The sequence below is a fragment of the Solea solea genome, chromosome 11 (genome assembly GCF_958295425.1).
Source record: "Solea solea chromosome 11, fSolSol10.1, whole genome shotgun sequence".
Taxonomy (NCBI): Eukaryota; Metazoa; Chordata; class Actinopteri; order Pleuronectiformes; family Soleidae; genus Solea; species Solea solea.
This window is the reverse complement of record NC_081144.1, coordinates 17,224,882-17,346,777: the sequence shown is the minus strand read 5'-3', so window position 1 is coordinate 17,346,777 and position 121,896 is coordinate 17,224,882. Positions and strand designations below refer to the sequence as shown.

The following is a 121,896-nucleotide window of genomic DNA, read 5'->3' as shown; positions in this document are numbered from 1 at the left end:
CCACCCATTCTGTTATTTCCCACAGTTTTATTTTTAGCCTAACGTCACCAAAACACACTGAAATCCTCAGTGGTCAATGGATGTCTTGTTCTCTGGTGGGACAGTATGACTCAATGAGGCTACGTTTCACTGGAAAACAAAAATACAATATTGTTAATGATGAAAACTTTTAAATTGTATCCACAGAACGTCACATACTTGTAAATCTTCCTTAAACATTTAGCTTTGGCCGGGATCGCTCTCATTTTACTGGAAGTTCAGCGCGCGCTCCCGCCAGGCGCGCCCCCACACAGAGGTTCCAACACGTCATGACGGGAGCGCGCGGGACGGTCAAACCCACTCCCACCAAACTGTCCACCCTCCTCCTGTCATAACCCCCAACACATCTGTTAAATCTTTTAAATTCAAACGGTCACTTTTACAAAATATAGAGATCATTTGTAAGAGAAAAGACACAGAACACCTTTGAATGGTGTATGGAACTACAGTCTAAAGCTATATATAAAATAATTATAATAGTTACGATATATACATATTCTCACAAGTAATATAATATGTATATGTGTTTTAAACATGTGTAATCATTTGCAAGCCCGCATTATTTGTGTCCACTCTATTTACTTACTTTACCCAATCAAACACTGACCCCTAGCGGTGGAAACATGACATCACATCAGGCAGTGCATTGAATTCAGTTTAAACCCATGGTAAAAAAAAACAACAACCCAAAAACTTAACCAGGGTTCTCGTATTTTGAACATTTTCTCAGTTTCTTTTGGTTCTTTTTTTGTGAATATATGTAAGCCACTTTGCTCGTTCATGTCAGTGCTGGAGAAAGACTTTAAAAAACGAATCAAGTCTTTAAATTCATTTCCAACCCACAGTCTCGCGGTACTTCAGGTAAACAAAGTCGCCAGATCCACGGTTTTCCCTTGATATTATACCACCTTTACATTAAAAATAAAATTAAAATAAAATAATAATAATAACAATCAAATAATACAATGGCATTGTAGTTCCTTGGTTAAATAACTGTTCGGGGTAAACTGCTTTTAATATTAGTACAATAAACATTTAACATTTAATAAACACAGTTTTTTGTGATGCCTTTGTAGAACACATTGGCACTGATTATAAAGCAGCTGGACTTTAAAATGATAAATTTAAAATTATTCTGTTCTGGTATAGTTGTTGTGACCTGTTCAGACCTGGCAACCCTGCAGGTGAGTTGCGGAAGGAAACATAAGATGGCAGCACTGTCTTGAAAGAAGCTCCGTCGTTCCCACAGAGTTTCTGACGCTAACGGACCAAAGCGACTCAGTGGTGAGAGTTTACTCCTCCTTCCTTACATGGTCTTAATATGTTAGCTCTATACATTTGTATGTATGTCTTTAATTTGTGAGTAAATGTCTCTCAGAAGTGCACTTACCAGCTATAGCTAACAGTCTCACAGGACAGTAGTAATAGTGACTGTTTCATCTATCTGTCTATGTAAGGAATGTATCACACAGGATTAAACAATAATTGTGTAGCTATTTATTATCAGATGACAAGTCGCCATTACTCTCTGAATTAAAAAAAACATGATTTTAAGGACATGTTGAAGCCCTTATTTTAAAGCTAACTGTGAATCACACGGAACTTCATAAAACTAAAGAAAAACTCCTCTGAAATGAATGTGATAGGTCTGCATTTCTCTACCCCCCACCTGTCCAGACAGAAGCACTTTTATATCCTTCACCTATCGGTGTTCTTTGTGTCACTTTCAACCATTTGAAACACACACACACACACACACACGCACTGTGAATAAGGGACATTAGGCTTCATATCAGCCTAAAAAGAGCAAAAACAAAAGAACAACATGATGCACAAGACAGAAGGCTCCTTTAGTGAAACACAAGAGTGTGTGTATATATGTATGTATGTATGTATGTATATATATATATATATATATATATATATATATATATATATATATATATATATATATATATATGTGTGTGTGTGTGTGTGTGTGTGTGTATACACATTATATTTCATATATAGAATCAGGATTTTAGGATGACAGTTAGGTTAGGCATATAGTTGAGAAGGTTAATGTTAGAGGGAGAGGCGGGGAAATGCATGGTGTGACGGTAGCTCAGTGGTAGAGTGAGTTGTCTGTCAATTTGAAGGTTGTGGGTTTGATTCTTTAGGCAAAGGTATCAAACTCCCTGTTGCTCCTGACGGCTGTGCAAATGGCTATAAGTGATAGAAAATGCTCATAGATGTGTGAATGAGTGAATGGGATATTGGCAAAACTGTAGTGTGCAGCAGCTTTGAGTGGTCATCAAGACTAGAGAAGTGCTAGTCAAACTGTATACTAATGTCCTCACAGCAACAGAGCGACAAGTGTGTATGTGTGTGTGTGTGTGTGTGTGTGCGTGTGCTTTTTGGAGAGACAATAGCAGCGGGAGGATCTGAGAGCAGTAATGATCTCAGCAGCCAGAGTGCTCACACTGTTTTACTAATTGACAGTTTTTTGTTCAGGAAAACTGGGAGGTCATTAGTTACAATTACCCTGCTGACTCAGCACATACACCGGGCAACAAGCTTGTAATTCTTCTCTCGCAATGACCCAAGAGGATATAAGTTCCTAGGAAATCATGTTTGAGGTGACATTTTGACTTTTTAAACTTCCAGCAATGTGTTTGATCCATTTTTGTCTGTCTTTTTCTCTCTTTACAAATATGATCCACAGTCCAATACCCCAAAGAAGTTAATGTCTTCTACTACTTCTATGAAGCTTATTCCTCCTTTTTGAAAGTCGCTTTGGATGAAAGCGTCTGCTAAATGCTAACTGTTAATGTTAAATGTTAAAATGCAAACTTTCTGGTTATATGCAATAATTACTCACTGGCAAGCACATGATCATAAATCATCATGAGGCCGCACTCATGACTCATCAGCTCACATGTTGAAATGAAGGCAGTTATGTTTTTACAGAACTATTATTGCAGGAAACCAAAATATCAGAGCTAAGTTTAGCAATTTTAACCTTTTAACCTTTTACATAATTTGTGTTTTGAATGAACCTCAAGTTCTTGAGTTCAACTTATTTTTTCTTCCTGCTTGATATTTGCTGAATCTCTGGTGGGCCAGCAGGAGACGCTAAGCATGTTGTCACAGCGTAATCTGCAATTAATTAGCTTGATTGAATTGCCTCTACATTTTTGGATGTCTTAATATTTAAAATGTACCATGACTAGTTGGTCTTTTGTGATTAATTCCTCTGTTACACAAGACAGGCAACAACTTCTTCTTCTTCTTTTGAACAATTAAAACAATTTCATTATAAAGTGGGTGTGGTCTGATTTGCCTTCATCAAATTAAAAGCCGTATGATGTTTCGTCATCTTATCATATAATAAAACTGCTGGCTTGAGAATAAATCATTCACCAATGAGAAATCCTTTGGGAGGATCACACATGTTCATCAGCGTGTAACCTAAATTCATTATTTATCCCAGAAAACGAATACATTGTCCACACTAGCCTGTGATTGAACTTGAGCTGGTGAAAAATGTAGCCCGCACTGCCGTGCCCCAGTGAGTTGCTATCTCCCGAAAATAACAAGAAAGAAGACTCTGGATTTAATGATTGCATTTGGGTTAGAAGTAGAACTGGAGAAGATAATGAGGAGGGGGAAGGAGGAGGACTGAAGATGTTTGTTTCAGAATGACTTGTGAAATCGTACTTTTATTTCTCCTGTTCATGCATTTCATGGATTGGCCCCTGATTTATAATTCTTTAACAGCTCTTCCTTTATCGCCCCGCACACAATCTGAGGTCCTGTTGTCGTTGCCTATTGGCTTTTGTCAAATTGAGCCTTGTATAGTCAATATATTGTTTCATACAACATTTAAAAACATTGTTGCCTGATCTAAATGTTTTCCACTCACTGAGTGTGAGGTGTTGTGTTCTAAGGATTGAAAGAAAGTAGGGGAAGAAAAGAATGAGTGTGTTAAAGACAAGAGTGGAATAAAAGAGTGTGACTGAGAGTAATTGGGTTCAAAATAAAAGCTCTTTCATTCCCACTTAAAATATTTTGATATTTTAATAGATGTGCATGCCTGCATTTGTGTGTGTGTGCACAGTGGCTACAATGATCTGGAATCTTGGTCTCTCCGCCTCCCAGAGAGAGAGGGAAAGCGTGAGTGAGTGAGAGAGAGAGAGGGAGAGAGGGAGAGTGTGAGTAAGAGAGCGGTTGCATGCAGAGAGGAGCCTGGATGAGAGACAGAACAGAAGAGAGCTGTCAAGCTACGAGGAGGCAGCGGAGAGAAGACTTGTTTTTTTTCTAGGAATACATTTACTCTGTATGTCAGAAGCTCAGAAACCTATAAACTTGATAATGTGTGTGCGAGTGCTGCTGATACCTCTTTATAAGTAGAGATTATGAGAAAATGATCTCTGGAGTTACTCCAGTCTGACTTACTTGGATCTTTATAACTTGGATTTACGCTATAATCAGATTGAAATACGTATTTTTTCTTTTTTTTTTTAAATTAACAACAGCAACACTTTGGTTTCAGGACTTGCCCTGACTGCAACACTGAGATTTGGACTGCTTTTGCACTTGTTATAGCCTGAAGGCTGGACTCACACTTAGCTCCTGTATTTGTTTGTGTGTGTGTGTGAAGAGAAGGATGTGTTGGCCGGTGACAGCGGTCCTGCTGCTTGCCCACCTCGGGGCCACCTTAACGGGGGCATGGAGAGCATCTCAGCCAAGACTGCAGTTCACGCACTCAGGTAAGTGGCAACATTTGTTTTAATTCTGCCTTTTGATTTTAGTATTCAAGACCTTTTTTGCTCCAAATGTCAGATGCCTAAAAGTGTTGCTCTCTCTCTTGTCTCTCTCTGACACACACTCGCACAGGTAATCACTTCTCATTTTTCACTTTTCTTTGCTATTACTGCCCCCACACAGTTATTTAATATGTGGAGGAACATATAATACCTCTTTGTTCCTCCACATGTCTCCTTCACTTTTTGTTTTCATCTCACACTGTCTAACTTCGTCCATCTTTCTTAACAATGCAGTGACTAGTTTTAGTGTCTTTCAAGAACTGGCTTAATTGAAGTGCTTATTTGACTCTCAGTCATATATGTAATGTTAGTTATGTTATATATATTCATCATCATTTGGAATTGTTGCATTATATTGCACAAACAAACCAACAGTTGAGCCAGATTTTACATTATGTGAATGTGTTTGTCTTCAAGTGTCCGTAAAAACTAAAGTTGAACCATTTAATCACATGGCCTGTTAAAATTCATGTTCCTTTTAACAGCTGGGCAGTCATTTTCGCACAAAACCTGCATTTTACACGTTTGTTAAAACTTTCATCCACTCCCTCTGTGGCTGAGATGTGTGCTCCATAGCAACGTTTGTCCAAAGCATATAGTTTCACACCCAAAGGGTAATCTCCTGTAATTAACTGACTCCTTGACAACAGAAACGCGCCCATGCCCCCAGGGTTTGAAATCAAATGTCTGTGCGTATTATTTTCACTTATGGCCAAAGAAATAATGATATGTTGGCAGAAATCCCAGATCCAGATCACCACCAACTAAATTATATGTTGGCTCCTGGCCACTGTCCACCACAGGGGAATCCATGCAGAGGCTTGTGGAAGACCCTGCTGACAGACACAAAATGACAAAATTGGAAAGGAAAAACTCAAAGTGAGATATAATTCAATTAGCATTCATACTGTGGTGGAGAACCTTGGCATGCATTGGTGTGCTGGTGTATTTCACCCTCTGTTCTCATCTTTTACTTCATGTTTACTTCACTGCGCAGCAAGGTTACATTTAACACATGTTGTTGGATTATCACGCAGGTGATGAAGAGGCGCACTGGCTCCATCTTCATGTGGCTTGAATCATCGTTGAGTTGGAGTTGACGGGTCCTCTTAATGCATTTAGCTTATGCTGAGCTTCCAGTAGTTGTTGGCATTTGTTAACCTTGTGGGAGCCGCAGTGGGGTGGGTTGTGCTCTTGTTGTACAATGTAGAAAGATTGACACAGTGGAGTAGTCCTGAGGCAGAATCACACTTCAGGTGAGGTGTTCAGACCTTTGTTATGGCATGATAAAGTCATATCCCTTTAATCACATTTACCAGATAGAGAGTAAGAAATACAGACTAGTGCAGGGTCTGTGTAGTAGATGTGAGAAGGCTGATGTCGACTAATCATGACCTAGAATTTACAGCGAGAGGGAGAAGAGAATCCTTGTTGGACGGTCCCAGTTGGGAATTGAACTCTAATGAAATTTGAACGTGAACACATGTAGAGCTGATGAACCACCTATGTGTTCCTGCGTGTCCTTGAGCATTTTATTTATTTGTGGATGTAGGAGTGTGTGGATGTGTGTCAGTGCTGCCCTCTGTATTTCTGTGGAAGTCACTTTAAAGCGATGGACATGATGTGCGCATGCTTGCATAGATGTCGTGTGTGTGTATTTTACATTTATGCTCATCTGTGTCAGCTTTCATTTTATAGTGTAGTTTTCCTTTATTGTATGTAACTGATTGTAATGGATCTAGCATTCTGGCATAGCAGTTTGTTAATCATCATGGCCCATCAGTTTTTGAGAAAACACTGATGGCAGTGGATGGTTTTGAAACTTTGACTGCTGCGTTATGGGCCCAGTCTGCTTCTGTTGTGTCACTCTGTTGCTGCGACACCCCAGGTATAGGATTTGGACCCTGGTTTAGGAGGCCACTGCCATATCCATTAGGCCACTGGGGCTGGTTTAAAGGACATTTATAGGTCTATTTTGTGGATATTTCATAGCATAGGCAGTCTGACTCAGGTTACAGTATGCCAGAGTAATGTGTGAGGTGTGGTTTCTTCTATTATTTTGCATATAAACCAAGTCAAGAACTGTGGCACATGCACATAGCACCCAGGCCATGGGTCATGCATTTAGAAATTCAATTTAGTAAGCGTTCCGTCAGACTAACATGTTCACATGTATTTTAAAAGTCAGGTTTTAGTCGGACAAACACTTTTTTTTTCTCATGTCATGTAACTGTAAAGATTGTGAGTTCCCACCACATGACAAACTGGAGATGCTTCAGACCCACACTGTACCATCTTGTACTAGGAAGAACCCCCCAACTAACATTTCTCCAGAATACATTTAGTGAAGAAAACCTACACAAGAAGTGGTACAGGGGGGAAAAGGGCAAAATCAGTTTTAATTTTGCTGAATTTATTGTCTCTGGGTTTCTGGCACAAGTTTTCTTGGAGCATTACTCATAATTACTTCTATGGTTTTGCTGAATTCTTGAATTCTTTAGGTTTTTGTGCCTCGTTCTCTCCGATTACAGTTTGCAGTAAAATACCTTCATCTCTATCTCATTTGATTTGTCATCCATCCTGGTTAAGGTTTCTGCAAGAGTACCAAGTTGTTAATAAAACACTGACAGTACAGGATGAATTGACCTCTGGGTAATGGGCCCAGGTCTGTTTCACTGTACAAGAGTCACCCACAGATGGGACTTGAACCCACAATCCCTGGCTTAGGAGGCCAGTGCAGTCCATTAGGCCACTGGGGCTTGTTGATGATGCATTTTGTTGACATTCTCACACAGAGGTATGTCCACATACATTGGTAGTTTTGCATTAATGACAGATTGCATAAAACATGAAGTGTGTACGCCTCTGCTAGGGGGCGAGCTTGTTAGTGTTAGGCTGTTACTGGTTTAGCATGTGCCATTGGAAGTCTTCTTACTATCCATTCACTTAAATTTCCAATTCTTAAGCTGAGAGAGTCTAAAATTTGGCTTGCATTTCACAGTGTTTTTGTCTCCGTCTCGGCAGCCAAGGTCACACTATTCCTTGCCATCTTGTGATCAGTATTCTTGCTTCATGTGCCTGGAAAAAACAACACACAAAACAGCTTTAAATACTTGAATATATGCATGATTATTGCCTAACCCCATCACTATTAATGACTAAATTATCTCTCACTGAAAGTTCATGTCACCCATATGGAGCAATTATAGACACAGGCACACTCGCATACATGTAATGACCTCTTTATCCCAGTGTACAAATGGTAGTGCGATTTTCTGGATGATAGATGGCAGTTACAGATATCCGCTCAGTACCCCACACACACACACACACACACACTGAGCTGTGTTCCTCTGACAATTGCACACAGATAACCATGAGGAAGAGCACACTAAAAAAGCACTGCATACCTTAACACACACACACACAACAAGAAAGTAGTGTTTGTCCCTGAAGTACTCGGAGAAGGTTTGGATAGTTTGTTAAATTGGTGAGAAACTTTGTTCCATCAAGGCTTTTTGTTTCCATTCAGCATTCACTTAGTAAATTGGTTTTGCACATAACAATCTAATGTTAATCAGTCACTAGAGATGGTTTTGCATTAAATTGCAAATGAGTTTGTTTGGTGTGAGTGGAGATCTGGGATTTGTCCTTTGACCTTCTGGCTGCCGGTCGGTAGCGATGAATTAAAAGCAGCCATTTAAACTCGTCCCGCTGTGTCCTTATGGACAAATGCCCAAATTGTTATGTAAATGTGAATGAGTACCATTAGCATACAAACTGCTTGGTTATACTGCACAGTGGATAAGTTCATCAGTGTCCACCTTCAAGTGTGTTTCTGTAAAATTATACAGTGCATCGGTTTCTACGCAGAAGAAAATGTGTCACCCATATAAAAGCTTCAGTTTGAAAGTCACCTTTTTTTTATCTGCAAGTTGTGATTCATTATACAGAGTAAAGCCACATTTTCCCCCCGAATTAAACCAGTGCAATAATAAAGATACTTTTTATGGAGCCATTCTCTGCCTCCAAACAAATCCAGATGAGTGGAGGGCGGAGCAGTAGAGCTGTGTGGTCAGTGAGAAAACCAAGTCAATAGACACACCAACCAGCAGCTGTCTGCTGATTTAGCCACTTGAATGTAGAATACATTGTAAATCTTACAGAATGTCTTACCTGTAAATGCTGAATAAATAGCAGTATGTCATACTGTAGTGTACTGTACATCACATCATTTTTGGGCTTCTCTTGAATTCAGGCAAATGTGCATTTACCAGGCTCCAGGATCTTTGCAAGACGTTGGTATCAGCAGGGGGTGCTGGGCAGCAAAGCAATCGATATTTGCAATGAATAGCGGTTGTCACTGTCCCAGCTTTTAAAACTGTATGTGTGAATGGCTTGTTTCTCCTCCGCTGCCCCTGTAGCTCACTGTGGTTTTCACTTGAATTGACATACAGTACGTTATTATTTAACTTAGTAGTGGTAGCAGCAGTAGTAGTAGAGTAGTTTTATGAGTGATCTAAAAGTTAAGTTTCAGCTAAAATATGCAACTGTAAAACACATCATACATATATGTCTGTTTCTATTTACTACTGGCCAGTGAAATGACATTTCCAGACTTAAGTACTCCAACAAAATGCTCCCACAGGTATTTATTGATCCAATAAATCAGGTCATGGGTCAGTGAACAGGAGTGACCTCCAGCTCATTTAGCAACGGCCACTTTCTCATTTTGCTACTGTAAAATGACCGTCAAAAACATAAAAGTACAAAAACAAACTAATCCTTTGCGTTTCTAAGCATAAATTAGAAATATTCATCATTTCACCCTCTCTGTGACACAGAAATATGTCACTACACTTTAACAGTGTAATCCCGCTGTGTTTTGGATGGTTAATTTCAAGAACTTGATATTCTTTGTTAGAAATTCAGCAAACTATAATCATCTATGTATGTTATGTTTATACAGTCCATTGCAGTGTTGAGGTTGACGTTAAAAAGTAAAACCTTGCTCTTTGTATAAGTAGTATCATTCCCCTCCTCTTTTTCTGACCTCACCTTTCTTTCCCTCCATGTACTTATAAAGTACAAAAGCCTCTGGAGTGATATTAAAAATCAAGAGATCTTTCACTATTCATTTATTCTTTCAGATCTGTTTCTATCTAGGCCAGTGCTTTCCAGGCTCTGGGCTGGGCTTCCTGAGAGTTATCTGGTATAAAAACCAGGATAATTTGTATTATTAATTTTAACAGCAGCAGTTGCCATTGCTTGTGACTACTGAATTTGAATGAGAACTGTTTTGCTCATACTAAACTTAAGTAAAAACTCTATGACAGGAATCTTCTCATAAGAAGAACCTGATTTAGTTGACTTATTTAGAGACATTGCAAAATATCATTATATTTTAGTTGTAACCCAAGTTGTGTCTCCTCTGCTGTATAAATCCCAGAATATTTGATGGATCAGGTTAAATATCAGTGCAACAAAACTGTTGGTTTGCACTAAAACATTAAAAAAAACCCTTAATAATGGAATCCGTGCTTGAGGGTTTTCTCCTCTCTGACAGACAGTGGAACGAGTCCAATTACTTCCTTGCTTTGGCAACAACAACTCCCAACAACAGTGGACATGCAGTAATTTACCCTCGTGAGGTTTCTGGTGTTAATATCAGGGGCTATCTTTAGCCCGAAGCCTGTAATTAAGAGAAAAAAATCTCTCAAGCTTCATATTTCCTCCATTTCCCTACAGCATTAATTTGCTCCAATCTGCCGTGCTGACAATAATCGGAGTTTCTGACCTCCTCTCTCCGCCTCTTAATGTGTGTCAGCGTTTTTATAGAACAATAACAAGATGCAAGAAAAGTGTAACTCCTAGTACTTAATTATTACTCAAGCAACCAGGGGATTTAACTTGAGTAAACTCATCACTTCAAATTGAACTCACTGAAAGCTTTTTTTAATGAGACGAGGTAAAATCAATTAGATTGGATTCAACTTTATTGTCTCTACAAGGAGTACAAACTCAGAGACAGTAATATATCATTAATCCCATATGCCATAGCGAACTAGACGTGGGTGTCCATGTTTTTTCCGGAAGTACATTTCTCACAGCATTCCTTTCACTTCAGATCCATGTGGGACTTAAATCCACAAAGGCACACTTGACTTTCAGCCACATGGAAGCCAGAAGCAGACAGAGCCCAAGTGCCAAGGCTGACTCTGTCCAATAGTTTACCTCATTAGCTGTAGATTAGGGCAAGCTCAAGCTCCAAAAATATGAGGGCGTGTAGAGATGTAGCAGATACCGAGAGATTTACTCTTTAAATAGACATCCATCTGCCACCTATTCTTCCAAAAAGGTTGTTGTGAAATCTCACATTTGTGTTTATCCTGAAATTATTTTATTTTACAGTGCAGTGACTGCAAAATATAGTCAGTTTGAGATATCACTTCAAATTCATTAGATCAAACAGAGTAGTGCCAAAACACATTAGATTGCCTTTTCAACCAACAAGCATATTTTGTATTATTTCCAAGGTGAAAAGACAGATAGATAATGTTTGAAGTTCCAAGTTTCCAAGCTGTGATCTCTGTGAGTGAAGCCTTCCCTTCACATTTTGTCAGTGAGCCAATATCGTACTCATGGGCCTTATTTTTTTTCTTTCATAAAAAGGCACCAAATGTCTATTCAATTTGCGACAAGAACCACCCCTGATTTGTGAAAAGTCTAAAAAAACAAACAAACAAACAAACAATAATAATAATAATAATAATAATAATAATAATAATAATAATAATAATAATAGATTTTATTTGTATTGCACTTCGCATTTGAAAAACAAACCTCAAAGTGCCTCAAACGCATGCTTAATGATCACTGACTCTAAACATGTCACCTTTAATCCTTGGTGCTACTGATCTTACATTCCCAGGCCAGCGTAAACAAGACCAAACCACAAGAATGTGATTGTCACTATTGTTGTGAGTGATGGGAAGATGAGACAAAGTCCCACAAAAGGTTGGAAGTCGAACTTCCTTTTCCTGTTTAAATGCGGCCAGGACTTATCAGAAAATAGAGAGGATGTGTGGTGACTGATAGAGGTTTTCATCATCTGGCCTGGCTTTAAAGCAGAGATCGGCGATAAATTAAACTCTAACAACTGATTGTAAATTCAAACCTGAACTGCAGACATCATGGCTATCCATAACCTTCAAAGCGCAGCCCCCCTTTTTAATGGCTGCTCAGTTTTAAGATGTAAAGATATACAGTAGTTGCTTTCTGTTTGCCAAAGCAAATGCCCACAGATCAAGCCGTATGTCTAACATACTTTGAGGCCGAGCCAAGAAGTAGAAGCCACAGACAGTTTAAAGACTGCAGTGATTTTTCACTCTGGAGTGGACGTAAAGTATCTTCTCAAAAGTGTTGACTGAGCTCTTTATGTTGTTAAATGTAGACTGATAGTGCGGCTGCATGTGGGTATCAACTAATCTTTGAAGGAATAACAGAAGTAAATTTCTCCATTATCTGTCACGATCCAGTCTTCACAGAGTTACTGCTTCGTCCACCTCACAGTTCTAAACCTCCAGCCTCAGCAGCATGAACGGACACATGTGGTACAGACTCCACGACATCTGAAGCTGTACTCCATGTACTCCATCTTCATGTGCTATATTCAGATATAGAATTTGGGGGGGGGGGGACAGTAAATCATTATGTAACTGTGTGAATGTGAAGCAGAAAAAAAATGAAACTTTACCTCAATAAATAAAGATGAGAAATGAATTTCAAGTAAAAAAAGTAAAGGTGAATGGGCAACAATGTGTATATGTAGCAGCACAGAGACACACCCAAAAGCCTGATGATGATGAATAATTATAAGCGCTGAGGTGGAAGGTCAAGCTGTTCACGTGGGCCTGGTCTGTCGGTGACACAGTCCAGGCATGGTATGTCTGTTTTACTGCAGTGTGTGTGTGTGTGGGCACATAGGCTTAAGCATGTAGGATTTGAAACCATGAGGAACAAAATGCACCAGAGTGAAGTGTTAATTTATATACATGTATACAGAACAGAGAAACTTTCAGGTAAGACAGTCCTATCTCCTACAGTTAGTCTGCACTGGGGGATGCCCTCGTTTGTTTATATTTCTTCAACAAACACTATCATCCAACTCGGGATGCTCAAAAATAGTGTTTCCCTGCAGCTATTGGTGCCCAATTATCATGATACAATAGAATTGTGGTAAAACAAGGGAACAAGATTTAACGTTGACATTTAAACGCAGGAAGTTGCTCTAAAAAGTGAAAAGACAATAATAGACATTTCAAAAGCTCCAAAAAATATAAAATCTTTCTCAAAATGTGTGACTAGTCTGCAAGACGATTTAATTTTTTTTTATAGCAGACAGGAAATGGAGGGGTCGGAGGATACTGCCTGAAGTAGCTGCCCAAAGGCAGGCTTATACCTGCAGTTTATATCCGGTGAGTCGGAGCAGACATGATGTGGCACTGACAAATTGAATTTGAAGACGTTTGACACTGTCTGTGAAACTGAGCGCCAGGTACAACAAATCTGTTGTTTTGGTCGGTGTAATATGAAAGTAGACCATTGCTCAGCATGTGACATGTAGCAGGCAGCAATTTAAGGCACCTAGAACCCCTAAAAGTATCACACACACACGGAAAGTGTGTAATCATTGGTGCAGTGTCGTCTGATTTTGGCATAACAGCAAAGGAAAGTGATTCTATAGTCCTGCATGCTTTTGGACGTGTGTGTTGAAAATATTTTTTTGTGTGTGCACACACTTGTCTTCACATGAGTGCCCATTTGTGTGCCTACGGGCTTTGTTCCCAGGCTTCTGCCGGCCTCCCGCTGTAATTGCACCAGTAATTGGTGAAGTGATAACCCCATTTCCACAGGAAATGTGCCCCGGTTTCCTCGCCTCCACCATTGCCAGCCCTGTCTGATGGCGCAGCCAACAAAGTCCTCCCCCTGGGAACGTCGCACCAGACAGCTTAAGCTCCCCGGGGCTCAGCAAGTAGACGAACAGATGGATAAAGACACGAACACAGACTCAGGGGCGAAATTACACACATGTAGTTTACAAATACACTCACATGGACAGTGCTGTAGGCTGCAAGAATAATTGGATAGATTAATGGTAAGTGTAGCTGGATGTAGAGAGGAGAACTCGCTGTACAACATCCGGAAAATAACAATCATTCATTCCCATGAGTGGGACGATTAAGGCGTGATACTGACATCTTCCTGTTTGTCATTTGTATGTTGTATGTCAATCGTTTTTTTTTTGTTTTTTTTTTGCAACTCAGTGAGGAAAGTCTCGAGAACCTGACTGTTAAAAATAATACAGCAATGCCTGCTCACTATTAAAACTTGAAAACATCCTACTGGTGTACAGGTCAGCAGGTTTTTGTCACTCCCAATGTGTTATCATGGTGCCAGCAGGGAAAAGCGGACATTCATCGTATGTTTAGCTGAGTCACAGCTGAGCCCAAAAATGACCATGTTTGTTAGAAGGCAACTCAAACGTTTGAAATGGGACATTGACTTGTGTTTTCTGGTGGTTTCATATCTATTTGTAAGCAACAGTTTGTTGCAGAATTACACCAATCGACCATAAAACAAATGGCCTGGTTTAATGTTATGTTAGCGTCTGTGTGTGTGTGTGTGCGCTCTGTTCATAAGAGTTCAAGTCTGCAACTTATTTTGAACTCTCAGTTATTTTGTCAAGGCTCCATGATGTGAAGTCAAAACACACATGAGCCACAATAATGAAACCAGTTACCTTTTTTTAATGATATGGTCAGAAGACTACACTGGTCAAATTATTTATACATTACACTTGTACGGTGACTTAGTGGCTAACTCTGTTGCCTCACAGCATGAAGTCAACCATGTTAACGGCCCTCGGTCATGGTCCGGGTTCATGACCTGGTCGATGACCTTTCTGTGTGAAGTTGCCTGTGTGTGCATGGTTTCTTTCAGGGTTACTCCGCTTTCCTCCTCCTCTATTCTCATAAAAAAATGCAGAGGTCGACTAACTAACTGCACTCTCTAAATGGACAGTAGGTGTTAGAGTGAATGGTTGTTTGTCTCTGTATGTTGGCCCTGCGATGGGCTGGTGACCTGTCTCAGGTGTGCCCTGCCTTTTGCCCTGTGTCACCTGGGATTGGCTCCAGCTCCCCACGAGGATGAAGCAATAGACCATGTGTTGTTTTGGGTTTTCGAGTGTGTCCGTTTGTTGAATGTGAGGACACAGATGCAGTACATGAGCGTCCTGTATGTCTGAGTGTGTGTGTGTGTGTGTGTGTGTGTGTGTGTGAGGGAGAGAGAGTTTGAGAAAGTGTATGTGGGTGAAAAGCAGGAATGTGCTTAGCTGTATCACACGCCACACATTTGCTCTAATCACATCGAGGTCCATCAGAGCTCCCATGACCAGCAGCCTTTAATGTAATGTTCACCCCCCCCCCCACCCACACACACACACACACAGAAACACATATATGCACAAACTGTGTATAAACAAAATCTCCACTCATGGAGAGGTGTTGATAATAAGAAAGCATTCACGCTCAGACGTTTGCAGCGTGTGTGGTTCGTGTTTGTGCATGTGTCGTTTGGATTATGTCTTAGCATTTCTGCTCTTTTACGTCTTAACCTTTCTTGTCTTTGATTCCTAGTGACACAAGTCAAAGGCCAATTGGCTGGGATCACAGGTCATGACCCTGCTGTCAGCTTGACGCTTATAAGATTGGCTTCTTTCACCAGACACGTGTGTGTATAAGAGGTGTGTGTGTGTGTGTGAAAGTTTATGGTCACAACACGTTTATTATATTCAATTTGAAATCTTGTAGAATCATAATAAATTGGAATCATTATACAAATCGAATCGACACCTAAGTATTGTGATGCAATCAAATGGTGAAAAAAGCATCTCGTGGGAGCCCTAATCTACAGAATGACATTTATTGTGATACTTTGATGTTCTGACTACTTGAGGCTTGGTGTTTTGTTTTTTCTTCCACTTTGAATGCAAATTGACGGCGATGGGGACCTTAGAGTTATTTAAAAAAAATCAATTCTAATCCAGAGTTTCCAAAAAGGCTGCAGGGATGGAGGACAGATTGCTACTAGGTCGATAAAGTTATCTCAAACTACCTCCGGTGAATACTAAAAAAAAATTCAAGAAGACTTCTCAAAGCATTCATTCAGAAGGATTCTTTTGTGATGTGTTAACATCCTGTTGAAGGAAGGCTGTGACAGATATGCTGCTGGCCACAGATGATGCTTTTTGTATCCTGGAGCGTGTGTGCGTGTGTGTGTCATCATCTAAATGACTTTGATGTCTTGGAAAAACACTCCATTATTTCAAACTGCCCTCTGTGTGTAGATGAGTTGTGTGTGTGTGAGAGAGAGAGAGAGAGCGATGGGGAGTGGGGGCAAGGCCAAGACACCCCCTCGACACACCACACACACACACACACACGCCCTCACAAATTATGTCGGCATGGTCGCTGTTGCCAAGGCAACTGTCCCGAGAGTAAGGGTGGGGTGGGTGCAGCTGGTGTTTCGCGACAGAGTTAGGGGTGTGTTTGTGTGCACGCATGGTGGAGAAAAAGAATGTGTGTGTCATACTGTGAGGCATTCATCACTCATTGTGAGGTCAAGATAGATGTTTGGAAATGATTGGGGAAAAATATTCCAAAAAAAGAAAATCAGAGTTGTAACCAAAGGCAGACATGTGTCAGACATGTGATGTTGGTGGTGATAAGTGTAAAACTAAATTTGTCTCAGGTCTGAACATGTGTGACTGTGTGTGTGTGTGTGTGTGTGTGTGTGTGTGGGGGGGGGGGGCATTTGTGGCATCATCACTGATGTTTTCAGGACCAGTAGTCCTCATTGAGACCAAAAGCTGGTCCTAATGAGGCAGAACCTCATTTCTGAGGAAAGCTAAGATTTGAATTGTGGTTAGGTTAAGATTAGAGTTGGGTATGTGTGTTGACAACGCCAGTTTCAGTTCCCTGTGATAGACCTGGGTGTCACTGCCCTCCTGCTATAATGCTGATTTAATGCGCCCTGAAGTGAGGATGTGAGCTGGATTTATCTCAGCCTGACTGAAGCAATAGGATCTTGTGAAATGAACAGATGCTGAACCATCGCTGGTGTTTCCACTGCAGAGGTGGTTTCACATTCAATTAAGCTGAGCTTTTCACTTTATATTGAATTAAGCAAGGTCGTACCGCTCTTGTGGCTCGCACTCTGAATGTAATTCAAATGAAGTGCTGGATGTTTGAGTAGGCAAAGCGCGGTAGAATTCCACCAAGGCTAGAGTGAGGCTCTCAGGCACTCCGAGACAGTGGAAGTGGTCGGGCTGTAGTTATTTGAATGCGGAAAACATGATATGCTTGGAATTTAAGTGCTGTCAAAACAAGGTTAGCAGACAGACGGCAGAACTGGCCATTACATTATTGCTTAAAAAGAGTTGAATGATTTTGTGTTTACTTGCACTTAAGCTGTGTGTTTTGCAGAGAGCAAGGAGTAGACTCTCAACAATTAGGGAAAAATGTGTGGCGGTTGCCAGTGTAAATACCACCTCAGGTGAAATGAAAAACAGAAAACACAACCTCATTTCAAAGCAACGTGGATCCTCGTCATGACAGATTCCATAGCAGGAAGAGTGCAGGTGTTACTGATGTGTTTCTGTTTCAGTTCATTTCTAACGTGTGAGTATAGTAAGTCTGCTAGACTCACATCTACAACGTTTATTTGGACAAAGCACCACAATTTAATCATTACTTCTTTGTTAGAGGTTAAAGCAGAGATGTGGCTTTTACCACAATCTTTCTGTGCAGTGTTTTTCACTGCTGCTGTAGAATTGTTCAGGAAGACGCTCGACATGAATAGTGTGTGCCCGAGGGCGACCAAATCATAAGCCTTGCTCAAACCAAGAAGAAAAGTCATGATTTTATTGAATTTATTGTGCTGCCGATGCACCCACTGTGACTAATGAAGCCGAGATCAGTGTGAAGCGAAACAATTTACCTCTCTGACTGCTTTCTGAATACACCCAGTGGGTAATGAGCAGAGATTTCCCACTGAGCCAAAGTATAACTTTCTTCTGTCTGCCTTTAGTGTGCAGAACTTCACTTTCCTGCTGTGACTGTCACTCTGTTTCAGGTTATCTCTCTGTTTTCATTGAGTCTCATCTTCCTCTCTTTTTTTCCTCCACTCATTTCCTTTCTGCTCATCCATCTCTCGTGTTGTTTTTCGCCTGACTGTCTGCGTGTCGTCGTTCTTCTCATTCCTGTCTCCAGTATCGACCCCTCCCTCCTCTTCCACTTTGTCAACCTGATTTCTAAGCTTTTTGTGTGTGTGTGTGTGACTCTGCCCCCATTTCCCTCCCCAGCTCATTTCTTCATCCATCAACCAGCAAATCATCATTTTTCAGTCATCATATAATTGTTTTTTTCTCACTCTCATCTCACCCTTTACCCTCCTTTTTCATTTGCCTTTGTTACCCCTCTTCTGTCTGCCCCTCATTTTCTATCCATCATTTTCAGGACACAACAGTTTTCTATCACACTCCTCTTCCAGTTGGTTTCACTTCCTCCTTGATCCACCCATATGCCCATCACTCCCCCCCTCCCTCTCACTGCAACATGGTTTTCACAGACACTCCCTCATCGACCCAATCCCCACCTGTCATTTTCCCCACTCCCTTTCTTCTCGCTTATCCTCATCATCAGCCATCAATATTTATTTATTTCCTCCATCCGTTTTTCTTTCATTGCGATTGTCTACTTTCCCTCTTGTCCTCCGCCTCCTCCTCTGTCTGTCATCGTGTCAAGTTTTGACATTTTTCCTTTTCTCATCTAGTTATCTGTCATCTCCCATCAGACCATTTTCATCTAGCTGTCACTTTGCAGTGTCACTATTCTCATATTCTCATCCTCCCCCTCCTTCCTCTATTTTTGACTTTATCTCTCTGTCTTGTTGTACCCAGGCTCGCTCCCGTTTAGTTCATACCTTACGTTCACAGTGAAAAACAAAGATATTCACTTGTGAACAGCAGGTGATGTTTAAATTGTGTTGTGGATATTTGTTGCATTTTAATGTTGTGGTATATTGTGTTGTGTGGCTGTTGTCCTCTCTAGCAGAGATGTAGTTCTGTGCTTCCTGCCCAGAGACGACCTGGGCTTATAGCTGAGTCTGGTGCTGCAACAAAGCTGCAACTAAGCAAACAAAATAAACAAATAAATGTGCAATCCCTTTGTTTTGTCCTGTGCTCTCTGCACATGGTGAACATTGGCAAATATGCGGATCACATGATGTTATTGTGGTCATGTAAAAGATACTCCTTGTACCTGAAATCCTTCAGTTTTAATTTCTATATGTAACAACAGAGACTGTGACTGACCATGAGTCACACTCGGTGCATGCGTAGACATTGAAAATGCCTTACACTGTCACTGACACTGTGTAATGCCTTTTTTAAAATCTATACGGGGGTGATAGCTGCAGGATGAAGTAGCTCGCATGTCCTTCTACCCAACTACATCTTACAGTTTTTCCCTGTGAGATGCCAAGGTGTTCCCAGATCAGGCAGCATACCTAATTCCCTCAGTTTGCTCAGGGTCTTCTTGAGGATTTCCCTATAGTTGGACGTGCCCAGAATACTTCCATTGAGAGGGTTCTGGTAATTCATCATTTTCAAATGCGTCTGTGTAAAGGAAGGGTTTTCCCTGGCACTTCAATACAACACAGTTTCCTTGGCACTTGGAGTGTTCTTGGGGTCACATCCTCATTAACTCTTTCATTATGTGTTTTAGCATTATGCTTGGGTGTTACAGTATAGACTAGATTGGAACTGTCATCACAGGGCATTCACAAAGGCATTCTCAATCTCACCAAAGTTTCTTAATATTCATGTCATGTTCTTTCTGGTTATTTTGTATCGGAGTGAATTTACCTAGTTCTCACTTAATCTGACAAGTGTTCATTTTGAGCTAATTGACACAAATATTCTCTGGGTGAATATTGCCTCTTTCTCACCGTCTCTTATCATCTTTTCATGCTCTTCCTCAGTCTTTCAGATTGCTCTTAGGGATCTCAGCAGTGTCCCACTTCTCTTCACAACCATTAAGATATTTTTATTTTCCTTCTCTTCCCCTCGGTGTTCACTTCCCCTCACACTGAATTTGTCTTGAAGGCCTCACGTCTTTTTTTCTTTCCCTTCATAAACCACATCCTAATATTCTCCTTCCTATTAAGCCCATGTGTCTGCTAACGTGATGCATACTGTGGCATATAAAGAGCAGATACAGTGTAGTGTTGAAGGTATTCACAGTCGTCCATCACTTTTAGACTTAGATCCCACATGCGGCTGCCATTTGCGGGCAGTTTTAGACGATGCCACGTGTTTTTCCGCACAGGGCCGTCTGAACAAAATTGAAAGAGTAAAGTGCACTCACACATACACAGATATCAGCAAACAAGTTTAAGTAATTGATGGATAGAGTTGGGCTTTGTGGGTTTATAAATGTGGTTTGCTAATTAAAAAAATGTGTCTTTTCAATATGAATTGCACTTTAGAATCCCTCAAACTTCAGCAGAAATCTGATGTACGGAGTGTTGCAAATTAACTTCGGCGTGAACAAATGGGTTGAATGATTGGTTTGTACAGAAACCACCCAAGCTAGAAATTCATCCCCTCGTAATACGGTATGCAATATTAACCAGATTATATTCTGTGTGATGCAGTTAAAGTTCTTTGTCAGCTCACTGTCGGCTGCATAAAGAAACGCTCTGTGTGGTTGAGAGGTGTAATCCATCACTGCAGAGGAAGAATCACCACATGAGTGGCTGCTATTTGTCGTGCTTGGCAATACTGTAATATGAATGACTGCTTAGTTTTTTGTTCAAAATGATTATTATTTTTTTTTAATTCCTCATGTAAACCAATTTTTATAAATTAGAAGCTGTAATATCTTCTATATTCCAGTTGTTTAGTTCCTTTTTGCCTCTCATCCGTTTGGTATAATGGCCAGGTTTCTTTACAACATCATACTGTAAGTAGTTTGCTGTATTTATTTATTGCTCATTTGTTTTTATGTACATCTGTACCACTGACAATTGTTAGTCGATGCCCAGTCCAATCCACTGCCAATATGAAAGTTTCTATCGCATTAATTGCGCCATAGGCTGCGATGCTGTCACTGCACAAAGCCTCTGGACTCCGCTATCAGAAGCTGATCTCCCACTCCATAGTTTTCATAGTTTTCATAGTTTATATGTACACTGTGTGTATAGTTTACACTGTGCAAGATCGTTTTTAGTGAAAACATTTTGTAATGTGTGCACATGTGTGTTACCTGTGTTTCCAGATTTCCTTGTAATCGTAAAATCTCTGCAGTCTGGAGATGTAGTTCATCCACAGTGTGACTGTCTGTGTTTGTTTATCAACAAAAGATACATTGTGGATTATTTATTTTGACTCGAGCATCCTGTCTGTCTGTCTGTGTGTGTGTGCACGCATGTGTGATAGATACTGAAAGTGTGGCAGTGTTGGTCTTTGCCATTTTATCTGATTGTTTGTTGTCCTAAAAAAAACTCAGCTTTTTTTTTTGACATTTCAAAAACGGAAGGATTACAGACGGCAATGATTGCTACGTCTAAATTCATTTCTGCATTTATTGTCGTTCCTTTTACCCTTTGTGTTTTAAACAAACTGTCTAACCTGGCATTAAGATCAGAATCATGGTAACACTTAACAATAAGGGCACATTAATTGTCATTACTTAATGCTGTTATAAGCAGTTCATTAATGTTTTGACTAACCATTTTTATGTTATTCAGGTTAATGAAGTTATTGATGTATCTATTAAGAGTTTATAACTGTTAACTAACTGTAATCTTTAGTTAATATTAAATGTTGGAATGAGCATTACTTAGCCAAATCTAAGTATTTATTGACCTTTATTTCCCATTATTAATGTAAACAATGGCCCTTATTGTAAAGACTGTGTTGTTACTGAAGGGTCACAAGCAGCATTAATAAAGATCAACAATGTTTAATACGTGGTAAATCAGGCTCATGTAAGGCTTATTTATGGTGCTTAAGTATTGCTAAGTGATATATGACCCACTTTACCCACTTTTTCATTACTACAGGTAAACAATGGTTAATGAATGCTTTATTGTTGTTAATTAATGCTTATTCAGTACTCCCATAAGCAATAACAGTTATAACTGTGTTAACTAATGTCACCAGTTGCTTTATAAACCCTTGATACCCTATGAATTAATACCTTAATTAACATTATTAAATGTTTAGTTAGTAAAGAGTTATGTAAATTCTTATTGCAGCATTTAATAGTCTTCCCCCATCATTTGTTATTTTACAAATTGAACCAGATAATAGAGGGCTTTTGAGGTTTAGAATGTATATTTTTAAACTTTGGAGGGAGCCAAGCTGACTTTTGTTTCTCGTTAAAACATAATTTTGTCACAGGGCCCATACTGATTTCCCCTTGTTTTATTGCACACATGTTTTTATTAGGGTTCGAGCAACAAGGTTGCAAGAAACCTATTGAAACTGGAAGGATTATTAGGGTTCGAGCAACAAGGTTGCAAGAACCCTATTGAAATGCAAAAGATTATTATTAGGGTTCGAGCAACAAGGTTGCAAGAAACCTATTGAAACTGGAAGGATTATTATTATTATTAGGGACCGAGCACTCACACAGTGTGCGAGGACCTATTGTAATTCGAGCAACATGGACCGAGCACTAACAAAGCAGTGTGCAAGGACCTAGGACCGTGCACAAACACAGTAGTGTGCAAGGACCAAGGACCGGGCACGCACACAGCGCGCGCGGGGTCCGAGCCCACGCAGTGGGCGAGGACATATTGTTATTCTAGGAATTATTATTATTATTATTATTATTATTTTCTTTCATGCCACGGGATCTCAAATTTGACCCCCTGAACCTGCGTGAAAACGGACGAAAATTGGCACGCACATCAGAACTGCCGAAAAATTCGATAAAATAGTGGAATTGCGAAAAAACAATGCAAAATGGCTCAGTAGCGCCCCCACAGGTCACGTGCCTATGGAGCAGGCAAAATTTAGTTTCACCGAATTTCCCGAAACTTGGTGGGGTGATTGTTCGGCGCAAGCCGAACAAAAAATCCTTTTGACACCATGACCTCGACTCAACAGGAAGTCGGCCATCTTGGATTTGGCGTCCATCTTGGCGTTTTACAAGTTTCGTAACTGAACGAACTTGTCTGAGGGCGTTCATCGTAGCAACGCGCAAAACGCGTCAAATTGTTCCAAACCCATCCAAGATCAAAAGTTATAGAAAACTTTCGCAGATTCAAAGGGGCGTGGCCACGGCACCCATCGGAATTTTGGCGAATTTCGGCGTCTCGCCGCGAAACAACACGTGTGCTATAACTTCGCCATACCTTGTCCTATCCGCACCAAACTTCATACGTGACACGAGACCCCGCCCCTGAACACGTCTACGAATGCGAACTTGACCCCAACGCCATGTCGGCCATTTTGATTAACGCGTTTCGCCGCTAAACAGGAAGTGCCCTGTAACTCGCCCAAAAATTGACCGATTGGCTCCAAACTTGATATGTGAGACCATGGGCCCGCCCTGAACACATCTGCAAGACATCACCTGCACACAGGAAGTAGATCGTCTGAAACAGGAAGTGCCCTTTAACTTCACCAAACATTGACCAATCGGCCCGAAACTTGATACGTGGTATCAAGGGCCCGCCCTGAACATGTCTGTAAGACATCACCTGCACACAGGAAGTAGGGTGCCTGAAACAGGAAGTGCCCTGTCATTTGCCCATACATTGACCAATTGGCTCCAAAATTGATACGTGGTACCAAGGACCTGCCCTGAACACATCTGCAAGACACCACCTGCACACAGGAAGTAGGTCGCCCGAAACAGGAAGTGCCCTTTAACTCCGCCAAACATTGACCAATCGGCCCAAAACTTGATATGTGAGACCAAGGGCCCGCCCTGAACATGTTTGCAAACCATGACCTGCACACAGGAAGTAGGTCTTCCCAGACAGGAAGTGGCCCGTAACATTGCCATACGTCGACCAATCTGCACTAAACTTCACATGCGAGATAAGTAACCCGGCCAGAGCCCACGTTATACATGACATGCCGGTAGAGGGTGGCGGCCGCGAGGTCCCGTACAACGCTGCTTGCAGCTTTAATTAGGGACCGAGCACTCACACAGTGTGCGAGGACCTATTGTAATTCGAGCAACATAAACCGCGCACTCACACAGCAGTGTGCAAGGACCTAGGACTGTGCACAAACACAGTAGTGTGCAAGGACCGAGGACCAAGCACTCACACAGTGCGCGTAGGGTCCGAGCCCACGCAGTGGGCGAGGACATATTGTTATTCTAGGAATTATTATTATTATTATTATTATTTTCTTTCTCTCCACGGGATCTTGAATTTGACCCCCTGAACCTGCGTGAAAACGGACGAAAATTGGCACGCACATCAGAACTGCCGAAAAATTCGATAAAATTGTGGAATTGCGAAAAACCAATGCAAAATGGCTCAGTAGCGCCCCCACAGGTCACTGCCTATGGAGCAGGCAAAATTTAGTTTCACCGAATTTCCCGAAACTCGGAGGGGTGATTGTTCGGCATAAGCCGAACAAAAAATCCTTTTGACACCATGACCTCGACTCAACAGGAAGTCGGCCATCTTGGATTTGGCGTCCATCTTGGCGTTTTACAAGTTTCGTAACTGAACGAACTTGTCTGAGGGCGTTCATCGTAGCAACGCGCAAAATGCGTGAAATTGTTCCAAACCCATCCAAGATCAAAAGTTATAGAAAACTTTCGCAGATTCAAAGGGGCGTGGCCACGGCAGCCATCGGAATTTTGGCGAATTTCGGCGGCTCGCCACGAAACAACACGTGTGCTATAACTTCGCCATACTTTGGCCTATCCACACGAAACTTCATACGTGACTCGAGACCCCGCCCCTGAACACGTCTACGAATGCGAACTTGACCCCAACACGATGTCGGCCATTTTGATTATCGCGTTTCGCCGCTAAACAGGAAGTGCCCTGTAACTCGCCCAAAAATTTACCGATTGGCCCAAAACTTGATATGTGAGACCATGGGCCCGCCCTGAACACATATGCAAGACATCACCTGCACACAGGAAGTAGATCCTCTGAAACAGGAAGTGCCCTTTAACTTCACCAAACATTGACCAATCGGCCCGAAACTTCATATGTGACACCAAGGGCCCGCCCTGAACACATATGCAAGACATCACCTGCACACAGGAAGTAGATCCTCTGAAACAGGAAGTGCCCTTTAACTTCACCAAACATTGACCAATCGGCCCGAAACTTCATATGTGACACCAAGGGCCCGCCCTGAACACGTCTGCAAAGTATGACCTGCACACAGGAAGTAGGTCGCCCGAAACAGGAAGTGCCCTGCCATTTGCCCGTACAGTGACCAATCGACCTGAAACTTGATATGTGAGATCATGGGCCCTCCCTGAACACATCTGCAAGACATCACCTGCACACAGGAAGTAGGTCGCCAGAAACAGGAAGTGCCCTTTAACTCCAACAAACATTGACCAATTGGCCCAAAACTTGATATGTGAGACCAAGGGCCTGCCATGAACATGTTTGCAAACCATGACCTGCACACAGGAAGTAGGTCTTCCCAGACAGGAAGTGACCCGTAACATTGCCAAACGTCGACCAATCTGCACTAAACTTCACATGCGAGATAAGTAACCCGGCCAGAGCCCACGTTATACATGACATGCCGGTAGAGGGTGGCGGCCGCGAGGTCCCGTACAACGCTGCTTGCAGCTTTAATTATTTTTATTATTATTATTATTATTATTTTTCTCTCCACGGGATCTTGAATTTGACCCCCTGAACCAGCGTGAAAACGGACGAAAATTGGCACGCACACCAGAACTGCCGAAAAATTCGATAAAATAGTGGAATTGCGAAAAAAGAATGCAAAGTGGCTCAGTAGCGCCCCCACAGGTCACTGCCTATGGAGCAGGCAAAATTTAGTTTCACCGAATTTCCCGAAACTCGGAGGGGTGATTGTTCGGCATAAGCCGAACAAAAAATCCTTTTGACACCATGACCTCGACTCAACAGGAAGTCGGCCATCTTGGATTTGGCGTCCATCTTGGCGTTTTACAAGTTTCGTAACTGAACGAACTTGTCTGAGGGCGTTCATCGTAGCAACGCGGAAAACGCGTCATATTGTTCCAGACCCATCCAAGATCAAAAGTTATAGAAAACTTTCGCAGATTCAAAGGGGCGTGGCCACGGCAGCCATCGGAATTTTGGCGAATTTCGGCGGCTCGCCACGAAACCACACGTGTGCTATAACTTTGCCATACTTTGGCCTATCCACACGAAACTTCATACGTGACACGAGACCCCGCCCCTGAACACGTCTACGAATGCGAACTTGACCCCAACGCCATGTCGGCCATTTTGATTTACGCGTTTCGCCGCTAAACAGGAAGTGCCCTGTAACTCGCCCAAAAATTGACCGATTGGCTCCAAACTTGATATGTGAGACCATGGGCCCGCCCTGAACATATCTGCAAGACATCACCTGCACACAGGAAGTAGATCGTCTGAAACAGGAAGTGCCCTTTAACTTCACCAAACATTGACCAATCGGCCCGAAACTTGATACGTGGTATCAAGGGCCCGCCCTGAACACGTCTGCAAGACATCACCTGCACACAGGAAGTAGGGTGCCTGAAACAGGAAGTGCCCTGTCATTTGCCCATACATTGACCAATCGCCTCCAAAATTGATACGTGGTACCAAGGACCTGCCCTGAACACATCTGCAAGACACCACCTGCACACAGGAAGTAGGTCGCCCGAAACAGGAAGTGCCCTTTAACGTCGCCAAACATTGACCAATCAGCCCAAAACTTGATATGTGAGACCAAGGGCACGCCCTGAACACGTCTGCAAGACATCACCTGCACACAGGAAGTAGATCCTCTGAAACAGGAAGTGCCCTTTAACGTCGCCAAACATTGACCAATCCGCTCGAAACTTGATATGTGAGACGAAGAGCCTGCCCTGAACACGTCTGCAAGACATCAGCTGCACACAGGAAGTAGGTCAGCCGAAACAGGAAGTGCCCTTTAATTCCGCCAAACATTGACCAATCGGCCCAAAACTTGATATGTGAGACCAAGGGCCCGCCCTGAACATGTTTGCAAACCATGACCTGCACACAGGAAGTAGGTCTTTTCCAGACAGGAAGTGACCCGTAACATTGCCATACGTCGACCAATCTGCACTAAACTTCACATGCGAGATAAGTAACCCGGCCAGAGCCCACGTTATACATGACATGCCGGTAGAGGGTGGCGGCCGCGAGGTCCCGTACAACGCTGCTTGCAGCTTTAATTATTATTATTATTATTATTATTAGGGACCGAGCACTCACACAGTGTGCGAGGACCTATTGTAATTCTAGCAACATGGACCGAGCACTCACACAGCAGTGTGCAAGGACCTAGGACCGTGCACAAACACAGTAGTGTGCAAGGACCGAGGACCGAGCACTCACACAGTGCGCGGAGGGTCCGAGCCCACGCAGTGGGCGAGGACATATTGTTATTCTAGGAATTATTATTATTATTTTCTTTCTCTCCACGGGATCTTGAATTTGACCCCCTGAACCAGCGTGAAAACGGACGAAAATTGGCACGCACACCAGAACTGCCGAAAAATTCGATAAAATAGTGGAATTGCGAAAAAACAATGCAAAGTGGCTCAGTAGCGCCCCCACAGGTCACTGCCTATGGAGCAGGCAAAATTTTGTTTCACCGAATTTCCCGAAACTTGGAGGGGTGATTGTTCGGCGTAAGCCGAACAAAAAATCCTTTTGACACCATGACCTCGACTCAACAGGAAGTCGGCCATCTTGGATTTGGCGTCCATCTTGGCGTTTTACAAGTTTCGTAACTGAACGAACTTGTCTGAGGGCGTTTATCGTAGCAACGCGGAAAACGCGTCAAATTGTTCCAGACCCATCCAAGATCTAAAGTTATAGGAAACTTTCGCAGATTCAAAAGGGCGTGGCCACGGCAGCCATCAGAATTTTGGCGAATTTCAGCGGCTCGCCACGAAACAGGAAGTGCGCTATAACTTTGCCATACTTTGGCCTATCCACACGAAACTTCATACGTGACACCAGACCCCGCCCCTGAACACGTCTACGAATGCGAACTTGACCCCAACGCCATGTCGGCCATTTTGATTATCGCGTTTCGCCGCTAAACAGGAAGTGCCCTGTAAATCGCCCAAAAATTTCCCGATTGACCCAAAACTTGATATGTGAGACCATGTGCCCGCCCTGAAAACATATGCAAGACATCACCTGCACACAGGAAGTAGATCCTCTGAAACAGGAAGTGCCCTTTAACTTCACCAAACATTGACCAATCGGCCCGAAACTTGATACGTGGTACCAAGGGCCCGCCCTGAACGCGTCTGCAAGACATCAGCTGCACACAGGAAGTAGGTCACCCGAAACAGGAAGTGCCCTTTAACTCCGCCAAACATTGACCAATCGGCCCAAAACTTGATATGTGAGACCAAGGGCCCGCCCTGAACATGTTTGCAAACCATGACCTGCACACAGGAAGTAGGTCTTCGCAGACAGGAAGTGACCCGTAACATTGCCATACGTCGACCAATCTGCACTAAACTTCACATGCGAGATAAGGAACCCGGCCAGAGCCCACGTTATACATGACATGCCGGTAGAGGGTGGCGGCCGCGAGGTCCCGTACAACGCTGCTTGCAGCTTTAATTAGGGACCGAGCACTCACACAGTGTGCGAGGACCTATTGTAATTCGAGCAACATGGACCAAGCACTAACAAAGCAGTGTGCAAGGACCTAGGACCGAGCACTAACACAGTAGTGTGCAAGGACCGAGGACCAAGCACTCACACAGTGCGCGGAGGGTCCGAGCCCACGCAGTGGGCGAGGACATATTGTTATTCTAGGAATTATTATTATTATTATTATTATTATTATTATTATTATTATTTTCTTTCTCTCCACGGGATCTTGAATTTGACCCCCTGAACCTGCGTGAAAACGGACGAAAATTGGCACGCACACCAGAACTGCCGAAAAATTCGATAAAATAGTGTAATTGCGAAAAAACAATGCAAAGTGGCTCAGTAGCGCCCCCACAGGTCACTGCCTATGGAGCAGGCAAAATTTAGTTTCACCGAATTTCCCGAAACTCGGAGGGGTGATTGTTCGGCGCAAGCCGAACAAAAAATCCTTTTGACACCATGACCTCGACTCAACAGGAAGTCGGCCATCTTGGATTTGGCGTCCATCTTGGCGTTTTACAAGTTTCGTAACTGAACGAACTTGTCTGAGGGCGTTCATCGTAGCGACGCGGAAAACGCGTCAAATTGTTCCAGACCCATCCAAGATCTAAAGTTATAGAAAACTTTCGCAGATTCAAAGGGGCGTGGCCACGGCAGCCATCGGAATTTTGGCGAATTTCGGCGGCTCGCCACGAAACAACACGTGTGCTATAACTTCGCCATACTTTGGCCTATCCACACGAAACTTCATACGTGACTCGAGACCCCGCCCCTGAACACGTCTACGAATGCGAACTTGACCCCAACGCCATGTCGGCCATTTTGATTATCGCGTTTCGCCGCTAAACAGGAAGTGCCCTGTAAATCGCCCAAAAATTTCCCGATTGACCCAAAACTTGATATGTGAGACCATGTGCCCGCCCTGAACACATATGCAAGACATCACCTGCACACAGGAAGTAGATCCTCTGAAACAGGAAGTGCCCTTTAACTACACCAAACATTGACCAATCGGCCCGAAACTTAATATGTGAGACCAAGGGCCCGCCCTGAACACGTCTGCAAGACATGACCTGCACACAGGAAGTAGGTCGCCCGAAACAGGAAGTGCCCTGTCATTAGCCAAACATTGACCAATCGGCCCAAAACTTGATATGTGAGACCAAGGGCCTGCCCTGAACAAATCTGCAAGACATCACCTGCACACAGGAAGTAGTTCCTCTGAAACAGGAAGTGCCCTTTAACTTCACCAAACATTGTCCAATCGGCCCAAAACTTGATATGTCAGACCAAGGGCCCACCCTGAACACATCTGCAAGACATCACCTGCACACAGGAAGTAGGTCGCCCGAAACAGGAAGTGCCCTTTAACGCCGCCAAACATTGACCAATCGGCCCGAAACTTGATATGTGGTACCAAGGGCCCGCCCTGAACACGTCTGCAAGACATCACCTGCACACAGGAAGTAGGGTGCCTGAAACAGGAAGTGCCCTGTCATTTGCCCGTACATTGACCAATCGGCTCCAAAATTGATACGTGGTACCAAGGGCCTGCCCTGAACACATCTGCAAGACATCACCTGCACACAGGAAGTAGGGCGCCTGAAACAGGAAGTGCCCTTTAACTTCACCAAACATTGACCAACCGGCCCGAAACTTGATACGTGGTATCAAGGGCCCGCCCTGAACACGTCTGCAAGACATGACCTGCACAAAGGAAGTAGGTCTCCCTAAACAGGAAGTGCCCTGTCATTTGCACGTACATTGACCAATCGACCTGAAACTTGATATGTGAGACCAAGGGCCCGCCCTGAACACGTCTGCAAGACATGACCTGCACACAGGAAGTAGGTCGCCCGAAACAGGAAGTGCCCTTTAACTCCGCCAAACATTGACCAATCGGCCCAAAACTTGATATGTGAGACCAAGGGCCCACCCTGAACATGTTTGCAAACCATGACCTGCACACAGGAAGTAGGTCTCCCAGACAGGAAGTGACCCGTAACATTGCCATACGTCGACCAATCTGCACTAAACTTCACATGCGAGATAAGTAACCCGGCCAGAGCCCACGTAATACATGACATGCCGGTAGAGGGTGGCGGCCGCGAGGTCCCGTACAACGCTGCTTGCAGCTTTAATTATTAGGGACCGAGCACTCACACAGTGTGCGAGGACCTATTGTAATTCGAGCAACATAAACCGCGCACTCACACAGCAGTGTGCAAGGACCTAGGACTGTGCACAAACACAGTAGTGTGCAAGGACCGAGGGCCGAGCACTCACACAGTGCGCGTAGGGTCCGAGCCCACGCAGTGGGCGAGGACATATTGTTATTCTAGGAATTATTATTATTATTATTATTATTTTCTTTCATGCCACGGGATCTCGAATTTGACCCCCTGAACCTGCGTGAAAACGGACGAAAATTGGCACGCACATCAGACCTGCCGAAAAATTCGATAAAATAGTGGAATTGCGAAAAAACAATGCAAAATGGCTCAGTAGCGCCCCCACAGGTCAAAAAGAAAAAGTTTCACCTAAATTCCCGAAACTTGGTGGGGTCATTGTTCGGCGCAAGCCGAACAAAAAATCCTGTTGACACCATGACCTTGACTCAACAGGAAGTCGGCCATCTTGGATTTGGCGTCCATCTTGGCGTTTTACAAGTTTCGTAACTGAACGAACTTGTCTGAGGGCGTTAATCGTAGCAACGCGCAAAACACGTCAAATTGTTCCAGACCCATCCAAGATCAAAAGTTATTGGAAACTTTCGCAGATTCAAAGGGGCGTGGCCATGGCAGCCATCGGAATTTTGGCGAATTTCGGCGGCTCGCCACGAAACAACACGTGTGCTATAACTTCGCCATGCTTTGGCCTATCCACACGAAACTTCATACGTGACACCAGACCCCGCCCCTGAACACGTCTACGAATGCGAACTTGACCCCAACGCGATGTCGGCCATTTTGATTATCGCGTTTCGCCGCTAAACAGGAAGTGCCCTGTAACTCGCCCAAAAATTTCCCCATTGACCCAAAACTTGATATGTGAGACCATGGGCCCACCCTGAACACATCTGCAAGACATCACCTGCACACAGGAAGTAGATCCTCTGAAACAGGAAGTGCCCTTTAACTTCACCAAACATTGACCAATCGGCCCGAAACTTGATATGTTGTACCAAGGGCCCGCCCTGAACACGTGTGCAAGACATCACCTGCACACAGGAAGTAGATTGTCTGAAACAGGAAGTGCTCTTTAACGTCGCCAAACATTGACCAATCGGCTCAAAACTTTATATGTGAGACGAAGGGCCTGTCCCGAACACGTCTGTAAGACATCACCTGCACACAGGAAGTAGATCCTCTGAACCAGGAAGTGCCCTTTAACTTCACCAAACATTGACCAATCGGCCCGAAACTTATTATGTGAGACCAAGGGCCCGCCCTGAACACATCTGCAAGACATCACCTGCACACAGGAAGTAGATCGTCTGAAACAGGAAGTGCCCTTTAACTCCGCCAAACATTGACCAATCGGCCCAAAACTTGATATGTGAGACCAAGGGCCCGCCCTGAACATGTTTGCAAACCATGACCTGCACACAGGAAGTAGGTCTTCCCAGACAGGAAGTGACCCGTAACATTGCCATACGTCGACCAATCTGCAGTAAACTTCACATGCAAGATAAGTAACCCAGCCAGAGCCCACGTAATACATGACATGCCGGTAGAGGGTGACGGCCGCGAGGTCCCGTACAACGCTGCTTGCAGCTTTAATTATTATTATTATTATTATTATTTTCTTTCTCTCCACGGGATCTTGAATTTGACCCCCTGAACCAGCGTGAAAACGGACGAAAATTGGCACGCACACCAGAACTGCCGAAAAATTCGATAAAATAGTGGAATTGCGAAAAAACAATGCAAAGTGGCTCAGTAGCGCCCCCACAGGTCACTGCCTATGGAGCAGGCAAAATTTAGTTTCACCGAATTTCCCGAAACTCGGAGGGGTGATTGTTCGGCATAAGCCGAACAAAAAATCCTTTGGACGCCATGACCTCGACTCAACAGGAAGTCGGCCATCTTGGATTTGGCGTCCATCTTGGCGTTTTACAAGTTTCGTAACTGAACGAACTTGTCTGAGGGCGTTCATCGTAGCAACGCGCAAAACGCGTCAAATTGTTCCAAACCCATCCAAGATCAAAAGTTATAGAAAACTTTCGCAGATTCAAAGGGGCGTGGCCACGGCAGCCATCGGAATTTTGGCGAATTTCGGCGTCTCGCCACGAAACAACACGTGTGCTATAACTTCGCCATACTTTGTCCTATCCGCACGAAACTTCATACGTGACACGAGACCCCGCCCCTGAACACGTCTACGAATGCGAACTTGACCCCAATGCCATGTCGGCCATTTTGATTTACGCGTTTCGCCGCTAAACAGGAAGTGCCCTGTAACTCGCCCAAAAATTGACCGATTGGCTCCAAACTTGATATGTGAGACCATGGGCCCGCCCTGAACATGTTTGCAAGACATCACCTGCACACAGGAAGTAGGGTGCCTGAAACAGGAAGTGCCCTGTCATTTGCCCATACATTGACCAATCGGCTCCAAAATTGATAGGTGGTACCAAGGACCTGCCCTGAACACATCTGCAAGACACCACCTGCACACAGGAAGTAGGTCGCCCGAAACAGGAAGTGCCCTTTAACTCCGCCAAACATTGACCAATCGCCCCAAAACTTGATATGTGAGACCAAGGGCCCGCCCTGAACATGTTTGCAAACCATGACCTGCACACAGGAAGTAGGTCTACCCAGACAGGAAGTGACCCGTAACATTGCCATACGTCGACCAATCTGCAGTAAACTTCACATGTGAGATAAGTAACCCGGCCAGAGCCCACGTTATACATGACATGCCGGTAGAGGGTGGTGGCCGCGAGGTCCCGTACAACGCTGCTTGCAGCTTTAATTATTATTATTTTTCTCTCCACGGGATCTTGAATTTGACCCCCTGAACCAGCGTGAAAACGGACGAAAATTGGCACGCACACCAGAACTGCCGAAAAATTCGATAAAATAGTGGAATTGCGAAAAAACACTGCAAAGTGGCTCAGTAGCGCCCCCACAGGTCACTGCCTATGGAGCAGGCAAAATTTAGTTTCACCGAATTTCCCGAAACTCGGAGGGGTGATTGTTCGGCGTAAGCCGAACAAAAAATCCTTTTGACACCATGACCTCGACTCAACAGGAAGTCGGCCATCTTGGATTTGGCGTCCATCTTGGCGTTTTACAAGTTTCGTAACTGAACGAACTTGTCTGAGGGCGTTAATCGTAGCAACGCGCAAAACGCGTCAAATTGTTCCAAACCCATCCAAGATCAAAAGTTATAGAAAACTTTCGCAGATTCAAAGGGGCGTGGCCACGGCAGCCATCGAAATTTTGGCAAATTTCGGCGTCTCGCCACGAAACAACACGTGTGCTATAACTTCGCCATACTTTGTCCTATCCACACGAAACTTCATACGTGACACGAGACCCCGCCCCTGAACACGTCTACGAATGCGAACTTGACCCCAACGCCATGTCGGCCATTTTGATTAACGCGTTTCACCGCTAAACAGGAAGTGCCCTGTAACTCGCCCAAAAATTTCCCGATTGACCCAAAACTTGATATGTGAGACCATGTGCCCGCCCTGAACACATATGCAAGACATCACCTGCACACAGGAAGTAGATCCTCTGAAACAGGAAGTGCCCTTTAACTTCACCAAACATTGACCAATCGGCCCGAAACTTCATATGTGACACCAAGGGCCCGCCCTGAACACGTCTGCAAAGTATGACCTGCACACAGGAAGTAGGTCTCCCTAAACAGGAAGTGCCCTGTCATTTGCCCGTACATTGACCAATCAACCTTAAAATTTGATATGTGAGATCATGGGCCCTCCGTGAACACATCTGCAAGACATCACCTGCACACAGGAAGTAGATCCTCTGAAACAGGAAGTGCCCTTTAACTCCGCCAAACATTGACCAATCGGCCCAAAACTTCATATGTGACACCAAGGGCCCGCCCTGAACATGTTTGCAAACCATGACCTGCACACAGGAAGTAGGTCTTCGCAGACAGGAAGTGACCCGTAACATTGCCATACGTCGACCAATCTGCACTAAACTTCACATGCGAGATAAGGAACCCGGCCAGAGCCCACGTTATACATGACATGCCGGTAGAGGGTGGCGGCCGCGAGGTCCCGTACAACGCTGCTTGCAGCTTTAATTAGGGACCGAGCACTCACACAGTGTGCGAGGACCTATTGTAATTCGAGCAACATAAACCGCGCACTCACACAGCAGTGTGCAAGGACCTAGGACTGTGCACAAACACAGTAGTGTGCAGGGACCGAGGACCGAGCACGCACACAGTGCGCGTAGGGTCCGAGCCCACGCAGTGGGCGAGGACATATTGTTATTCTAGGAATTATTATTATTAGGGACCGAGCACTCACACAGTGTGCGAGGACCTATTGTAATTCGAGCAACATAAACCGCGCACTCACACAGCAGTGTGCAAGGACCTAGGACCGAGCACTAACACAGTAGTGTGCAAGGACCGAGGACCAAGCACTCACACAGTGCGCGGAGGGTCCGAGCCCACGCAGTGGGCGAGGACATATTGTTATTCTAGGAATTATTATTATTAGGGACCGAGCACTCACACAGTGTGCGAGGACCTATTGTAATTCGAGCAACATAAACCGTGCACTCACACAGCAGTGTGCAAGGACCTAGGACTGTGCACAAACACAGTAGTGTGCAAGGACCGAGGACCGAGCACTCACACAGTGCGCGGAGGGTCCGAGCCCACGCAGTGGGCGAGGACATATTGTTATTCTAGGAATTATTATTAGGGTTCGAGCAACTGGTTGCAAGAACCCTATTGTAATCGCTAAGATTATTCTTATTATTATTCCTCCAAATGAATCGCGTTTTTGAGGCCTTTCCCATGCCCCAAAACTCACCAAATTTTGCAACCCCATCAGACCTGGTGTAAAATTACGTATATCAGTGTTTCAAGGAATGTGCGTCAAAAAATGGAAGAGGGCGGGGCTAAAAACTGACGCAAAAAACTTCTATTAGGTCATCTGCTCTCGGGTTTAACGTACATGAACGAAACTTGGCACACATGTTCATGAGGTGGGGACGGTCAAAAAAGTCGATGACAACTTCCCTGTGAATCCTACAGGAGGGCCGCCATCTTGGATTGCACGCCAAAACAGAGGCGATTTTGGCCATTTCGCACCATCGGTATTTGAACGAACTTGTCCTAGAGCTTACATGGGATCACGTTCAAACTTGGTGAGGTCACTGTGGACAAGTTGGGGATCTAACGATGCTTATGGTTAGTTGAAATGTCGCATGGCGTACGAGAAAAGGGCCGGCAAAGTTGGCGAAAATTTGTAATTTCTCGCTACACGCAACGAAACTCTTATAACTTTGTGATGGAAGGTCCGATCGTAACCAAACTTGTGACGATCGATGATGGGCCCTTGCTGAAGATGCCTATGCAAAAACTGTTAAGTTTGTAAACATCGCCTCCTGGTGGTGGCAGAAAATCTAAAAAAAAAAGTTACTTTTACAATTTCGGGAATAACTTTTACAGAAATGATTGTATCAAACTCAAAATTGGTTAAAAGATTCTAAACACAAGGTAGACTATGCGTGCTCAATATGATGGCGTATCGTTACATGATGTTGCCATGGTAATGATGCAAAGTCGGATTTTTGCGACAAAAAAACAAACTGCTACGACTTTGCGAATCCTAGTCCAATCTGAACCAAACTTGCTAGGATTGATGATAGTCCGGCCCTGAAGACACCTATATGAAAATATTCACTTTCAAAAACAGCACCCCCTGGTGACGGAGACAATATGACCTCTGGTATTTGAATGAATTAATCCTAGAGTTCTTGTGCGATCACCTTTAAACTTGGTCAGGTCACTGTGAACCAGTTGAGGAACTTAAGTTATCAAAAGTTTTTTAAAATGTCTCATGGTGTACGAGATAGGGGGCGCCAAAGTTGGTGTAAATTCCTATTTTTCACAACAAAAAGCGAAACTCTTATAACTTTGCGATGGAAGATCCAATCCCAACCAAACTTCCTATGATTGATAATGGGTAGTTGCTGAAGGCGACTATATTGCCGAAAACAATAAATTTTGAAAACAGCGCCTCCTGGTGGTGGTAGAAAATACAAAAAAAAAAAAACTGTCACAACTTTGCCAATCCTGGTCCAATCTGAGCCAAACTTGCTAGGATTGTTGATAGTCTGGCCCTGAACAAACCTATGTGAAAATATTTCAAGTCAAAATCAGCGCCCCCTGGTGAAAGTGGACGGGCCAAAAACCTGCTCCACCCCCTAAAACTTGTGGTCCTGAGGAGCACGTTTAATGTACATGCACGAAACTTGGTACACGTGTTCCTTAGGTCGGGCCGGTCAAAAAAGTCAGCGTAGCCTATGCTCTAAAACTAACAGGAAAGCCGCCATCTTGGATTGAAAGTAAATGCTTTGCTGATTTTGGCCATTTCACACCAATGATATTTGAACAGATTTGTCCTAGATCTTTCATGGGATCACCTTCAAACTTGGTGAGGTCACTTTGGACAAGTTGAGGATCCAAAGGTATCAAAATCTTTTCAATAGGTATTATGGCGTAAGAGTAAGGGGCCGGCAAAGTTGGTGAACATTTTAATGTTTCGCCACAGGCAACAAAACTCTTATAACTTTGCGATAGAAGGTCACATCCCAACCAAATTACCTAGGGTTGATGATGGACCATTGCTGAAGAAGTCTGTGAAAAAAACGTAAATTTTGAGCACAGTGCCTCCTTGTGGTAACAAAATATACAAAAAAAAACAATTTCGGTTATAACTTTTACAGAGTTAATCGTATCAAACTCAAAATTTGGGAAAACATTTAAAACACATGTTCGATGATGCGTGCTTAATATGATAACAAATCGTTCAACGGTGTTGCCACAGCAACACTGCAAAGTCAGATATTTGTGACAAAAAACAAACTGCTACAACTTTACGAATCCGAGTCCGATCTGAACCAAACTTGCTTGGATTGATGATAGTCTGGCCCTGAAGACGCCTATATGAAAATATTCACTTTCAAAAACAGCGCCCCCTGGTGACAGCAGACACTATGACACCTGATATTTGAATGAACTAATCCTAGAGTTTTTATGCGATCATCTTGAAAGTTGGTGAGGTCACTGTGAACAAGTTGCCGAGCATAAGTTCCTGAAAGCTTTTTAAAATGTCGCTCGGTGTACGAGATAGGGGGCGCCAAAGTTGGTGTTCATTCATATTTTTCACAACAAAAGGTGAAACTCTTACAACCCGTAAAACTTGTCCTCCTGAGGAGCACGTTGAATGTACATGCACGAAACTTGGTACTCACGCGTTCCTTAGGTCCAGACGGTCAAAAAAGTCAGCGTAGCCGAAGCTCTAAAACGAACAGGAAAGCCGCCATCTTGGATTGAAAGTACATTTTTGGCAGATTTTGGCCATTTCGCACCAATGGTATGTGAACGCACTTGTCATAGAGCTTTAATGGGATCACCTTCAAACTTTGTGAGGTCACTGTGGACAAGTTGAGGATCTAAAGATATTAAAAGTTTTTCAAAATGTCGCATGGTTTTTGAGATAGGGGGCGCCAAAGTTGGCGTTCATTCATATTCTTCACAACAAAAGGCAAAACTCTTATAACCCCTAACACTTGTCCTCCTGAGGAGCACGTTTAATGTACATGCACTAAACTTGGTACTCACGCGTTCCTTAGGTCGGGACGGTCAAAGAATTCAAAGCAGCCTAAGCTCTAAAACGAACAGGAAAGCCGCCATCTTGGATTGAAAGTACATTTTTTGGAGATTTTGGCCATTTCGCACCAATGGTATGTGAATGCACTTGTCACAGAGCTTTAATGGTATCACCTTCAAACTTTGTGAGGTCACTGTGGACAAGTGGAGGATCCAAAGATATCAAAATCTTTTCATTAAGTATCATGGCGAACAAGAAGAAGGGTGGCAAAGTTGGCGAAAATCACGATTCCTCGCAACACACAACAATCTCTTATAACTTTGCCATGGAAGGTCAGATATTAACCAAATAAGTGACAATCGATGATGGACCCCTGCTAAAGATGTCTATGCAAAAACTGTAAATTTTGAAAACATCGCCTCTTGGTGGTGGCAAACACTAGGAAGTCTGGTATTTCGCAACACACAACAAACTCTTATAACTTTGCGATTGAAGGTCAGATCTTAACCAAATTTGTGATGATCGATGATGGGCTTTTGCTGAAGATGCCTATGCAAAAACTGTAAATTTTGGAAACAGTGCCACCTGGTGGTAACAGAAAGTACAAGTTCACAATTTCCCTGATAACTTTAACAAATTTCCTTGTATCAAACTCAAAATTTGGGAAAACATTCAAAACACATGGTAGATCATGCGTGCCTAATATGATAACAAATTGTTCAACAGTGTTGCAATGACAACACTGCAAAGTCAGATATTTGCGACAAAAAACAAACTGCTACCACTTTGCGAATGCTATTCCAATCTGAACCAAACTTGCTAGGATTGATGATAGTCAATCCCTGAAGATGCCTATATGAAAATATTCACTTTCAAAAACAGTGCCCCCTGTTGACGGCAGACAATATGACGTCTGGTATTTCGCTACAACAACAAACTCTTATAACTTTGCGATGAAAGGTTAGATCTTAACCAAACTAGTGACGATCGATGATGGGATCTTGCTGAAGATGCTTATGCAAAAACTGTACATTTTAAAAACAGCGCCTTCTGGTGGTAACAGAAAATACAATTTCACAATTTCCCTTATAACTTTAACAAATTTCATTGTATCATACTCAAAATGAATGAAAACATGTAAAACACATGGTAGATGATGCTTGCTGAATATGATAACAAATCGTTCAATGGTGTTGACATAAGAACACTACACAGGATCCACTCTACTGAGTTGTTCGTCAGTGCAGTAACCTTTGTTCGCCACATGATGGAGGCATTTGCCTACAAATCTATCAAATCTAACATATACAGTTTCTCATGCTGCTCTGAAAGGGAAAGATGGGGCAAAAGGTACTGCAAGAGGGGCCAAGGAAAAAAAAAACAGGGAAAATGGGAAGAGAGAAAAAGTAATAGAGGGAAAAAAGAGAAAATGCACCCTAAATTCTTATACCATCAGATGTTCTATCACAAAAATAACTAGTTATTGCTAAAATTCAGCTTCAATTCTGATACCATCAGTTGTTTTTCACAAAAATAACAACTTATAGACGAAATCACACTGTTAGACCTCAGACCTCAGACCCGCCCTGTACATGTCTGTAAAGGATGACCTCCTTACAGGAAGTACAACTCCCGAAACAGGAAGTAAAGTCTGACATTCTCCGATCCACACGAAACTTGTTATGTAAGTCAAGGTACCTTCCCTAAACACGTTTACGGACACGCCTTTCACCCAACAGGAAGACGGCCATTTTAAAAGGACACGCCTGACATTGCGCGGGGATGCAGCTGAAAATAACCAGTACCACAAGCGGTGAATGAACGGAAGATGAGGAAGAGGACTCGCGCTGCGACGTGGACGCACGGGGACTCGCGAGCCGTCAAGCTCGAACCCGTCAATTACCGCTTGCGATACTAGTTATTATTATTATTATTATTTTTCTCCGCATGGAATCTCGAATTTGACCCCCTGAACCAGCGTGAAAACGGACGAAAATTGGCACGCACATCAGAACTGCCGAAAAATTCGATAAATTTGTGGAATTGCGAAAAACCAATGCAAAATGGCTCACTAGCGCCCCCACAGGTCACTGCCTATGGAGCAGGCAAAATTTAGTTTTGCCGAATTTCCCGAAACTTGGTGGGGTGATTGTTCGGCACAAGCCGAACAAAAAATCCTTTTGACACCATGACCTCGACTCAACAGGAAGTCGGCCATCTTGGATTTGGCGTCCATCTTGGCGTTTTACAAGTTTCGTAACTGAACGAACTTGTCTGAGGGCGTTCATCGTAGCAACGCGCAAAACGCGTCAAATTGTTCCAAACCCATCCAAGATCAAAAGTTATAGAAAACTTTCGCAGATTCAAAGGGGCGTGGCCACGGCAGCCATCGGAATTTTGGCGAATTTCGGCGTCTCGCCACGAAACAACACGTGTGCTATAACTTCGCCATACTTTGGCCTATCATTACATGTCATTTAGCAGACGCTATCCACACGAAACTTCATACGTGACTCGAGACCCCGCCCCTGAACACGTCTACGAATGCGAACTTGACCCCAACACGATGTCGGCCATTTTGATTATCGCGTTTCGCCGCTAAACAGGAAGTGCCCTGTAACTCGCCCAAAAATTTACCGATTGGCCCAAAACTTGATATGTGAGACCATGGGCCCGCCCTGAACACATATGCAAGACATCACCTGCACACAGGAAGTTGATCCTCTGAAACAGGAAGTGCCCTTTAACTTCACCAAACATTGACCAATCGGCCCGAAACTTAATATGTGAGACCAAGGGCCCGCCCTGAACACGTCTGCAAGACATGACCTGCACACAGGAAGTAGGTCGCCCAAACAGGAAGTGCCCTGTCATTAGCCAAACATTGACCAATCGGCCCAAAACTTGATATGTGAGACCAAGGGCCTGCCCTGAACAAATCTGCAAGACATCACCTGCACACAGGAAGTAGTTCCTCTGAAACAGGAAGTGCCCTTTAACTTCACCAAACATTGTCCAATCGGCCCAAAACTTGATATGTCAGACCAAGGGCCCGCCCTGAACACGTCTGCAAGACATCAGCTGCACACAGGAAGTAGATCGTCTGAAACAGGAAGTGCCCTTTAACTTCACCAAACATTGACCAATCGGCCCGAAACTTGATATGTGAGACCAAGGGCCCGCCCTGAACATGTTTGCAAACCATGACCTGCACACAGGAAGTAGGTCTTCCCAGACAGGAAGTGACCCGTAACATTGCCATACGTCAACCAATCTGCATTAAATTTCACATGCGAGATAAGTAACCCGGCCAGAGCCCACGTTATACATGACATGCCGGTAGAGGGTGGCGGCCGCGAGGTCCCGTACAACGCTGCTTGCAGCTTTAATTATTATTATTATTATTTTCTTTCTCTCCACGGGATCTTGAATTTGACCCCCTGAACCTGCGTGAAAACGGACGAAAATTGGCACGCACACCAGAACTGCCGAAAAATTCGATAAAATAGTGGAATTGCGAAAAAACAATGCAAAGTGGCTCAGTAGCGCCCCCACAGGTCACTGCCTATGGAGCAGGCAAAATTTAGTTTCACCGAATTTCCCGAAACTCCGAGGGGTGATTGTTCGGCATAAGCCGAACAAAAAATCCTTTTGACACCATGACCTCGACTCAACAGGAAGTCGGCCATCTTGGATTTGGCGTCCATCTTGGCGTTTTACAAGTTTCGTAACTGAACGAACTTGTCTGAGGCCGTTCATCGTAGCAACGCGCAAAACGCGTCAAATTGTTCCAAACCCATCCAAGATCAAAAGTTATAGAAAACTTTCGCAGATTCAAAGGGGCGTGGCCACGGCAGCCATCGGAATTTTGGCGAATTTCGGCGGCTCGCCACGAAACAACACGTGTGCTATAACTTCGCCATACTTTGGCCTATCCACACGAAACTTCATACGTGACTCGAGACCCCGCCCCTGAACACGTCTACGAATGCGAACTTGACCCCAACACGATGTCGGCCATTTTGATTATCGCGTTTCGCCGCTAAACAGGAAGTGCCCTGTAACTCGCCCAAAAATTTACCGATTGGCCCAAAACTTGATATGTGAGACCATGGGCCCGCCCTGAACACATATGCAAGACATCACCTGCACACAGGAAGTAGATCCTCTGAAACAGGAAGTGCCCTTTAACTTCACCAAACATTGACCAATCGGCCCGAAACTTGATATGTGAGACCAAGGGCATGCCCTGAACACGTCTGCAAGACATCACCTGCACACAGGAAGTAGATTGTCTGAAACAGGAAGTGCCCTTTAACGTCGCCAAACATTGACCAATCGGCTCGAAACTTGATATGTGAGACGAAGGGCCTGCCCTGAACACGTCTGCAAGACATCAGCTGCACACAGGAAGTAGGTCACCCGAAACAGGAAGTGCCCTGTCATTTGCCCATACATTGACCAATCAACCTGAAACTTGATATGTGAGATCATGGGCCCTCCCAGAACACATCTGCAAGACATCACCTGCACACAGGAAGTAGGTCGCCCGAAACAGGAAGTGCCCTGTCATTTGCCCGTACATTGACCAATCGCCCCAAAACTTGATATGTGAGACCAAGGGCCCGCCCTGAACATGTTTGCAAACCATGACCTGCACACAGGAAGTAGGTCTTCCCAGACAGGAAGCGACCCGTTACATTGCCATACGTCGACCAATCTGCACTAAACTTCACATGCGAGATAAGTAACCCGGCCAGAGCCCACGTTATACATGACATGCCGGTAGAGGGTGGCGGCCGCGAGGTCCCGTACAACGCTGCTTGCAGCTTTAATTATTATTATTATTATTATTTTCTTTCTCTCCACGGGATCTTGAATTTGACCCCCTGAACCAGCGTGAAAACGGACGAAAATTGGCACGCACACCAGAACTGCCGAAAAATTCGATAAAATAGTGGAATTGCGAAAAAACAATGCAAAGTGGCTCAGTAGCGCCCCCACAGGTCACTGCCTATGGAGCAGGCAAAATTTAGTTTCACCGAATTTCCCGAAACTCGGAGGGGTGATTGTTCGGCGTAAGCCGAACAAAAAATCCTTTTGACACCATGACCTTGACTCAACAGGAAGTCGGCCATCTTGGATTTGGCGTCCATCTTGGCGTTTTATAAGTTTCGTAACTGAACGAACTTGTCTGAGGGCGCTCATCGTAGCGACGCGGAAAACGCTTCAAATTGTTCCAGACCCATCCAAGATCTAAAGTTATTGGAAACTTTCGCAGATTCAAAAGGGCGTGGCCACGGCAGCCATCGGAATTTTGGCGAATTTCGGCGGCTCGCCACGAAACAGGAAGTGCGCTATAACTTCGCCATACTTTGGCCTATCCACACGAAACTTCATACATGACACCAGACCCCGCCCCTGAACACGTCTACGAATGCGAACTTGACCCCAACGCGATGTCGGCCATTTTGATTATCCCGTTTCGCCGCTAAACAGGAAGTGCCCTGTAACTTGCCCAAAAATTTCCCGATTGACCCAAAACTTGATATGTGAGACCATGTGCCCGCCCTGAACACATATGCAAGACATCACCTGCACACAGGAAGTAGATCCTCTGAAACAGGAAGTGCCCTTTAACTTCACCAAACATTGACCAATCGGCCCGAAACTTCATATGTGACACCAAGGGCCCGCCCTGAACACGTCTGCAAAGTATGACCTGCACACAGGAAGTAGGTCGCCCGAAACAGGAAGTGCCCTGTCATTTGCCAAACATTGACCAATCGGCCCGAAACTTGATATGTGAGACCAAGGGCCCACCCTGAACAAATCTGCAAGACATCACCTGCACACAGGAAGTAGATCCTCTGAAACAGGAAGTGCCCTTTAATTTCACCAAACATTGACCAATCGGCCCGAAACTTCATATGTGACACCAAGGGCCCGCCCTGAACACGTCTGCAAAGTATGACCTGCACACAGGAAGTAGGTCGCCCGAAACAGGAAGTGCCCTGTCATTTGCCAAACATTGACCAATCGGCCCGAAACTTGATATGTGAGACCAAGGGCCCACCCTGAACAGATCTGCAAGACATCACCTGCACACAGGAAGTAGTTCCTCTGAAACAGGAAGTGCCCTTTAACTTTCCCAAACATTGACCAATCGGCCCAAAACTTCATATGTGACACCAAGGGCCCGCCCTGAACATGTTTGCAAACCATGACCTGCACACAGGAAGTAGGTCTTCGCAGACAGGAAGTGACCCGTAACATTGCCATACGTCGACCAATCTGCACTAAACTTCACATGCGAGATAAGGAACCCGGCCAGAGCCCACGTTATACATGACATGCCGGTAGAGGGTGGCGGCCGCGAGGTCCCGTACAACGCTGCTTGCAGCTTTAATTAGGGACCGAGCACTCACACAGTGTGCGAGGACCTATTGTAATTCGAGCAACATAAACCGCGCACTCACACAGCAGTGTGCAAGGACCTAGGACTGTGCACAAACACAGTAGTGTGCAGGGACCGAGGACCGAGCACGCACACAGTGCGCGTAGGGTCCGAGCCCACGCAGTGGGCGAGGACATATTGTTATTCTAGGAATTATTATTATTATTATTATTATTATTATTTTCTTTCTCTCCACGGGATCTTGAATTTGACCCCCTGAACCAGCGTGAAAACGGACGAAAATTGGCACGCACACCAGAACTGCCGAAAAATTCGATAAAATAGTGGAATTGCGAAAAAACAATGCAAAGTGGCTCAGTAGCGCCCCCACAGGTCACTGCCTATGGAGCAGGCAAAATTTAGTTTCACCGAATTTCCCGAAACTCGGAGGGGTGATTGTTCGGCGTAAGCCGAACAAAAAATCCTTTTGACACCATGACCTTGACTCAACAGGAAGTCGGCCATCTTGGATTTGGCGTCCATCTTGGCGTTTTATAAGTTTCGTAACTGAACGAACTTGTCTGAGGGCGCTCATCGTAGCGACGCGGAAAACGCTTCAAATTGTTCCAGACCCATCCAAGATCTAAAGTTATTGGAAACTTTCGCAGATTCAAAAGGGCGTGGCCACGGCAGCCATCGGAATTTTGGCGAATTTCGGCGGCTCGCCACGAAACAGGAAGTGCGCTATAACTTCGCCATACTTTGGCCTATCCACACGAAACTTCATACATGACACCAGACCCCGCCCCTGAACACGTCTACGAATGCGAACTTGACCCCAACGCGATGTCGGCCATTTTGATTATCCCGTTTCGCCGCTAAACAGGAAGTGCCCTGTAACTTGCCCAAAAATTTCCCGATTGACCCAAAACTTGATATGTGAGACCATGTGCCCGCCCTGAACACATATGCAAGACATCACCTGCACACAGGAAGTAGATCCTCTGAAACAGGAAGTGCCCTTTAACTTCACCAAACATTGACCAATCGGCCCGAAACTTCATATGTGACACCAAGGGCCCGCCCTGAACACGTCTGCAAAGTATGACCTGCACACAGGAAGTAGGTCGCCCGAAACAGGAAGTGCCCTGTCATTTGCCAAACATTGACCAATCGGCCCGAAACTTGATATGTGAGACCAAGGGCCCACCCTGAACAAATCTGCAAGACATCACCTGCACACAGGAAGTAGATCCTCTGAAACAGGAAGTGCCCTTTAATTTCACCAAACATTGACCAATCGGCCCGAAACTTCATATGTGACACCAAGGGCCCGCCCTGAACACGTCTGCAAAGTATGACCTGCACACAGGAAGTAGGTCGCCCGAAACAGGAAGTGCCCTGTCATTTGCCAAACATTGACCAATCGGCCCGAAACTTGATATGTGAGACCAAGGGCCCACCCTGAACAGATCTGCAAGACATCACCTGCACACAGGAAGTAGTTCCTCTGAAACAGGAAGTGCCCTTTAACTTTCCCAAACATTGACCAATCGGCCCGAAACTTATTATGTGAGACCAAGGGCCCGCCCTGAACACGTCTGCAAAGTATGACCTGCACACAGGAAGTAGGTCTCCCTAAACAGGAAGTGCCCTGTCATTTGCCCGTACATTGACCAATCGACCTGAAACTTGATATGTGAGATCACGGGCCCGCCCTGAACATGTCTGCAAGACATCACCTGCACACAGGAAGTAGATTGTCTGAAACAGGAAGTGCCCTTTAACTTCTCCAAACATTGACCAACCGGCCCGAAACTTGATATGTGGTACCAAGGGCCAGCCCTGAACACGTCTTCAAGACATGACCTGCACACAGGAAGTAGGTCTCCCTAAACAGGAAGTGCCCTGTCATTTGCCCGTACATTGACCAATCGACCTGAAACTTGATATGTGAGATCATGGGCCCGCCCTGAACACGTCTGCAAGACATCACCTGCACACAGGAAGTAGATTGTATGAAACAGGAAGTGCCCTTTAACTCCGCCAAACATTGAACAATCGGCCCAAAACTTGATATGTGAGACCAAGGGCCCGCCCTGAACATGTTTGCAAACCATGACCTGCACACAGGAAGTAGGTCTTCCCAGACAGGAAGTGACCCGTAACATTGCCATACGTCGACCAATCTGCACTAAACTTCACATGCGAGATAAGTAACCCGGCCAGAGCCCACGTTATACATGACATGCCGGTAGAGGGTGGCGGCCGCGAGGTCCCGTACAACGCTGCTTGCAGCTTTAATTATTATTATTATTATTATTTTCTTTCATGCCACGGGATCTCAAATTTGACCCCCTGACCCTGCGTGAAAACGGACGAAAATTGGCACGCACATCAGAACTGCCGAAAAATTCGATAAAATAGTGGAATTGCGAAAAAACTATGCAAAATGGCTCAGTAGCGCCCCCACAGGTCACGTGCCTATGGAGCAGGCAAAATTTAGTTTCACCGAATTTCCCCAAATTTGGAGGGGCGATTGTTCGGCGCAAGCCGAACAAAAAATCCTTTTGACACCATGACCTCGACTCAACAGGAAGTCGGCCATCTTGGATTTGGCGTCCATCTTGGCGTTTTACAAGTTTCGTAACTGAACGAACTTGTCTGAGGGCGTTCATCGTAGCGACGCGGAAAACGCGTCAAATTGTTCCAGACCCATCCAAGATCTAAAGTTATAGAAAACTTTCGCAGATTCAAAGGGGCGTGGCCACGGCAGCCATCGGAATTTTGGCGAATTTCGGCGGCTCGCCACGAAACAACACGTGTGCTATAACTTCGCCATACTTTGGCCTATCCACACGAAACTTCATACGTGACTCGAGACCCCGCCCCTGAACACGTCTACGAATGCGAACTTGACCCCAACGCCATGTCGGCCATTTTGATTATCGCGTTTCGCCGCTAAACAGGAAGTGCCCTGTAACTCGCCCAAAAATTTCCCGATTGACCCAAAACTTGATATGTGAGACCATGTGCCCGCCCTGAACACATATGCAAGACATCACCTGCACACAGGAAGTAGATCCTCTGAAACAGGAAGTGCCCTTTAACTTCACCAAACATTGACCAATCAGCCCGAAACTTGATACGTGGTACCAAGGGCCCGCCCTGAACACGTCTGTAAGACATCACCTGCACACAGGAAGTAGGGTGCCTGAAACAGGAAGTGCCCTGTCATTTGCCCATACATTGACCAATCGGCTCCAAAATTGATACGTGGTACCAAGGACCTGCCCTGAACACATCTGCAAGACACCACCTGCACACAGGAAGTAGGTCGCCCGAAACAGGAAGTGCCCTTTAACTCCGCCAAACATTGACCAATCAGCCCGAAACTTGATACGTGGTACCAAGGGCCCGCCCTGAACACGTCTGTAAGACATCACCTGCACACAGGAAGTAGGGTGCCTGAAACAGGAAGTGCCCTGTCATTTGCCCATACATTGACCAATCGGCTCCAAAATTGATACGTGGTACCAAGGACCTGCCCTGAACACATCTGGAAGACACCACCTGCACACAGGAAGTAGGTCGCCCGAAACAGGAAGTGCCCTTTAACTCCGCCAAACATTGACCAATCGGCCCAAAACTTGATATGTGAGACCAAGGGCCCGCCCTTAACATGTTTGCAAACCATGACCTGCATACAGGAAGTAGGTCTTCCCAGACAGGAAGTGACCCGTAACATTGCCATACGTCGACCAATCTGCACTAAACTTCACATGCGAGATAAGTAACCCGGCCAGAGCCCACGTTATACATGACATGCCGGTAGAGGGTGGCGGCCGCGAGGTCCCGTACAACGCTGCTTGCAGCTTTAATTATTCTTATTATTCCTTAAAGTAAATCGCCTTTTTGAGGCCTTTCCCATACCCCAAAACTCACAGATTTTTGTGACCGCATCAATCCTGGTGTAAATTTACGTCTGAAAAAGGTTCGGGGAATGTGCGTCGAAAATTGAATGTGGGAGGGGCCAATAAGTGCGGCGCCACCTGTCCAAATTCACCATGACCAACACAATTATCGCACATGCCCGAAATTCGGTACACATGTGTAGTGGGTCAGGATGAAGAAAAAATTACATTATGACCATGATCCAAACCCAACAGGAAATCCGCCATCTTGGGTTGATTGGCCATTTTTTGGCGATTTTGGCGAATTCGCAGCAATGGTATTTGAACTAACTCCTCCTAGAGTTTTCGTGCGATCACCTTCAAACTTGGTGAGGTCCCTGTGGACCAGTTGAGGAGCTCACGGTATCAAAAAAAATTTCAAATGTCGCACGGCGCACGAGATAGGGGGCGGCAAAGTTCGTGATGATTCTGATGTTTCGCATCAGAAAAAAAAAACCCTTATAACTTTGCGATGGAAGGTCCGATCCGAACCAAACTTGCTATGATTGATGATGGGCCATGGCTGAAGACGTCTATGAAAAAACGGTGAAGTTTGAAAACAGCGCCTCCTTGTGGTGAAAGAAAATACACAAAAAAAAAGTTTTTTTACGATTTCGGGAATAACTTTTACACAGATAATCGTACGGCACTCAAAATTGGTGACAACAGTCAAAACACATGGTAGATGATGCGTGATCAATATGACGACAAATCGTTTAACGGTGTTGCCATGGCAACGACGCAAAGTCGGATTTTTGGGACAAAAAATCAAACTGCTACAACTTCGCGAATCCTGGTCCGATCTGAACCAAACTTGCTAGGATTGATGATAGTCCGGCCCTAAAGACGTCTATATGAAAATATTCAATTTCGAAAACAGCGCCCCCTGGTGACAGCAGACAATATGACAGCTTGTATTTCAATTATCTCCTCCTAGAGCTTTTGTGCGATCACCTTCAAACTTGGTGAGATCAATGTGGACGAGTTGAGCATCAAAAGTTATCAAAAGCTTTTTAAAATATTGTATGGCGTACGAGATAGGGGGCGCCAAAATTGGAGATAATAATAATTTTTCATAACAGACAATGAAACTCTTATAACTTTGCGATGGAAGGTCTGATCCCAACCAAACTTGCTATAGTTGATGATGGTTAGTTGCTGAACACGACTATGTTGCTGAAACGGTACATTTTGAAAACAGCACCTCCTGGTGGTGGTAGAAAATTCTAAAAAAACAAACTGTTACAACTTTGCCAATCCCGGTCCGATCTGAACCAAACTTGCAAGGATTGATGACAGTCCGGCCCTGAACACGTCTATATGAAAATATTCATTTTCAAATACAGCGCCCCCTGGTGACAGCAGACAGAATTACATTTATAGTTTTTGATGCTGCTCCAACAGGGATTGTTGTATCCACTTGAAACTTAGTATGTGGGACCCCAGACCCTTCCTCAACATGTCCGTAAAAGGTCACCTCCCTACAGGAAGTGGAACGCCCGAAACAGGAAGTAAAGTCTTACATTGTCCGATTGACACGAAACTGGATATGTGAGTTACTGGACCTTCCCTGAACATGTTTACGGAGACGCCGTTGACCGAACAGGAAGTCGGCCATTTTAAACAGGAAGTGCCCTCTAACTTTGCCGTACGTTGTCCTATCTGCACAAAACCTTATATGTGACACCAGGGACCTGTCCTGAGCATGTCCGTAAAAGGTCACCTCCCTACAGGAAGTGGAACGCCCGAAACAGGAAGTAAAGTCTTACATTGTCCGATCTGAACAAAACTTGATATGTAAGACAAGGTAACTTCCCTGAACACGTTTACGGAGACGAACAGGAAGTTGGCCATTTTAAACAGGAAGTGCCCTCTAACTTTGCCGTACGTTGTCCGATTTGCACGAAACCTTTTATGTGACACCAGGGACCTGTCCTGAGCATGTCTGCAAGAGATGACCTCCCAACAGGAAGTGGAATGCCCGAAACAGGAAGTCAACTCTAAGATTGTCCGATCTGCACAAAACTTGATATGTAAGACAAGGGAAGTTCCCTGAACACGTTTACGGACACGCACTTGACCGAACAGGAAGTCTGCCATTTTAAACAGGAAGTGCCCTATAACTTTGCCATACGTTGCCTGATCCCCCTCGAAATTTGGAACGACATGCGCGGGGACGCCGCTGAAAATAACTAGTTATTATTATTATTATTATTCCTAAAAGTAAATCGCATTTTTGAGGCCTTTCCCTTACCCCAAAACTCACAGATTTTTGTGACCGCATCAATCCTGGTGTAAATTTACGTCTGAAAGTCGTTCGGGGAAAATGCGTGGAAAATTGGAAGTGGGAGGGGCTAAAAAGTCACGCAAAAAACTTCTATTAGGTCAACTCATGTCGGGTTTAACGTACGTGAACGAAACTTGGTACACACGTTCACTAGGTGGGGACGGTCAAAAAAGTCGATGACGACTTTCCCGTGAAACCTACAGGAAGTCCGCCATCTTGGGTTGATTGGCGATTTTTGGGCGATTTTGGCGAATTCGCAGCAATGGTATTTGAACTATCTCCTCCTAGAGTTTTCGTGCGATCACCTTCAAACTTGGTGAGGTCCCTGTGGACCAGTTGAGGAGCTCACGGTATCAAAAGTTTTTTCAAATGTCGCACGGCGCACGAGATAGGGGGCGGCAAAGTTCGTGATGATTCTGATGTTTCGCATCAGAAAAACAAAACTCTTATAACTTTGCGAAGGAAGGTCCAATCTGAACCAAACTTGCTATGATTGATGATGGGCCATGGCTGAAGACGTCTATGAAAAAACGGTGAAGTTTGAAAACAGCGCCTCCTTGTGGTGAAAGAAAATACACAAAAAAAAAGTTTTTTTACGATTTCGGGAATAACTTTTACACAGATAATCGTACCGAACTCAAAATTGGTGACAACAGTCTAAACACATGGTAGATGATGCGTGATCAATATGACGACAAATCGTTAAACGGTGTTGCCATGGCAACGACGCAAAGTCGGATTTTTGGGACAAAAAATCAAACTGCTACAACTTCGTGAATCCTGGTCCGATCTGAACCAAACTTGCTAGGATTGATGATAGTCCGGCCCTAAAGACGTCTATATGAAAATATTCAATTTCGAAAACAGCGCCCCCTGGTGACAGCAGACAATATGACAGCTTGTATTTCAATTATCTCCTCCTAGAGCTTTTGTGCGATCACCTTCAAACTTGGTGAGATCAATGTGGACGAGTTGAGCATCAAAAGTTATCAAAAGCTTTTTAAAATATTGTATGGCGTACGAGATAGGGGGCGCCAAAATTGGAGATAATAATAATTTTTCATAACAGACAATGAAACTCTTATAACTTTGCGATGGAAGGTCTGATCCCAACCAAACTTGCTATAGTTGATGATGGTTAGTTGCTGAAGACGACTATGTTGCTGAAACGGTACATTTTGAAAACAGCGCCTCCTGGTGGTGGTAGAAAATTCTAAAAAAACAAACTGTTACAACTTTGCCAATCCTGGTCCGATCTGAACCAAACTTGCAAGGATTGATGACAGTCCGGCCCTGAACACGTCTATATGAAAATATTCATTTTCAAATACAGCGCCCCCTGGTGACAGCAGACAGAATTACATTTATAGTTTTTGATGCTGCTCCAACAGGGATTGTTGTATCCACTTGAAACTTAGTATGTGGGACCCCAGACCCTTCCTCAACATGTCCGTAAAAGGTCACCTCCCTACAGGAAGTGGAATGCCCGAAACAGGAAGTAAAGTCTTACATTGTCCGATTGACACGAAACTAGATATGTGAGTTACCGGACCTTCCCTGAACATGTTTCTGGAGAAGAACAGGAAGTCGGCCATTTTAAACAGGAAGTGCCCTCTAACTTTGCCGTACGTTGTCCGATTTGCACAAAACCTTATATGTGACACCAGGGACCTATCCTGAGCATGTCCGTAAAAGGTCACCTCCCTACAGGAAGTGGAACGCCCGAAACAGGAAGTAAAGTCTTACATTGTCCGATTGACACAAGACTAGATATGTGAGTTACGGGACCTTCCCTGAACATGTTTCCAGAGACGAACAGGAAGTTGGCCATTTTAAACAGGAAGTGCCCTCTAACTTTGCCGTACGTTGTCCGATTTGCACGAAACCTTATATGTGACACCAGGGACCTGTCCTGAGCATGTCTGCAAAAGATGACCTCCCAACAGGAAGTGGAATGCCCGAAACAGGAAGTAAACTCTAAGATTGTCCGATCTGAACAAAACTTGATATGTAAGACAAGGGAAGTTCCCTGAACACGTTTACGGACACGCACTTGACCGAACAGGAAGTCTGCCATTTTAAACAGGAAGTGCCCTATAACTTTGCGATACGTTGCCCGATCCCCCTCGAAATTTGGAACGACATGCGCGGGGACGCAGCTGAAAATAACTAGTACTGAAAATAACTAGTACTGAAAATAACTAGTACCGCGCGCGGTGAATGAACGGGTGAGAGCGCGAGGCACGCGGGGAGCCGTGGCACACGGCGACCCGCGTGGGTCGGCTCGAACCCGTTCAGAACCGCGCGCGGTACTAGTTATTAGGGTTCGAGCAACAAGGTTGCAAGAAACCTATTGAAACTGGAAGGATTATTATTATTATTATTCTTATTATTCCCCCAAATGAATTGCCTTTTTGAGGCCTTTCCCATACCCCAAAACTCACCAATTTTTGTGACCGCATCAATCCTGGTGTAAATTTACGTCTGAAAAAGGTTCGGGGAATGTGCGTCGAAAATTGAATGTGGGAGGGGCCAATAAGTGCGGCGCCACCTGTCCAAATTCACCATGACCAACACAAATATCGCACATGCACGAAATTCGGTACACATGTGTAGTGGGTCAGGATGAAGAAAAAATTACATTATGACCATGATCCAAACCCAACAGGAAATCCGCCATCTTGGGTTGATTGGCGATTTTTTGGCGATTTTGGCGAATTCGCAGCAATGGTATTTGAACTAACTCCTCCTAGAGTTTTCGTGCGATCACCTTCAAACTTGGTGAGGTCCCTGTGGACCAGTTGAGGAGCTCACGGTATCAAAAGTTTTTTCAAATGTCGCACGGCGCACGAGATAGGGGGCGGCAAAGTTCGTGATGATTCTGATGTTTCGCATCAGAAAAAAAAAAATCTTATAACTTTGCGATGGAAGGTCCGATCCGAACCAAACTTGCTATGATTGATGATGGGCCATGGCTGAAGACATCTATGAAAAAACGGTGAAGTTTGAAAACAGCGCCTCCTTGTGGTGAAAGAAAATACACACAAAAAAAGTTTTTTTACGATTTCGGGAATAACTTTTACACAGATAATCGTACCGCACTGAAAATTGGTGACAACAGTCAAAACACATGGTAGATGATGCGTGATCAATATGACGACAAATCGTTTAACGGTGTTGCCATGGCAACGACGCAAAGTCGGATTTTTGGGACAAAAAATCAAACTGCTACAACTTCGCGAATCCTGGTCCGATCTGAACCAAACTTGCTAGGATTGATGATAGTCCGGCCCTAAAGACGTCTATATGAAAATATTAAATTTCGAAAACAGCGCCCCCTGGTGACAGCAGACAATATGACAGCTTGTATTTCAATTATCTCCTCCTAGAGCTTTTGTGCGATCACCTTCAAACTTGGTGAGATCAATGTGGACGAGTTGAGCATCAAAAGTTATCAAAAGCTTTTTAAAATATTGTATGGCGTACGAGATAGGGGGCGCCAAAATTGGAGATAATAATAATTTTTCATAACAGACAATGAAACTCTTATAACTTCGCGATGGAAGGTCTGATCCCAACCAAACTTGCTATAGTTGATGATGGTTAGTTGCTGAAGACGACTATGTTGCTGAAACGGTACATTTTGAAAACAGCGCCTCCTGGTGGTGGTAGAAAATTCTAAAAAAACAAACTGTTACAACTTTGCCAATCCTGGTCCGATCTGAACCAAACTTGCAAGGATTGATGACAGTCCGACCCTGAACACGTCTATATGAAAATATTCATTTTCAAATACAGCGCCCCCTGGTGACAGCAGACAGAATTACGTTTATAGTTTTTGATGCTGCTCCAACAGGGATTGTTGTATCCACTTGAAACTTAGTATGTGGGACCCCAGAGCCTTCCTCAACATGTCCGTAAAAGGTCACCTCCCTACAGGAAGTGGAACGCCCGAAACAGGAAGTAAAGTCTTACATTGTCCGATTGACACGAAACTAGATATGTGAGTTACTGGACCTTCCCTGAACATGTTTACGGAGACGCCGTTGACCGAACAGGAAGTCGGCCATTTTAAACAGGAAGTGCCCTCTAACTTTGCCGTACGTTGTCCGATCTGCACAAAACCTTATATGTGACACCAGGGACCTGTCCTGAGCATGTCCGTAAAAGGTCACCTCCCTACAGGAAGTGGAACGCCCGAAACAGGAAGTAAAGTCTTACATTGTCCGATCTGAACAAAACTTGATATGTAAGACAAGGGAACTTCCCTGAACACGTTTACGGAGACGAACAGGAAGTTGGCGATTTTAAACAGGAAGTGCCCTCTAACTCTGCCGTACGTTGTCCGATTTGCACGAAACCTTTTAATAGACACCAGGGACCTGTCCTGAGCATGTCTGCAAGAGATGACCTCCCAACAGGAAGTGGAATGCCCGAAACAGGAAGTAAACTCTAAGATTATCCGATCTGCACAAAACTTGATATGTAAGACAAGGGAAGTTCCCTGAACACGTTTACGTACACGCACTTGACCGAACAGGAAGTCTGCCATTTTAAACAGGAAGTGCCCTATAACTTTGTCATACGTTGCCCGATCCCCCTCGAAATTTGGAACGACATGCGCAGGGACGCCGCTGAAAATAACTAGTACTGAAAATAACTAGTACTGAAAATAACTAGTACCGCGCGCGGTGAATGAACGGGTGAGAGCGCGAGGCACGCGGGGAGCCGTGGCACACGGCGACCCGCGTGGGTCGGCTCGAACCCGTTCAGAACCGCGCGCGGTACTAGTTAGGGTTCGAGCAACAAGGTTGCAAGAAACCTATTGAAACTGAAAGGATTATTATTATTAGGGTTCGAGCAACAAGGTTGCAAGAACCCTATTGAAACTGGAAGGATTATTATTATTATTATTATTATTATTATTCTTATTATTCCCCCAAATGAATCGCATTTTTGAGGCCTTTCCCATACCCCAAAACTCACAGATTTTTGTGACCGCATCAATCGTGGTGTAAATTTACGTCTGAAAAAAGTTCGGGGAATGTGCGTCGAAAATTGAATGTGGGAGGGGCCAATAAGTGCGGCGCCACCTGTCCAAATTCACCATGACCAACACAAATATTGCACATGCACGAAATTCGGTACACATGTGTAGTGGGTCAGGATGAAGAAAAAATTACATTATGACCATGATCCTAACCCAACAGGAAATCCGCCATCTTTGGTTGATTGGCGATTTTTTGGCGATTTTGGCGAATTCGCAGCAATGGTATTTGAACTAACTCCTCCTAGAGTTTTCGTGCGATCACCTTCAAACTTGGTGAGGTCCCTGTGGACCAGTTGAGGAGCTCACGGTATCAAATGTTTTTTCAAATGTCGCACGGCGCACGAGATAGGGGGCGGCAAAGTTCGTGATGATTCTGATGTTTCGCATCAGAAAAAAAAAACTCTTATAACTTTGCGATGGAAGGTCCGATCCGAACCAAACTTGCTATGATCGATGATGGGCCATGGCTGAAGACGTCTATGAAAAAACGGTGAAGTTTGAAAACAGCGCCTCCTTGTGGTGAAAGAAAATACACAAAAATAAAGTTTTTTTACGATTTCGGGAATAACTTTTACACAGATAATCGTACCGCACTCAAAATTGGTGACAACAGTCAAAACACATGGTAGATGATGCGTGATCAATATGACGACAAATCGTTTAACGGTGTTGCCATGGCAACGACGCAAAGTCGGATTTTTGGGACAAAAAATCAAACTGCTACAACTTCGTGAATCCTGGTCCGATCTGAACCAAACTTGCTAGGATTGATGATAGTCCGGCCCTAAAGACGTCTATATGAAAATATTAAATTTCGAAAACAGCGCCCCCTGGTGACAGCAGACAATATGACAGCTTGTATTTCAATTATCTTCTCCTAGAGCTTTTGTGCGATCACCTTCAAACTTGGTGAGATCAATGTGGACGAGTTGAGCATCAAAAGTTATCGAAAGCTTTTTAAAATATTGTATGGCGTACGAGATAGGGGGCGCCAAAATTGGAGATAATAATTATTTTTCATAACAGACAATGAAACTCTTATAACTTCGCGATGGAAGGTCTGATCGCAACCAAACTTGCTATAGTTGATGATGGTTAGTTGCTGAAGACGACTATGTTGCTGAAACGGTACATTTTGAAAACAGCGCCTCCTGGTGGTGGTAGAAAATTCTAAAAAAACAAACTGTTACAACTTTGCCAATCCTGGTCCGATCTGAACCAAACTTGCAAGGATTGATGACAGTCCGGCCCTGAACACGTCTATATGAAAATATTCATTTTCAAATACAGCGCCCCCTGGTGACAGCAGACAGAATTACATTTATAGTTTTTGATGCTGCTCCAACAGGGATTGTTGTATCCACTTGAAACTTAGTATGTGGGACCCCAGACCCTTCCTCAACATGTCCGTAAAAGGTCACCTCCCTACAGGAAGTGGAACGCCCCGAAACAGGAAGTAAAGTCTTACATTGTCCGATTGACACGAAACTAGATATGTGAGTTACTGGACCTTCCCTGAACATGTTTACGGAGACGCCGTTGACCGAACAGGAAGTCGGCCATTTTAAACAGGAAGTGCCCTCTAACTTTGCCGTACGTTGTCCGATCTGTACAAAACCTTATATGTGACACCAGGGACCTGTCCTGAGCATGTCCGTAAAAGGTCACCTCCCTACAGGAAGTGGAACGCCCGAAACAGGAAGTAAAGTCTTACATTGTCCGATCTGAACAAAACTTGATATGTAAGACAAGGGAACTTCCCTGAACACGTTTACGGAGACGAACAGGAAGTTGGTGATTTTAAACAGGAAGTGCCCTCTAACTTTGCCGTACGTTGTCCGATTTGCACGAAACCTTTTATGTGACACCAGGGACCTGTCCTGAGCATGTCTGCAAGAGATGACCTCCCAACAGGAAGTGGAACGCCCGAAACAGGAAGTAAAGTCTTACATTGTCCGATTGACACCAAACTAGATATGTGAGTTACAGGACCTTCCCTGAACATGTTTCCAGAGACGAACAGGAAGTTGGCCATTTTAAACAGGAAGTGCCCTCTCACTTTGCCGTACGTTGTCCGATTTGCACGAAACCTTATATGTGACAGCAGGGACCTGTCCTGAGCATGTCGGCAAAAGATGACCTCCCTACAGGAAGTGGAACGCCCGAAACAGGAAGTAAGTTCTAAGATTGTCCGATTTGAACAAAACTTGATATGTAAGACAAGGGAACTTCCCTGAACACGTTTATAGACGCGCATTTGACCGAACAGGAAGTCGGCCATTTTAAACAGGAAGTGCCCTATAACTTTGCCATACATTGCCCGATCCCCCCCGAAATTTGTATCGACATGCGCGGGGACGCCGCTGAAAATAACTAGTACTGAAAATAACTAGTACCGCGCGCGGTGAATGAACGGGTGAGAGCGCGAGGCACGCGGGGAGCCGTGGCACACGGCGACCCGCGTGGGTCGGCTCGAACCCGTTCAGAACCGCGCGCGGTACTAGTTATTTTTATTATTATTATTCTTATTATTCCTTAAAGTAAATCGCCTTTTTGAGGCCTTTCCCATACCCCAAAACTCACAGATTTTTGTGACCGCATCAATCGTGGTGTAAATTTACGTCTGAAAAAGGTTCGGGGAATGTGCGTCGAAAATTGAATGTGGGAGGGGCCAATAAGTGCGGCGCCACCTGTCCAAATTCACCATGAACAACACAATTATCGCACATGCCCGAAATTCGGTACACATGTGTAGTGGGTCAGGATGAAGAAAAAATTACATTATGACCATGATCCAAACCCAACAGGAAATCCGCCATCTTGGGTTGATTGGCGATTTTTTGGCGATTTTGGCGAATTCGCAGCAATGGTATTTGAACTAACTCCTCCTAGAGTTTTCGTGCGATCACCTTCAAACTTGGTGAGGTCCCTGTGGACCAGTTGAGGAGCTCACGGTATCAAAAGTTTTTTCAAATGTCGCACGGCGCACGAGATAGGGGGCGGCAAAGTTCGTGATGATTCTGATGTTTCGCATCAGAAAAACAAAACTCTTATAACTTTGCGATGGAAGGTCCGATCCGAACCAAACTTGCTATGATTGATGATGGGCCATGGCTGAAGACGTCTATGAAAAAACGGTGAAGTTTGAAAACAGCGCCTCCTTGTGGTGAAAGAAAATACACAAAAAAAAAGTTTTTTTACGATTTCGGGAATAACTTTTACACAGATAATCGTACCGCACTCAAAATTGGTGACAACAGTCAAAACACATGGTAGATGATGCGTGATCAATATGACGACAAATCGTTTAACGGTGTTGCCATGGCAACGACGCAAAGTCGGATTTTTGGGACAAAAAATCAAACTGCTACAACTTCGTGAATCCTGGTCCGATCTGAACCAAACTTGCTAGGATTGATGATAGTCCGGCCCTAAAGACGTCTATATGAAAATATTCAATTTCGAAAACAGCGCCCCCTGGTGACAGTAGACAATATGACAGCTTGTATTTCAATTATCTCCTCCTAGAGCTTTTGTGCGATCATCTTCAAACTTGGTGAGATCAATGTGGACGAGTTGAGCATCAAAAGTTATCGAAAGCTTTTTAAAATATTGTATGGCGTACGAGATAGGGGGCGCCAAAATTGGAGATAATAATTATTTTTCATAACAGACAATGAAACTCTTATAACTTCGCGATGGAAGGTCTGATCCCAACCAAACTTGCTATAGTTGATGATGGTTAGTTGCTGAAGACGACTGTGTTGCTGAAACGGTACATTTTGAAAACAGCGCCTCCTGGTGGTGGTAGAAAATTCTAAAAAAACAAACTGTTACAACTTTGCCAATCCTGGTCCGATCTGAACCAAACTTGCAAGGATTGATGACAGTCCGGCCCTGAACACGTCTATATGAAAATATTCATTTTCAAATACAGCGCCCCCTGGTGACAGCAGACAGAATTACATTTATAGTTTTTGATGCTGCTCCAACAGGGATTGTTGTATCCCCTTGAAACTTAGTATGTGGGACCCCAGACCCTTCCTCAACATGTCCGTAAAAGGTCACCTCCCTACAGGAAGTGGAACGCCCGAAACAGGAAGTAAAGTCTTACATTGTCCGATTGACACGAAACTAGATATGTGAGTTACTGGACCTTCCCTGAACATGTTTACGGAGACGCCGTTGACCGAACAGGAAGTCGGCCATTTTAAACAGGAAGTGCCCTCTAACTTTGCCGTACATTGTCCGATCTGCACAAAACCTTATATGTGACACCAGGGACCTGTCCTGAGCATGTTTGTAAAAGGTCACCTCCCTACAGGAAGTGGAACGCCCGAAACAGGAAGTAAAGTCTTACATTGTCCGATCTGAACAAAACTTGATATGTAAGACAAGGGAACTTCCCTGAACATGTTTACGGAGACGAACAGGAAGTTGGCGATTTTAAACAGGAAGTGCCCTCTAACTTTGCCGTACGTTGTCCGATCTGCACAAAACCTTATATGTGACACCAGGGACCTGTCCTGAGCATGTCCGTAAAAGGTCACCTCCCTACAGGAAGTGGAACACCCGAAACAGGAAGTAAAGTCTTACATTGTCCGATTGACACGAAACTAGATATGTGAGTTACGGGACCGTCCCTGAACATGTTTCCAGAGACAAACAGGAAGTTGGCCATTTTAAACAGGAAGTGCCCTCTAACTTTGCCGTACGTTGTCCGATTTGCACGAAAGCTTATATTTGACACCAGGGACCTGTCCTGAGCATGTCTGCAAAAGATGACCTCCCAACAGGAAGTGGAATGCCTGAAACAGGAAGTAAACTCTAAGATTGTCCGATCTGAACAAAACTTGATATGTAAGACAAGGGAACTTCCCTGAACTCGTTAACGGACGCGCATTTGACCGAACAGGAAGTCAGCCATTTTAAACAGGAAGTGCCCTATAACTTTGCCATACGTTGCCCGATCCCCCCGAAATTTGGATCGACATGCGCGGGGACGCCGCTGAAAATAACTAGTACTGAAAATAACTAGTACCGCGCGCGGTGAATGAACGGGTGAGAGCGCGAGGCACGCGGGGAGCCGTGGCACACGGCGACCCGCGTGGGTCGGCTCGAACCCGTTCAGAACCGCGCGCGGTACTAGTTATTTTTTTTATTATTAGGGTTCGAGCAACAAGGTTGCAAGAACCCTATTGAAACTGGAAGGATTATTATTATTATTATTATTATTATTCTTATTATTCCTTAAAGTAAATCGCGTTTTTGAGGCCTTTCCCATACCCCAAAACTCACAGATTTTTGTGACCGCATCAATCGTGGTGTAAATTTACGTCTGAAAAAGGTTCGGGGAATGTGCGTCGAAAATTGAATGTGGGAGGGGCCAATAAGTGCGGCGCCACCTGTCCAAATTCACCATGACCAACACAAATATCGCACATGCACGAAATTCGGTACACATGTGTAGTGGGTCAGGATGAAGAAAAAATTACATTATGACCATGATCCAAACCCAACAGGAAATCCGCCATCTTGCGTTGATTGGCCATTTTTTGGCGATTTTGGCGAATTCGCAGCAATGGTATTTGAACTAACTCCTCCTAGAGTTTTCGTGCGATCACCTTCAAACTTGGTGAGGTCCCTGTGGACCAGTTGAGGAGCTCACGGTATCAAAATTTTTTTCAAATGTCGCACGGCGCACGAGATAGGGGGCGGCAAAGTTCGTGATGATTCTGATGTTTCGCATCAGAAAAACAAAACTCTTATAACTTTGCGATGGAAGGTCCGATCCGAACCAAACTTGCTACCATTGATGATGGGCCATGGCTGAAGACGTCTATGAAAAAACGGTGAAGTTTGAAAACAGCGCCTCCTTGTGGTGAAAGAAAATACACAAAAAAAAAGTTTTTTTACAATTTCGGGAATAACTTTTACACACATAATCGTACCGCACTGAAAATTGGTGACAACAGTCAAAACACATGGTAGATGATGCGTGATCAATATGACAACAAATCGTTTAACGGTGTTGCCATGGCAACGACGCAAAGTCGGATTTTTGGGACAAAAAATCAAACTGCTACAACTTCGTGAATCCTGGTCCGATCTGAACCAAACTTGCTAGGATTGATGATAGTCCGGCCCTAAAGACGTCTATATGAAAATATTAAATTTCGAAAACAGCGCCCCCTGGTGACAGCAGACAATATGACAGCTTGTATTTCAATTATCTCCTCCTAGAGCTTTTGTGCGATCACCTTCAAACTTGGTGAGATCAATGTGGACGAGTTGAGCATCAAAAGTTATCGAAAGCTTTTTAAAATATTGTATGGCGTACGAGATAGGGGGCGCCAAAATTGGAGATAATAATAATTTTTCATAACAGACAATGAAACTCTTATAACTTCGCGATGGAAGGTCTGATCCCAACCAAACTTGCTATAGTTGATGCTGGTTAGTTGCTGAAGACGACTATGTTGCTGAAACGGTACATTTTGAAAACAGCACCTCCTGGTGGTGGTAGAAAATTCTAAAAAAACAAACTGTTACAACTTTGCCAATCCTGGTCCGATCTGAACCAAACTTGCAAGGATTGATGACAGTCCGGCCCTGAACACGTCTATATGAAAATATTCATTTTCAAATACAGCGCCCCCTGGTGACAGCAGACAGAATTACATTTATAGTTTTTGATGCTGCTCCAACAGGGATTGTTGTATCCACTTGAAACTTAGTATGTGGGACCCCAGACCCTTCCTCAACATGTCCGTAAAAGGTCACCTCCCTACAGGAAGTGGAACGCCCGAAACAGGAAGTAAAATCTTACATTGACCGATTGACACGAAACTAGATATGTGAGTTACTGGACCTTCCCTGAACATGTTTCCGGAGACGCCGTTGACCGAACAGGAAGTCGGCCATTTTAAACAGGAAGTGCCCTCTAACTTTGCCGTACGTTGTCCGATCTGCACAAAACCTTATATGTGACACCAGGGACCTGTCCTGAGCATGTCCGTAAAAGGTCACCTCCCTACAGGAAGTGGAACGCCCGAAACAGGAAGTAAAGTCTTACATTGTCCGATTTGAACAAAACTTGATATGTAAGACAAGGGAACTTCCCTGAACACGTTTATGGAGACGAACAGGAAGTTGGCGATTTTAAACAGGAAGTGCCCTCTAACTTTGCCGTACGTTGTCCGATTTGCACGAAACCTTTTATGTGACACCAGGGACCTGTCCTGAGCATGTCTGCAAGAGATGACCTCCCAACAGGAAGTGGAATGCCCGAAACAGGAAGTAAACTCTAAGATTATCCGATCTGCACAAAACTTGATATGTAAGACAAGGGAAGTTCCCTGAACACGTTTACGTACACGCACTTGACCGAACAGGAAGTCTGCCATTTTAAACAGGAAGTGCCCTATAACTTTGTCATACGTTGCCCGATCCCCCTCGAAATTTGGAACGACATGCGCAGGGACGCCGCTGAAAATAACTAGTACTGAAAATAACTAGTACTGAAAATAACTAGTACCGCGCGCGGTGAATGAACGGGTGAGAGTGCGAGGCACGCGGGGAGCCGTGGAACACGGCGACCCGCGTGGGTCGGCTCGAACCCGTTCAGAACCGCGCGCGGTACTAGTTATTTTTATTCTTATTATTCCTTAAAGTAAATCGCGTTTTTGAGGCCTTTCCCATACCCCAAAACTCACAGATTTTTGTGACCGCATCAATCCTGGTGTAAATTTACGTCTGAAAAAGGTTCGGGGAATGTGCGTCGAAAATTGAATGTGGGAGGGGCCAAAACGTGCGAAGCGACCTGTCAAAATTCACCATGACCAACACAATTATCTCACATGCACGAAAATCGGTACACATGTGTAGTGGGTCAGGATGAAGAAAAAATTACATTATGACCATGATCCAAACCCAACAGGAAATCCGCCATCTTGGGTTGATTGGCCATTTTTTGGCGATTTTGGCGAATTCGCAGCAATGGTATTTGAACTAACTCCTCCTAGAGTTTTCGTGCGATCACCTTCAAACTTGGTGAGGTCCCTGTGGACCAGTTGAGGAGCTCCCGGTATCAAAAGTTTTTTCAAATGTCGCACGGCGCACGAGATAGGGGACGGCAAAGTTCGTGATGATTCTGATGTTTCGCATCAGAAAAACAAAACTCTTATAACTTTGCGATGGAAGGTCCGATCCGAACCAAAGTTGCTACCATTGATGATGGGCCATGGCTGAAGACGTCTATGAAAAAACGGTGAAGTTTGAAAACAGCGCCTCCTTGTGGTGAAAGAAAATACACAAAAAAAAATTTTTTTTACGATTTCGGGAATAACTTTTACACAGATAATTGTACCGCACTCAAAATTGGTGACAACAGTCAAAACACATGGTAGATGATGCGTGATCAATATGACGACAAATCGTTTAACGGTGTTGCCATGGCAACGACGCAAAGTCGGATTTTTGGGACAAAAAATCAAACTGCTACAACTTCGTGAATCCTGGTCCGATCTGAACCAAACTTGCTAGGATTGATGATAGTCCGGCCCTAAAGACGTCTATATGAAAATATTAAATTTCGAAAACAGCGCCCCCTGGTGACAGCAGACAATATGACAGCTTGTATTTCAATTATCTCCTCCTAGAGCTTTTGTGCGATCACCTTCAAACTTGGTGAGATCAATGTGGACGAGTTGAGCATCAAAAGTTATCAAAAGCTTTTTAAAATATTGTATGGCGTACGAGATAGGGGGCGCCAAAATTGGAGATAATAATAATTTTTCATAACAGACAATGAAACTCTTATAACTTCGTGATGGAAGGTCTGATCCCAACCAAACTTGCTATAGTTGATGCTGGTTAGTTGCTGAAAACGACTATGTTGCTGAAACGGTACATTTTGAAAACAGCGCCTCCTGGTGGTGGTAGAAAATTCTAAAAAAACAAACTGTTACAACTTTGCCAATCCTGGTCCGATCTGAACCAAACTTGCAAGGATTGACGACAGTCCGGCCCTGAACACGTCTATATGAAAATATTCATTTTCAAATACAGCGCCCCCTGGTGACAGCAGACAGAATTACGTTTATAGTTTTTGATGCTGCTCCAACAGTGATTGTTGTATCCACTTGAAACTTAGTATGTGGGACCCCAGACCCTTCTGGAACATGTCCGTAAAAGGTCACCTCCCTACAGGAAGTGGAACGCCCGAAACAGGAAGTAAAGTCTTACATTGTCCGATTGACACGAAACTAGATATGTGAGTTACCGGACCTTCCCTGAACATGTTTACGGAGACGCCGTTGACCGAACAGGAAGTCGGCCATTTTAAACAGGAAGTGCCTTCTAACTTTGCCGTACATTGTCCGATCTGCACAAAACCTTATATGTGACACCAGGGACCTGTCCTGAGCATGTCCGTAAAAGGTCACCTCCCTACAGGAAGTGGAACACCCGAAACAGGAAGTAAAGTCTTACATTGTCCGATTGACACAAAACTAGATATGTGAGTTACGGGACCTTTCCTGAACATGTTTCCAGAGACGAACAGGAAGTTGGCCATTTTAAACAGGAAGTGCCCTCTAACTTTGCCGTACGTTGTCCGATTTGCACAAAACCTTTTATGTGACACCAGGGACCTGTCCTGAGCATGTCTGCAAGAGATGACCTCCTAACAGGAAGTGGAATGTCCGAAACAGGAAGTAAACTCTAAGATTATCCGATCTGCACAAAACTTGATATGTAAGACAAGGGAAGTTCCCTGAACACGTTCACGGACACGCACTTGACCGAACAGGAAGTCTGCCATTTTAAACAGGAAGTGCCCTATAACTTTGCCATACGTTGCCCGATCCCCCCCGAAATTTGGATCGACATGCGTGGGGACGCCGCTGAAAATAACTAGTGCTGAAAATAACTAGTACCGCGCGCGGTGAATGAACGGGTGAGAGCACGAGGCACGCGGGGAGCCGTGGCACACGGCGACCCGCGTGGGTCGGCTCGAACCCGTTCAGAACCGCGCGCGGTACTAGTTATTTTTATATTTAGTTTTATTGGTTGCATTTATTATCCCGCTCTTCCTTTCATCGGTTGCCCTGTTGGTTATTTGTTGTTTTGTGTTTCAGTGTTTCTACTAAATTTGTATATGCATGGCAGACTATTGCAACTCGATTAAAAATATAAATCATCACAATCAAATTTTATGTGTACCTTAAAGTTTCTGGCTATTTTTATTGTCATTTCTGTAACATCTAACATTATTTCCAATACCTAAACCACAATATTCTTTTTATGAGTGTTTTATTGGAAACATATACACATAAATCTTAAGAATAGGCTGCAGAATATTCTGCTAAATTATTTGGCAACCCCAAACAAATCTCCCACGACCCATTTGTGGGTCCCAACCCAGTTTCTGGGAATGAATGATTTACGTACATGAACTCTCATTTTTATTAAGCATTTCTAACATTGGTTTGGGAAAGTGCTCTGTAAATTAAGATTATCATTATTATAATTATTACATGACCATGATAAATATTTTCATCTAATTCTCTGTAAGAAGGTTATTAAGTTTTTTTTTTATCCATAATGTTGAACTGTTCCTTTTAAAATTCCAGTAATGGATCATGGATTTGTTCTGTGTTCATATTTTGCTCACATATTTCTTTTACAAAAATGAAACTGTATTCTCCTCTTTTGTCAGAGCTGATTCAGAATGGCCGCCTGCTGACGCTGCCCCTAGTGGCTGGTGACCTACACTCCTTGGTGCCCGATGAAGACGGGAGGCATCTGTATGTGGCCATTAAAGATAACCTGCTGTCTACCAGTCTGGACGACATAACACAGAACCCACGCAAGGTCAGCAGTGGAGGACGCACGCACGCACATACATTTACATACCATCTGAGGCAAGGTACGATACAGACATACAGCAGACGTATACAAAGCACACAGTTTAATGTCAGTACATTCAGGCCATGGATATGTCAAACGTGTGTTGAAAGAGAGTTGAAGTTCCCGTGAATTTTCTGTGACCTATATTTATATATAGTATGTCAGTCATGTTTTATATCATATCCACATCTTAAACTGCATCAGACCGAGGCATGAAGTCTCCAGTCAACGCTGCTCATCCGGATTCAGCTGGTCAAGTTCCTGCCCAGTGAATGTCGCTCTAATGATGCTGAGATCATAGTTCAAGTCGCCATGGACCACTGTCTCCAGTGTTACGCACCAGTGGTACATCTTGACATGACTAACGTTATCAGTGTAGCAGAGCCCAAACCAACATTGGCTCAAGGAAACACAACTTTGAGATGGATATGAACATGAATCTGGGTGGAAACTAGGGATATCTCAATCCGTAAACTCAAGTTTCAAAGCCGATCTGGGGATTAAATTAACTGAATTGAGATTGTGATCACCCCAATTGCCTCTCCTCGGTCTTATAATTTCCACATGCGCTGTCTGTCAGCTACTTCAGTGAGCACGTCCTTCATGTAGGTCGGCTGTAGACGCTAGCAGGGCTTTATTCGGAGCAGATTCCTATTATAATTTATTTCATATTACTTGTGCTGGATATAACTAGTCGTATTTTAATACAATGATTAATTCTGATCCACTCTGCTCTGTCTTCTCTGCCTGGTTTACTGTGCCACACATACAGTACATGCCTCACAGGGGACCAAACGGATGAATTTTATTTAACTGATCTTTATCTAGGTTATCTAGTTATGTAGGCGAATAAAAGTATATACTCAGGACTCGGTACCAGAAACCAGTTTCAAATCAATCTACTTGTTTCAAAAAAGCTCAAGAAAACTTCAAAGATGAAGGGTTACAGGTCTTTTGACATTTTGTGCTGCAGCTGAAACACAATATCCTGACAGCCAGACAGACACAGTGACAGTCTGTCAGCCAGACAGGTTGAGTTCAGGGTCACAGCAAGGGCAGTGACAGTGCTGTTTCTTCATAACTCTGCTCTGCCAGATCAAATCAATACCATCATCCTCAGACGTACAGGCAGGCTATTACAGAGCCAAACAGGTAAGGAAGCAGACAAACAGGCAGTGCAACAGACAGACAGAGAGACAGCAGTCAAGCTGGCCTGCCACCCACTCAGCCAGGCAGTCGGCCAACAAAAGGATAGATAGTCACCGTGGAATCATAACTCAGTTCTGTGCAAGCTGTAAAGTTATATATTTGTACATACAGTATTTATAGTCTGTTTATATCGTCCCAGCTTGTGTGCATTTTTTTTTTCTCTCATGGTGTTAAAATCACTCATGGTGCCATGTTCTCCACATTTCTGTTTATTTTCTCCGCTGCCAACATCCAGAGCTTCTTATCAGTGCTGCTCAAGACCATGTGAAGCCCAGTTTCATTTATGTTATTGTCTCACAACCGAACGAACCAAACACACACTGACGTTTACACAGTGTATATATACACAATCTTACTGGCTCGGTAAAAGCAGTTTTGGCACAGGGAGATGAGCATGTCCATCCCAGTTTGCGGCAGAGCGCCGCAGCTGACGCGTTTGTCGTCAGTCATCATTTTCTTTGATCAGGCTAAAAGCCTACAAGAAATTCCTTCTGAGTGAGTCGACGGCTGGAAACCCACATTAAACAAAGGGTCACTAAGGGTTTGAGTGTGTGTGGCTTTTCATTGCAGATTTGTTTATCTTTATTCATTCTCACTTGTGTTATAAGTTAATCACACGACTGTTAACTGTACAGAAATTCCCCGTGTGTGTGTTGTTTAAACTGACAGCCAGCATGCCTTTCACTCAGGTGTATATTTCCATCAACTATAGTCTTTACTTGGTGAGAATCCTTTAGTGGTGGTCCAAACTCCTGTCATTTGGTATTTGGAGATAAGGGGGGGACATGGTCTCTAATCTAATCTGATCATCTCTGCAGGAATGACTACAACAGGGAATGATTACTGGCCATCCACAAATTGTTTCCCGGAGGCATCATCATTTGTTATTAATCATATTCCGAGAGCTAATGTCACATTTTCTAAATCAAAGCAAATTAACATTAAAAAAAATAAAAAGCATAAAAGAGAGTCCTTGAGAACCAGTACCTGCACTTTGATAAAATGTTGTCCTTTATTCTGCTGAAACTTTGCTGGTTTCCTTTGCAAAATGACATGTTCTAAAGCAAAAAGAGAAGTTAATGTTCCTCAGAAACCACCGTTATGTGGTATGTAGAGATAAGTGTGAATGATCACTTATCATATTGAGTCCATCTCTGCTCCACCATTGCGGCCCCGGGGGGAATGACTGACTCAAGGAAATATTTAGATTAGTCATGTCACTGCCATCTGACACTAAGCCTCACTTCCGTTCCGTCTCTCTCCCTCTCTTCTTAACTTCGAAGTTATCTATTTTCCTGATTAGAGCTGAATCTTTCACACACCCAAACTTAAACAGGCTCAAAACAAATTGGACCTGATCCAGAAACAACCTGTGAATTTTATTCAGCCACAGTGATTTAAAGCTGTTTAAAAAAAAAATGGATGAACATGTGGTACTTCGTATTTTCTACCTCTTTTCTGTTTCAGGACTTCATACAAAGTTTAATTATGTTAACTGCCCATTTACCATACCATACCAGAGAAACAGTCTCCACTGAGTTGGTAACACTCTCTCCTACATTGCACAGATTGGAAGAACTCTATTTTGGACCATATGTTAATTTAATTCCTTGGCAGTGGTTCACATGACAAAGAGCCCACACACAATGTAAATGCATGAATATTATAAGCAACAAGACATAAGGCATCTATACAGATTTTTAGTGTTTTCCCTTCATCGCTAGAGTTTGTGCTCTTCTGATATAGAAGAGAAAACATCTGATTAATCTCATGTCCTGTCAAGTCCAATTTTACAATTTAAATGACATTAAACAGAAAATCTGACACCACCTAGAAAACAATTGAAGAAACATGAGCTCAATGTTCTTGGTCACCAGTAAATTCCATCATCAACATGGAGTTATGAATAACAGACTTGGTGTAATTAGGATACAAAGTTTATTTTACAGTACTGATGCGTCAACGTTTATCAATAAACCGAACACTCCCAACACAGAGTCAGTTTACCACCACACCGCCAACTCAAGATTGTCTTTGATACCACAAATTACATGTGAAGATGACAGATGATGACACTGGACACCCTTTAAAGTGGGAGGAGAAGCACCCACTGTGATCTTCTGCTTCTGTAGTCCATCTTCTTCAAGGTGTTGTGTGTGTGTGTGTTCAGAAATAGTCTTCTGCATACTTTGTTTGTAATGAGTGGTTATTTGAGTTACTGTTGCCTTCCTGTCATTTCAATCCCCCTTGCTTCAACGAGGCATTTTTCTGAACTAATCAGACCAACCTGACTGGCACCGTCAGGCATGCCGTGTTCAAAATCACTTCAATCATCCTTCTTCCTCATTCTGTTGCTTGATTTGAAATTCAGCAGGTATTCTTGATCATGTCAGCATGTCTCAATGCAGTGAGTTGCTGCCCTGTCATTGGCTGGTTAGGTATTTGTATTCACAAGCTGAGCCTAATACATTGACCCGTGTCATTCAGCTAACTTTATCAAGGGTCAACAATTATTTCGGCAAATGCACTAGAATTTATTACCATGACATGAATAGCATCAATGTGTATACTGCTTATAAGTTAACACATTTAACTGAGAACTACTGCTACATCTATATAGTTAAAGCAACAAATAAAACATATTGAGCCATATGATTGAGTCACACTTCTGAATTATCTGGACACTGTCTCACAAAAATGCTGATATGCCACATCACATGATACGATATGAAGTGAAGGTAGTCGATCGCTGCTTGAACAAAACCATACCATACCAATTAGTAAAATCGCATAATGGACAATATTTAAATAATTTGTGTTTATGTTTACAGTGTTTCAAAAAATAAATGATCCAAATTACTCTATAAAGTAACAACAGTCGTTGTATTGATGTGCACAGTGGGTGAGTTCATTTCATGGCCAGTATCAGTGCTGATTGAGCAGCTTGGCTCATCCTCAGGACATAATGTTGTTTTTGATTTCTTCTCACTGATGCTGCATCACTCTTCAGCTATTACATAAGAGGCATTAAACTCTCCCTCTTCACCTCCTGCCCTCTTCCTTCCAGATGAGTCATCTCTCTGTGCCTTACTTCCTCGTAAAGCACCTGTCAATGCTAAAAGCCGTTTATCGGAAATGTAGCGCAAGCAATAATGAAAAAAAAGTTTTAAAATCTCTCTCTTTCTTTCTTTCTTTATCTCTCTCGCTCTCTGCAGCTGTACTGGCCAGCCAGTCCGGACCGTGTCCAAGAATGTCTCATGGCTGGGAAGGATCTAGAGGTGATTCAAGGCTCACACACACACACATTCAAATACACACACATACAGGTAGTGCACTAGCAACTCTGTGTATGAATTATAAATGGCAGCCGATCACTTCTAAAGTCCCACTCGGAATAAAGGGGATCAGTGGTTTAAAGCTCAGGTTATATCAACTTTTTTTTTTCTTGCTCACTGCCTGGCGCAACGTTAGACCACAAGGAACTCCCTGTCAATAAGCAAGACAGTCTCACGTTAGATTGCAATCTGGAGCAAAATGTTTGAATGAATTCCTTTTGGAACAATGAACAAACGGATGCTGGCGAGCACATCGAGATTCAGGTAAGCTACCTTTATTCAGACAACGAATGACAAGTACAGGACAAAAATGGACAGACTTTGACAGGGGAAGAAAAGACAAACATATGATGCTCCCTGGGATAAGTTGGAATCCGTCAAATCCAAGATATGCGGATACTGATCTTCGTTTAAATTCAGTCTAGCTGGAGATCTCAGTGTGTGTGTGTAGTCACTGGCAGCCATGGGCAAAGTTTCATAGAATGTAATCTACTACTCTGATATAATCATGCAAGTCTTTTTGATTACCTTACAGTAATTTGGTGAAATTCAGTGTGGCTCCCTTTTAAATTTCCTGGTGATTTCAATTAAACCAATTAATATAAAACATCCACTACCTTAAAAGAAAGTAATAAAACTATGATTCCAAAATACTCATGCATGAATCCTCCATTAAGTTGTTTTTGTCTGTGTCTTTCTCTGAACAGTTGGAGTGTGCCAACTTCCTGCGAGTTGTGCAGCCTTTTAACCAGACTCACCTGTATGTGTGTGGCACCGGGGCCTTCAACCCACGCTGTGCTTTCATAGCGACCAGCATCTTCCAACGGGTATTTCTCCAAACACACTTTTCTGCAGCCACTTAATTAGGTAGACAGTGGTCATTTAATTTCATGCAGATTTTCTTTTGTGAAAAAAGTAAAGGTCCGAACATGTACTGTAGGCAGGAGCCTCGCAGGAGCCTCGCAGGAGCCTCGCAGGGAGCCGTCTTGTGAAGCCATGTTTCTACAGCAGCCTGAATTAACTAATCAACCAGAGCATGTGTTTCGCATTTTGTAGCAGAAGCTTACCACGCAATGAAGGAGAACAGCATCCTCTTTGGTATTCAAAGGCCACTGTAGTTCAAAAGCTTGAACAAAATCATACAGGCACTCTTAAGTGTGAAGTTTGTGGCTCAAAACGGATTATATTTTAATGCATAATAGTTTTTACAACCTACCGCATAGATGTGTTTTCAGTGAATGTAACCGCTTGCTTGTAAACAACTCACTTGCAAGCTGTTGCCAAGCTTTCTCAGATGTATGACAAAGCAATACATACAAACCAAAGTGAAACAAGTGAAGTAAATGTCATGATTAAGAAGAGAAAGTGGAGTTGACTCCAGAGCACACTGGTGTTCCTGCCACCCACTCTTCTGTGTGTGTGTGTGTGTGTTCTGCCTTCCAGCTCCAGCCCCCATTCCCAGGCCTATCAGCAGCTGAAATATCATATGTGTGGTGTCTGCCCCTATTCCCTCATATCTACCGTGGTTTACCCTGTGCCATCTGCCTGTTATATACACGGTGTTCCTTTTGTCTTTGCGGCTGCTATCAGGGGACGACTGGACACTGTAGAATTTTTATTTGACATTTTATGTCAAAAACACTGTAAATGCAATTATGGTGTGTCACACTTGTACCACACTGATAAACAGATCATTTGCCATCATCGAGACACATGTGGGTTATTCATGTGTCAGGAATCGGTCAATGGTGTTAAAGTGTGTGTGTGTGTGTACATGTCTGTTGAGTTTAGAGTTAGTTAGGCGTCTAGTTGTAATAGTTAAGGTTGTCTATGAGTGACCTCACTAAGAATGCTTTTCAAGAATGTGTGTGTGAGCTGACACTAATTCCATGAAAGCGTGTGTGAGATCGGAGCAGAGGTTCAGACGTAGAGAAGCTGGTGGTGGTGTCTGTTTGTAAGATTGGACTTCACACATTTTAAAATCCCTCCACTTAGCCTGATTACCCTCGGTTGGCTGCCCACTCTGTCTGCATGTGTGTGTATGAGAGGGAGAGGGAAAGAGATGATGCCTGTGGTAGGTTGGTTCAGTTGATTGAAATTGTTTTTCTGCCCGTTTGACAGAATTGTTGGATAAATAAAATAACACACAGAAATTAGAGTCACACTCACAAACCCTTTTTCCGAAATTCAATTATTTTCTTGTAACAGACAGCTGATTTCTGTCCTTGTTTCCGTTGCCAGTCAGAGCACCAGACTCTCTCCTACAGCCAGACAGAGTGTGGGAAGGGGAAATGTCCGTATGATCCATTCCAGAAAACAGCCTCCGCTGTTGTTGGTAAGTTGACCTCTTGTTTCCTGTTATCAGTTTATATCACAGGAATATTGAGAGATTGTGGTTGTTTAGTAAGGTGTGGATGTTGGTACATTCCTGTTTCTCACGAGAAATTCTGAGATCTGAACGTGTCTCACTTCGTAGTGTAGTGTATGAGTATGAAAGCTATCTTTTTTGCTCTGTGTTGGTTCTTCTGTGAAGATGGAGAGCTGTATGCTGGAATCACCTCAGACTTCATGAGCAGGGACTCTGCCTTCTTCCGTAGTCTCGGCAGTCGTCATGTCATCCGCACTGAGCAGTATGACTCCAACTGGCTGCAGAGTAAGTGAAAGAAAAAAAATCCTCTTCTTCTTGATTTTTGAAATGACTGGTGCATGCAAACCTTTAAACATGACCTTACACATGGTTGTTTGTCTTGGTATGTCTGTTTACATTACAATGTGTTGTTTCTTTTCACCTGTCACCAACCAAAATGCTAGCAGTCAAACAAACAGCTCAGATTGATGAAGTAAAAAAAGTCAAATTATCCACTATTATTATCACCATCCTTCTTGTTTTGTTAACTTAATATGCTGACCTAAGCAGAATATCTTATGCTCAAAACCAGCATCTCATGAACCATGCCCTGCAGCCCCAGTTGGTGTTTTATCAGGCCAATGTTTTGACGTCATCTCCATTCTTTGCACATTCTCACATGCATGTTACGTGCCTATCAGCTGAGATGGACTACGTTAATGTTGATTTATATTTGGCGCGCATCTCTCTCTTGCCAGATGCCCAGTTTGTGCGGGTAGCGCCGCTGTCTGAAACTGATAACCCAGAGGATGATAAGGTCTACGTGTTCTTCACTGAGCGCGCTCAGGAAGCAGAAGGGGCTGCTGGGAAGGTGCTCTACTCCAGGGTGGCACGTGTGTGCAAGGTATGAGGCAGAGAGTTTATAAGAGAGAGACGTGGTTCATGTGTTTATGTTATAGCTATGTCAGAAACTGTCTGCATGTGTTTACATAAATGTCTGCCTGGACAGGTAGAGTTTGTACAGTGTGTGTGTATAGGCCTGCTGAGGGGTGTTTACATAAATGTAAATTGGATGTTGTTCCAGCATGCTTCTATAGATAAGTCTGAGTTTTAGGCACTGTATATGTATTCTGCTCCACTGTGTCACTCTGTGAATGTTTTTTTTTCTTTATGACTCTTTATGTGGGTCTGTATAGATGTATGCATTTAAGATGGCATGTCTCCCTAAGTTTCACATTTAAGACAACAATACAAAGACATGGCTGAGAGACCTAGCTTTACGCATTATAATATTGTTCATCTTTTTTCATTTTTGAATAGAATGACATCGGAGGCCAGAGGAGTTTGGTTAATAAGTGGAGCACTTTCCAGAAAGCTCGTATGGTGTGTTCAGTCCCTGGACCAGATGGTCTAGAGACACACTTCAACCAACTGCGTAAGTACACACACAAGCAAGGCATTACATTCACCACAGAAGTAATCACATCCAACAGGCCTCAACCACTCATCTCATCAACATCTGCAGCTCTACCACAAAACACTTAATAAACAAAGAACAGAGTTCAGAATCAGAGCCTGTGTGTGCCTGTACTTGTATTTGCTCTATCTTTAGGACCTTATCTGGCATAAACACTGACCTTGTTGGAACTTATTGCTAAGATTTGACTTGTGGTTAAGGTTAAGGAGAAGGCTTTAGTTAGTCTGTCCAAATGAAGTCAATGCTGTGCCCTAAGAAGAATAGCTGTGCAAACTTATGTGTGTGTGTGTGTGTGTGTGTGTGTGAGAGAGAGAGGTTTATGAGGAGCAGAAACTTCTGGTTTAAATATTTTGAGGTGACATAGAGACTGAAGAATCTTAGAAGTGCTCAACCACAGGCTCAGTCTCTGTGTGTCTGTCTGCATCTGTGTCTGTGTCTGCATGGCTCCACCGTTACCACGGAGATCAACAGCTCTGATGGTCACCTTGGGTTCCTCTTCATGCCTCAGCCTTGGTAACCACAGCAACTGGCCCCAGCCTTAACATTCTGTTGCTGAGGTTTTGTTCAACATCAAGGACTGTATGTGTGCATATGTGTGTGAGCGCGTGTGTGTGTGTGTGTGTGTGTGTGTGTGTGTGTGTGTGTGTGTGTGAGACAGGAGCAGGTCTGTGACAACATGAGCCTTTAATGAGTGAATTAGGGTTTGTTAGCCTCTGTCTAACTGTTCTGTTTGTCAATCTGAACTCATATCTTTAGATGAATAACTCTGGTGCTACACTCTTGGTAAGGTGTATCCTCACAACATTTGTTTTACTAGAATTAGTGCCTTGAGATGAACCGTCTTATTTTCAAAGGTGTTCTCACACCATTAATAATTAACATGTTATTGTCTGTCTATGAAGGTCAGTCACCTGCCTCCAGGTGGTTTGTCAGATTTCTGTTGCAGGCTGCTCAATGGCACAGCATTTAAAGAGGCTGATATTCCCGCAGAGTGTTCGGGGTCAAAGCTTTAAGGCTTTGCAGACTGCAGTTTTGAGCTGTAAGATTTTTATCAGAATGGAGTCACACACGGTTTCTAAACTAATCAAACAAAAACTTAAAGGAAAGACCAATCAGCTGTAAACGTTTCTGTCTGGATTACTGTAAAAAAAACTTGGACTAGGACTTCAGCTTGCTGGAGTACCACTTTGCTGAGTGTAACTTTACAGCAGCAAAGATCTACAGTTCTACATTGGGGGTTTTGTCATTATATGAGTTAAGACTACACGACTCAGTTGATTTGGGTGTCCCACGTTAGATGAACCTTTGACAGGAGAAACACCTCACTAGTGTCTTTAGTGTCCTGAACACATTTGGTCATGAAACATGTGCTAAAAGTGAAAAAACTGGACTTTGGCTAATGGATGAATTGCTCCAAACCACATTTGGGGTTCTTGCTGTTGTGCAACCATTCAAAAACAGAAAGAGCTTTGTGGAGACGGGACTTGTTTTTGTAAACTTTAGTCTTTCAGAATAAACAGCATGACTCCTCTTAGCTGAACACACACAGAGCTGTTAATGCACATTCTCAAGCTTCAGCCCGTCTGAGGGACAGTTCTGACTTGTCGGGAGCGTAAACATTTCTGGCCAGCATGCCTGTGGCCACATTTTACAAATCTGATAAGGGTGCATACAAATTTGTTTGTGAACTCTCTTTAGCAGAACACACACTCATTCAAAACCACAAGCCCATATAGAGCAGATTAATCCATCAGGTTAAGAATGCTGTCAGTGTTGTGTTTATGCCATGCTCTGTCACACAGAAACACTACAGACCCAGGAAACCCTTGACACTCTGCGGGTCCCTTTAAACGGCAAAGCAGTGAATCTCACCAGGCTCTGTGTGTGTATGTGTACTTGTATTTGTTACCTTGTCAAGAACAGGAGTCCTCATGGATACCAAAGCCTGGTCCTGATGAAGCAGAACCTCATCTCTGAGGATAATATGTTTAAGTTTAAGGCTAAGATTTGAGTCATGGTTAGGTTAGTGTTAACAGGTTATGTTAAGTTTAGCGCTGTCCAAATGAATAGAAGTCAATGCAGTGTCCTAAGAAGAGTAGCTGCACAAACCTGTATGTTTGGTTGTGTCTTTGTGTGTATTCTGTAAGTATTTAGGTTCAGGTGTAGATTTAGTTCAACTGTGACTGTGTTGCTGCTTTAACAGGTGAAACAAATGTGGGGCAGATCCATTTTAGACTGCATAAACAACCATAGATGTCACAATTTGACAAAGAATTTTAAGTAAACACTTTACACAAGAACTCTAATTCATGTGTCGCAATATTCTCAAACCAAACATAAGTAATCCCAGTAGGCGTGGGAGATAAAATGATGACAGAGATTATTACAATTACAGTTGCAAGATCATAAAAGCGTAATCCTCATGCATCGAACACATTGAGATTAATCTTTCTCTGCCCTTAAAGAAACTCTCATTTCAATTGAATGATCAATTTTGACATTTTCAATAATTTGAACATTTATCAGCATATCAAGCAGGCCATTCTCTTCATACTTTATACTAAAGGGATATGTTATGTAAGTAAATCAAAAACCATTTGTAAATTTTGAAAAATATTAGTGTGTGTGCACACGTCTGTTAACACAGTGGGTGTATAAACAGGTCATCTGGTCAAGTTTACATGTTATGCCCTCAGGGTACAGGCTCCTGTGTCACAATGAATATTTGTCCATCTTTACGTGTCCTTCAACATATCCTTTGAACGACTGTCATGCAATGTAGACCTGATCACGCCTATGATCGACTGACCTGTGTGTGGTGTCCTCTTCCTCTTTCTGTGCTTAACAAACCCTGTGTTGGGTTGTTAAATATGGAGAAGTTGCATGGCTTTTTGATTTCAACAACACTTGTTTTGATCGGAGCATCGGGTGCATGATTGCCTCATGGAATGACTCATGGGAGAGACTTGCTTTGTAGTTATTGTTCAGGAACGTTTGGGCCGTGTTCATACAGCGAGCTGTAAATGTGTCTGGCTCTAGTTATCGACGGCGCTTGCGTAAAGTTGTACACCAAGCCTCATCAACCACAATTAAGAGGCGAGTGGAAGTGATTCATCTTCATCTGGAGAGAAGTTCAACTCGGAGGAAGGGTTCACTGCTGTTTACTGCTGCTGTGCATTGTGGTCATTGTTGCTGTTGTGGGTGGGCATGCTTTGAGGTTAAAGAGTGGGAAACAACAGCACTCTGTGGCCGGACTCAGTACTAAGACTCAGGAGACAATTTTCTTTTTTTTTTTATCATATTTTAATAAAGTTCAGTGTCCCAGACATAAGACAGTACCCCTCACATATACTGTACATGTCACAGTGTGTACTACTTGTGTTGGAAATGAAGGGAGGTTGGGGAACCATAAAGACTTTGATAAACAAACCATAAGACGGCAAAGGAAGTTGAGCGGATAAAGGATTCATATGATGCTGTTACAGAGGAAACAAAAATAAGACCCTGATGAGACCAGGGTTTACTTTGTCCAAAGTTCAATCTTTTTCACTGCCTCAAGATAGCAATTCACTGGACCCCACCTTTTTAAGACAGATTCATTATTGGGCATTTATTTATTGTTTGGTAAAACAAATGTATCAGTCTTTCATGTTGTATATGAGATGGATATACTGTATTTATAAAATACTTTAAAGTTTAAACCACAGATTATGGAGATACAGTCAAAGTACCAATTGTTACTGCTACTAATGGCCAGAGCATACGGAGGTGGTTTGAGAACTGACTTTTCCACATTCCCAAGCTCCTTGTATTGTTTCTCTCTCTGCGACACTCGCACACAAACACACTGACAATGGACACATTTGTACAATCAGACTTTAAAAAAAAAAAAAAAAAAAAAAAATGAGCAGTTTACTAAGGACAGATGTTAGTTCTAGGGTTGAATTGATATGGTCCATAGTCACTGATAATGGGATATTGTGCTTTAGTAGATGTTGCAGTTACCACAGATGGAACTTGAACCCACAATCCCAGGCTTAGGAGGCTGGTGCCTTATCCACTGAGTCACTGGGGATTGTGTAGGGGAAAACTGATAGACATATGAAATAATATCCCACCCAATGGCTTATATTTTTGAGTAAAAGTTAATTTCACCTGCTGTCATTGCTGTGACTTTGTTTTAAGGCTTTTGTGTACTTAAGACTCATTACCCGAGGATGTCTGTAAGAATTAATTATAGATTTATTGACACAAAGGGTTTAACACCTGAATAAGAAGATAATGCTCCAGGCACTGGGCAGCAGGTGTGACATTTTCAGGAAGATTGCTGCTTTATGGACAATTTATTTCTACCCACGTCTTTGTATTATCTAATTTAGTGTATAAAGTAGAGTAAATACATGTACCCCGTCCAATTAATGCGACAAATGCATTTTCACTATTTTACTCCTGCATTATCTCATTATCAGAAACACATTGTGTTTCAAGTGGGTATAAAACATGTTTTGTAAAGAAAATGAATTGTGTTTGATACCTCCATTCAACCTTTTTAATCAATCATAGCTTGTGTGAAACTTGAAAGGAAACCCAGTGAATCAAAAGGAGAAAGAGAGGAGAGTGATAAAGGGGACGAGGGAGGAATGAGAGGGGCTACTTCCCATAGGAGGGAGGAGAAAAACAAAGAAGGACAAGTAAGACAAGAGCGTAGGTTAAAGCACAATGCATTGACCAGGGATTCGAGTCCAGGAAAATACACGCAGTGCTTAGATGAGGAGAAGGAGATGAAAAGATGTTATTGTTATTGTTCCCACACTGTGAGAGAGACGGTGGAGGAGGACAGGGAAGGAATAGCTGATTAAGAGGAGGACTGAGGTGGTATTTTGGCCAGAAAACAAATTCAGTTCAGTAATGCAGGGTGATAATGATGATGATGATGATGTAGTAAGGTAATGATGGAGGCAAACACAGGTAGTATGAAAAAGGGAGAAAGGAATACATCAGATGTGGCTGATAAGATTTAAGGCTTTTTAAGCAGTAGCTTTAGCAGAATTATTATCCATTTGCAAATATAATATGCAAATATCTAGTACAGCTCACCCCTACTATTACTTTTATATTCCCCCTGAGCTACACAACCTGAAAGTGACACCGGCAAAGATATAGATAGCAGAATAAGATCGTTAATTGGCGCGGAGATCCTTGAAGAGAAAGCACAAAGGAAAAAAAGTTTTGAAAGTAACAAAGACCTGACAGATCATCCACACACTCTTACATCTCTGACATATGTTTAAAAAATAATAATTTTCTGTACTAACAAGTTGTTCAGAGTAAAGTGTCACAATAGATGGAGAGAAATGAAGGAGGGGAGTGAGGAAACGCTTCAGGACACAGAAAAAGCCGTTCCTCTCAAGGAGTGAGGAGGGATAAGTGAGGTGAAGTGAAGCTAAAAGGATGTGAGGGGTGACGGGACATTGAGGGAAGGAATGGGGTTAATGAGGAAGGGTGGAGTAGGAGGAGAAAGGAGAAAATAACAAGATGAGGAGTCATGCTGGGCACAATCATTTACACATTTAACACATGTATTTATCTATAGTAAGTAAACTGTGTGAAAAGCTATAGACTATTTTTTTCTAATGGCCATTATAAAGGTCCAGTGTGTAAGACATAGTGACATCTAATGGTGAGCCTACAGGTTATAACAAACAGAGAGGTCCTCCCCTCACTCCTCCCTTTCCAAAGTGCGTCAGGGAACTTTTCCTGGGGGAGCAGGCATCTTCTAAATGGCCGTCTTAATGCAGACACAAATGTAAAAAACTAAGAGACATATGAAGATGGAGGTAACAGCCATTGCCAGAAGGGAAAATGTGTCACAGATAAAATAGTGGCACGGCAAAGGGAATAAGGCCAATAGCTGAGGGGGTTAAAGGACGAGACGCGCTGCAGGCAGGGCTATTATTGGCAAATTAATGTGGATGGCCACAAGGATATTAAGACAGAAAGGTGAGGAGGAGGAGGAGGGAGTTAGCTAATGGCATGCAGGGAAGCTAGATGGGGAGGGAGGGAAAGTGTGAGCAGGAGGACAGAGGAGTCTGCCCCAGGACTATGGCCAGACAATTAGGAAAAGGAGGATTACAAGGAGAAGAAGGACAAGGAGGAGAATGATAGGGGCTGAGACTCTGGGTCTGCGGGCTAGACAAGACTATCTCCCTTCAGGGGAAACAGCCCCTTTTGTTTAGAGAAGAAGACACAAGAACAATCCTCCAGAGAAAATAGGCCAGACAGACAGATGGAGGGAGAGATTCAGGGAAGGTGGGATCATGGGAGGGAGGGAGGGAAGGAGATTGAGTGGGTCAGCAAAAGAGAGAAAAACAAAGACGATGAGAGACGCCTAGTGGGGTACTGGGAACTTCAGGTGAATTTCAGTAGAAAGTGATGTGCAATGAGCACCTGATGAAAAGATAAGACAGAAAAAGAGAAACAAGCAGCTCAGGACGAGTAGTGGGCAGCTGCCTGACGGTGGAAGGGAAAGAGGATGAGGTCGCAAAGATGAAAACAAAAAGAAAAAAGAAAAAGAAAATATTGCTTTGCCTGTAACTGCAACATGATTTAACAGCCATATTTAACAGTCCTTCCTGCGTCAACTTAAAAAAAAAAAAAAGATGATTAAAATGTTCATCTTGACTCACCTGTTGAGATAAGACAGAGGGAGACTGGCCATATATTTCCTGCATTCAGTGTTTGTGGCTAATGTGCGTGTTTTGTTTTCCCTCCCCTGCTAAAGATTAATGATATACTAAAAGACATTACGGTTCAATAAATCAGGCGGAGATGTAGAAGTAAGTTGGAATGGCACTAAATTCTGTCAGGATTTAAGCTTGTCATAGCGATAAGGGAGAATTTTTACCAACCTAAGCTGTAAATAAGTGAAACGTCTTCTTCAAAGACTACGAAAAGAAAAATGTTGTTCTGGCTGCGTCTTCCACAGAATAACTTTGTTTTCATGTTGAGTTGAATCCACAGTGAGGAGCTGGGAAGAAAGACAACCTGACAAACTTTGAAGCATGTGGTGGGAGTTTTTACCCTCCTGGCATTACAAAAGTTTGGATCAAGTTAAAGCACTTTTTCAAAAACAAAAATATTGAAATGAACGTATTTACTTCTACATGCGTTTAAAACACAGCACGTTCATGCGGTGTTCTACAGAGTGAGACGACATTTATATTTTCTTTGTCATCGAGCAGTGTACGTTTACATCAGTGACAGATTGGGACTTAATTAAAAGTTTGTTTTAAGCCACCCAAAGCAGTGTTGCTCAGTTGATGGTTAAATTAGTTATTTCACTTTAGTCCTTACTAAAATATCTTAACTGCAACATCTCTGACTTTGGTGATCTCTTAACTTTTCCTCCAGCAATGATAGCAGGCTGTGGTTTGACAGGCTTCAAACTTGACAGGTGTCTTTACTAAGGGAAATCAATGTGTAGCAGTGCCTATTTGACGATATACAAGAGATATCGATAAAAGAATAACAGGCACACATTGAACACTGAGTACTGAACTCTTTATTGTCATTGCACTGCTGTGCAAAAAGTTAATTTACCATTTCTCAGCACCAACATACAGCTTTCAAACAAAGATAATGAAGACTCTGCCGGTAAGAGAAGAAACAAATGAGATGGTCTGACTACATGTGAACTTATCGTTTGGATGACACATACATAGGTAATTATGTGTCCTTTTATTCTATCTCACCACAATCCAATCACCCAGTAAATCATGTTCTCACCAGTCACTCCTTTATCTGGACTGAAATGTACACAAACCTCTGCAGAGATTATCTCAGCTCTGCAGGTGTAGCTGTCAATCCTCCGGTGCCCTTCTTTTGACTCCGTCTCAATCCTCCTCCTATAAAATAAACTTTGAGTTGCTGTGGATAAATGCCTTTCACCAAACAGCGTCTATATCATCCAGAGCAATAGATCAGAAACGTTAGCGGAAAACGCAAGAAACATGAAAGAACAAAAGGAAGATATGATAAAAGTTGTGATTAATGAAAGTGGATTACAGCGTTTGCTTGAACTGATAAGAAAAAGCGTGACTTCCAGGTGAACTGGTGAAAATGAAGTTAAAAGATAGGTGCAACATAAGATGACTTCATTGTACTTAAAAAGCAGGAAGAGGAAAAAGTGACGCAGATGAAATGTTGGATGATAAATATACGTATGACCCTGCTGACGACAGCCGTGGGTAATAATCATTTTTTTTTGCTTCTTCGTCTGTTCGTCTTCGTGTTTTTAGAAGCTACCTTGCACTGGCATCCATATTGGTACCGACATTTGCGGTCATGTCAACAACATTGTAGATTACTAGAATCTGCTTTACCGTACAAGTATGTAAACCATAAACACACACAAGGAGAGTGACTGGATCTTGTTTCTGTCGGTGAATTTACAGAAGAGACGGAGCACAACAACAAAGCTTCACAAACTCACATTATGTCTTTTTTTTATTCATAAATCTTGGAATATATGCACCTTTGTATGATGCGTGTGTGAGATGAAGGGAGATTAGACTTCCAGCAGGGCTGTCGTTCCGTATAGGCCACCTGAAACAGCAGGAACAACAGGAATGTGGGACTAGTGATGCGCTCCGTCGTCTCCGTCACCACAGCAACATCTCTGGCTCAGTGTGGGAGAGGAGAAAAGATGAGAGTAGTGAAGAGAAGAAAGGAGAATAAAAGCAAAACTTTTTCCTTTTTTCTTTATTGCTGCAAAGGTTGCCAAACTCACTGTATCTCCACATCAACCTGCCTGGGTTTTGTTTTTCAGTTTCTTATAGTTAAAAGTTCTTCCTTTGCAGCCAAGTCGAGTCACATATTTATAGATTATCACAGCATGCCAGAAACAATGATCGCTGTTCTCTACTTTTGTGATTAACGGTAAAAAAAGACTCCTTACTTAAGATAAAAGTGGGAAACGGAAAATATTTGATTTGTTGTGATTCTAATTAAGTGTGAAATGGAGGCTGAGCTGTGACAGCAGACAACTGGGAAACAATGAGTGTAATGAACATGAGCTAGAAATCATTTGAACTTCATGTATCAGTGTTAATGTTTTTGATCACAAGAAATCTGCTCCGAAACACATCACACCCACACAGTGTAAAATGGATGGCTGCTGCCTCCAACAGTCTCATGGCTGATTTTTGAAGTTTTTTTAAATTTTGCTTCTGCCTCAAACTGAATAAATAATACATTATGTGAAGAGGACAGGGTATGTGAGCTGATCACCACAACATATGGGGTTGTCTAACAAACAAAAAGCTGTATTTGCTAAATAATTTGCCATCTGTTTTAGTTGGTTTGTTTGTCAGTATTCCTCTCTGTCTGTTCATTAATATTTTCATCTGTTCGTGACACACTTTGTTTCCAGTGTAATTTGGGATTTTAAAGAACGATATGAATTAGCCTGAGGAGCGAAGCCATATTACATGGATCATTTGGAAGAGCAGATGTTTTTTGTTTGTTACACGCAATTTATTTAGACTTTTGGTGTTCTTTATCCAAGTCTGTCAAGGTTGTGCATTATTATTATTATTGTTATTGATTGGCTTTAGCCGATGCTCAGTCAGTGCAAGATACCAAGAAATGCAGGCCACGCTCACCAAAGCATTACTCCATTGTGTCAGTAATGGTGAAAACTCTGCAGGGTACCTTTAATTAAAGGGGCTATATGTAGGCTATGTAACGCGCCTTTAAAATGGGTCCTGCAATCTAAATTAAATTAAAAAATATTGCGTTAAAATGAAGTGCTGTTTCCCCTCCTCTCAAAGTTTGCATCCTTGAACCACGAGTGTACTGGCTGTACCATTGTAATCAGCAATGGCAGTATTTCAATTTAACATATTTCCTTCGTATTTGATGACATATCATATTAATACAACAAATGTCTTACATCAAGCTCCTTTATCCCTTTATGTGATGTATTTTTATGGTATTTTAATTTTTACCAGGGCTGTTATTGAGTAGTTCTGAGCTACAGTCCAGGCTGTTGCTATTGTGCCAAGTTAGTGCATGAAGCCTTAATGAATATAATTCACCAAAGCTAAAATCCAAAGATCTCTTTAAAAATCTTTGAAGATCAGGCAATCATGTGTTATGTATCTGCAGTTTTCTGACACAATTAGTTTCAAATGCACTTCATCAAGTTTAGCCAGTGGTTTGTGGTTTATTAGGTTATGGAGGGAGATAGAGTAGGAATCCACACTCCACCCGATTAAGCTGTGTGAGCGACTGCGGTTGCTGCCACACCAAAGTGGGAGAAACTCCTCACATGTGCTCCCTTGTGTTTTAAATAAAGAGTGAAGGCTGTGGTGTGATGTTAGTGTGTGTGACAGCAGGTGTCTTTCTCCTGTGGCAGAATCAGCACTCGGCTCTCCCACTGTGGCCGGTTATTAATGGCTACAGATTCATTACAAGCAGCCAGTCAGCCATGCTGCCAGCACGCCCGATGCTATTAGTCACACAGTCTGACTGATAGATACTCTCTCACACACACACACACACACACACACACACACACACACACACACAGAGCATCCACATAATGAATACCAAACAGCACCCCCAAACACACAATTTAGACTGATTTATGCCTCATAAAGACCAGGTTTTGGTCTTCATGGGGACTACTCAGGTCCTAAAGAGATAATGTATGTTGTCACATCATCCACAAAAGTAATACTTCTTCTTGTTTTGTACTTTGTGGAGTAGCTAATGTTTTATCTTCCTCTCTCCATCCAGAGGACATCTTCATCCTTCAGGGGAAAGACAAGAAGAACCCTCTGATCTATGGTCTGTTTACCACCTCGAGGTATGTGTGTCTGTAATATACAAAACATCAGTTAGCTGAGTTACTTTGAAATTGTATTTTGTAATGTGTCCATTAGGTGGTGGCTGGGAGGAACTGGGAATGTCTTGCATTTCCAATGGGTGGATGAATGTTGTCGCTTCACAGATTGCTTGGATTACTGTAGTAACACTATATTTGCACTCAGCTGTTTAGTGGAAACATTGAAAAACCCCTGAGCCTAAGGCAGCTGAGCTCTATCAATGCTCCGAGAGGCAATGGGAGGTACTGTAAGTAATTCAATTACACATTTAGAGGAATTCCATGACAGCTGGATTGGTTATCAGGTTTTTCCTTTTATTTTTAGGAAGGGGCATGGATATTTTTCTGTAGTTAGCTGTAGGCGAGTTGGAGATGTTTTATCTCTCATCCTGAAACCTCTCTGGAGAGTCGTTAAGTTGAACAATTGACCCAGTCTCAGGTTGTTGAGTGACGGTTTCTCCAGGTTAACAGAGATGCTTCCTTCACTCCTCTTTCAATCCATCGGTCTCCCCTGGTCAGAGTCCGAACATTCTCATCCTCAAAAGAGTGCACATTTGAGAGTGTGAGAAACTGAGCAGACTTTTCTTCAGTGCTTCTTTCCGTTGACTCAAATCCTGGATAATATTATGAAGATTATGATGTGGAGAAGATAGAAAAACATTCAGTGCGTTTTTCCGGTAGTTTTTTCCCCCATTATGTTTGGAGTTGAAACGCAGTCAAGAAAACCATCTGTGACATGATGTGAACGCCCCATGTCATTCTGTGTGTGTGTGTGTGTGTGAGTGTGAGAGAGACGTCCAAGATTAGAGCTTGACTCAAATTTGACTTTCCTCACACACAAACAGAAACTGCAAACCTCTCTCTCATTAAAGGACACAACCCATAAAATCCCCTTCTGACCTCAAGCAACTTCTCGACCATGAGATTTTGAGGAGAAGAAAGTCAAGAAGTCAAAAAGTGTACCGGGGTCAAAATACTAGATGAAATTACAGAGAATTTACAGAGGAACTACAGGCTGTGTAAACTGCAGTGATGAAAAACATGAAAATATGAAGCAATGCTGACATGGGCTTGATTAGAGGGAACAGTATGCTTTCTGTTAGTATCTGCAACATGGTCATTTGCTTGCATGTAAGTGAATTTGAAAATGTCTCGATCCAAGGCAGAGGAAGAGAAAAATATTTTTTGTTCAATCTGACATGAACACAGGAATGCACGACATAAGGCACGCAGACGTTTGATGATGATGAGCTGATGAGATGAGAAGGCTTTCATTAAGTCTGGTACTGTCAGAGACAGATGACAGGTGAACAGATAGATGCACGGTGCAACAAATCACTCAAAGTGCACAGATAAACGAAGTGACTGAAATCCAGAAGGAGTGAGTGAGTGAATAAGTCTGTGTATAGTCTGTCATTTCCTCCAAACTTACTCACAGCACCACACGCTCTGAGAATAACCCAGTTTCAGAGGTGGACGCCAGAGTTCTACAGTAGCAACGGCAGACGTATGACAACATTTGGCATGAGGCAAGCAGGGAGTTGCTTTCTGGGTTTGGAAAGAGTGTGGAATCTCAGTGGGGAACGGACAGTAATCCAGAGGATCACTCAGGGTGGGGTCCCAACCACAGCACTGCAGTGTAGAAGGGTCGCTCCGTTTAGAATAGACACTTCTCTATGTGGCAAAGTCTGAATCTCCCACACAAAGGGTTTTTGTCTTCTGTTCTGTTTTTCATTGTATATTTTTTTCTATATTTTCTTTTTTTTAGAATACACGGCTGATTAGATTTATTTCATTGCGGTGTGTTACTGCTCTGAAAGAACACAGATGTGTTTTCATTCATTTTTATGTTATCATTTGTCACCGCATTTGTTCAGTTTTTTTATTTAGCAGTCATCCATCCATTTATCCACACAGTATCTATGGTCACAGGTGGAGCTGGAGGCATTTTTTTTTTTTTTACCACCACTAAAGAGGTTATGTTTTTGGCGCAGTTTGTCTGTCAGCAGAATAACTCAAAAGTGTGACTGACAGATTATGGGCAGAGGAAGGCATCATTACATTCAGGGGGTGATCTGAGAAACATGGCAGTCTGCAGTCTGATAGAGGTTTTCACTCTCTCACTGCTTTCCCTAGTTTGTTAAATATACTCGAGCGAGACCTCAAACTATCAGATATTTGCAAAAATGTGCAGTTTCAAGTTACAATAAATAAACCGAAGTAGGATTATGGGGCCGACTGTCACCGAAACTATTTGGAACAGTTTGTTTGTTTGGCAGGTACAAATACACGTTGCGCTAATACTGGATTTGTTATAGTTTAAATTGTATTCAGATGTAATTGTCAGCTATGTTGGCTTTGCAGAGGATCTGCTGTTGAACTTAGACACTGCTTTGTCTCATTTGGATGTTTAATATACAACATCTAACCTCTTTACTGAAACCACTGGCCTTTATATGAAGAAGTGAAGACTAAACTGAGTGAAACCCCGGTGACTCATCACAACACAGCCTGTTCTATCTGCTCTGTTTTTAGCCGTTCTCCCATAAAGCTGTGCTGGAATCTTTCACTCTGACGCACATTGTCAGAACTGTAAGCCATAAACCATACAGTGGATAGGATGTATTGTGGTGTGGACTAATGTGCTAAAAGCAGTTCATTCATCCCAACTCTGGGTTGGAGCAGATTCATTGAAATGGTGTGTTCAATTTTTAAAAGCCACAGTGACTCACAGCAGCCCTGCATGCAGTTCTTTTTTCTCCTTAACGTGAACTCATCAAAGGTTTCCTCTGCTCGTGTGTTTTTCATCGAGAACAGTGTCATCAGCGCTTACATGAAAAGGGCATCTATTGTGTTCAGCTATGACTAATACGCTTTCTTTTCTTCTTTCTTGTGTAACCTTAGTGATATTCTGAATGGCTCGGCGGTGTGCGTTTATCGAATGGAGGATGTCGTTCGTGCGTTCAAGGGAAATTTCCTGCACAAGGAGGGGCCTCAGTATAAGTGGGCAGAATTTACAGGCAAGGTGCCTTACCCCCGACCTGGAACTGTAAGTTCATGAGTAAATATAGAACACACACAAATGCACACAAAGAAAGTATAAAAGTTAACAAATGTACAGTGATATCTACATTAACATATCGGAACATACCCGTGAAATAAGAATGTTCACACACTATTGTCTTTCTCTCCCTCCGTCTTCCTTTCTTTACCTGTCTCTCAGTGTCCGAGCAGCACATACGGAAGCTACAGTTCGACGAGAGAGTATCCGGACGACGTCATCTTCTTCAGCAGAACTCACCCGCTACTGCAGGTTCAGCTGAGATTTCACTTTATTTCATGACACTCTCGGTTAAATTGAGGCATTTTTCACAGCACGTTTTTGTGATTTGTGATGAAAAATCTTCCTTCTCCTCTCCTCTTCACACGTTATACATGTTAGAAAGTAGTGGCTGAAAACATGACAAGTGTGTGGAGTGAAGAGTTTGGGCCAGTAGTAATAATATTCCTAAAGATGAGAAAAGGAAGTGCAGAACAGAAAGAATAGACTCCTGCTGAGAGGCTGATGGAGAAAGAGAGGACTGCTGTGTTTGTGTGCAATAATATATGTACAACACACATCGTGCTTTAGTGATACACTGACGTAGTGACGTCCACCTGCTTTAGTCCCCACTAAAGCATGTTTGTGTGTGTGTGTGTTCACCTCCTCCAGTGGACATAGCACTCACATAGCAAGTTTTTTTAATCATTTAAATTTGACAAGGTGGTGAGTAACACATTTTTTTCTGTGGGGGTGCTAACAAACTCAGAGGAGACATTTTTATCACATTACACCCACTTTAACAAACACTTATTTCACACATGACATGTTGCATTGTTTTCTAAAATGCTGAGATCACTAAAACTTGTTACTGCTTTAGGAAAATGTGCTACCACTGGGAGAGCGCCCCCTCCTTGTCAGAGTTGGAGTCCATTACAAGTTCAGCAAACTGTTGGTGGACAGAGTGGAGGCCATCGACAGCACCTACGATGTTCTGTTCATCGGCACAGGTACTGTGTGTGTGTGTGTGTGTGTGTGTGTGCGTGTGTGTGTGGACTTTTTCTCCCACGTTCTCTAAGGTGCAGTAACCTTGAGGTGTATGTTGTTTTTATCCACAATAAAACCTTTTGAATGTGTTTTTGTTGCCGCAGACTCTGGTCTAGTGTTGAAAGCCATCCACCTGCCCAGAGAACATGGTCAGAGTCAGGAGGTCACACTGGAGCAACTGCAGGTTTTTCAGGTACAGCAAACAACGATGTGTCTGTCTGAATGTCTGCAGTTTCTTATGTCTTGTTAAGTTTGATGTAAACTTGACTGTTGGTCTCTCTTGCTCACAGCACAAATCACCTGTGACAGCCATGACACTCTCAAAGAAAAAGGTAACTGATGAAAGAGACAGAGACAAAAACTCACTTTCAAACTTCCAAATCTCACACACACACGCTCACTCACTCACTCGCTCGCTCACTCGCTCACTCACACACACACACACACACACACACACACACACACACACACACACACACACACACACACACAGACAGTATCACACTTATCACTCACATCTCCACCTTGTATCTCTAAGGACAGCTTTATCACCAGTTGCTATGGTTACCCCTCCTCAGTCAGAGCAGTAATGAGAAGATACACGTACATTACACACCCACAAACACAGAGGGAGAGCTTGCATTATTAAAATAGTCGTGGTTTCATGAACAAAAAAGAATCTTGAGATCACACAAAGAGACACACACACATACACAAGATTAAAATCAAGAATCCCTACATGTGTCTTTAGTCCTCTCTCACACACTCACACACATGCAGTGGCATTCTTACACCGTGAGTTGAATGTGTGACTCAGAGGGTGAGGATGAATCTGGTTTAGCTGTTACATTGCAAGTGTGTTTTTATGAGAGCAAACTGAAAGCGCCCCTTTAACACTGACGTTATTGTCTCTTCTTTTCTTCTTTTCTCCTCTTACCTGCTTTATATAACCACCCTTCACTCTACAAATGATTGTTCTTTCCTGTATTTCTGTCTTTCATACCTTCTCCTCCTTCAGCAGTGGTTGTTTGTGGGCTCCAGGGAGGGAGTGTCTCAGCTGGCCCTGTACCAGTGTGAGCTGTACGGTCAGGCCTGCGCTGAGTGCTGCCTGGCCAGAGATCCATACTGCACTTGGGACGGCCACGCCTGCAGCCCCTACATGCCCACTGTGCGCAGGTAGGGATGGTGAATTTCTGTGGAACTGATGAACATTTTTATCACTGGTCTTATTATTTTATACTGTTTATTCAGTTACTGGCTACATTTCCTAGCAAACAGATGGTTGATGATTTTTTTTTTTTTTTTTCATGCAAAAATTGGAATTGCTGTTGTTTGTGTGATGGAGTCACATTTTTTGAGTTCCAGTGGTATCACCGTCAGCCAAAATCTTAACCCTTTAACACCGACCGCATTGAAGACGACACATATGCGCATAGATTTGTGCTATCGGAAAAATTCCAAAGGTTTCTGAAAGCTGAGATGCTGCAAGTGAAAGCCAACATGTGTTGCAGGAAGCCAGCGATTCAGCGTCGTTGTCACCAGAGAGGAGAGAGTTGAAAAAGCGCCTTGATATAAATTTCAATTTTTTGGCCTGTTTTTGCACATTGAGACAAAGACTCAAACAAATGTTACTTTAAATATGTTTGATACCGTTCAAATTACAAATTTAACACACAACATCTGGTGTTCATTTACAACTACAGTGTTTTTCTTCATTTTAAATTGTTAATACACTATTTTAACATGCAGTAAATTGTAAATCACTCTCCAGATATTGAAAGTTATTCTGGAAAAATGGGCAAAAGCACTTACTCTCAGGACATTTTCTGTCCAGGTGGACATTTTGAGACTTCGGTGTTAAAGGGTTAACTGGGCAAACACAATCTGATAGCATGATTAGCATGAAATGTATCAGGACAAAAAAAGGATTGAATTACCCCATGACTTGTTCTTTACCTTCCACCTTCAGGGCAAACTTCACATTCTTACCCACAAGTGAAAGAAGGATTTAATTGCATTGGGGCCTCTTGGAGCCACTCAAGGATTGACATTATTTTCTTAAGTGTATTACTTTGGCTCCACAGGAGGAATGCTCGTCATTTAGGGGAGGAGGAGGATCCACTAACTCAGTGTGTCAGGCAGGGAGGTGAGGAACCAATTCACCTGTCAACGTGTTTGTTCACGAATACATTAAACACAGAATATGAACTTCATTTCACAATTGAGTGAAACTGATTTTATATTTTAAAAATGTCAAACACAACACATTTTTCCGAAAAACAGAAGAGAGCAAACACAACTTGATTAAAATGAACTTGTACATTTAAGGTCAACAGACTTCCGCAGAATATGTTTCACTTGTTGTCACTGGAGTGAACACAGTTCATCGACCGGTCACATGTGTTTCCTCTTCCAGCTGTGCTGCAGGTGGAGGCGGAGCAGAGAGTGATGATGGTTGCCGAGGGAAACAGCACCTACCTGGAGTGTCTGCCTCGATCCCGGCACGCTGCCGTTACCTGGTACAAACAGGCTGGAGAGAACAGTCCTGAACTAAACCAGGTACACACAATTCACTGTTGTACTTTTTTATTTGTTTCCTAAACTTATGTAGTACAGAGTATGCAAGATGGTGTAACATTTTCTATAAATGTTTTAGTGGAAATAGCGTTGAGTTTTCTCCAAAGCTTGTCCGAACTTGGAAAGGTGCTGTCGGAGGCCTGTGTTAAAAAGACTCGGTGAACAAACAGCCTGGCAGCACCGCAGAGTGTTGCTCTTCTAACGAGTCATGGGTGGAAGCTCACAGCTGTCAGTCAATGCATGAAGCCAAGACAGACTGTCTGCATCACTTCTTTACAGGCTCACTTCTGGGGAAAGTGTAACCGGACAGGGAGAGGAGGTGAAAAGAGCTTAAATAAATTTGATCCTCAGGCTACATCCACATTACTCTGTTTTCCTTTAAAAACACGTCTACTCCCTGGCATTTTAGAGCTCAGAACACTCCGAGTGTTTGTTTTCTTTCTTTAAAAACTCTGGAGCTGTGTTTTAGAGTGGGTGAGCAGTAAGGGGCCAGCTTTGGCACAATGACACAGTTGCATACGTGCATTCACGACCTGGTTGGTTGTTATCAGCCAAAACAACAGCTGTGAAAGAATTATCTCGGTGAACACCTGCGATAAATTTCACTTTCACCTTGTCGTCAGTCTCATAAACAGAATCCTTGCTTATATACTTTTCTCCATTGTTGTCTCTCGTCAGTTGTGCTTCCCTGAAAATAAGTGAACAAATGCAGAGTAGATAATCAGTTTCCTGTTTACACCAGCACATGTGAGTAGACAGCAGTGTGATTGACCGAGGCTTCAGCACAGGAGGTCAGATTCTTAAGGGTGAAACTTGGTTCTAACTTTAGGAGCGAGTGTTCTGCTACCACCTCTAACCTTAAAGGAATACTTCACTAATTTGCATTTAGCTTTGTATTACTAGAATAGGAGTTTCCCCTGAGTCGAGAAATATCTTCATCCTTTTTTTTGTTACGTGCCCACCAGTGACACAGAGGCTTGAAACTGCAACACTAATTCCACACTTTATAGACCCACTCGTAGTGGGACGTGACCTCATTCCAGGGCCGAGTGTCACTGGTGGGCTCGTAACAAAGAAAAGAATGAAGATATTTCTCAACTCAGGAGGTTGGGAAGCACAATATTTCCAAAATACTACCTCTATTCTAGTAAAACAAAGCTACATGCAAATCAGTGAAGTATTCCTTTAAATAATATATGCAGGTCAGGCACAAACTCTTCATCACTACTTTGTGAATGTAGCCAGGATTGCCACATGTGAACACATGGAAAAGCTCCAAATTTGCATGATCTCTCTCTCTTTGTCTCCAGGTGGTAACCGGTGACCAGCTGGTGGTCATTGAGCGGGGCGTCCTGATTCGTCGAGCAGAGTTGTCTCACGGCGGTGTTTACCACTGCCAGGTCGAGGAGCATGGCTACCACTGGACCGCCGTCACCGTCCGCCTCGCCGTGTGGAGCCAGTCGGCCAATCACCTCCTTTCTTCGTGGTCCAGCTCATCCCATCAGAGCAGGGGAACGCAGCCGTGGTACGAGGACGTGATGACGTTGATTCACCCGGGAAACCTCGGCCAGCACTGCAGGGCTCTGGGATACCGCCCTCCGCGCAACCACCGTCGCCATGGTGACATCATGGTGGAGCCAGCCAAGGAGAAAGAGAGAGGGGAGAGGCACAAGCACGGAGGAGGAGGAGGAGGAGGAGGAGGAGGAGGGGGAGGGAGAGCAGCAGGGAGGAAGAGCAGGAGCAAGCACCAGCAGAGAGCGCCAAGGAGCGCTTGAATGTTTCGCTGAGCAGGAGACGCACACACACATTCATGTTAACATATACAATACTACACACACACACACACACACCTACACTTAATTTATACACTGAGACACACACATACTGTATGTACAGAGACTACGACAGACGCATGCACTTATCTACCAAGAAAAAAGGCATAATTTCATCATGGTGTGAAACTTTGAAACTAAGCTACTAAACGAACTGAAGTATGTACAGGTGGATGTGAATAGCGGTTTGACCTGGACACGGACTTTGTAAATAAATACAAGTAAGGCGTAAAGGTTGTAGAGCATGCTGAATGGATCATGAACCGCATTTCCACATCACTCACTTTTGTCTGACTGTGTCGTGACAAGGACAATTTAAAGGAATGTTTTGGATTTGGATTCTTTCCAGAGAGAGAAAAAAAAGGTTAGCATAAAAAAACAAAACACAAACCCTAATGAATAATTGCTGTCTTTAAAGGACTACCATTATTTTTTGTGTATGTCTTTGCCAATTAGTTACAAATCACACACAGCCAACTGTTCTCCCAAACAGACCAGATGTTTTTAGATTGATTTTCAACTTTCACGCAAACACTGGTTTCCATTACGTTCAGGAGGTTTAAAAAGAAAAAAAAAACAGAAATTCCTTGTGTGGAAACTTGAGAGAAAATGCTTGAGCAGTTATGAAATGTTACTCTGCAATGCAGTAATGTTTCAAGGACACTTGAGTCAGTGGAGAGTTGACTGCTCAAGAGCCTTTTCAATAAAGAGCTATAGTGTTGGAGATAAACAATCAGAGCCCCCCCCACCACCTAAGAAGATGAGTGAGTGAGTTAGTGAGGATAAAAAGAAGTATGCGTGCACAGGATTTTGGTTGTCGTTTGGCATCACTGATACAAGTATCTAATATTCTCTGTGATGAGTGTTTAAAAAAAAAATGTGCATTCTTTTTTGGAAAATGATTGATAATCAAAAGGCGCCACACAGCAGCACAGCACTGACTTGACTTTTATGCAGTTTGTCCCCGACGAACATGTAACAATGTCGTAGTTCACCTAAAGCGAGCGCTTTGTTGACTTTCTCAGATGGGCGGAGTCTGACCACAATATGAGTGACTGACCACAGCCGCTGAGATGAAAGACGGAGAGCTACAGCGACTGCTTTGAGGAGGTTACGGATCAACTTTCCCAGGTCATTAGTGTTCTGTGTTGCAGAAGAGATGTTTCCATTATGTTCCCTCTCAACATCTTGGTACAGTTTAGTTAGCTGTTCAGTGCAGGTGTGGGGGGGGTGGTGTGAGTAAGCAAAGCTTTTGCTGTGCTTTGTCAATCCTATTTTGAGTGTTCGCTTTGTTTTCCCCACACGTGGATGCGAGTACAGTGGACAGATTTAGGAAACATGTTCATGTTTATTTTCTTTACAAACAGAAGGAACGCCTGCACATCATCTCCAGTCTACGGAGAGATCAATAAATCTCACGTTGCTGTTACGTCATGAGGCACAAATAGACCTTTAACTCAAAATAGGTCAGATACAGGTTTGGTACAACGTCATGTGGTGACGCGCCACATGACGGTTTTTTTTTTGTTATTTGTAGTGTTGAATTCACGTTTGCACCAAGTAAAATCTGAAAGTTAATTTATGTAACTTGGTGGTGACAGTTCACTCATCACATTCAATCACTGGTTAAAGATGATTGACCTGGACGTGTTTCAAACTGAACTGCTAAAGGAACAAAGAAGAGCACACATGTTTTCAAGCTATGGCTCAGGACCCAAAAAATAGGCCAGTAGTGAGCATCGGGAGGTACGCCGGTGCAGGCTGTGCTGCTCGCTGACATCTCGCTGTGAACTCTGAAGCAGGCCTGCTGTGTCATATAAAGAAAGCTTTACCACATAAAGCTGGAACTTGAGAAAGTGGCGTCAAGAGGATCAGAGCGGCTTCAGTGACTTTGCAAAGGCAGTAAATTGTGAATTGTGCTTGATGTTAAAATGTTAAAACTAACACCGCTTGTTCCATCTCTATTTAACGTTCTGCTGCTTTGTGTGGTATTTATTTGTTTCATGTGCAGTGGAAATACTTGTTTCAGTTTTTGGGAAACGCTTGAAGCTCCCCCGTCAGGTCACAAACTACAGTAAACACTTAACACGGGAGTGTGTTTGCAGGTCTCTCTCTTTGTAGATCTTTGAATGCATTCTTTCTCCTGTGTCTGTGGACAGCCAGGGAATCTAGTTAAAAACTAAATGGGCTGTAAAGTGTGGGAACTCAAATTTGATTCTTTGTTCTTCTGCTTCTCAAGACAACAGACACAAACTTTTGTTGTGTCGGACGATGTAGGAAGAAGAGGAGGAGAAAGCCACACAGTCTGACTGTATTAAAACATTTCTCTAGTTCAGTCCAATAATAACAGCTTCTCGCATATTTATATATTGATTTTAGTCCCACTTGATGTATATGATCCCAGTTCTTTTGCTGTTCTGGCTGGTGGGCCAACAAAATGGATGATTAGGGTTGACCTGGTTTAAAATCAGGGCCAGAATGAGGTTTAGGATTGTGGTTACACTTTGATTTGTAGGAGATTGGGTTATGGTTATGGAAAGCATTATGTCAATGTCACTAATGGTCCCTCTTGAGAGGTGCGTGCGTGCGTGTGTGTGTGTGTGTGCATGTGCATGTGGGAATGGATTTGGGACACACTGGATGCTGTGGAAAAACAAACCAAAATGTCTCTTAAATGAGAGAAAAGAGTTAACGTGGGCTTGGCTCCTCGAGTTTAACCACATGAAAGACCTGACTCTCGCTGGGCTACTTCTGAACGAGAGTGTTTCAAACGCAAAGGAAAGTGGGTTTATGTGTGAGCACGTGACTCTGAGGAATTGCAGTGGTGAAAATGTCAGATGTAGAAAAAAAAAAAACCTAGGATGTATGGGGTTAATATAATGTGTTCTCAAGTTGCTGTCAGTGCTGTTAACAGAGCTGCAATACAGTCATGTTTCCTGGTGTTAACAACATAAATAGAGCACATGAGTCACCGTGTGAGGGTCCAAGACTCGTCTGTACATCAAACAGCCTTCTTGTCTTTCTTAAAAACTGAAACAAGGAGCCGGATGTTCATGTTAAAAGTGAAATGATCATCGGCTGATGACCTGGCTTGTAACGCTTAAACATCCTTTCATTTTTCCATCGTTTCGACTAACGTCACATGCAATTTCTTCATGCTACGAATGTTTTCACAGCATTCTGTCAGACAAGGCAGTGGGCACTTGGAGCTATATCACTTATATTGGGGAAATGAATAAAGTCACACAAACAAATGTCATGCGCTTGGTCTCCATCGTCAATTTTGAATGTAAATAGACGCCCAAGTGAATTGAATTTGAAGTACGTCGCCAGCGAGTTCCACTTCTGTCTCCACGCTCCCATTTGGCATGAACTAAATCCAACAAGCTAAAAGAAAAATAATGGAGTCTGTGTGCACTCCAGCTTGTGGATATTGTGTATATACTGTATTTGTTTAAAGTGTGTATATATACGTGTATGTGTTAAATCTAACGCCACACGTGTAGGGTCGAGGCAGAACTACACGGCATTTTTATGGTAGACCATTTGAACGTTTAATGTTTCCTTGGAAAGACGCGGTGCGGAGTTGCTTCTCATTCGTTACAATGGCCTTGTGTGTGTTTCACTCTGTAGTGTTGTATTTACGACTCGGTGCCAATATTAGTCTCTTGTGATTTTTCCAGTGCAAGCTCTTTGCAGACGGAATGAAACTGTCGTCAAATGATTTCCTCTCTTGTGCAGAGACTTTGTTCCTCTCTAAGTAAATATGTATCGGTCTGCTTTCAAAACATTATGATTTGTGTCGTGTGATTTTTGTGGCCTAACAAATACACCCACTGACACTGAACTACGCACAAAACCCAACTGTATGTGACATGTACAGGGTCATGATGTTGATTTTGTAAATGATATTCCCATGTAGCGCATATGAACAGACACTAGTGTGACTGATGATGATATGATTCACACACAATAACGGACTGTGTTTATGACTCTCAGGTAACACTAACGGCCCACAGGTTGGTCAACGACCGTCATGTTAAAAAAATGACACAGGAGGTTCAATTATCGTCAAAGAACTCCAGCAAATCCACTTCACTCTGTCCTAGTCCAGGTCTGGGCTTAGCATCCGTCCGTCCTGAGCTATCTGATCACAGAGCTTCCCTCTTTTGATTGGTTCTTTCAGGATGGACGTTAACACCAGGTCTGCATTGGTCCTTCATCTAACTGTTCATCTAAAGCTTGCAATTTGTTTGGTTTTTTTAGGATATTAAGGATTTAGGACAAAATCTGAAAGTTTTTATTAATTCATTCATTTTCTTCCACTTTGTCCACATGTGGGTCACGGGGGGGAGACCGGGTTCACCGTATTTTTGAACTGTTTGTGCACATGGGAAGATGAAGATGTAAACTCCAAAGACTGGTTATCTTCTTGCTGTGAGGCAACATTATCATTTTAGCTGTTTATCTCGTTAAATTGTAGATTCCACTGTCACATAAATTAAACCTACTAACCATCTGCACTAATAGATAATATCCCATTCTATCATTTGGGGAACCAAATCCAAAACTCTCACCTCTTTCCATTTACTATAGAATTTTATTTTACAACAAAAGTTTGTTGTTCAAGATCGTAAATGTATACTTTGTGCTTTTTGACAGTTTTGTCAAAGTTCAGTAAAGATTCAACACAAGTGAATTCAAAATAACATAAAACTCTTTTAGCCCCTGTGCGTCTCTCATAGATTTTCTTACTTCACGAGAAGAGAAACTTTAGAGGACGGCTTTGAGGATAGGGAGTCTGTAAAGGCAGCACATGCATGCAAACACAGTCCCATTACAGGGATTCATTCCACTCAAGCTAGTTATTTGTCATGCAAACCATCCATCACTGCCTCTCTTCCCCAAGACAGTAACATACCATCCATACCAAACCACCGTTCATCAATGCCAAAAGTGACCACATGTGATTTTTTTTTATTAAATGTTCAACTGCTGGTATGTGTAGCCGAGCAATGTGATGGCTGAAACATGCATTCCGCTCATGCCGCATACCCAGCAGCCCTCTTTAGACTTATTTACTGCTTCCAAACTCTTGAGGTAATGAGTGGGTCAGCGATACCTCATTATTCTGAACTGCACTTTGTTTGTACGTACGCATACTTATCTTCAAAAGTGGCAAAGCCTGGCCAAAACGTAAGCAGTGGTACAATTTAGCTTTTCTTTTCACTTGAGGCATGCTCTTTGAAAGCCTGATTACGGACGAGAAAACCCGAGAGGTACTTTATGGACTGAGAAACAGGATATCACATTCAAAATAAACACATTTCAGTTGTGTTTTATTTAAGATTGAGATGTTACTTATACGTCCGACAACGGCAGACCTCATTATAAAAAGAAGATGGAAGAAGGATCAGTCATTTTGACTGTTTAGTGTCATTTTACCCACTGACGACGCCGCACAGTCTGAAGGTGAGTTTGTGGTTTTTTTTGTGGGGGGGGTTTTTGGGCATAGAGCGGCGGAAACTCATCTTTTTCATGTTCAACAAGGACACATTGAGGCAGACACGTGATGCCGTGTGTGGGATTGGAAACAACGTACTACATTTCTCCATGAGCATCGGGTTATTATGGTTCCCCTCACCAAAGTGACCACATACAGTAACAGTATTGAAATGTCTGGTCTGACCAAATGTGAGACAGATTCCCATTGTTCACTTATCCAGTGAAACATCTCCATTTTCTGCAAAATACCAGGAGCCCTGTGTGTTTACAAGACGATAACTTACGTCCAGTCCTTTGGTTTATGGAGGAATTAAACTAATCAAAATACCAAATACTATCACAGAACACATGCACATGCTGTGTAGAGAGCAAACTGGAGAACATTCTGCAAGCGGAATAAATTCACTGCAGATTACTAGTCATTTTGCTGGGCCGGTCCCACAGCTGTCTTCAACAGCAGTCTTATGAAAACTTTGAAGCTGGGATTCAAACCACAAAACAAAACAAAATTTGAATAAAACCCAGAGGAGCCAGGCATTGTAACTGACCACAGCCACAATTTCAACACTTGCCATCATCCTCTTGCAACACGATAGTTTCACTTCACCCAACCGGCTCAGGAGTTTATCAGCTGCTGCGAGTGACGACCACAATTAAGGGAGTTCAGTACCAACGTGACGGCAAGTTGTCACGACATCCACAATGGTTGACTAGAGTGGCCTCATTTTTATTGACATTTTTCTTTTCCACTAAGTGTTGGAAAATCAACCGGGCGATTGAACAGGAAACAAGCACTAAGAAGGAGACACTCTCACCATTTGCAACAATGAGTCATCTTCCATTTGACTTCTTCCTCCACTGCTACGTCCAACAGGAACTCCTGTTTTCACAGTGTCTGCACGTAAAAGTACCTTGTAGGTGTAATAAGAGGCTGTGTACATCACCACAGCATCTCTTTAACGGAAGTTTTCATGCTGAACAAAATAAGCTTAAGATTTCATTTTATAGCTTCCTGCATGCGGCAGAATTGTCGTCAGTGAATTCATTCCTGTGGACAGTAAAAGAGTAGATCTCTGCACAGTTGATTCTGTATATAACAGCAGTCACTGAGTAAAGGTGGTGAACAATGTTCACATCCACACATCCACAGACAGTTTTAGAGTCATTAATCACCCTGGACGTTGACTTTTGTTTCATTTGCTCTAGTTTTGCATTGTGTCTATAGCCTGATGAGAGGTTGATGCATGTGGAAGAACAGGTATAGAGTGAAGACATGAGGCAAGCACATTTGTATGTTAATTACAGGGTGAAGTGGAAATCAAGGGAATGCAGTGCCCACAGTGAGAGCGATATGGGTTGCTACATTCATTCCCTCTTTGCATGAAGTAAAACCAGGGAATATGAGGCTTGAGGCATCTGAGGTATAGATAATGGAAATCTTTCGGCTTCCTCATGTGCCATAACAGAATGTTTCATGAGAGCCAGATGTCCAAGTAGCAACATATATTGGAGCTTGGTGTAGGGGAACAGAGATGAGCAGAATTTCTTTTTGCACAATTTCCTATTTAACGATTCTATTTCCACTCTGACTTCACAGCTGATTTCATATTTACTTCCCATTGCAACCAGCACCTTTGTAAATACACCACAGTGCTTCACAATAAAAGGAAGATACAATTTAAAAAAGCAAATACAACAATGAAACCCATAATGAATAAAAATGAGCTGGTTGAAGGTTAGAGTAAAAAGACAAGTTTTAAGTCTTCTTTTTAAAATATCTAGTGAGCTGGTTTCCCTGTTTGTTAAAAATGTAAATGTTTTATTCTTAATAAAAAAAGTGCCATCTTCTGTTTGTCTCCTGTAAATGTGTACAACTGCTCTACGTGCCTTAAATTGCCCCTTGGACAATTTGAATTTGAATTCCAACAGTAATGGTCACAGGATGTGTTTATATTCATGAAGAACTTTTGAAAGTTGCTTCATGCCCAAATATGGATGTTCCTCTCGGAAACCCAGCACATATGTATACACAAGGTGGAAAATCTGTTGGATACCAAGTCTGTCAGACATGTGACACCTGTATTATTATGATAAACCCTTATATGTATATTTACCCTTATTATATATGATTTACTCTTATAATTGGAGGCTTAATATATTATATCTGTCATAATTGTAGGTGCTATGGCCTTGGTTGCTGTGGCAACTGCCAGTGGGGGCTGGGCCTACGTGTGTGAGACCTGTGGAAGTGGGTGTTTCTGTCTTGGTGGCGATTTGTGGGGGGAGAGTTTGACTGACATATGTCAAGTGAGTATTGTGCTTTGGAAAGATGTGAGATTGTCTTTTTTACTTGTTACATTATTTGCCAGTTGTTGACTTGAGAGCATCGCACCATGGTCATATTGGTGGTTATCACGCCACTTGTTCCACCTGCTCTAAAGTTGTATTTATGTGCCATTTAAAGGAGTAATTTATGGTTTTCTTGCTGGAATTTCAGTTGACAGAATGCACAATTAAGTCTGCAGCTTTTACGATGGGAAAAACAAATCTGTATTTAAATTTTCTGTGCATCACTAATTTCTCTAAACGTTGCCTATATATTGTGGCAGCTGCTTGTTTGTTAAAATGGCTCCTTTCTGTTGGCAACGTCCTTGGAGACATATATAAAATATGTTATGGGTAGTCGCGGTTATAGAGTGTTTTACTATTGGGTTTCAGAGATCTAATCGTCTTCGGGTAATTGTCTCCGGCTTTGATGTTTGGCACAAAATGAATCAAATTGGCTACAACAGTCGAAAACCACCAAGAGAGCAGGAGCAGCTGGCCTGGACGCATGGGGTAGATTAGACATTTTTACAAGATCTCTAGATGTGGTAGCTGTGTGGTTTTGAATCCTCTCTCCTCCTCTGTAGCAGTGTGTGTGTCATTTGTGACCACATTCATGGGTCTGAAAAGCCACAGACACTGGCCCAGGTTCTACTGTGGAGACACACAGACTAAACCAAGGCCTCCTCATTAGCAGGCTCTTTTTTTCATGTCATTTGAGCATCCGTTTTTTCCAGAATGTCAAAAACATTTGTTGAATAATTCAGTGGTTTGTTAAAAAAAAAGAAAAGAAGAGCAGCAGTTTTACAGCTAATTAAAACACACAGGAATCTGAAAACAGCTCTGAGTGAACGGTCACTGGAAAAAGTGTTATTCCTCAACACTTATATTATTATGATTCACAAAACTGCAAATTGTTGGAAACAGTTTTGCAACACGTTGCCACCCGTTTGTTTATGCAGTAAACACTGGTTTTGCTTTTCATTTCAACTTTACCCTCTTTTATGGATGCAATATTGTTTTGCCAGCACAGAACCCCCCCAGTTACTCTGATGTTTAGATTCAACATTTTGTTTTACAGAAAAGGGCAACGTGGCTGCGGGGGGTAACAGAGGAACACATGAGCACAAAGTCAAACCAGGACAAATGAGAGGTTGTACAAAACAATTGACTTCAGGTATTTTAATTCACCCTGGAAACACACATGTTTACAATTAAATGACAGTATTTCATGACTTATTTGCGAAACATTTTGCATCTTCTACTTCCCTCACTAACAAGTCAGTGGCCAAGCTGCACACCTACAGCTGAAATAGGTCTAGATTAGTCCAGATTAAGAAAATTCATGTTTGCCACTCATAGACATGCATGCATTCCCTTACCGTTACCCAATCTTTCCTCTTACCCTAATTCTAACCCAAGACTAAACCCTAACCCTAAAACTAGGTCTTAATCCTCAGAAAGCCTGTTAAAGTTGTGTGGACCAACAAAAATGTCCTCACAAGGTCAACATGTCCTCACAAAGATAGGTTTGCATGACAATTGGTCCACACAGCCTATTAAAGACATGTACACACACAGTGGACCGTTTCCTCACCTCTGCTATTTGAACTTTGTTCAGTTATAACCTAACAGACAGCGGTGTTTGTCTCCATCTGTAGGGGAAGGTGGGGAATTTGCATGCCAAACCATTCTGACAAGGATTCAGCTTGCATGTATATTCAAAGTAGTAAAATAATAACGCACGTTTCAGATTTCATTTAATTTTCAAATATACAAAAAAACTCCATTATACAGTTCATAAAATGATTGAAGAACACTGAGTATCAATTCATTTTTGAATACGATCACCTAAAACGCATTAGCAACCTAAGGCGGAACGCTTGTGTAGGTGTAAGAGGGGGGAAGGATTTTCTGGCCGGACTTGGTTGTTGCATTAAATTTTCGTTATCAGGAACTGCTCTGGTGAGTGTTTTCTTCCATAAATTGAGCTCTTTTTTATCAATGTATGTAATTAACAAAATAAACACATTGATTTGACAAATACAATGTATTTTATGATGTACTAATGTTAGACATTTAAAAGCGAACGTTGTAAACATTATGCTTTAAAGGCCTTGACAGCTAACGTTAGCCGCGCAGTGCTAACAACAATCAGCGCTCACAGCGAGTTAGCAGGGCGGCTAAAGACCATAGCACATCAACTTCCTCGCTGCTGACATATATCTTTTCTTCTCATTTCCCTATTTCTGTGAGTGTGTTGTGCACCGTGGGTTATGGACACAGGTTTCTGTTCACCGTTCACAGGCGCTACTTGCAGTAGGTCATGAGAATTCAAGCTAGTGTTAACACTAAGTAAGCGTAGAGAAAGCTAGTACGGGACTTAACATGACGTCATTTCACATGTAGCACTAACTATCTGCAAGTATTAAGTAGCAATAGTGTGACACAGCATTCATGATCAAGGAGAAAACAACAGGCATTCAGAAACTAAGTTTGTTCCTTGAGTTGCAGTGTGCATATCATCACACCGAGAGTAAAGTTCCCTCATTAGGTCAGGAGGCTGAGAACAAACCCCTAACATGTCTAATGTCGACCTGCAACATGGACAAAGAGAAACAGCTCAGCTCATGTACAGTAGCTCTCCTTATGATGCCTATGGCTCTACTTCTGAACTACTCACTTCATAGGACTGCTTTATGGTGCAATACAGTTTAACATTTAATTTATATCATCCATACTAAAATATTTCATGATATCATCCACCATATGCATGAGTTGAGCCTCAAAATCTGTCCTATTAATATTTTCTCTCTTTTTTCAGCAGCAGGTGGAGGGATGAGTCTCTCCCCTGTGATTGGCACAGAAGTGCCAGAAACTGCTAACGGGGTTGTGATACCTGTTGTTTCGGAAAATGGCTCCCATGTTACAGTTTCTGTGAAATGTGGGGGGAGCAGAGCGTCCTGTCCCGAGGAGTCATCAGAGGACAGCTCCCTCGAATACACAGACAACCATGTGGAAAACAGAGCTTTTGGTGGTGGCCATTTGGATACAGGGATGGCCTTTAATGAGAGAATGTCTCATTTATTGTCAGAAGCCAACTGGGTGACAGACCAGTCTCTCTCCGTAGCTACAAGCACAGGTGACTCTGAGTCAGGATCTATTCCTGAGGCTTTGGATACTGTAAAGCCTCCTGATGCAGTTCTGCTGTGGGACTCAACACGCACCAAAGACTCATCACTCACCATCACCACTGACAGACAGCGGACAGAGGCAGAGACTGTAGACAGAAGCACTGACAGCCGAGAGGACGATGAAGATGGAGCGAAGGAGAAACAAGATGAGGAGGAAGATGAGAAGAATGAAAAAAAGTGGAGGAATCAGTTTGCAGGAGGAAGGACCCAGAGGGGGGTGAGCACACTTTATGATTTTATCTGACAGCTCAGCATTTTTAGAGCCTGCAGTGTATAATGGGTATAGGAAAAAATACCAATCAACATATATAATGAGCACAATCCCAACTGAAACCAGAGCAATCAAGGCTGTATTGCCAACATGATCTACAGCATGTTGTTGAATGACTACATCTGACAGCCAAGTATAATTTGTCAAAGTGAGTTAATTTTAAAGGTGTGGCAAGATCCATCAAAGGGAATGGTGGTATTTGAGTAATGTGTGGCTCTTGGCTTGTTTTCATAACGATTTGCCAGCGTGATTTATGAAGCAATAATTTAACTTCCCTTTTTCAAACCTTTCCAGTCTACACAGCACTACTCATCCTCAGCTCCTGGTCCTAGCACGTCCTCTTCCTCTCCTCCACCTCCTCATCTTTCCTCGGATGACGGCCCCTGTCCTCCCCATGTCATGGCCCAGGTCTGGGTTCGCAATGTGAGGGGGATGCAGGATAGCAAGAGCCTGGATGAAATTAGCCAAGCGTGTGGAGGTAAAACTCTGTCTAACATATAATGTCTTCTCTTTACTCGCCTGAAATGATGAACAGTAAACCCTCCTTTAGCAAACCAATGAATTACAAGAAAAGTATTAAAATTGGTCATCATATATAAATGAATCCATAATTAATGGCAGTATTTTATAACTATTTGACATATTTTCAGGCGGTTTGGGAGCTCGGGGAGGCGGCAGAAGTGGCCAGTCAGAGGGGCGACGGGCTACAATCTCCTCGGCTCTGGAGCTAGAGGGGACGGTTAGTCAGGAAGGTGACCTGACTCATTTCATCACCAAGAATTTAGAGCAGAAGATAAAGATGAGCTCCAAGCCTAGTCTGGATTGCAGTGACTGTAAGTGTGGGGTAGAACAAACTTTAATTTATAACTGTAATTCATTACCCAGTTAGTAGAAGTTTCATGTCATTTTTGAACCTGCAATCTTAAATGGACGTAATTCAGTCCAAAGAAAGTTTGTGTATTTCCTATACACAAATGTATAAATACAAATGTATTTATTGAAGTAGTACTGTCTATAACATGTTCAGGAAATGTGTGTATGTATGTCATGTGCAGTATACATGTATACTCTATACTGTGTGCGGTGATAAAGGCATGTTTATGTCAGCTTTATATTTGAAGGTCAGGAAATATGAACCCTTTGTATTTATTTCTGCAGAGCCAGGTGTGAAAACCATGCATTTCAGCATGTACTGTATTGTATTGTATGTAGGTCATGGTTGTGAAACTGCAGTGCAGGGTGTCTGCCCCTCTGGGACAGATTCACAGGTTCCATCAAGGACTACTCATTATTTATTGCATAGTTTTGGTCATGTTCAAACCATAAGTAATGGATATTGAGTGATATTAATCCATTACGCTAATGAAAGGTTGCGTCTGTTGGACTGATGCAGGGTTACATGTATCAGCCTCAGCTTTGTAGTTTTCACAATACAACACATTGTTGAGCCTGATCCATGTAAGATGTACTTGCATGGATAGAAAAAAATAAGCTTTCTGATTTTCTTTGGTTATCTGCTCTCTGGTTTGATCTGTTCATACTTTACTCTCTTCCTTTAATTAGCTAGTTGTAATTCAGCAGGATGAACAAGTCCAGTCTGGCCATTAGCTATAATCTGTCTTGTCAAGTTTTCCAGAGTGAAAGCCAATGACCTGCTGCCCTTCATTCTGAGAAAAATCCCTTTGGATTAGAGCATCAGCAAAACTGGCCATTCAATTGAAACTCAGAAACCCAGTCAGTGTGCCCTCTGTGGCCGTTCATTCCCTCTACCTGTTGAGAGTGAAGGGATATATTCCTGCTGCTCCGCATCAGGAATGTAATCCTGTGCTGGAATCTGGTTTCTTTAGTCCACTGGCCACCCACGTTTGGTGCATTCCAACATGTGGTGATGTGTGGCACAAATGCATTTTTGGTTCAGTAAAATATTATACAAACATATATATAATAAGTAATAATTGATGCAGTCAGCGCAGGTATTTGATTAATGATGATAATTCCTTTTTGTTTAACAATTTGTTCTTGTTCATCTTCTCATTACTGTTAATTAAATATCTTTAATTAAAAAAAGCTATTGGTTATTTGGTTTTCTATTTTATAGAATGGATGAACCAAAACAATACTCAATAAAAATAATAATTAGTCGCAGCCAAATGATCATATACTATCGATCTAATTTTGTGAATATTTCTCCCCAGCGGACTGTTCAGGGCCAATCTATCGAAGTCGAGGGTTGTCACGGAGACCAGCCGATATTCCACCTATTGATCCCACGGTTCTGCTGGACCTTCAGAGACACACACAGGACGTGGCACACAGTGTGGAGATGATGATGCGAAGCCTCAATGGAACCATCCAGAATGTGAGTCTTCAACTTTCTGAATTCAAATCAGATATTTTTTTTTAAATGGTATGATGAACTCTGTGCACTTTGTGTGTTTTTGACTATGTAAATACATTTAAGAACACAACTGTCTCTTATTCAGATTCTATCTCTCTTTCCTCCCTGTTGTCTCATGTGCCACACACATGCATATTCCTCTGTGTCATTGATTAATTCTGTTCATCTGTGTCTCCATCTAGATGACAGCTCTGAGTGTGGGCTACATCCAGACCTATAGGGACTCGGTGGACAGCCTGGGAGAATCTGTGGACATGAGTATTAAGGTGACACACAACAAGTCAGCACTGTAGATTAAAAGTCACAAACTCTTACTGTATCAGGGGCCACAATGGAGTTTTTGTCTGATTAGTTTTGACTTTATTGATCTCACACTGGGAGAATTCCCATATAACAGCAAGTCTTGTGGGAAATAAGTAATTCCTCCACTCCACACTAGATTTGTGAAAACCTTCTTACTTTACAGCATTTCCCCCACACTTTTGCACAGAGATACAGTATAAAATTATTGCTTGGTTTCCAAAATGTTACCCACTTGTGATGTGACTGATGTCTTCCTATATATTAAAGCATCAGCCCTTTTATTGCCTGGCATAATGTGCTTGCCACCACAGGGCATGTACACGCTGATGGCTCGCTGTGAGGAGTTGGATCGTTCCATGCAGCCCATTCACACGCTTGCTGCACAGATCCGCGACGTCAAGCGCACCCTGGACGCTCTGGAGGCGATCTGCAAGTAACACTGCATGTCTGGTACGAAAACACACCCCAGCTGCAAAGATCTCCCATCAAGCACATCCTGAATGAGGCTGTCGGCAAGTATCTCCACCCCTCTGCAGGTACCGCACACACACTGCAGCGAAGATTAAGTACACCCTCAGAGTCCTGGAAGCGTTGTTTACTAGGCATGCTGGATTATTGGCGCTCATAGTCCCCTCGGCCTGTCTATTGTTTGAAGGTTTGAAGGTGACCATGTATGTGTCGTGAGAGGAATTGCGGTTGATTTCGTCTCGGGTCTGAGCTTTTTTTTTGTTTTTTTTGAAAGCACCTTCACTTCATTTTAACCATTTTGGAGACACTGAGGACGTGGGGGTGGATGTCACGTGTTCCCACTTTACAGGAGGCATTGTGTGTCGTTATCCGTCCAGCCGGCTTGGTTCAGATTGCACTAACCTCTCCTCCCCATACGGGGGCGACATTGCTCTCTCTGTCTCTCCCTGCCTGCAAAGAGGGACCAGACCATACTGCTCTGAGGAGAAGACGATGACTTTTGCACAGGAACACAAAGTCCGTTTTTTTATCTTATGCAACAATGATCAGATTCTTTCACTCCAGGCTAAATTAAGTGGAGCATCACATCCGTCCATATGTCAGTCTGCCATTTTAAATATTCCATTTTGTTATGCATGTTTTTTAAAAAACATGGCCTCTATGTGTCGCTGTGAACTGACCAGCTCAACTCGGGGGTCGGGGGGGGTTCAAATATAATATCAATATCAGATATTTCTTAAGAGCAGTGAGATAAACCGTTGTGCTTGTCCTCTTCTGATCATCTCAGACTTCCCATCGATTAAAAATAACAGGTAACCTTTTTTTTTTTAATCAAGGAGCTGCCTCTGTCATATGTGTATCTAGCACCATGCATCGTTTGAGTTAAAGTCTCACTTTGTCTGTCTGTGTCACTGCAAACCAAGAGGATGTTTGGAACATAACCAGAAAAAAAACCCCACTGTAGCCTTCACATTGGATTTAGAAATTTGAAGTTTCATTAAAATTAGGATTTTACTTTTAGGTCTCCTCTGAAGTAAAAACAGCACAGTTAAGGCGGAAAGATGTTCAACCTGAAGCTCAATTTGATTTCAATCCATTCAATTCTTCTTGACTGAATTGGTTGCCCACCCGAAGCCAATGACTTAAAGGATCTGCTTATCATAAACAGTTTAAGAAGCAGTTTGAGGCTGAAAAATCATTGATTACATGTGTAGTTATATATTGGGAACTCTCTAATAAACACAAATTGTAAAGGTTTGTTTCTGAATGTCGATCAAACGCAGTGTGTGAAGATTTTCTTTTCTTTCAAATGGAAACGGAATAGTGTTATACATGGGAACGATGGCTAAACAAGGTTAGGGCGCGACCTTGGACTTGTATCTCTTAAGAATTAAATGGAAAGTGAGTATTTTTAGTTTAAAATATGGTGAAGGAGCGTAGTGTGACCTGGCTGTTGCTTCAACAGCCTAAAGCCACGTGCAGCCATTGAGCATTGTACTTGAATTAATGAAGAGACTGTGGTACTTCTGTCCTTGCACTGGTGGGTAGCTGTGTCATAAATCAATACATGTACTAGCTTCTTGCACATGTATCACTGAAGGCATGAATAGTGTTTACTGGTTTTTGGTACGAGAGCTTTCTTTTCCAGGCTACGTTTTAGAATATATTATCCTCTTAAGTTATATCAGAGTAAAGATGAAATGATTCTTGACAGATACAGATTGATTTTGTTTGTTTTTTTGTTTTTATTTATGTTGTTCTTTTGTGGCAGGGACACAAAGAAATGTCCATGATTTGAAAATAGCTGACCACCTGAATAATTTCAAATTCACTCGTACAAATTTGTGAATCAACCTTAACCCATACTACGCTCTATCAGCCTTCAGCTAATTACATTAGAAGAGTATTTCATTGTACACTCTCCAGAAAGGCCAATAACAGACAACAAGGTGTGTGAATGTTAACATTATCATTGTACAGCCGGTAAATCTGTCTCCATATATTAGAGCAATACTGCAAACACAGTAAGAACGCATTTTAATCTCTGCCATTCTATTGAAGCTTAATACAATTAAGTAAAAGTAAGTACAGTACTTGGAAAGTTCAAAATGAAGTTTTAATCTTGGCCATAACATTGATGCTTAAATCTAGTGTAAAATATATTATGTTTAGAAATATTTTCAAAGTGTTGTATGGAATTGAAACTTGGAGCAGCACCGTGACTCTGCGCTGTCTAAACTGTCTTTACCTGCAGCTTTGCACCTTTTTAATGTGGTTTTACTACTGTGGGAAAATATCGACGTTACTGGCCGCCCAGAAATCTGTGTCATGTTACAAAAGGTTGCGAAAATTCAAAGAGAGGCGCAGACATAACTTAAATTCAACCCAATAATATGGAAATATTCTCGCATGTCCAAAGCTGTACAGATTAAAAAAAATGTTCGCCGAATGAACATTCAAGCGTTTCAGTCGATTTACTAATGTGAGATGAGAGGAAATGTCATTTTCTTGTCCATAACATATATATAAATGTATGATTCATTAATTTTCTGTTGTACAATCAGTTCCCCCAGTGTACATATGATCTCTTTCTGTAACTAAAATGATTTAGATACCCTTCGTCTTGAGTGTATATTTTATCGAAAAATAATAAATGAATTTACATGAGCTGCAAAAACAAATGTTGAAGTGTTTTGTATAATAAAGTGCCTGTGGGAGAATCCCTCGAGGAGGTGGAAGAGGAAGATGCAGACGCACTATAAAGAACTCTGACTCATGAAAATATATATATGTGTGTATATATATATATATATATATATATATATATATATATACATATACACACACATACAAGCTTGTTATGATACCATCCTGTATTTTTGATGTTGATTTATTCAGAGGAGTGAATGAATATATATTGCATTTTAACTGTAATCATATTTAAAGGAACCTCGATGTCATGTTGTGAAATAACGGGTGGACATTTTGATCTGGCAGGGTCGCCGATGACATGAATGGGATGTATTCGGCCAGCGTTCATGTTATTATTAGATGTAGACGGATTTGTTGGTTGAGTTGGTTAATCAGGCCAATATTTGGCATTTTTTAATAATCCGCATTGGTCGATTATAATTTAATTAATCAGCTAATGGTAATGGGACACTGTAAATTGACCATAGTGTGAGAGTGGATGGTTGTTTGTCTGTATGTGGCCCTGTGATGGACTGGCGACATGTCCAGGGCGTCCCAATCCCAGCTGCGCCCTGCGACCCTCACGTGGAGGATAAAGCACTGGAAGATTAATGGATGGATAATCAGCCAGTAGTTACACATAACATGTTTTTGTTCTCCTCAAATAACGTCCACCAGCTGTACTAACTTTTAAATATTTGCATTGGCTGTAATAAAAAACAAAAAACAAAAAACATGCCCAAATCAGTCAACCTCTATGTACATCTGTGCGTTTGACAGAGTGGTGCAGTTTCAGCAAGTCTCAGACAGGTGGTGCCAGAGAGTTCTGATCTTTTGTTCCACAGCTTAGCAGAGGGGCCACAATTAACAGTAACACATCCACATGTACTGTATTTTATTAAATTTGATTTATATATGTGACGCTCACATGTCCAACACACTATTCCCAGTTATTTTATGGACAGCACTTGGTCAAAGTGCAGGTCCATTTGAATGATAAAATCTGACAGATTTTGATTGATTCCTCCAGATTTTGATAAGTTGTCCCCTTGAAATCCTCTTTAGTGAATATACCAATTTATTGCAAAGTAAATGACTAAATGAGGCCTTTGAAATCCTTTTCACACAGCAGAGCACTGACAAGTAAAAGCCAAACTACAAATGCAATATAACCTTATTGTGGGTTTCACAGGCGGCTTTCTTGTGTCTGTGACAACCTTCGACTTGATTTGATGTGACAATAAGCCAATATCAGCACATGGACAGGTTGGTCTTAATCTAGTTTGTAATTTTCCCTGTCAGGGAAAAGCATTTTAGAGTACAGCCTGTAGAGACTGAGAATTGTCAGTGACAGTTTTGTGTACCAGCATCTCTTGGCACATCCAGTGATAGGATTATAGACTTTCAGCTTTGGACAGAGAATGTTTTGTGATACTCTCTTCAGGTCACATTTATCTACAGAGCAGCACGCCCGCAGCCAGCGGGGAGTCAGTGTCTTGCTCAAGGGCACTTTAGTTGGGCTGTTATAGTCCAGACCTTCCAGATGAAGGCATATTTCACAATTTTAAGGTTCTAGGCAAAGACTTCCAATCACCAGCAACAGCAGAACAGTCAGGTGTGGCGCACTTGGTGGATCTGTACCGCCGTCTGTTGGTCCTTCCAGGGATGGCGTTGGACTTGCAGTCCCTGGTGAGCTACTTCCTCTTAACTCAGTCACAGAGGCACCTTTTGCTGTAGAAGCTGTCATGGAAGCAGTTGTGGTTCCCACCACATCGCCACCATTTTCTTGTACTGATCCTTCAGCAGATACTCCGTCTTTGGGGGACTGTTGGTCTGAGACGTCTCTGTCTGCAGTCTTGTACCAGTGGCACTGGAAATCTTTCTTCCACATCTCAGCTGGGTCTGGTTCAGTGTCTGTGTCAGGCTCATCTGTGGCTTTCTCTGCATCTGCCTAGAAAATAGAAGCAAAGGGTATCGCCTTATTTTTGACAGTATTCATACCTCAAACATCAAAATCACGGATGCTGGCCCACGGAGTGCTTCATGGCTCTGCCCCCAAAACTGGATAAAGGTGTCTGCTAAATGCTTAAATGTAAATGTATAATTACTGGTCTAGAGCCTGTTGTGTTCAAAATGTCCTTTGAATGGGAGCTCTAAGGTGTGCAGATGTTTCTTTCCCTGCTTCAAATTCCACCTCATCCTTCTCTGTTGTGGCTACTGTGCTGTTTTAACAGTGAAGAGCTGACAGTTGTAACCGGACCACTGATTCCCTCCTGTTGTTTTTTTTTTTTTTTTTTTTTAAACAAAGTCACGTCTGGTTTTCTTTATCAGACGTGACCCAGGATGTGCCGGCTTTCCACGCGAAGAGAATGTGGTTGAGGACTTCTTTCTCGTTACACTTGCCTTTCATGGAGTTTCATGAAGCAACTTATAATTGGCAGGGAAGGTGAAAAGGCCATCGGGGCCTTTTTTTTTTTTTTTTAAACCCCTAAAAAAAGAACCTCATTTTTCTTTTGCCCAGCAGAATCTCTGATCTCCAGCTTTGCTCAATTTATGTCAGTCTGATGATGAAATATTTCTACTACAGGTCCTGTGTGTGAGAGTTGCTGAAATTGAATGGTGAGGCAGCTTGCAACAAACAGAGAACTCCTACACTCACTTCCCAAACGCTTCAGACTACTACAAACATACCAGACAGTATAATATCTGGTATAATGTCATTCTTCTTCATGAGCCTCATGAGCTTCCTCTGCTCTGAGTGGTTTGTTGATTTGTGCTGCTGTAAGGCTGCGCTAAGTACATATAAAAGGCTATATAAAACCAAATGGTTTTAAATAATTATACACTTTTACTAACATAATTATAGATATACCTCAATTTCTGCCAATAAACCCTCCCAAGTGTGACACACTGGAACTTTAAATAGCAAAATACAGCTCCAAAAAATGGCCAATATGAATTAGTTATACACCTTCTATGGCGTCAAACCAGAAACATCACTCAATCGGCCTTTCGTATGGTTTGGTTTCCATAATTGTCTGATCTAGATGACGGTTTAGCTCAACGTGTCGTCATTCTTGTCCTCTTCTGATGAGCAAAATGAGCAACCTTCTGAGGTCTGATGTGCTTCTAGGCTCTGGTTTTTTTTTTGGTTGGACGTATTTACAGTCTCTCACCTTTTCTGTCACCTTTTCCACCACTTCAGATCGGGGTGGGAGGTGGAGATAGACGGAGCTCTCTGGTTTTTGACGGATGCATCGACCCTTTCCCTGGCACAGAGACGCTGAGCAGAGTCGTGATGCTGCGGTCACGTTGGTAGCATAGGGTCCCAGGACCTTGCGGACAAACTGTGCCAGGTCCTGGCACTCTCTCTGGAAAATGATGCGTGTTGAGTTAAACAGGGAGCGCAAAAATAGTGATACTGGTTGAGAGATAGAATTGACAGTAAAACTATAAAGTGATCCATTTTTAAACATGTTTTTTATGTAGAGGGATGAGAGAAAGAATAGAGCACATTCATGTTAAATCATAAAAGTTAAATCATAAAGCGATTATGCACTGAAAAGGAGAGGGAGTTATAAACTGTAATCACTTTTTTTCCCCCTCAAATTTGCGTACCTCTGTTTTAGTCTCACTTCTCTCCCAGATGACAACGCCAGCTGTTCCCATTGCTGCACTTTCTCCTATGGTGTTGACCAGGTCTGTCTGCAGAGAAAAAACATACAGTCAAAGAGTCACAGCACCACTTTAATCTAAAAAATCTACTGTTAGACGCTTCACTTTGCGACTCATACAGCTTTTAAAGGCGTCTCAGGACAAACGTAATAAAAACTGCCCTTTAATAACTACAATATCCTAAATATTTACTGCAGAGCCAGTGAATAATCAGTTCTATGAGATACTCCTGCAATCAATGCTTGTCCATTGATCTGCTTCACCTGAAGGTAAAATCCGTCTGTGGTGCACCTTGGAACAGTCACTTGGTATATCAGGTGTTCCGGGTGTTCTGTACTTACCTCTGATAAGAAGGTGTTAGTTGACATGTAGACACTCTTGACCAACGGAAATACTGGAAGATCAAACTCCATCCCGCTCAGAGACGACACTCGTAGTGCTTCCCTTATTTGACTGGATAAATAAAGCCTGGCTCCAGGTGTCCCACTCTGTGAAATAGGAGAGATATTGAAACAAGTCACTTTTCATGCAGATGTGGTTATAGCCCCAGTGTGCAACTTTTATCTTTTTATCTTTTATCTGAAGGTCAGTGTTTATGCCAGAAAAGATCCTAAAGAGTAAATTACAAGTACACGTACACACACACGAACGAAGAGAGAGAGAGAGAGAGAGAGAGAGAGAGAGAGAGCTTCTTCTGTGGTAAAAGACGTTAGCTTGTTGTTTCTTCTTTACTTTGGTAAGTCATGTGTAACACATTTATCTTTCAACGTAACGCTGGAAACCTGGAGCTGCCTGCTGTTATTGGCACATGCAGGCACTTAATCAGACAGTTGTTTAAGGAGCACTAGATTTGCTTTGCGTTCTAATGCCGAAGCACGCGTTTTCAATATTGAATGATCACGTTCATTTAATCGTGAGAAGCCAAAATCGGTTGTACAGCCTTAATTGTTCGTCCTACTGAGCTTCTTGGTGTTTTCAGCTTGGTTTGACAAGTGTTTGACAGTGTTTATTAATGTAAGAGGCATTCATTTATATTAAAATGTTGTGCACTGCCGCTTTAAACCATACAATCTTATGTCTTTTTTCCCTGTAGATGAGTTCATGTCAAGTTTTGTTCTTGCCACACCTCTTTGAGTACAAAGATGTTTGAATGTTGACAGGCATTTGTTTTGCAGCTATTTTTGAAAGATTACATTTCTTTTTTTTTTGCTCATTATTGATTCAGCTTGTTATTATCAAAAGTTACACAAAAACCAGGAAAGTAGTGTTTCCCACCTGCAGCTTGTCCAGGGCGAGGAGAGGGTAGAGGGCAGAGCTTCGTTTCCACAGCCACAGAAGCTCGTCATTAAGGGCCATCTCTGCAGCAGGGCACTGGCCGGTGTAATTGGCTAACATTATTTGGGCTGGGTCACTGTTGTAGCAGCTGGGGAAAGTGGAGACACCCCATAATGCTTTGGGCCGCAACCTTTTGACCTCCCGTAGAGTCTCTGTCATTACTGACTGGGCGGCTGCCTCGAAGTCCACCTGTGACCAGATCAACAGAGCGCTTTTTAGTCCCTCCTCAGATGATTTGGATTTCCAAAGTAACACAATTAGACATGCACTCATTTAAAAAGAATAAGCTGTAATTCTAGTCACTCTTGCTTTATTATGTGGGGATATTGCGACAGCTCATCGAGCATTAATGCTGCATGAAATCAGTGGAGTAAAAGATTTTCCAGGAATTTGAAAAAATACTTGGCCAATACTAGTCACCTCCACCGGTGTCTGGGAACCTCACAGATGGCAAAACTCTATAGTCACTTTATCATGGACACACTTGTATAATACTCTTAATCTTTGCATACAAGTACAAATAAATGGAAGCAGAGATAGCACGGTAAACATTCTAAACATTGTCATAAAAGGGGAATCAGCACCTTTTTTTACTGAAGGCGTCTTCACAGATACCATTTGGTTCATGTACCATAATAATGTCTCAACCCATGTACCTGTAAATGTACATACAGTATATTAAGTGAATCGTTTACTACGTCCTTTGTCATTAAGTTGTCCAGGTAAACTGCATATGTGCAAACTTGATCTAATCTTGACATTGCACCTTTACTGCATATATAGACTATAGTAATACAGATGTAGCTGTAGCCTTTGTATAACTTTTTGTTTACATATTTGTGATATTTCTTCCTTCTTCAATTCCTGACTCACTGTTGTGGAGCCCTTGTGTTTATCCTACGAGTTGCATCACTTAATTGCTTTTTCGCTTCTTTTTCCTTTGGCAGCTGTTGAAGGTGCCCACTTCAAGACTTTGAAATATCATTGTCAAAATAATTGCCATCCTTTAGCATCATGGTGCTATAGACTTTATGTTACTCATCAAATCTCAGTGGATATTTGCATTTTCCGTCAAACATTGTTGAAGACAAAGCACTCGAGGAGGAGATGCATTTTCATTAACTTTGATTATTTTCTCTCTGTTATCGTCAAATTTCCCCTTATCTCTCTTGCTTTTATATTAGTTTTTATATTATTATTAGTCCACCCATATACACAGACTTGTATTTTCTTCCACCTGAAAATTGCTTACCTGTGACCACTTCTCCACCTCCTCTGGAGTCCAGCTAGGAAAGAACGTCTTTAGCAGGTTCCTTGATGCTTCCAGATACATAAGCTGCTTCTCTTTGTTCCTGGACCACTGGGGGACCCATTCTGTCCAGCGCAGCACACCCAACCCGAGATACCTTGGTGCAGGTAGAGTTTGCTCCAAGTCCTGCTGTATCTTCTGGAGGTGGTTGTCGAGCCGTGTGTGCTGTGGTAGCCCGCCATTGACTGGAGTGTCTTTGTCCACAAAATATGGATATTTTCCAAGTGTGTCCTCATAAAAGACAGCCACGCGGCCCTCCCGCTCCATCCCAAAGGTTCTGGGATTTGGCCGACCAGAGCAGGAAGAGTCAGAGATACCCCAGAAAATGATAAAAGGCTGTCCAGATAGGAGAGGGGGGCTAGCTGGCTGGGGAGGACCAGCTGAGCAGAGGTCAATAAAGGCAGAAAGCAGGACGATGAGGATGGGCACTAAACATGAAGGCTGGATTTGAGGAAAGGTCGATGAAAATCTTGTGGCTGATGTTTGAGTCCTGGGATTGTAAGCGGTCAGTTCTGGTTGTGGCCGTGGGTTTGGACGCGACCGTGATTTGGTCCACGCCATTGGAGCAGCCAATGATCAGGCTCTCGCCTCTTCAGGACCTTCACAGCCAATCATGTTCCTGTAAAACAGAGTGGAGGTCAGACACCCGTCAGTCTGCATCGTGAAACTTGGACTTCCTGTTGCTTTTTGGAAATGCAGCGGCAGAGACTCAGTGGCGGTTAGCGCCAACTTTGGCAAACAAAGCTGAAAACTGTTTCTGTGACATCGCCACACAACAGTAATGAGGACAGACACAGCTCACATAAAGAGTAGCATCAGCAAACAACTCAATTATTAAAGACATCGATGAAAAAAAGATGGGATGGGTGAACAGCTGAGGCACTTCTCTATTCTTGAAGGAGTTGGCAGGATAGACTTGAACGAGATTTGCTCTTGTTATTATTCTCAACATCACTTTCTTGGGGGATTATATGGAAAAGGTCACATAAAGAAAGAGAAAGTATTACAATCTGTACATTATTCATTTTTCCACTTTGGTGTCGACTGGGATTCCCTCAGTATTTTTACTGTTTTTGCAGTTTTTACTTACTTTGGGTTTTGGCAGTTACAGTTGTACACACATACCATATTCTGATGTAGAAACAGCAACATATTTATATGTAGACAGTATATGGATGTGTATCGCTTGATATTTAATATTATCTATTATATTTGCTGAGCTGGATTTTCAGTATCTGAACCTAAAGACTTGACATTTAAAATGCTTTGTAAATCAATTCATAACATTTTGCCTCCACTGTTTTATGTTGTAAAATCAGCGACAGATCATAGATTTCTCGTGGGTTTACCTCAGACACGTGTGCCTTTTAGAAAGCTGGAGTAATTAATATTTTATATGTCCCTGTTGAAGGAAACAGTAGATACAAAAGTAAAAAAAAAAGGATGTGCATCAACTCCACTTCTAGTCCAAAAACTGAATGAAAAAACACGTTTGTCTCTCTTTCATTATGATAGTGTAATGAACACGTGCTTCTCTAAAGCGACAAACTGTCTCCTAGCAAACTTTCTTTGCATATGAGTGTTTGTGAAGATCTCATCCAAGCGCTTTCTTCACTCCGGTTGTTTTGAAGCCTCGTGGAGAATACAATGACCTGGATGACTGAAAACCTTCACAGACATCCTCAATAAATATTAATCTCGTCACTCTGCAGAATCTCGTAACCGTGCACATGTAAGTTCAGTGAACTGCATGTGATTCCCGTTCCCTTCTGCTGAAGCAAAACTTTTGATCTTTACAAACTATTTACTCATATCTTTTGGTCACTTTAAAGACTCTTTTAAGCCCCTTCTCCGCTTATGGCCCCAGCTCGCCTTGACTCACCTCGGCACGGTTTAGGTTGGTTTTCCACTACAAAATTGCACCTACTCAACGTGGGCGGAGTCATCACTGCACGGCTGCATGAAACTGCCTTGACTTTGTTCTTGACACGCAAACGAGTGACTTGTAAAGCATGTTATCCCCGTGTGTGTGTGGGTTCTCTCCGGGTTCTCCGTCTTCCTCCCACAGTCCCACATGCAATATGGTGATTAGGTAAATTGGACACTCTAAATTGACCCCGCCTATGTCAGCTGAGATTGGCACAGCTCCCCACACGATCCTCATGTGTGGAGGATAAAATGGTAGAAGATGGATGGATGTTTTATTAGAAGTTTGTTCTAAGGGACGGAAATCTACACTCAATCCAGTGCTATTTTATTTCGCCTATGTTAAATAGAAAAAAAAAAAATCCATAAAGCAGCTTCAATCAAGTGTGTCAAGTGTTTTTACTGCACTGTTGCTCACCTACATTTGTCCCAGACTGGGAAATGCTAATGTGAACATATAGACACATTTGTCACACTAGTTCCAGACAATTAACACCATGAGTCATAGTTAATGTCCCCTCACTGCTGCTAGATGACACACAGTGTCCACTGTGACCACCGTGTGCGTCACACGGCTAATCCAGATAATAATGAACATCGTGCTAATAAATGTCAGCAGTACATTCAGGCCAATTTAAAGAGCTGGAGAATGTGCCAGACTTTATCATTTAACGACTCTACACTTAAGTGACTGATTCTACTGTGTGACATTGAGCTGGAAGTACAGTTAGGGTGTTCTTTTGGAGTTTAAACAAAAAAAAAGAACTGAAACCACCACCAACTTTAAATGCATCAATAATTTAATAGCAAAGCAGCAGCAGCAGCAGAGACCGTAAAACTGACTTTGAAGTTTGAAGCACTGCAGTGTTTTCCTGCCAGTGTGTTCTCCTGGAGCTTTAGACTGTGTACTGAGATGATGGGAAATGTTCAAATGCGGTGATAAAAATATGAAGGCAGATGGGGTGCAGTTTGTCTTTTTTGAAAAGACAGAAAATCTTCTGTAGTTATCTCTTTGAGGCAAAACAGTTTTGGGGGAATAGAAGGTGAGAACACCGTCTTCAGTAATCTTCTTTAATCTGAAGATATGACAAACGGGAATAACTCTACAAATTTTCATTTTTTTTGTGCGTTGATGTAAAATGCAGAAATACAGCAGTGGAAGGGACGCCGTTTGAAATAAAGTTCTAACTTTGCAGCAGAGCGACACGTCATTTTATAATGCTGATGAAGCCTATCGGCTCCACGCGACTCCAGATCTTATCTTACCCAGTGACATTCCCGCGCTGCACACAGGAAGTGATTTGTTTTATGTCAAGACAGGTGGAGGCAACAGCAACGCTGTTCTTGTAAAGCGAGACATTGGCAAACAAGAGTGGGACTGAAAACACAAAGACGACTCCACCAAAAGTATGTTTGATGAGTTAATCACTTCATTTTAGGTGTATTATTCAACAATTCTTATGCTAAAACCTGGAAATAAAACACAGGGAATGTATTTGTTGACCC

The 121,896-nt window shown here is 42.8% G+C and overlaps 3 protein-coding genes across 5 annotated transcripts in view; 2 read left to right on the top strand and 1 right to left on the bottom strand.

The window, feature by feature from the left end:
• The first annotated feature begins 1,214 nt into the window (after window positions 1-1,214).
• Window positions 1,215-98,783, top strand: sema3h (sema domain, immunoglobulin domain (Ig), short basic domain, secreted, (semaphorin) 3H). Of its 3 annotated transcripts, none has more exons than XM_058643216.1 (19): window positions 1,215-1,323; window positions 4,682-4,790; window positions 67,048-67,202; window positions 71,663-71,725; window positions 72,490-72,609; window positions 74,024-74,117; window positions 74,316-74,435; window positions 74,888-75,033; window positions 75,450-75,564; window positions 86,407-86,476; window positions 89,399-89,543; window positions 89,718-89,807; window positions 90,415-90,544; window positions 90,686-90,774; window positions 90,872-90,913; window positions 91,600-91,757; window positions 92,666-92,727; window positions 92,998-93,140; window positions 94,469-98,783. In XM_058643216.1, the coding sequence occupies exons 2-19, from the start codon at window positions 4,688-4,690 to the stop codon at window positions 94,931-94,933; spliced, it is 2,310 nt and encodes a 769-aa protein (XP_058499199.1). In that variant the 5' UTR covers window positions 1,215-1,323; window positions 4,682-4,687; the 3' UTR covers window positions 94,934-98,783. The 3 variants fall into 3 exon arrangements, with proteins under 3 accessions (XP_058499199.1, XP_058499198.1, XP_058499201.1); XM_058643215.1 differs by lacking the exon at window positions 1,215-1,323 and adding an exon at window positions 4,251-4,357; XM_058643218.1 differs by lacking the exon at window positions 1,215-1,323 and having other exon boundaries at window positions 4,256-4,790; window positions 91,603-91,757.
• A 6,272-nt stretch (window positions 98,784-105,055) lies between these two features.
• borcs6 (BLOC-1 related complex subunit 6) lies at window positions 105,056-112,145 on the top strand. Its single transcript, XM_058643809.1, has 7 exons — window positions 105,056-105,071; window positions 105,645-106,231; window positions 106,580-106,763; window positions 106,936-107,118; window positions 108,481-108,644; window positions 108,866-108,949; window positions 109,298-112,145. Exons 2-7 carry the CDS (start codon window positions 105,659-105,661, stop codon window positions 109,421-109,423), a joined length of 1,314 nt encoding a protein of 437 aa, XP_058499792.1. The 5' UTR covers window positions 105,056-105,071; window positions 105,645-105,658; the 3' UTR covers window positions 109,424-112,145.
• A 1,564-nt stretch (window positions 112,146-113,709) lies between these two features.
• The window catches only part of si:dkey-72l14.3 (Glyco_hydro_56 domain-containing protein), an 11,529-nt gene continuing 3,342 nt past the window's right edge, over window positions 113,710-121,896 (bottom strand). Inside the window, exons 2-7 of the mRNA XM_058642232.1 lie at window positions 118,408-119,083; window positions 117,096-117,344; window positions 116,162-116,308; window positions 115,764-115,850; window positions 115,322-115,516; window positions 113,710-114,096 (exon numbers count right to left, since the gene is read on the bottom strand). Of these exons, the coding sequence (XP_058498215.1) occupies window positions 113,710-114,096; window positions 115,322-115,516; window positions 115,764-115,850; window positions 116,162-116,308; window positions 117,096-117,344; window positions 118,408-119,025 (1,683 nt within the window). The 5' untranslated portion in view covers window positions 119,026-119,083. The remainder of the gene's footprint in view (window positions 114,097-115,321; window positions 115,517-115,763; window positions 115,851-116,161; window positions 116,309-117,095; window positions 117,345-118,407; window positions 119,084-121,896) is intronic.

Coding starts and splice junctions, on each gene's coding strand:
- sema3h (XM_058643216.1), top strand. CDS start 4,688: ATGTGTTGGCCGGTGACAGCGGTCCTGCTGCTTGCCCACCTCGGGGCC. Junction 72,610..74,023: donor CGACCAGCATCTTCCAACGG/GTATTTCTCCAA, acceptor TTCCGTTGCCAG/TCAGAGCACCAGACTCTCTC. Junction 89,808..90,414: donor GAACTCACCCGCTACTGCAG/GTTCAGCTGAGA, acceptor TTACTGCTTTAG/GAAAATGTGCTACCACTGGG.
- borcs6 (XM_058643809.1), top strand. CDS start 105,659: ATGAGTCTCTCCCCTGTGATTGGCACAGAAGTGCCAGAAACTGCTAAC. Junction 106,232..106,579: donor GAGGAAGGACCCAGAGGGGG/GTGAGCACACTT, acceptor AAACCTTTCCAG/TCTACACAGCACTACTCATC. Junction 108,950..109,297: donor CTGTGGACATGAGTATTAAG/GTGACACACAAC, acceptor TTGCCACCACAG/GGCATGTACACGCTGATGGC.